The sequence below is a fragment of the Vicugna pacos genome, chromosome 30 (genome assembly GCF_048564905.1).
Source record: "Vicugna pacos chromosome 30, VicPac4, whole genome shotgun sequence".
NCBI classification, from domain to species: domain Eukaryota; kingdom Metazoa; phylum Chordata; class Mammalia; order Artiodactyla; family Camelidae; genus Vicugna; species Vicugna pacos.
Window position 1 is genome coordinate 1,941,914 of NC_133016.1, and position 141,550 is coordinate 2,083,463.

The following is a 141,550-nucleotide window of genomic DNA, read 5'->3' on the forward strand; positions in this document are numbered from 1 at the left end:
CCCTGTGCCTCCTGTGGTTCACAGTCCCTGGTTTGGAAATCTGAACTCCAAGGAGGCCTTCGCTCCCTTCCCAGGATCACGACTGGGTGTCTGTTAGACATTACTTTACCACCGCTTCCGTCTTGTCGTTAGTGCAGACCTATTGCAAGTAACTGGGTTTGCATATGAAACTGTGGAATCAAGTATTTTTCTGACTACTCTCTTTTCTTGGGAAAGGTGCACTAGAGACCTCCTCTCTTCTCGGTGCCTGTGTAAATTCAGTTAGCACCTGCACAGACAGTATGAGAATCAAAGCTCTGAACCAAGGGCTATGTTCACTCTGAAAACCAGGGATGCATTTAAACAAAGAAGAATTTCAACTTTAAAAACACCCAGGGGTTCTAACATTTTCACTTACCACTGAAAAATTATGAACGTCTTCCATCTGTATTTATAGATTTAACAGAGCTGTGCTGCAATCAAGTTATCACATTTTAACATATGCAATACAATGCTTTCTTTAAAATTTTTTTCAAGCATGAAATTAAATATGTTCACGTTACGGAAGAATTGAGGAACACACGAGGGTAAAACACTAGTCACACATCATACAAGACAGCCACTGATTCACATTTTATTACATATTAAAAATATAAACAACTACGTATTTTATTTTCATAACTATGTTTTATTTACATATGCCGTTTTAAATCGGAATCACAGAATTCTAACGTTGGAGAATTTATTTAGTTCTGCCTTTTCATTTTTCAGGTGAGCTATCTGGGGCCCCGAGAAGTTAAGTGACTTGCCAAGGTCACACAGCCAGTCCTTGTAAAGTCAGGGCAAGAGGCCGCTCCTCCCGTCTCTTTCCTTCAGATACCATGCTGTTGGTCTTCACTGTGACGCGGGTCCTTCTCCAAAAGGACCGGAAGGCCCTTGAACAAAAACACCTTATAGAGTAATGTGACACCTGGCAAGATGCTTTATCCTTTAAGCCATTAAATCCCCCTTTTGTGCGTAACAGACCGAGACCATTGGTGATTGGTGATGACTCTGCCATTTTTTTAAATAACAGCTTTATTGAGCTGTAATTCACATAGCACGCAACGCACTGTATATCAAATGGCTTTGGGCACATACAGTGTTGTGCAACCATCCCCTCTCCCTAGGACCCCAACACTCCATCACCCCACATCCACCAACGGTACCTGCGTCTTCTTCCAAGTCCCCCGCCCCTGGCAACCACCCCTCTACTCCCTGTCTTTATGGGTTTGCCCCTTTGGAACATCTCATGTAAGAGGAATCCGACAGTACAAGGCCTTTTGTGCCTGGCTGCCTTTACTCAGCACACGGTTCTCAGGGATCACCGGTGCTGTGGTGTGTATGACTGCTGCATTCCTTTTTTGAGGCTGAATCGTGCTCCACTGTGTGTTTGTACCACCACTGTGTATCTGTTCATCAGTGGACACACATTCGGCTGTTTCCACTTCGGGGCCGTTATGAATAACGCTTCTGTGAACAAGTTTGTGTGTGGATGTATGTTTTCATTCCTCTTGGGCCTGTAGCTAGGAGAGCAATTGCTGGGCCACACGGTAACTCTATGTTTAACCTTTTGAGCAACTGCCTGGCTGTTTTCCAAAGTGACTGCATCGTTTTACATCCCCGCCAGCAGCGTGTGAGGGCTTCTCCACATCCTCACCCACACTTGTTACTACCTGCCTCTTGATTTTAGCCGTCCTGGTGGGAAGGACGTGGTACCTCATTGTGACTTTGATTTGCATTTCCCTAATGTCTAATAATGTTGAGCATTTTGTGTGTGTTTATTGGTTATTTGCATATTTTCTTTGGAGAAATACCTACTCAGATTCTTACTCTGTTTTTCAATCGGGTTATTGGTATTAACTACTGAGTTGGAAGTGTTCTTTACATGCAGTACATGCAGGTCCCTTGTGCGTATGGTATATACAATGACGATGATTTGCAGATATCCTCTCCCATTCTGTGAGATCTTTCCACACTCTTAATAGTGTCCTTTGTCATTTTGATTGGATCTAATGTATCTGTTCTCTGTATTGCATTTGTTGTCGTTTCTAAGAAGGTTCTGCTTAGCCGCAAGATCGTGATGATTTAATACGTATTTCCTTCTGAGAGTTCTACCATTTCACAGTTACATTTACATCTGTGACCCATTTTGGGTTAATTTTGCTGTGTGCCGCGAGGAAGGGGTTCACCTTCACTCTTCTGAATGTGCATATCCAGCTGTCCCACCACCATTTGCTGAGAAGACCCTGCCGTTTTTAACAGGAAGCAGGGAAGCATGCCTTTTAGACGACTTTAATAAAATGTCAGAGGAAGAGAATGTGGGTCTGAAGCAGGGACAGTTGTCACACACTATTTACGTCCCTGATGATGGATCTGGGATAGTGTAAAAGCAATGAAACGAACACGGCCCTAACTCCCTGTTCTCTTAACTGGGCTTCACCTTAGCTTTTCTGGAGCCCACGTCTCTGCTGCTCACGGGGTCCCCGGGCAGCCTGGACAGCCCTTGCCGTCTGAGTCAGGTGACCTCGATTCACTGCACTTTGCAGTTTGATATCTGTCTTTTCCACATCATGCCCTTCCAGGAAACTGCCTCATTCTTTCCGGTTCTCAGGCGGCAGGCTCAGGAAGGGGCAAAGGTTACTCAGGTTGTGGGTTGATGTTCAGTATGTATTCTCACTTCAGTGAGGTGCTTGGGGAACCTGCAACCCATGAGAACTAAGCGAACACTCGTCAGTAGCTGACCTTGGAGCAGGATGGCAGACCCTTGGGTGGGAGGACTGTGGCACCTGCAGCCCACTGAGCCCAGTGGATCTGTCTCTCTGTTCACAGGGAGCGATGTGAGGATGTGTGGCTGACGTGAAAAAGCGAGTGTAGAGCAATCAGCGCTGCAAGGTTTCTTTTTTGTAAATTATATATATATATTTTAATTTTATATATATATATACATACATATAGACACACACGTATATTTGCCTGTTTGTGGTTAACAGGGTTAATCCCAGACATTCACTTTTGGATAAAGATACAGGTAGCCAGAAATTCTTTTTGCTATACATACTTACATATGTTTGAATATTTTATTTAAGATGTGCAGGTACTACTTCTGTAATTAAAAAATGTAAGCATTTTAAATGACCCAACTCCATAAAACCATTTAATCTGATGCCTTTTTTAAAAAGCGATCTAACTTGATTTTCAATTTTTCCTGTAATTATTTGTTCACTTAAGATTGCTACTTATCCTTTAAGTCAGTTTTGAAAACTTACATTCCTTAAAAACTTTTAGAAAAATTTTTTTCGTTTGGATTGTTTAATTTATGGCCATAAATATGTTATCCCTTTATAATTAAAAATATTTTCACATCTTTTATCCCTAGTGGTTGTTTATGTGTATTTTCCTTTTGTCTCTTGACTGGACTTGGCAAAGTTCATCCAGTTATCAACTTTTTTAGTTTTATTGTTCGATTCAACCATTTATTATTATTTTTATCGATTTCATTAAATTGTGTTTGACTTGTACTGATTTTTTTTTCCTACTTTCTCTAGATTAATTTTATTTCATTTTGGGGGACAACTTCCTGAGTTGAAATCTTAGTTAATGTAGTTGATAATAAATGTATTCCTACTTAAGACTTTCATAGGTAGAGCTGTGGTCTCTCTTTTTTCCTAAGTAGTTAGTAATTTCTGGTTGGTTTTTCTCCTTAAAAAAATCTTTCAAGTTATTCAGTTATGTAATGTATTTTAAATTTCTATTCAATTTTTAATAATTTTTTCTAGTAGGTGGTTGGCTGTCTCTGTATTGTTAACTTTAGGTGGTTTGCACTGTGGCTCGGAAGAATGCCTTTATGATTTCTGCACTTTGGAATTTATCTGTACTTCCTTGTGGCTTTTCTTTTTCCTTTGCAATGATTGTTTCCGATTTGCAGAAAGACTCAGTTCTCTCTTCGTTAGGAATATATTCCATGTTTCATCAGCTCATCCTTACTGACTGTGTTACTCTCAGCCATCTTGGTTGATGCCCCCTGTGATTCTGCTAGGCGTGTGCTGAGTCATCAGTGTAACTGGTGATTTGTCTGTTTCCGAGATGCTTACCGGTGCCGGCTTTGTCTGAAGCTACAGTGCTAGGTGTCTAAACGCCCGTGACTCTAATCCTCTTGTAGCCGTTACCAGGTTAAAGATCCCTTTTATTTCTTTTCATCACAGATCCTATTCTGTCTGTTGTTTCTATTACATTTCATTTATTTTTATTAATCTTCACGTATGTCCATCTTTCTGTACTTAACCTTCTTGCTTTTTTTAGGGTTGTCTCCCATGAATAGCGTGGAACTAGAATTTAAGCTTGGTCTCAGAGTCTCATTTCTCATTTATTTTTGTCCCTAATGTGTTTTCATTGGTTTTACACTGTGTGTTTTCTATTTACTGTGGTTAGTTTTCAACAAAGTTCCCTCCTTCGGGTTTCTTTTCTGGTTGTTACTCATGCATTTTGAACACATATATTGAAACTTTCTTTTTTCCACCCAGAAATCTCAGCATGTTTTTTCTCTTTCCTCTGCTCTTGAGGTTTGGGGGCATTGTCACTCCAGATCACTATTGTTATATTCTTTACAAACAACAGGTTTAAACGTAGCACCATAGTTTTTCAGGTTTTTCCAGGTTTCTTTCTTTACCCTTGTTTTTTCTACCCCTTTTTTAAATGTATTTTTTATTTCCAGTTTTCTTTAGTCTGTGATTCAGAGGAAGAATCCAGGCCCTGAGGTTGGCCAAAGCTCAGTGAGAGGAAAACATAAAGTTGCAATTCTACATTTTGAGGGGGTTTTCATAAGTGAGGCAGCAGATAGAAAGCGAGGCGTCGCGTATAGCTTTAGCATCAGGGTGGGTCCTGGGCCTGGAAGGACAGGAGGGCAGGGCGGCGACAGGTGCCCTGACAGCAAAGACCTGCAGAGCCTCAGAACCGGCCTTTTGAGGAAAGGTCCAGTGGATGCCCCCAGCAGGGCAGGCAGCCAGCACGGATGTGGGCGGGGACTCCCTAAACTCACACTAGCCAGCGCCCTGTTTGTGGGCTGTGGCCGGCCTAGTGGCCGTACTGGCCAGGAAGGTGATGTCTCCGAGGCCTGGTGCCACGTGTATGTCCTTGTGTCTTCATTTCTCCTGACCGTTTGTGTCACACCCAGCATGTTCACATTTCTTCCACCACCAGACAAGCAGCAATGATGGAGAAGCCTCCACCTTGACCCCCGAGGCCCTCCCCATCCCGGGGGTCCCTGAGGCAGGCTGGTCTCATGGCCGGCCTCTCCCCACACCTCTTAACAACGACTCTACCACGCAGCCTTTCTCCTCAGTGGAGTCAGAGCAATCTTTAAAACATCTCTGTTCACGTCCTCCTCTTAAAAGTGATTTGGTGGCTGCCATCTGCCTTCAGTGAAATCCATCTACCTTCCGTGGTCCCTGCGGCCCCTGCGGCCTGTGGTTCCCGGCCCCGGGCACACTCTCTACCACTCTGGGCCTCCAGACCAGGGGCTGGCAAGGCAAACAGCCAGTTCAAAACCAGATTTAGGTTGCTTTCAACTAAGAGAAACAGAAACCCCTGACTCAAATGGCAAAAACAAAAAGGCAAATTCATCCCTTAGTCCAGGGCTGGGTGTCTGCTCCAAGCTTGGTGGAATCAGAGACTTCCTGCTCCCCCAGGCTCCAGAGTGGAAGGTGACCTCAGGTGTCACGGCCCCAAGCTGCCACTGCTCCAGGTGACCGCCCCGAGGGACAAGCGGGGTAACTATTTCTCCACCTCCGATTCCTCTTGTCAATGAGAAGACCCTGCGCTGGAAGCCCCTCTACCCGCTCCAGCAAACTGCCCCTCGCGGCCCACGGCCAGCCTCGCACATCTAGGTCTAGCGCACCCACACCCGGGCAGGGGGACTGGGTCCCCTGTATTGGCTTAGACCAAACTCAGCTCCCGCTTTTGGGAGCTGGGGCTGCCCTCGCCTTCCGGCAGCGTTGCCCAGCGCAGACTGGACCGCGCTCAGGGCGGGGTGGGGGGGGGGGCTCGAGGGACTGTCACGTAGGGAGCCAGCGGCGTCTGCAGCCCGCGCTTTAACCAGAGCGAGCGCGCCCGGCCCGGAGAGCTGCGGGAACACGCGCACGGGTGTCTAACCAAGAGCCGGGGCTCACCGGTCTCCGACCCGGGGCGACGCCTCTGCCGAAACCCGGGAGCAACTCGCGGCCCCAGACATGTCCTCACGGCTGGGGGCGCCCAGCCAAGCGCCATACCTCATCACACACGTGAATTCAATACACCTCAGTCGAGGGCGTGAGTGCCTTTATCTCTGCTCACATTATGTGTTTAATAAAGTATCATTGTGAGAACGCTGAGCGCCGTGACCGAAGTCGCAGTGAACATGCTGGGCTTTCTGACTCGCATGTGGTTTTAGTGCTACTGCGTGCATTTAGAGTCAGAAGTTCCTTGTGTTCCTTTAGCCTCTGAAATGTTAACATGACGCATTTTTGTGAAGACTGCTAAGGTCGTACTCATACACCCGACTGATGCGGGCAGACAGCGTTGAGTCTCTCCAGGAGTTATCCCAAATTCACAGTCATCGCCGCTACCTCTTGCAAGAAATTCTTGGCGAGAGGAAGAATCACCATTCTTATTAAAATTTCTCAGTGTCCCTGTACCAGGGAGCTGAGACCTTACACAGACTAGAACAAGGACATTGTTCTGCCTTAAAATTTCATAGAAGAAGCAGACTGACACCTGCACAGCCAGGAAGAAAGCCCTTCCTGCAGTACGTGGGGCGAATGGACTTTAAGAACTATCCTCTTAGACACGCAATTCTTCAAAACATTGCATGAATTCAAAACAATTCTGCTTCTAAATGCCTGCGCCACACAGAAGCACTTTGCTATGAGTCTTAAACTTTCAGAGGAGCTAACAACTTCGAGCCATTTCACTTTGCTGTTGTGAGGAGGACGAAAATACAATAAACGAAATAAACTACACAAACGGAGCATGTGCAATTATTACAACTGCATAGGGTAAACCCGCTACTGTTCCAGAGGAATGTAATGGTCGTCTGTTCTCATCAGAGCTGGCGTGGAGACGGACAGACTCACAGAAACCACAGTGCCTCGGTCCCTGGAAGATGAGATGGTTCACAATTCATGCACTCATCTTTTTCACTTGTAAAGAATCCTCTGTAATTCATCGTTCCTACCTCCCTGTCTATGGCGTTTTCTACACGTGACCTTTGAGTTAGAAAGTGGGCATCTCCGCACGCAGAAGAGAGAAGCGGTTGTGTGGCTTTCATCACTCTGTTTCCAGTGTACGCAGAGCCAGCACATACGAAACTCCCACCACGGTGTGGAAATACCTGTGCGGTGCAGGGTTCATCGAACACAATGTGTTTTTCACTTGGTTTCTGTATTTTCCCTCAGAGTCTTAGATAACCAAAATGTTTACAGTCCCCTGTCTAGATGTGCAGTGTTTATTCCGTGTTTGATTCCTCGAGACACAGCGAGACTGCAGCGAGCAGGGTACTTGCACCGCTAACTTGCCCATCATTTTGCGCAGCAAGAACAGGTGAAGCAATACTGTGCAATAACGTACCGGGGGGAAGAGAAAGACATTAGTCAGTGGAATGATACCGTTACAGGTTCTTCTGGAGCAGACTTTAGTTTTGGAAATCCTTTTCTGTTGTTGGTGATTGAAATAGTTTCACCAAAATTTTCAATTTGAGGTACATCATTGCTTTTAAAGAGAAGATGGAATTTCCTGGCTTTGAGAGGGTCGGGGACTGTGGAACAGTTATCTGCTGAACACTTCACAAACACAGTTAAAAAAAATTAGGTGGTTTTGCATTGTTCTATAGACATGTATTTCGCAATTAAAATTATTAGTCAAATCACGTTTTCATAATGTTTCCTAAAGAACACAAGCTCCAGAGTGGACCTTTGTTATCCATTTGCCCAAAAGTTGCTCCAGAGACAACTGCACAAGCCCAATGGCAATAAAAGGGGGAGAGTGGCTTGGGGGAGGGCTGGAAAGTGGAATATGGTTTTCCACCAGTAAGTAATGGGGTAATTTCTTTTCCGAAAAAAGCAAAAAAAGAGTCATATAGAAAACGACTTCCTTTTAAGGATTCCTTTATTTTTGCTCATACGCTACTTTACCGGACTGTGGAAACTTGGAGGCAAACCGGAGTGAACAAGAAATAGCCACCAGCCGCTCGGCTCGTTCTGCTCGGCCCGCTTTGCCCACACAACAGGGAGACCCCAGCTTGAGTGGCAGCCTCTCCTCTTTGAATTTCCTTCTTTTGTCAATTTGTCAGTCCGTCCCTGAACTTTGTTTGAACAGAGTTTGGTACTTAGTGGATGATTGCATTGTTATTGTAACGCACAGGGTTACGCGTCTCTTCTGTATTTATTTTAAATAAAGCCTTTCTAGAAGCCAAAGGGCTTCAGCTGTAGGAAATAAAGGAGGAAGTGTGCATCCAGACCTGCAAATGCTGCGTGTGACTCAAATGCCCTGCTGTCCACACCCCAGAAGTTTCTGTAAAGCCAAGACAGTCAGGAGGCCTCCCTGGTCACAGGAGACAAGGGCCGAGGGCCGGGTTTTGTTTATCTTTGGAGTTTGCCAGAGAGAAGCCAAGGGCTGACAAGTTCCATCCCAGGAGGGTCTGTGGCCCCAGGGAATCTGATCCTTCCCTGCTCCGGGTGCCAGGAGCAGGCAGGGTGCCTGGAGAGGGTGGAGCCGAATCGCCCACCATGTGCCCCACCCCACCCCCACGGGCACACCTAGATCAGGTGCTGAATGGAAACAGCTCGTAAACATCCACGGTTTGGGGTGTGAATCCGAGATTCTGTAGGCTTGACCACATCAGCAGCATTTTATGAAAACAAACAAAGTTCTGAAAATCAATGTGAGAAAATTGAATGGTCCTAGAAATGACCCCCCGCCCCGAGAGTACTAATACAATTGGGGAGAACATTTCTGATGCCTTCAGATGTTTTAAAACAACATCTTAAATTAACATCTGATTTTATCATTTTGATCACATCAGCCACCATCTGGTGAGGCAGGACCTGCATATTCAAACAAGAGCTTACATTTGTCCCCATGAATATATTATTTTTTTGGTGGGGGAAGGTAATTAGGTTTATTTATTTTAGAGGAGGTATTGGAGATTTAACGCAGGACCTCGTGCATGCCAAGCAGGCGCTCTACCACTGAGCTACACCCTCCCACTGAGTATACTATGAAAACAATTTCAAATGATTTTGCATTTTCACTTTTCTTGTTCCTAATAACTCTAAGTGCAATTCCCACTTTGCAGATAAGGTGATTAATGTCAATTCTTACTAAATCATAGTGAGGAACACTGGATTTTTTTGTTTGGGAAAAAGCTTGTTGAGAATGTAGTCTGTTACATACCACAATCTCTCCTTTTTGAGAAATTATAGAAGAAATTTCACATAGATGCCAAACAGAGGGTCGTTAACTCAGATTCGGCCTTGTAACTTGCTCCATGTATTTATGGCTGTACTGGTTTCCATTCGGGAAGAAGATGGAACTTTTTTTCTTATTTCCTCTGAAGATTATAAGGAGGGAAACATAAGCAAAGACAGCCTGAGTGGGAGATAATTATAAGAGAAGATAAATTCTTGAGAATTGTTTTTGTGGAGATTACAGTCACTTTGCTAATCTGTTTGTTTGGCAAAGTTCTTGCCTGGGTGCATATGTAACTTCTACATCTTTTGCAAAGAAGGCAAAATTGTATCGATCTGCAGCTTTGAGGACATTGTACTGGGTGAAACAAACCTGCACGGAAGGACAGATACTGTGAGACCCCGCATGTATGAGGGTCCCTAGGGTAGGGTAGTCAAATTCAGAGACACAGAAAGGACGAGGTGGTGGCCTGGGGCTGGGGGGAGGAGACAGAGGGAGTTGCTTGATGGGCAGTTTCAGTTTTAAAAGATGAAGCCGGTTCTGGAGATGAACAGTGGTTACGGTTGTATAACAGTGTGAAAGAACGCCCCTGAACAGTACACCTGAAAATGGTTAAAATGGTAAATTTTGTCTGTTTCAATGCAATAACAAGTCACCAAAAAAACTGTACCCAGCCTTCCTCATCAACAAAATGTCTCGACTCCTTAATTATGACAACTACCCACCCACATTCTGACCACTTCTTTTCTTCTGGTTCTGATTCTAACACCACCGAGTCACCTAAATGCTAAATTCTGCTTTCCTTCAGAGTGTATTCTGTGCTGTGCCAAGTGAGATCTCACGCAAAGGTTTCTGAGCACTTATTCCCTCTTTGGTTTCGTTACAAGTGTATCTGCCGACCCAGAGCGAAAAAGACATGGCTGTTCCCTTATTTTATTTTCAGTTCTCTTAGGAAAGTTTGCATAAACATGTGCATGTGATCAGTTATGCATGGTGAAACAGAATGAGATTTGGGGGCAGAAAAAGTCAATGGTTTTGCTGTCGTGACAGCGTGTGGTGTTAATAGGTCACAACCGAGCTGCTAAGTAATTAACATACTGTAGGGCTATGGGAAGAGGTGGTAAGACAGGCCCTCTCTTCCCTGACATGGGAAATCTTTCAAAAGGGGATCCTTCCTGAATTGGTCTTTCCATAAATGGATTCTGCTCCACCGCCTACTTCCTTTTATTCTTCAAGCCATGACGAGCCACATCTGTGGAATTCTGTATCAACTCTTCGGCACCAGCTGTGGCTGAAAGTCTTCCACTTTAGTTGAAATTAAGAACAGATTTGAGGGCCCTCTACCTGCTGTGGAGTCCTGATGTAGTTACCAAAAACTGCAAATGGTGAGAAAATCTGGAACTGCCTGGAACTGTTAGGATGTGTTCTCCGATACTTTTGCCTCACTGTGAATCTGCACTAACTCTGTGATGGGAAGTTATTAGTGTCGGTATCTTTGTTGTCAACCAAGACATGTGCACAACACTCAATGAAGGAAACCCTGCGTTGCCATGAGAATAGGATTATGGGTCATTACAGAGTTTTCTTCTGAGCAGAAAACAAGGAAGGATTGTTAAAAGAGCTGATTCCCCAGGAAGGGTGAGGTTTCTGCCCCTGGGAAAGGTGAGGAAGGCATTCTCTGTGTCACTTACATGGGTATATTTTGCACAAATCTTGGAGAGATGCTTTGCTGATTATTAAACTATATAAAAATTCAAGTGTGGCTGTTGAAGGCGTCTTCAGACTCGTACACCACAGAGAGATGAAGAAATTGTCACAAAAGTCTTTCCAACAGCATTCAGGTTTCCTTCATGACTGACTAAAGCTGAAAGCTCAAGACAGAGTGACCAAAATTGTCAAATTTACACAAAAGACAGCACCAGAGAAAGCTGTGCAGGGAGAAGTGATCTTGGTGTAAACATGGGAGAATCCGGGCGTCGATCACATTAGGGGTAATGGTGTGTGTGTTTAGAAGTGTGCAGTGTCTGTTTTACAGCCACAATATACATCACCTTCCAAAGAATTAAAATTTAAGAAACAATTGAGATCATCTACTGTACCCAGAGTAGAAATATTCTGTTGTTTGACTTCAGATTCAAGCAGTCTGAAACCATTTAAAAAGACTATTTAAAACATAATCTCCATTGCCTCCCATCAGGGCAGGGGATTACCATATGTTCAATTTCATACTGAATCACTCATGCCGATGCGCTGTTTTCCTGTATAATCTAAACATAGCGTATTCTCTGAGTCTCCAAGTTCTGTGAAAAGGAAAGATTTTAGGAAAGAACAGCACGTTAGGATTGGGGTAATATTTTTGAAGCCAGCAGTGATGAAATAAATAGCCAATTTTCATTTACACGTGAAATTACTACTCCAAATATCATAAAGGCAGGCAGCAATGAAACTTCTCCTAAAAGTCTTTACCTAGGAATATTTACTGACCATTTAAATCAAATTTATCCCCAATCCACTCTGAAATCCGTAAATTTCAGTTCGTTCCGAGAGATTATCCCAAGACTTATGTGCACAACGTCCTTCTCCTTTTTCAGATATAATTTATAAAATCCTAATAAATTCACACAAAGACTTAACATTAAATATTTACTAAGTAGTGCACTTACATTTTTGAACATGCATATTTAATACATATTTTTAGCTTGTCTTAGAATTCATACTACAGAGAGTTTCACTTTCAGCTTTTAGACAGATAAGGCCTCTTCGGGGTTCTTTTTTTTTTTTTTGTATGTATTTGTTTTTCACTTGTAACTATTCTTTAATGGAACCTCTTAAGAACTTTTCTGATCTAAATATTCAGCAATCGTGCCATCGCTTGACTTATGCAGACAAACCACTGAACACTGTTTCATTAAAACGCCATTTTCCTTAGCGTGAAGGAACAAGAGTCCCAAATACTGAACAAGTAACTCCTTAGCCAATAACAAGGGAAAAGAGGCATTTTTCTCTCCATCTATTTCATTAAGCAGAATTATTGTCTGTTATAAAGTTATAAATAGCCAAATACACATTCAACCATCAGTCCATTAATATTGCTGACTACTCTCCATCCAAATATTGTAATTTACCCAAATGCTTCAAAATAAAAGGACCTCTCTTGGGGATTTCAGGGATTTATATTTTGTGTAGAAACAGTGTCCTGAATCCTTAATGGTAACTGTAAATGTTTGAAGACTTTAAACAGCTGAAATTTTGACAATGCTAAACAATATAAGAGCTCAAATCTTTTGTTTTTATATCATTTTTTAAAATCGTGTGTTGTTGACAAGTGAACAATAACGTAAACACATTCCCACTCAGGAATGCTGCTCTCATCAGTAACAAAACCCTTCTCGCCCTCAAACTGCCATTTTCCAGGATGTAACTCTTCCCGCCTCTCAAGTTACAGCCTCAGAATCTGCGTGTGTTGTAGAGAAACATGGAAGAAAGAAAATATTTTAAAAGCACAATATTGTTTTAGAAGCCGCATAGCCCTGAGTGAAATTACCTGTGGCTGATAAGTGGATGAGAGAAGGGAAGTGAGTCCTGAAAATCACAATTTTACGTGGAGGAGTTTGGACGTTTGCTCGCTGTTGATCTAACTTGTCAATTTCCAACACATGGAAGTTATTAGTGCAAGACCGGAGTTTTAAATAGACCCAAGAATTTTTACCGTGGACTCAAATCCATCCCAAAATACTACAAAAAGTATTAAAATTTCAAGTATGGCAGTTTTAAGCTCTTTTGGGGGTGAGTACACATATATGTGACAATATGTCTGTATATGACATTTACATCCATATAATTAGTTGCAGTGGGGGATAATTTTATTTGTGAGTTTTTACTCTGCATTGTAATGAACTGTGGGCACTGCAACACTTTTCCGTGAATCCGACTTTAATTTGCTTGTTCCAGAATACATCCCACTTAGGCATTCACGCTGAAAGCAGCAACAATTGCCAACGACCTTTACCAGGCCTGCTATCCAAATGAGTGCGCAGCATGAATCACATTTTATGAGTAGGGGTCCTTCACAGCCCTCTTGTCCCTCCCTGTCTCTCTACTCCCGGCTTCCTTCCTCGAGACATACGCACATGCACACCCATCACACACACTGCACTCACAACACACACGCAGAATGGCCCCAGGGCTGAGTCCAGCTTTGCCCGCACAAGCCCCTCCCTTGGCGCCTGTCCGCAGTGGTTTCTGTTGTAGATGCCCTAAGTTGGAGAGGGCCGAGAGCCGCAGCAGCCTTGCGTGCTAGCGAGTGGTAGGCACCGGGAGAAATGCCACCGCGGAAGGTAACGCCTGGACTGTGGCGCTGCCTCTCCAGCAGAGCTGCGTCCGTGTTCTGGACGGGATCCACCTTCACTGCGGGCTTGTCGCGAGGAGGGCACGGCATGGCCCGGAGCCTGGTGGGAGAAGATGTCGCTACCCCTCCGCAGGCCACCGCGCCCTGGGTCTACGTCACCGCCAACTCAGGGGGCTCCCCCTCCCACAGCCTCCCCCCTTCTCCTCCCCTCTGCCCCCTCCCGCCCCTTCTCCTTCAGCACCCACCCCACCCCCCATTACAGCTTTCTGGAGTCAAATGGGGATTTCTATTCCCAGACTCAACTTAGCGCAACTAACTACGGCCCACAGAGAGTAGCAGTTGGGATGAAAAAAATGGAGTTTGAAAAAACAAAAATTAAAGTTGAACTTTTCAAGGAAAAAAGTAAAAAAACAACAGTCATTAAAAAATTGCCACACAGCAGATTCCTTGTAGTGAAGTCTTTCCAGGGGGACCCCATCTTGATTCTGGACTTCATCTGCCGATACTCTGCGTCTGAAAACCCCTGAGCACATTTATCAGGAAGTTGGGTGAAACGCACGCCCTCGGCGGTCTGTAATGCACGCGCGCCCGAGACCCCCGGAAGGATACCCTCGTGTAAATCAGGATCGAGGCTTAGCGCTCAGGTGCCCTGGTCGGCTGAAAATGCATCCCCAGCACGTAGGGATGCGTGCATGTGTGTGTAGCCGTGTGTGCGCGTAAACAGCTTCCCGTAACTGGATCTGCGGCAGCGCTGGTCCTTGGGAGGAAGGGGCGACAACGAGCCGCTGGGATCGTGATTCAGTGCTATTAGGAGAAGAATTATCTGTGTCTGAGTCATCGCGAGCCTCCAGACTTTCCCCGCAGTGTGGCAGAACTTTGTGCTGATGAGACAATAGTGGAGCGTGTGCGTTTCCTACAGGGCAGACCATTCCGGGGCTGGGGGAAGCCTCCAGCCTGCGCCCGGCCGCGGGGGCCCGGTCCCCTCCCCGCGCGGCGCAACCCCCCTAGCCCGGCAGGCGCCGGGGTCCCCGCGGGGCGGGCGCGTCCGGGGCGCGCGCGGGCGGCGCGGGGAGGGGGTCGGGCGCGTGGCGGGCCCCGCGCGCCCTCGCGCGTCCCCCGCGCCCGGGCGCAGCTGGCGCGGTCGGTCTAGTGCAGCGCTCGGCTCCGCGCCTCGGGCGCTCGGCTTCACCTTCAGAGGCGCGGGGCGTGCGCGTCCTCCTCCCCTGGCCGCCGCCTCCCCTCAAAGGTAGGGACCGGGGTGGGGGCGCCGCGGGGCCCGCGGGGGGCGGGGGGCGCGGGGCCCGGGCCTCGACGTGTGGGGGACCGGGCGTGCGCCGCGGGGGTGGGGGGCGCCGGGGAGGGGCTCCCGGGCGCGGGGAGGGCGGCTGGCTTTCCCTGTGGGTAGTTGCTCCGCTCTGCAATTCCAGGAGAGGGAAGATGCAACTTCGGGCGGCCAGGCGAGCGCCCGGGAGGTGGTTTTTACCGCAGTGGAGGGGCGGGGTGGGGGCCGGGGTGGGAGCGCGGAGGAGGCTCCGGCTTTGTACACTTCGTCAAAGGCGACGCGGGAGGAGGGGAGCTCGGATGCGCTCTCCATCCATTAAGAGACAAAGAGCAAATTGCCTTACTTTAAAGTAAAACGCTCCGGCTAATGAAGGTGGGTGATGGGGCTGCGGGGCCCGAGGAGCTGCTTCAATTATTAAGGGTTCGGCTGATGGGATCGATGCCTGTGGGCACCGAGTACTGCTGCCTCAGGGACGTGTTTGCGGGGAGGGGCGTTGTTTTTCCTCCCCCACCCCCCCTGGCTGCGTGCCCGTCAGCTGGGAGCGCCTAAGTGACCCTAACATTAAAGAAGTGAGAGCCTGGAAGGGAAGTTAGGGCAGGGGTGGGGGAGGGGGAGAGGGTTCTCGCAGTGACTCTGAGGAGGGGGGGGGGTCCGGGTGGCAGGGGCTCCTCGGAGATGCGCCCAGCCTGGCGGGGTGGCGGGGGGTGGAGGTGGGGGAGGTATTGATCGCGATATATACGCGTGTATATACAAGAAAAGAGCACTTGGGGTGTGTGTTGGGGGAGGGAGGCTGGAAAAGCGCCTAATCTGCCATTTCCAGGGAGCTCTAACCTACCAAAGAGTTACGATCAGTATTCAGATTAAACCACCTCGTCAAGTTTAAAAGAAACTTTGTATGGATAAGTTTGTTAAAAGCCTGCCGAGTTGGGTATTTAAAACAGCGTTTCGTGGAGGAACGTTGGTTGGTGTGCGGTGACAGTCAGTCCTGGTGGTCTGGGGAGCCGGTGGACCCCTGCTATTAGGGACCAGAGAGACGAGCCTTTTACCGAAAAATGTGGGTCTGTAAGTCAGCCCCATTTATTATCAGCGTTAATAAGCTCCCGCAGCAGACCAGGATCTGAGCAGGAGCTTTTGGGGTTGTGTGTCTGTATCTTACTTATTCCTCTGGGCTTATTGATAAAGAATTACTTGGTCTCCGGGTGTGCAAAGATCAATTTGCTCAGCCCTCTTTTAAAATATATTCATTCTGTGCCTTATTTAATCCAGATGCACAAAAAGCCATTTGCTGCTTCATTGTTGGTTTACATTTTTTGAAAAGGCGACTGGTGTAACCTGTGGAATTTGAAATGCAAATAAAAGCCCGTGGGAGTTGAGGCAGAACAAATCAGCATTTATAAAGTGAAAAAGATTTAATGTCTTTGAAATCATTGCGGAGGAAAAAAACTGGAGAGGGGGAGTGATTTTTCAGGGAGTGAATTGTGACGTCAGGTCTTTTTGGAAAAGATGTTATTTTTAAGGTCTGCAACCCGGGTATGTAAAGTGCTTACAGGAAAAACAGATTACAAGATTAACATCTGTTAACATGATTGTTTATCTCCAGCCAAAAATAGGTCAGTTCTTTCTTAAGGAAACACGATTGCTGGCGCATGCTTAAATAATAAAGTTAAAATAATGAGTTCATAAGTTGGGATCCGCGTTTGTTATCATCTGACCTGTGAAAAATATTTTTTAATTTCGAGATCAGTGAAAGGTCAAAGTCCCTTTTGGGTGTTGAGAACAACTCTTCACCCCGCGTCCACCCCTCCCGGATGACCCCCCCCTCCTTTTTACTGAGAGCTCCCTCTCCGCCCCCACTCGGATTGCTAATTTCCCTTTTCATCCATTGTGGAAGTACAAAATATATTTAAATGGATATTGTCCGACGCCCCCCTCGTTAAAGAAGGCAAACTCGGCACAGATGGCTAACTTTCAGAGCTCTGCTGTTGTTTTACCAATAAATGAAACGGTAGGGAGGAGGGGAAAAAGGGAAACAGCCTTGGAGAGTCTCCCTGCCCCCTGGGTGTGAGTGACGGCTCTGCCGGCCAATCGCAGCGGCTTTCTCCATCCCGGAGGTAATTTGGGGTGTGTGTACGCGCCCGCGCGCGTGCACGCGCCCATGTGTCTGCACACTGTTAAGTCCCACCAACCCCGCGCATCCGCAGGCTCCTGATTTGCACAGTTGTGAGCTGTAGACGTGGACACGCTTTTATCTGAGTCTGCAGCTAGGTGGGCACGCAGCAGTCCAAATGGAGACCCACCCTCCTTCCCCGAGTGTCCTCCTGTGAAGAACGGCCTTCAGAGGTGCTTTCGGATTCAAGCAGAAACCTGTAGAAGGGGAAGAAAAGGAGTAACGTGATTATGCTTCTCAGCAGTTGGGGAATCGAAATGTGTGGTTCCTTCCGTCTCGTTCCCACGCGGCAGGCGCGCCCTGCGCACTTGGGGTCCGAGTGCTGGAGCCCACTCGCCAGGCACTAAGCGTGGAGAGATCGAGGATAGTTGAAACTGGTGTTAACTCTGTAGAAAAAGTGAAGGACAGCATGTACCTTACAACTTCAAATTTTATTTTCTAACACAGGAAGTTGATACTTAAGTCCTTGGCAAATTCTAGAATGTGACCTGCTCGTGGTCAGTGAAAGTTCTGCTGCCCACCCGACTTATGGACGCGAAGCGCTGGTCCGGGCTGCCCCGCACAATGGGCACATTCAGGGGCGGAGTGCGTCACGGCCTCCCCACGTTCCCTGCGGGCTTCGTCTGGCACCAGTTTCCCCAGGAATATCGGTGGTGATGTGTGTGGAAGCCTGTGAACCAGGCTGGCCGTGTGGCACCGCTGTTCAGTGTTGGAGTTGTGCGGCTTCACTCTGGGATGGATGGCGATGCTGCAGGGAACGGGTTAAGCACCCACTTGTGCACCCTCCTTCCCCGAGAGCCTGGCAGGAGACCCCTGGGAGGGACCCCGCGCTCCGGCCTGGTCCACGTTCGGTGTGTCCGGCTGCAGGGCCGCACGGAGGTCACCCCGAGGGTCCAGAGGCGACCCCGGGCGACCTTCGTTTTTCCCCTGCAAGAGCCTAACTCGGTTACGAGGGAGTGTCCAGCCCCACGCCTCCCTCCGGGCCATTTCCGCCCCCCAAATCTGAGTACCACTCGAATTCTGCTCCCCCCCCCCACCATAGGCTCGCGGATTGAGGAATGGGCAGCAGGGGGAGGTGTCGCTGGATTAAATCATTCCTATTTCTGTTTCTCCCTGCGGTGCGGCGCTGGGCCCGGGGCGCCGGGGGAGGGGGGCGGAGCGGGGGCGGGGGTATTTACCTGCCCGCCCCAGGGGCGGGGGCGGCGGCCTCTCGCGGCCTGGCTTACTGGGGGAGGGCCGTGGGCGGGGCGGGTTGGGCCGAGAGGTGGGGGAGGGCCCGGCCAGCGCCCCCGCCCCCCGGCGCCCGCCCCCCGCCCCCGTCATGTGGAGCGGACGTCACAAGCCTGCACTGTAACCCAAGAAGTGAAAGAGACGGGGACCCACGGCCCAACTTCGCACCGTAACAAAGGCAGGGGTCGGTGCGGGCCAGAGGGGGTCTAGTTAGGGAGCGATCGGGCTGAGGGGAGGGTGCGGGGGATGGGGCTGGGGGGTGGGGCCGGCAGGGCCCGGGGCTGCGCTGGGGCGGGAGACTGGGGGGCCTGGTCCGGGAGTGAGGGCCTGGTCTGGGAGTGGGGTTCTGGCTGGGGCGGGGTTTGCGCGGGGGCGGGGAGTGGGGGCCGGGGCGGGGGTGTGCGCGGTGGGGCGGACCGAGCTCCAGGGGCCGAGGCGCGGCGGAGGCCAGGTAATTGGTTTCTATTTTAAACTTCACTTTGTCCTGGCGGAGGTGGGGCGGTGGGAAAGGCGTGGCCCCCGGGCGATTACATAAGTGTTCATATCTCATTCGGCCCCGGGTCGGGGGCAGCGCGCGCGTTTGGGCGCGAGGTGCCGGGGGCGCCGGGCCCGGGCGTCCCCGTGCGGGGCTGCCGCGCGTGGAGTTGTGTCCTGCAGGGGGGACCTGATGCGTGTCGGCCGTGGGGAGCGTGCGTGCGCTCCGGGCTCGGGCTGGCAGCCGCGGGGTGCCCGTGGCGGGGTCCACGGGGTAACAAAGGGCAGGGCTGCGGGACCCTGGGCCGCGCACCGCGCTGACCTAACGGCAAGTCACGAAAGTCTTAATTAAACGTGCCAGAGAAAGGCCTTTCCCCCATGAACCTGCCCTTCGGCCTCCCATCTTGATTAAAGATGATTAAACATTGAGGTCCACCCCACACCCCGTGGTTGTGTGAGAAGTGCCATTAAAGGGCTGCCTGGAGGGGAAGCCGGGGTGGGGTTCTCCTAACAGGGTCGTCTCCAGATCATTTTTCGTGCCGCCCTATTAATAAGATTGCAGTATTTTGGTTTAGGAATGTAAGTGCTACTTTAAGGAACTCGGCATGCATGCTATTTGATGGGATACTTTCTACTGCCGCGCAAAAAAGAGCTCGTTTTATCATTTGTTTGTTCCTCCTTCATTTTCCCTTGCATTCTTTGATTGTGGCGTCAAAATAGCTGTGTTATTTATATTGACACAGACCGGCCAGAATTAAACATAGCACATGCCCCTGCTGCGCATGAATTGGAGACTTTTCCTCCTCTGTGTAAAATTGGAGGGTGGCCGGCGGTGCCTGGGTCTGAGGGTTGGGTGTCTGAACAAGGACAGACTTAGTTTCACAAGAGCGACTCCCAAGCTGTCCTGAATGGGCCCTGGGAGAAACTGAGCTCCGACTCAAGCGTTTTGGTCGTGGAATTGGGATTCTGGTGTCTTAAGATACAAATGCACTATGTCTGATGGCTTGGTTTTGTTAAACTTGCTAATTTGAATACCCTGAAACATTAAGAGTGCATTAACATTCCAAAACAAGTAATAACCCCGAGGGGTGTGCAGTAAAGCTAACCAAGAGAAGTGGGAATGTCTCTGAAAAGAAACATAGTAGCCAAGGAGTGCCTTCGGTGGGTACAGGACTCAACAGTGGGAGGAGACAGGGGTTTTGCTTAGTTTTATTTCTGAAAGCTTTTGTTTGTCAGGGTCCTCTTTCCCAATGGCTTAGTGTGCTGAAACATGCTGGATCGAGAACTGCAGCTTTTGGATGTGTAACTGATGTTCCTGGCTGATGATCCGAGAGTAGTTGACATCCTCAGTGTTAACGCCATTGTTATTTGTAAAGGGTCTTTAAAGTTGACTCATTTAGAGATTAAAGTTTTCTTGGGACTCTGAAGTCATAGGTTTCTAACTTCATGAGATATTGTCCCAGAGACCAACACGGAGTGAATAGAATGAGAGATGTTTTTGAAAACAAGTCGGTGCTAAAATCACCTTGTCTCCACTTCCATGAATTAAACTTTAACTTCCTTTTCCTTACTTGCTCCCACGTGGAGATGTTGGAGTCTTATAGGTGGAGCATTTGATGTGGAGCTTAAGTTTAGCAGCAGTTATGTGAGAAAGAAAAGGAGACTTTAAAGAATAACTCGAAGTGAGGTAAACGCTAACAGATGGTTCTCAGCCTTCCTGCCCAGGGAAGAGTGATAATGTGACCGAGGCGTCTCAGCAGGGTTTAGCCATGGGTCGTACTTGAAAAACCAGGACTCAGCTTATTGGGTGGCTGTGGATTTTTATTTATTCACTTTTTAGGCTGTGTATTGGTCTTATTCATAATTTACTGGAAGGAATCTTTTAAAGAGAACGGGAATGGCTGTAAGTCTGATGGGAGATCGTGTTTAGAGTTTCAACTGCATTATACCTTAATGGCATAGAAATAGGAAACTGAAATAGAGGGTGACTATGATCAGCAGGAAGGAGCTTGTGCAAACGTGTGTGCTTTCCTTTTATAGTATGCTCTTTTTGAATGTTCAAGACATTACACTGTTTTGGTTTTTATTCCACTTTCAACATTGGCGTTAATTATATAATTAAAAGTGGTATTTTGCTTGTAATGTAACTGGATTTCTCACTGAATAGAGCAACTCTTTTGTGCAGGGAACAGATAACTTTTTCGTTGGTGTTTGATGGCCACATTTAGCTGGAGACATCTCAGCTTCCTCAGTGGTAGGCGTAAATTTAAGCAGAAGTAATAGAAATGGCCTAAGAAGGTGGAATGTGTTTGATTAGATATCTGTGTTACATGTATTTGAACGCAGAGGCAACATTCCTTCAAGAGCAGACGTCTTACACGTCTTACATGCAGGAGATGTTTATACATTTCAGCACTTGGATGGAATTACTCTGACACAATCCTTTCAAAAATGCATCTCTTTGCTGTTCTAACCCCTCCTCCTCAAAAGTTCTGGAGGCTGTGGGAAAAGTCCAATTAACTCTCTTCTTCCTGAATGCGGTCCCAGAGAAAGCTTGTGGGCCTGTGGGCTGTGCGGCCCTGGCCCTCCGGGGTGCTGCTTGCTCCTGTCACTGTCCTGACGCTGACCACGGAGCCAGCACCCAGCACACGGCCCGGCCTTGGCCTCCTTAGCGCTGGGCGCCTCTGACCTCCTCCTCCAGAATTATTCATGTCTAAACACGGAGAGTTACTTGTGCCACTGTCTTTAGCTCCCAGACTCTTACTCTGCTGGTAGGAGACCACGTCTCCTTTGAATTTGCGTTTTCCAAGCGCATAGCAGTGTCGGTGTGGATTTGTTCTGGGGTCTGATCAGGGCTGTTTGGAACAGGTCTCCGTGCGTGGTATGGAGACAGACAGCAGGATGGAGCTTTCGGAAGTCAAATGCCAGCTCTCAGATAGCAGGATGGAGCAGCTGGGCTGTGGAATGCAGGTATGCCTCCTTGTCCGCCATTCAGTTGGCCCTGGAGTTCGGGTACCAGCAGTGATTCCACTCTCGCTCTGCGTTGGGCCTGGAACTTGGTGGTGGCATGAGTCACAGCGGGGGCTGTGGCCCAGCTCTCCCTCCTGTCTTCCCCTCGGGACTGTTACCCCACCCTTTTCCGTCCAACAGCTAACTGTGTTGGCAGCAGCCTGTTAAGGGTTTGAGTGTGCCTGTGGGCCACACGAGTGACAGCATTTTTCAGGTTCAAGCCTTGGCCTCGGTTCTCTCTGGATCCAGGAGCAGCTGAGTTTGGGTGGGGGAGGTAGGCCGTTTCTCTTTGATGGAGGGGTGACCTCTGCCCTGAGTGAATTGAGACCCCCCCACCTCTCTCACCGGAGCGAGGGCGAGTGATTTATGGTGGGGCGCTTCGTCCTTGGCTTCGAGCTCTGAATATCTGACGGTTTTAAGAAATATTGGCAAATTGTCACAGGCTCGTTTGAAGAAAGGAATCACATTAAATGTTTCTTTATACAGAAGTTATTAATACAATTAACTTATGGGAAGAAGAAAAACTTTCACTATACGTTCAGAATGTCTCATCCAGTTCTTTAAAGAGCATTTTTATTTTAAAATTAGTTTTCTCCAGGAGAGGACTATTTTAGGGTTGTCACTTAATTAGCCGCAAGGACACATATATGCAGGCAGTGTGCTCGGCTCGCATTTGGAATTTATACTGTCTACTAAGGTATATTGAGTATATTTTGGATGGACTGGTGAAAATGAGCAGTTGCAACTGTCTGTTTCGTGTGTTCTTTATCCCTTGCATCTGGCTACACGTGATGTGAACAGCTGAAGCTCTTCTTTGCAAAGCTGGAGCTGGCTGTCATATTTACGTCCAGAATGAAGAGTTTTCCAGCGCCATACACTGGAATTGTAAAGAAGTGCAATTTGTGGCTTTCCACATTCCTTAAAAGTAGTTTTCCAAAAAAGATCTAGCGTTTAGTCTCCAGTTCAAATGCTACTAAAAATTACAGAGCACGAGTAATTAGAGATGCGGTGATTTTTAGAACCCAAACATGTGAATGTACGTGTAAGAGGGTGAGTACAGCACCACCCCAAGTGCAGAAAAAAGAGATCGAAAAGGCAGCTGCATCAGGGGTAGGTATGTTCACTGCGTGTCTCACGTATGTGTTCCTTCCAGGCGATTTCCTTTCTGGGTCTTCCTGTTTTGTTGTTGATGTTTTGTGGTCAGGAATTGAATCAAGTCGTTACATTCTGAAAATTTACTTTAGGAGAAATGTGTTACTTGTGACTGTGACGTTCAGACATGTCCTCAGTGGAGTATTGAAAGGGTGACAAGATACCAAGATTTTTTCTTTTTTTTCAAGACGAAAGTAATCGGGCGTTTTATTCCTTCAGAAACAGGTAGACGTGTCTTTCGCTGTCCCTGACCCTTGGGGAACTGCTCTTGTCAGCTCGGCCTTCCCTGTGCAGCTGTCCTGGTGTTTTTTTGCTCATTTAGGGGATGGTGAGCGTAGGCCAACATGTGGTGTTAGCTTTCAGAACATAGTTGAAGGGAGATTCTGAAAAATTGAGGTTCTCTGTTGAAACTCTGATTTTATTCTTAGCCACCAAGAATTTTTAAAAAGCCCTTTTTTCCCCAGCATAATGGCCTCCCTTGAAAAGCCCTCTCCTCTTCAACTTTTTCCACGAAAAGTAAAGGGTCGTTGTGGACGAATTTTTGCTCTTTGTTTTGGAAAAGTGCGCACGTGTCTGTGTTTGCCATATGGCACTGTTTAACCTGCGTCGCTCAGGCTGACCCGGGCAGCGTGAGGCACTGAGTCCTTTCAGCATTCCAGAATGTTCTTTGAAAGGCTGGTGAGGGGCGTGTGCAGAGTTGTGTGGAGACGCCGGCTCTGTCCTCTGTGGCTTCTCCTTCTGCTGACGTTCAAGAGCCATGAGCAGGTGTCACTTTTTTTTTTTTTTCCCTGAAATCATTTTTGAGGGGCATAGTTTGAAATGAAATGTTGGCTGATGGTGTTAATCCAGGGAAACAGCCCGACGTAAGTGGTTCGAACTCAGGCTGTTTGTAAACAGGCTGAGGTTTGGGCTGTAAGAAAGGGCTTGGACTGTTCAGTGCCTGAATGTTCTGGTGACTAACCTACAGCTAAAAGATACATATCTTTTTCCCTTAAAGAATTAGTTTTTTTTTTTTTTTAAGTGGATGGATCAACCAGTGAGCAGAAGGGTGATCCCATCCTGTGGTTTAAACTTTCATGTTGCTCCCCTGGAATTATCTAGAGGCAGAACTGTGATGTTTTCACTTTAGAATTTGTTTTGTTTACACGCTTAGGAATTTTTGCGTAGACGTGTATTTCATCACAAGGGTGGCTGCTAACAGCCACATCTCAGGAGGCTATTGGTGTGACCGTCACCAAAGATTCTACCTCTGTTTTTAAGGCCCCGTGTGGCCGTGGCGTTGCCCACCAGGGCGAATGTGTCTCCGGATACTCTGTCCTGCTGGGTTTGTCTCATTAGCGTTCATCATACTGTTCATCTTGTTTTAAAGAAGGAAGTAAAGGAGTTTATACACACTGATGAGTGTTGCCCGTAAAGCACAGGTGGGCGCCCGCGGGGGGAGCCGCGCTGCGCAGAGACTCGGCGCGGTGTGAGTGGGGCTGCTCTGGGGGACACGTACTTCACACTGGCCTCGTCAGTGACCTGGAGAGAAGATTTTCAGTGCCAGTTTGAAAAAATACCATCCTTCACGTTCATCATCACCGTCCCACCAGACTCAGATTCATCACACCGAAGCTTTCCATGTCCTCAGCGTGACCATTAGCACAATGACGATAATTTGTTCCTTTGAGTCACACTGAGTGTAATTTGAATTAGTGCTGTTGTGATGAGTACAGCTCAGCCCACGTGCTCCAGTGGCTTCCTTATTTCAAAAATGGCTTTTTACTTTTTAAAACAGGAGGCCAGGAAGGCGATCTCAGGCCTAACACCAACCTAAAAAGCGTAACTGTGAGTAAATAACTGAATTCCTCATGTGAAAACACTTGCCCTAGCAACGTAAACTTGGGACAGTTCTGTAGAGTCATGGGATTAGTGGTTTAGTGGTTGGATTAAAATTGGCCTCAGTAAATTACCCTGGTGACAGAAAGGCAGAATCTGTTAATGGTTTTACAGGAAGATTGGCTTATCAGTTATTTTCTGGGTTAATGAAAGATTATGGGCTGCTTAAAATTTGAACTTTAGAGAGGAAGGTTAATTTCCTAATAGCCACACATTTTAAAGTGTCTGTAGGGACTGGTTAAAAAGAAAAGTTACTGCGCTTAGAATTTGGGATTTTTTGTGCGTGTGGGAGTAGATTTATGATCCATGTTTGTTCCCATACAAATATTCTGGGGGCTGTTTAGAGGATGCATTTCAGCCAGTCATTAAATTAGGTCTTCCCAGTGTCCATGGAAATAGTAGACCATTCTGGGAAGTGCATTAGATCTTTGGGGCCAAAAAGGCACCATTTGGCTGCTCACTGAGCTGCACCTTCCCGGCCTGAGCAGGTTAAGGTGGTTCCTGCTCCAGAGTGTGGCTTTCCTGTCTGTCAGGAGATTCAAAGTGATTCCACAGAAAGACTGCGAAGGAAAACACTTTTGTTCGTGATTATTTACTTTTCTTTATGTGTTTCTGTGATTCCTATTTGGACTTGTTTGAAAAGGTTAATGTTGAGAGTTGTTATGCAGGTTACGGCAGGTGACTGAGAGATGGTCTGGGGGTGAGCCCTGACATTTCACAGGTGCTGAGATGTGGAGGGCGTCAGTGGTTCAGCCGCAGCCGCTGCGGTGGAGCCGGCTCAGACCCAGGTTTTGTGACGCACAGACCAGGCCCTTCCCCGCACGCCGTGCGGAGCGCACAGAACCCGGTGAGGTCGCAGCCTGGTTTCAGGATGAGCGAGCCAAGAAGGTGCGCTGTCGACGGGGCCCTGCGAGCTTCGCAGAGCGCGGCCCCACCAGGTGCCGGGCTACCTGGGGCAGAAGTATCGGGCCCCACTTCAGTTTCACTTTCTGACCTTTGGCTCGATCTCCAGAGAGAAGAAAAAATATTGACTAAGTTTTTGCACCTCTCGGCGGGGCTGACCTGTTCTTGTGAGGACCGGACAGGCTGTCCTCCTGAAAGGTGACTGTGGTGTCAGAGCGCTCAGACCAGGAGGGAAAGGGGAGCCTGTCACCCAAGACCTGGCAGCTGTTGGCACCTGCTCCCAGCTCAGCGCGGGGCCAGGGTGCAGGTTAGGGTTAAGGGTAACATCCCCCTCAAGGCACTTTTATAAGACAGCAAGTCTAGGAGGCAAAGTCCTAGAAGAAAAAAGCCACTGTGATATTGCGGGGAAAGGGGTGCTTGAAGCCCATTGGTGGCTGTGATGGACCCCTAGGTTTTCATGGGCATCCTGTCTGAAGCCACAGCAGAGGGGAAGGGCGCACGCCGGTGGAGAGCAGGGCATGTGTCCTGCGAGGCTCTCAGCGCGATGGGGAAGGTGCTGCTGAGGCCCAGAGGGTCTGGGGATTGAGTAGGAGCTGCTGACTGGGTGGGTCAGGGAGGAGGCCCAGATGGGGACCGGGCCAGGTGGGCACCTTGCCCTCCACATATCTCTGGTGCAGGGCGACAAGATGGCAACGAAGAGGAAAGAAGAAGGGGAGAGGAGCAATCTGAGCACAGTGTGACCACCCTTCCGTTTTTCCTCTCTGATGGCAGTTCCGACGTGTGACCACACAGCATCCCCAGGGCCTGGCCGGCCGGGTCCTGTTCTGCTCCTGGACAGTGTATGGAATCTGGGAGGTCCATCCCCTCCGCCTGCTCCGGTGAATTTGGGAGCTGGGCCAGGGTGCCGTGAATTTTCCTTCATTGCCCATGAGCCACTTAGAAAACCTGTCTCCTTTACGTCTCCCATGTGGGCAGACACGGCCAGCCTTCTAGCAGTTAAGAGGAGAAATCAGTGAACTGAGACTCAGATTTAGAATCTGCTTTCCCTTTTCCAAAGAAGATAGCAGTGCTGAGTGCTTTTTCATGATTTACCTGAAACCATGTCCTAGGGAGCTGGCTGCCTTTCTGGAAGTTTCTCAAACTGTGTCATGACCAGTGTAAAGTCAAAGTTGCAAAGATTTATTTAATCGGTGCATGGACATCATCCTGGATGCCCTCGTGTGAGAATTTCTGCAGGCTTGTTGGAGAATCTGGAAATTTGAACTCTATTCCTCGTATGTTGGTAGGAAGAGTTTGCTGGTTTGACCTCGTTGCATTCCATAAAGGGTATGAGGCGCACCTGATGTCAGACATTATATATAGAGTAAAACATAAGTACAAGTGGGGAACAAGGAAATGGAATGATAGTCACGACCGGGGAAGACAGGATTGCACACCCCAGACGTCGCGTGCTCTCGGTGGGTATCCTGGGACCCACGGTGAGAGTCTCAGCTTTCCGGCAGCTGAAACAAAGGGCGAGACAGGGCCATTGATTTGTCGAGTCAGTGGTAAGGGCAGAGCCCACCAGTTCTTCTGGGGAAGACGAGCCTTCCTCAGCCTGTAGCCCTAAGGGAAACCTGCCGCGCTGGTTTGCGTGTCGGGCCTTTTCTGTGCGTTTTTATGTGGCCAGCCTGCAGCACTCTGAAGGCGGATCTGCAGTGCTTCCCAAAGCTGGTTCCTCGAAGCTGCTCTGATCCCAGGGGCCCAAGGACGTCAGGACACAATATCCTGCACTGAGAGCTGTTACTTGAACCACTGTGACAATGCGATCCCAGCTTTACGGTTTCCCATTGTGTATCAGAAGCTTAATTTTGGTCACCAGTGACTTCTTACAGACTTGAACCAGGTTCGGCGCTTGCCTGAGTAACCAGCCCCCTAGGAAGCAGCTGGGAGGCGCCCTGTGGAGGCTCACTTCCCGCCCGCAGGCGGCCGTTCTGGGTGTGTGGCTTAGTACCCGTCACGGTTCCGAGGTAACAAGTCATTTTAGCCCCCTTGCCCCTGGAGGACACAGGGACCCTCACAGTTAGGGACCTTGGGCACTCTGGCTAGACCGTCCTCTGGGCGGTCACCTTGGGTCTCTGCACTTCCTCCTGCTGGAGAGGTCACAGGGAGTTTGTTGGGTCCTGGTCCGAGCCGTCTGGAATTGTCACTGGAGAGATGGAGACAATGCTGTGGAAGACCAGTGTCCCTCCTCCTGGCCACCTCGCCCCTTCTAGGTGGCGGGGGTTACCGATGGCCCCCCCAGGAGGAGTGGAAGCCTGTGTGCAGGGTCCCCGGAGCTGGGACTGGCTGCCTGAGCCTTTTGGGCCTGAGCCTGTATATGGTGTGCTCACTCTGAAGCTGAGCGGAGGTTCTGCGTAACCCGTCAGGAGGGAGAAGTTTGGAGGGTGGTCTGAGGATTTGAAGCGTCCAGCCGTCCGGCCAGCTGGAGGCTGTCGGGGGGCCTGGCCTGCCCTGGGCCCCCTGGCGCTCTGTTCGCCTCCCGCCCCGGCTGCCTCTTCTCCAGGTTGGCTTAGGGAGTTTGTGCGGAGCCTCAGAGGGGCCTGAGCTGGGAGACCGGGGCCTCTCCTGCCGGCCTCTAGGGCGGGTCGGCAGGCTTGCTCTTTAAAGGGCCGGATAGCAAGTATTTCGGGCTTTGTGGGCCGAAACGTCTTGGTGGGAGCCTGTGCACTCTGCCTGGTCACAGTTACAGAAGTAGCCGCAGACAACACGCCAGCGAGTAAATAAGCTTCATTTGTGGACACCGAAACTTGACTTCCATAGAACTTCACGAGTCACAAAATACCATTCTCCCTTTGATTTTTCTTCCCAGGCACTTAAGAATGTAAAAACCCATCTCAGCTCACAAGCCGCACAGGCGCTGGGCAGGCTGCGCTTGGCCCTGGGGCCCTGGGCTGTGGGATGCTGACCCTCGCCCTGGGGACAGTGTTGCCTGGGAAATAGAATGCTTCTGTCATTTTAGGGGCTTGTAGTGAGCCTGTGAAAAAAGGTTAAAGACATGGGTAAAATGAATGTTCATAGTATGTTTCATTTAACCCGATACATCCAAAGTGTTACTTGAAGATGTAAAAATGACACACAAATTACTACTGAGATGGTCCTTGCTCTTTGTTTCACACGAAGTCTTTGAGATCTAGCGTGTGTTTTCCACTTAGGGCTCAACCTGATTTGGCCTCGGCCCGTTGGGCTACCGTGGAGGATGGGGCAGGTGTGGCCTTGAGATATGGGCACCTTTCATTGTCATCCCTGGCCCAGGATTGAAGTTGAGTCCGGAGTCTCCACTCCCTAAGTCCAGCTGTTTATAGACAAGGACTAAGGGGAGACACGATACTTTGGAAATACCTCCATTGAATACTAGCCGGGGAAAATAGTTCTTTCTCACCACTCTCAGTATCCAGGCTGGGAGCCAGGGTTGGCAGCAGTGGGGCACTGGACACTGAAGGGTGTGCTGGGGTGGCCGGGAGGCTGGGGCCTGACCCCAAGAGTGTCTGCCTCTCCTTGAGGCCCTGGAAGATTGGCCTCGCACGCTCTGAACGCCGTCCTGTCTTGGTATCTTCCTGGGTTCCCTGCAGCCAAGCCCCCACCTGGGACGTAGCATCCAGTAACTCAGGTGGAGGGAGAGATGGCAGTGTGGCTTCCCATCCAGCACCCAGTGGTGGTCACTGCTGGCCGGTGTGGAGCCTGTGTGCCTTGACTTGTTCATCTGTGAAATGGGTAGAGACGCTGGCCTTCCCCTGGGGCCAGGGTTGCACAGGGCGCAGTGCATCGGGGAGAGAGGAGTGGAAAGCAGGCTGGATTCCAGGGAAAGGCCACTCACCCGAGAACTTCAGAAAGCAGAGGGAAGGTCGTGGTGGTTCTAGTTTATTCTGTCTCATCCAGTGGTAATTTTACAGCCAGCATGTAAACATAGACATTTTACATCCAGCTTAGAAATGGATTTGTTTCTTCCTATTTTTTGCACATTAAAAAAAAAATCCTCTGTTTATTTGACAAAAGTGTTGTGGCCTAATTCAGTTAGGTGGATGTTTCTGCTGAGCGTATTAAGCCCGAAACCTGTTTGTATCCTAATTGGCCACGTTTTTGTTTACCTCCCAGTAGGAAAAGCAGATTTACAAAATATAGATACTGTTAGCTTTGCTTGAGGGCTTGAGGTATACCTGGAGTGAAAAGCGCTGGCAGGGTTCATTTATTACTTTGTAAATTGTTGCTGTAAAGGCAGGGCACCAGCAGCCTGCCCTCCGTGCTGAGAACCGGAGTGTTTTTCTGAGATGGTGGCTGCTCGGCTCCTCCCCCACATTCTCTGCGGACGGACTTGTTACTGTCTCGTCCGCTCCCGGGTCCTGGAGATGTGAAATACAGTTGTCGGACGAGCACTTTGAGCTCTTGTATCAGAGCTCGTGGAAGTGCTGACGTTCGGGGTTTTCGCTTCGGAGGGCCCCGTGGAAAGGCAGAAGCTCCTTTTTCTCGGAATAGGTCTGGAACCAATGGATTTCATCAGGCTTTTGAAAGTAGGTCATTTCCATATAATAATAAGACTAAAAATGAAAATTTCCTCCCTGCAAATGGGTAACAATAATGGTTCTGGAAAGCTGTTTCTCAGAGGGAAGTATAGTCAGTAACTCAAAGCAAATGAACCCCCTAAATGTAAGAGGATGCTTCTTTTGAGGAGATGAGGGTTAAACGCAGTGGAATGAATTTTTGTTCTCTTACGTCAGTTGTGGTTTTTGAGCATGATTCGTGTGTCGTTCTGGTGCAGCAAGGAATTGCAGCGAGGCGCACAGAGGCCCTGCCCTCACGGACCTCACAGCAGGCCATCTTGGCAGTGCTGGCGAGGCTGCTTTGGGGTGGGTTGGCAGCCAGGCAGAAGGGCACTTACAAGTATAAAATTGCAGGAGAATCACGTTGTGTCGGTGTACTTATTACCTGCCACAGGTAGGCACAAAAACCCGCCATTCTCAGAGCCCATGCAAAGCTAGTCTTCATCCTCAGGTGTCTCAAGACGGCTGTTCTATTTGGTGGTTCAGTTTTGTCACATTTTCAAGGTTAGACCTAGTTAAATTGCTTCCTCATTCTGGGGCTTCCCTGCTCTTCATGCCTGTAAATGCAGGTGCAGGTTGCAAGTTTATTATTTAGACTGAGGGTCAAGTTCCATGTCTTGCCCTGTCAGTCACTGAAACGCTGCTTTTGATAATTAAATGGTGTTGAAACAGACTAGGATTCTGTTTACTCTCGAGTGTGGAACCACAGTACCGTGTTCAGAAAACTTATCAGACTTTTTATTTTTTTAAATAAGATCGACTATCTTTCAGGTGGAATAACAAAGTCCAAATCTACATGGTTCAGCTCTGATAAAAAGTGCTGTTTATCTTTCTTCTGTTTCAGCAGCTCAGCAGAACAGTGCCTTGGACAAGTGTGTTAGTTTAGGCAAAAGGATATTTCTTTAAAGGAGAAATGAGAACTTTCAGTGTTTGGAGCACCATTTTCCTAGTGTGTGGATCTGAAATTCTTTGGGGAGTTTTGCAAATTCACATGCGTCTCAATGAGTTAGGTTTCACAAGCAGGCCCTGATCTAGGAAGTGATTGACGGCCCCAGAGCTGGTCACCCCGTGCTGGCCGTGCATCTGGGCGGGGGCTTAGGAGCTTAGGTGGATTCTGCGCAGTCATGCGAGATTTATGGGTATTCATTTGCCTCAGGATCTGCTAGTCAGATGGGACGTCAGCATCACGATAAATTAAAGGGTTCTGATGAAAACATCCCTTTCTTTGGCAAACCGTGACTGCTTTTGGAAGTTAGTGGAAAACAGAGGACTGCGGGCTTCCATGTAATCACTCAGGGCTGAACTTCTTTCCTGTTCATTTAGAAGTCGCTTTGTTTAGTTCGCTTTAAGATGTCTGAAGTTGGAGCTACGAATTTGAGCTCTGTCCTATTTTCAATTGAGCGGAGTTGTAGCGGCCAAGCCCGGCGCGCTGCCCCTCCCGTTCTCCTGTAACTTTGTTTCTTCTGAAGAGTTCCACGTGCTGGCAGGGCGGCGAGTTGATCTGAATGTCCCTATCCCAGGAAGTTGATATGAAGCCACGCATTTTAATTACCAAACCGGAAGCGAACGTGGGCAGCTGGCACCCGAGGTCTGACGCTGTGTTTCTCTTGCGGGAGGGGTTGAAGACAGACACGGTGCTTCACCTGGAAGCTGTGCTCAGAAATGTTCGCAAACGAGTTACATAGCAGGTGGTAGGGCTTGCGCTCAGCATGAATAAGGTACTTGGTTCGATCCCCAGCACCTCTACTTAAAACAAAACAAAACAAAAGAAAAAGCTGCAGGGAAGTTCACAAAATGGTCCTAAGACACAGGCGGTGGGGATGGTGTTAATACATGAATTGATTTTCAACCACATATTTGAGCAATTTAATTATAGCCAAATGCTTAGGGCGATGTTCCCCTTGTGTCAACTAAACGGTTTCTTTTCAGATAATTATACAAAATGCATAGTTCGTAGACGGCAGAGACTCCGTCATCTTTGCCATCAAGATACGTACAATCCAAAGAGGAAACTGCATTTGGAGGAAAAGGAACGTGTGTGACATTTCACAACACGGATGCCGTTTTGTTTTATGCAAGCTGCTGCTTGCTGAGTGCCTTCTGGGCGCCAGTGACGGTACTGGGCATTTAAATACTCGAGCTTAATGAATGCACTTAGATTTTTAACATATGTGTATAAACTTTAATTTAAACATTCAAATGAGGCCTTGTTGTGTGAGTTTACCTGCAGCTTCGTAACATAACCTCACCGCTGACTCTTTTCAAGGGATATGTGCAGTGTGGATGTTCGTATACCCGCTCTGTGATTTCCAAACGCCCGGGACCCAGTGTGGCCCACTCTGTGGGAGCGGCCGGCCTTGCCAGCTGGTTGTCGGCCCCAGGAAGCCACTCCGTACTTGTGCCCATGGTGGCATTTGTGTCACTGCCAGTTCCCAGTGTGCAGTGAGCTTCTCCGATACACAGTTCTGTGCACTTGTGGGGATTTTTTTGGCAGAAAGGGGGCATTTTCATGGGTTGATATTGCCGATTTTCCCAACAGGATGTCAAAATGCCCCCAACCCCCCCGCAGCAGTCAGGGACCTGTGGTTTCCTCTTGATCAGCACTTGGAGTTATCAGCCTTTCAGTCTTGGGCAACTTGATATGGAATATTCCTCATTGTACTTTAAACATTTAAAGCTACATTGCGATGCTGAGTACATCTGAAGTTTGCTGGCTGTTTTATTTCTGCTGTGAACCACCTGTTCATTGACTCAGTCAGTTTTTCCACTGAGTTATTCATGATTTGTTGCTTTGTAAGAACATTTTGTTTATCAGGACAATAGCCTTGCGGTTGGTTGTTGCACATACCTTTTTGTTTATCTCTTTTATATCTTTCACTTCATGTAAGTTCTTTCGGCTCCAGAAACATTCAAGTAGCCTACATCTAAGTTGTTTCTCAAAAGACGTGTGGCTGTGGCTGATCTCTGTGTGCTCGAGGGGATGGCATGTGTAACAGTTCGACTTCTGATATGATGATTGCTCAGGTTACTTTATCTGTCAATTCCCGGATAAATTGTGGACATTTATATTTTACTAGACAATCAGTCATTTCTTTCAACACTGCGGCATTTGTTAATGTAGAGTTTTGAAAACCATTGTATTTTCTTCATTTTCCTCTTGGTAGTCGGTAGACCTCATCTCCACTAGCCCCTCCATCATTGTCATCGTTATTACATTGTTATTTTTATTATTTGATTAGCCAGCTCATCATTTTTCTCATTCATTGGGGTTATCAGAGCCAGTTATTGATTTATTTATCAGTTTTACTGTTCCCCCCCCCCCGATTTATGATTCCCTTTTCAAATGCCAGGGTTTTAATTCTCTTTTTGGTTACTTTTTGATTTGAATGTTTCATGTATATATTTTCTTTGTTTTTAACCACTGCAGCTGGTTATACTTTTAGCTTTCTGTAATGTCCCATAGATTTTGACACCGAGGACTTTCAGGGGAGTTTTGTGGTTGCCCTATGGTCTCCTCCTGGCCCGGGAGTGGTTGGGGGAGCTGAACGTTTTCCCAATGGCTGACCTCGTGTCAGGGGGTCCTGCTCCCACTTGTTAATTGCGGGCATCCCGCACTGCACCGCAGAGCTCAGGAGACCCACACTGTCCTGACCTGTGGGCTGTCTGAGCCCAGCTCTGGGCAGGGCTCCCTGGGGGCTGCCGCGTACTGGGTTGCGTACTTGTGTAGCAGACAAGCCCTACTTCTTAATTCCAGTCTCCTACTATTGTTTTTGCCCCTTTAATCTGCCAGGCTTAAGAGAGATTTGTTAATTCTCCCACATCCAAGTTCTCTGGCTTGATCTCCCCAGGTACTCACCAGGGTGTTTATGTGTTTTGTTTATGTTATTTGACTTAAAAGTGTAGGACAGTTTTATTCTTTGTGATTTTTAAATTTTACTCTTAACAATTGTCACATGACTTGTGCAATTTAATGCCTTTTCAAACCATATTTTAAACTTTTAGTGATATTTGTATGTTCACTGTTGTTTTTGTTGGCATTTTTTCTGGTATCTTTTATCCATGTGTCCAACTTTTCTGCGTTTCTTGGTTTTGGGTGCCTTTTGTAGGGCAAATAGTTGGATTTAGTTTTTGCTTCTGTCATTGAGTGTTTTAATAAATAAGTTTATTCCATTTATATTTTTGTGGTAACAGATTTATTAGGTCTTCTTTCCTAATCAAAAAAATTATGTTATTTTTGCTTTCTTCCTTTAAAAAAAAAACTTGGTTTTCTGTTCATTGGTCTATGAATTATGTTCCTTGCCTTTAATCCTTGAAATCAGAAGGTAGGTAGAAAGTCCAGTGTTTTCAGTTCTCCTAGTGGTTATATTTATAACTTTTGCTTGAACCTCTGTTTCTCAATCTATTAAGTTCAGTCACAATATAATTGGACTTCCTGTTGGGGAAGAGTGAAGAAATGAGAGCTTCTGTTACCTCCCTCCGCTTTCTCCACCTCTCCCCTCTCCCCACATGGGGCTGTAAGTCCTTTTTTGGGTGTCATTTTGGTCTGCTATTGTTAATTGATGAACTTTACGTTATATCTAGTCTGTTGTGAGAAACGCAGCAACGGCAAGTTTCCATATAGACCAGTTATTTCGACTTGATTCTACTTACACTCGCGTCTTTGGGTGTCGCGTTTAGTGGTTGTTAGCAGGTTTTTTTCATTTTTACTTTTTCTGCCTGTGAGTTCTCTGAGTCATTTTTTGTTTGACTGGATTGCATTTAGGAATGGATTGTAAAGGATGGTGCCAGTGAGGACAGGTGTCCTAGGGGAGCTAGTTCCCTGAGCCTCAGAGGACGCTGGCGGCGAATCCAGCAGGGGGCTACAATCAGAGATTTGAGGTGCGTGTGGGGGCACGCGTGTGCACGTGTGCGAGGGTGCAGGCACTCTGAGAGGTCGTTGGGGCAAATCGTCACAGCTCTGCTAGTGACCTTGAGGGCCCTGGGCTCTGTCTGAAAGGCAGCCGGGCGTTCTGAGGGCTCTCACCAGTGGCGAGGGGATGAGTTCTGGGTGACCCTCCAGTGGTCTGCAGTGGGGGCTCACCAGCCGGGGACTGGATAGGGGACCACTTAGGGAGGATGGCGCTTCAGGCCAGACTAGTGGCGGTGAGACGGTTCTCCCAGGACCTGGAACTTCTCGAGAGACCCGAGAGTGGACACTGGAGAGTGGCATCCAGGGATGTGGAGATGTACTGGCTGGGGTGGGAGATGGAGGGAGGTGCAGAATGGTGTCAGGTCCCTGAGATGAGGCTGCTGGACAGCGGTGCCCTCACCAGGCAGGTGGTCCTGTCCAGAAGGAGGCCAGAGGCTCGGCGCAGACATGGAGGTGAGGGGCCTGGGCCTCCTGTTCGGGCCCGGGAGAGGCTGCACCGAGACGGGGCCTGTGGTCCAGCGTCCTGAGACTGGCGGTGTCACCTGCGCTGGCCGGGACCTCCTGCCCAGTTAGATCATACAATTCTAGGTGGCCACTGAATGTTCTGGGAAGAGGGCTGACCACTCCTGCGTGGAATATTTTGACAGTGATGGCCTGGGTCTCTCGGGTCCCAGAAACTCTTGGTTCCCCTGCACAACCACCCCGCCGAATTGGGCACGTTACAGCCTGCCCGTTACTAAGCCCTCGTCCACACGTGGGCACATGAGGGCCAGAGAAGTGCCGAGGCCACGCATCCCGTTACAGGGGAGGGGGTGGGACCCAGGAAAGCTCCGTGCGTGGAGCTTGCCTCTGTCCCTTGCCAGGCGGCAGAGGGGGTGCAGCCCGGTCTCTCGTTCCCTGCCAGGACACTGGGGGCAGAGGACGCCTTCCACCTGAGCCCAGGGGGTTGAGGGCTGGATGACTGTCATAGCCTCTGAACTGATGGTGCGTTGTGCATACTTGTAAAATGATTCTTTAAAAGTTCTTAGCAGCAATAGTGTTTTTGTCTGTTTGTGATTTCTTCTGGCTGACAGAGTGGTGAGAGTTACTGTAGGTCCTGTCTTTGGTGTGGGTAGGATAAAGCCTCTGAAAGTTGTCTTTTAATGAATCAACTTACAAAAATTCTTTTAAGAAAATTACGTAGAAAGGAAAAAGGGGTATAAAAGGACTTAAAAAATCAAGTTTATCGAACTTCACGGAAACAATCTCCAGGGTAGGGTAGGCCTTGCGGGGTTTGTGTAAAATCATAGATCAGAAGTTCTTAATGTGAATTAAGTCAGAACTTTAGTGCTTTTGGCCAAGGAGGGCTGTAGCATATTTGTAACCAAAAAGTGAAATGGATTAAAATTCTCAGAATGAACCGGAACAAAACAGAATAGGAATTTCCAGTCAGGAGGAAGCAGGGCACTCCGCAGCTGACTGGTCAAAGGGCCCCTAGGGTCATAGCACCACAGTGTCAATTAAATGCTGCATCTGAAGTGACCTGAACTTGGACGCTCTCAAGCAGTTAGTGCAAACGGAGTCACTGTTAAAGCATGTTTGTGTTGGACGGAAATGGGCCCTTGATAGAACTCTGCTTTCTGTGCTCGACTTAGAATTGTATTCTTCAAACTTTTGATTTGTTCTGGAGCTAAGTTAAAATTGAGGGAGGAGAAAAGAGAACACTTGGTTGGTAAGTTTCTGGCCCAGGGAGCCCCTAGTAGAGAACGTGACGCGTGACAGAGAAATTCACAAACAGGCTGCTCCCAATTCGGCGCTTGAAAATTGGCTGCCTCGTCTAGAAGAAAGATTTTAAACCGTTGGTGGATTCTAGTGATGACTTCCAACATCTGGAGGTCTGATTCTCATTCAGGGTAATGCTTTTTCAAGAGTAACATATTTCTTGTCTTTGGAGCAATCGTTATCGACATGATGGCTGTAAATACTATTCATTTATATTTTGGGTTATGATTTTTAAGAGAGTACAATATGAAAGCATTTTCAGTGATTTTAAACCTTTAAAACCTACGTGTTTTTGTTTTGTTTTTTATTTTTCATTGTGGTAAAATATACATAAGGTAAAATTTGCCCTTTTAACAATTTTGAAATGTGCAGTTCACGGCCTACATTGGTTTTTAATTAATGAATTTTACTGGAGAGGAACATGAGCCAGCTCTGCCTGATTTTTTGAGCACAGTGTGGTTTACCCTTTGAGATTCCAGGGCTGGAGAAGAAAAGAAGACGAAACTTGAAAATGAAGTCTCTGTTTAATCCCAACATTAAATTATGTTTTTAAAAATGTTAGAGTCTCTGGTCAGGACACGAAAGTTACCAAAATCCCTTTTGTCTAAAAAGTGGATCACCTCTGTTGGCCTAATGCAGTAATTTTATTTAATTTCTTCTTACATTGAAAGAAAGCATTTTTACCTTAAATGCAGTAGTGGAAACTCTTACCAGGTTTCTGGTTATTTCAGTGCAGAAGGGAAAATATGTAACCTGGAATTATGAGGACGTTCTTGTAACTGTCCACTCTGCACAACACACGCATTCACAGATCTGTGCTAAACTTATTTTTAAAAAGCCCGCTAAGTATAAAGAGGTAATGAGTGCAGCTTTCTTAGTAATATAAAAACAGGACAGCAAACCCTTAATAATAATAAGTTTGGGGGTAATTTTGGGCTGGTGACCTCACTGTGCTGCACGGTCTACTAATTTTACATTTTGCCGGGAGGAGGCACCACCTCTCCCAGTGGAGGGGACTGGAGCACACCGCCTGACCTGAGCAGCACACCCTGACTTGACTCGCTGGGTATTTATATTCAGGCATACAGAGCTACACACATGGAAACACTGTAACTTCATTTAAGAAAAACTGTTCAAAGTGGGATAGTTAATAGCCCAGTGGTAGAGCGGTGCTTAGCATGCACGAGGTCCTGGGCTCAATCCCCAGTCCCTCCATTAAACAAAAAGAAAAACTGTTCAAGAAGGAACTTGAAATGCCTTTAAACCAATACAGGAGGTTGGAGACCAGGAAGCGCCCTTTCAGTCCTCGTTTTTAGCAGTGTTATGCTTTGATGGTTCGAGACCTTTATGGTTGGAGAGACATATAAAATGTACAGGGCTGGTAAATGTGGTCTTGTTCCCCAGGCCCCTCTTTGAGGACCAAACCAGATCGTTAACAGGGGAGGGTGGGTCAGCATTTCCATTTATTCCCCTCAAGTGAGAGCCTGTGTTGCATATATAGCCAGTGTGGTGGGTTTTCCTACTAAGTGAATGTGGGCCTGCCCCCGTCACAAACGTTGGGCACTGCTAGTCATAGTTTGGGTATCTCTGATTTCGGCTAAATGGACACACTTCTGTGAAAGCGGGAAGCAGAGCCTAGATTGCCTATTTCTTGACCTTTCTGGTCCATCAAAACAACTCATCTTGTCACACCTGCTCCAGGAGACCTTCTCTTCCAGGTGCGTCTGTGTGTCTGAAAGGCTACCTGGTCCTCCGTGGGGGCACTGAGGCATCTGTGTGCAGGTGGGCGTGGGCTGGACTGTGTTGACGGCCATCCCATAGCTACTCTAGGTCTTGCCTCATTCTCCAGGCACAGGTCTGGAATAGGCTCCAGTTCCTCCTGGGAAGGCTGTCCGGCAGGACAGAGGGAGGTAGAAATGACCAGTCACGGTCAGCAGCACTCTGATACCTTTTACTTTTCACGTGGCTGCCTTGAGGGGCTGTGACGCACTGGTTCTCTTACCCCTGGAGATGCATTTCCCTGGTAACAGAAAGATCAGGAATTGAATGTACTTACAGTTTGAACATATCTGCAAATGCAGGAAGTTACCAAACTTCTGCTTTGAAAATGAGGCTGCCCAAGCACATTGCAAAAGATTTTTGAGGCTCAGACTGTCCATCGATCGGATGTGTCATGTCTTTCTCAAGACTGCAGTCAGAAGTAGCTACACCTGGACCAGGGCTTGGCTTCACAGCTCTCCTGAGCCATGTTGTCACCTGCAGCCCCGCAGGAAGACTGGCCACTCTGCACCCGGGGCGCTTAGAATCTGGCTGGGCAGGGAGAGCCTGTGGGAGACGTTTGCTTTTGCCTAAATTGTGTGTCAGGAGACTCGGTGCCTCCCTGCCCGAGGTTCCAGGCAGTGGTCCACGGGACCCAGGGTTGCCTCTGACGGGTTTTACTTTCTGGACCCCTGGGCCTCGCCTCTGAGCCTCCACTGGGCTTGAACCTTGAACCGGCTTCTGGGTTGAGTTTCTCCTTGGAAATCCAGTCCAAGGACCCTGTCTGGTCCGCCCAGTCCCCATGTTTGCTGCGGGGCCCATGGGATTGGCCCCTTTGGTCTCCTTCTTGGCGCCAGGGGATTTTGTAACCCATGAGTCTTTGTGTCTCTGACGTGAGATGCTCCTGGCTGCAGGGGTCTCACATGTTGCTCCGCAGAGGCAGGTCTGTAGCGTGGTTGGCTGTGCCACACCAGGGGCGCTCATACCCTCCTTTGCTCTGAGGGGCCTGTATCTTCTCCTTCTCATACGCCGTCCCTCTCTATTCTCCCTGTAATTTTGTTTCATTAATTTTTTTGCAGATAAACAGCATTTTATTTAAATGAGACAGCTTTTGTAAAAGTGTACACTCTCTAATAAAATGTTCCATTTTGACTTTAACGGGTGATTAAATGGTTTTCTGCCCAGTATGCAATGCAGTGTTTTTATTTTGAAGTTTGGGATAATTCTAGAGTTGCCTGCACCCCCTTCACCTGGCTCCCCGATGTGACATCTAGGAGCTTCAGTGCTGTTGTCAGGCTGGTAGGAACAGCGTTGGTGCATCACTGGTGACTGGACTCGGGACCCTGTTGGGCTCGACGGTCCCCGCGAGTGTCCCTTTCTGCCCCCGCTGGGATGCCACGCTGCATCTGGCTGCTCCTGCGCCCCAGCCTCCCCCAGGCTGTGGTGGTCCCTCGATCCTCCTGTTTTTCTCTGCCTTGTTACTTCCAAGGAGGTCCAGTCAGGTGTCTGGTAGTTTGTGCCTCAGTCTGGGTTTCTCTGCTTGGTTCCTCTTGGGCTGAGGGTTTTGGAAGGAAGACCACAGAGGGGGAGGCTCCACCGTTACATCACGTCAGGGGTTGGTTAGTCTTTTAAAACTTGTGCTTGACGGTCTTTCCAGCTCTGCTTCCCCTGTCTTTTATTGCTTAATGAGTCTACAAATCAAGGTACAAAGTGCCGGTTGCCAAGGCACTGGCTGGCCCTGAGGTCCAACCCTCTGCTGCACGTCCGGCCGAGGCTGGAGCTCTCCTCCTGTGGGTCACGGGAAGTCGCGCCATCAGAGCCTCCCGTGGACGTGGACTGGCTCCTGTGGCCCAAGGGGAACAGTAAGTAGAGGTTTTAAAAGACCTTCTCCTTTGCGTTTCCTTGACCAAAGAATCGCAGCTGAAGGGTAAAATCTGTTTCTTCCTCCTGTTTGCCCGCGGTGTCGGCGCAGGACGTTGTCTCTGAGGACACGTGACTCTGAAAGGGTCAGTCAACGAAAGCTGTCAGGAAAACGTTCGTGCTTATTTTTAAAAACTCCCAACGACGAAGACAAGGCGTCTAGTAGGGAATCGGTGTGAGATAAGTTAAAACCTTTGGGCACTTGGAGAGTCCCGTCCTGCTGGGGCCGCCCCTCCCTGGTCCTGGGGGGTCCCCTGGGAGAGTCCCTAAGGTGGGGCGGCCCTTAGTACACAAGGGGGCGTCGTCCTCACACTCAGGGTCAGCCCCCCTGCACCCCTGAGGGTGCTTGGCCCGTGCCATCCTTTCTTATCGCCCAGCTGCCTCATCCTGCGGGGTCCACGGTCCATCTCAGGTCTGAAAGGATATGTCTGCTCAGTAATTTCTTTAAAATGGAAGAAAGAACAGGAAACTTCTCAGTCTCTTCGCAAGTGGAGTGACCAGCCATGGGTGCAGGAGAGGCCTTGCCAGCCCCCAGCCACGCCCCTGCTCCGCGCCTGCAGGAGAGGCGGCGGTTCTGCGGGCTGGTGCGTGAGTTCCGGTCCGAGCCTGGAGCCGCGGACCCGTCGCGTGATCACGGAAAGAAAGGGGAATTGCCGGGGTCCCCGCCTGCCTTCTGTCGCCTGTGAAAGGCCATGTGCATTTGCGGTTCAGAAGACAGACTTCCGCGCGCGGCCTTCGGCTCACGCAGCAGAGGCACTTCCCTGCAGGCGGCAGAGGACGTTTGCTGGGGTTCAAGCCCGCGCCGGGCGTCTGCGGGGCGCCCTTCTGGGTGAGAGCGGCCGTGCACCCCAGTCGGACCCCCGGCCCGACGCTCTGCTTTGTTGGCATAGACGACGCTGGGTGGCGGTGTGCGGGTGCTGCCCGGAGACCCGCGGCCCGGAAGTGGCCACCCCCGGCCTGGCGATTCTGGGGCGGCCCCACGTGCATGGGGACAGCGTGCGAGGACAGCCCGGCAGCGGGGCTCTGTTGGCGACGGGCTAGCAGCCTGCATCCGCGGCCCGTCCGGGGGTTAGAGCCGAGGCACGTGGACTCCTCCTCCTGTCCTGGCGCTGAGGCCCCCTGTCCGCGCTCAGGCTTCTCCCCCTGCGGCCGTCGCTCCCACGGATCAGCAGCCACCGTCCTCGGTTGCTAACAGCGCGGTTTTGCTGGTGGCTGCCCTTGGGGTGCGTTTATTTATTCTGAAAACATCCACGGAGCCTGGAAAAGCCCTGCGCATTTGCAACAGTTTATTTCTGTTTTTAAATTGAAGGCCAGCTGATTGACAGTGTTGTGTTGGTTTCTGGTGTGCAGCATAGTGATGCAGTTAGACGTGTATATTCTTTTCCATATTTTTCATTGTAGGTGATTATAAGCTATTGAATGCAGTTCCCTGTGCTCCGCAGTAGGTCCTTGCTGTTTATCCATTTTATATACAGTAGTTAGTGCCTGCAAGTCCTGAACTCCTGATTTATCCCTCCCCCACCCTTTACCCTTCGGTAACACAGGTTTGTCTGTGAGTCTGTTTCTCTTTTGTAAATAAGTTCATTTGTGCCATTTTTTTAGGTTCCACATGTACCTGATATCATACGATATTTCTCTTTCTCTCTCTGACTGACTTCACTTCCTTTCTTTCTTAAAAGCAAAAGCAAACTTTTCCTTAAAAAGGTAATTCTCTTCATACTGATGTTCGATCATGTCGACTCTGAGAGGCCGGGGGAGCCCTTCCTCCTCACAGCACCAGCATCGGGTTCGGGGGGCGGGGGAGGGGGCCGGGTTACTTCATTTCCACGTTCACGGGAAGTCAGGTCTGGTGCAGGCAGGACTGCTGCCTGTCGGGTCCCTCGGACTTCCGTCTCGCAGACCTGGGGGTGAGGGCGCGGAAGCACCGGTTGTTACTTTGACCCTGGCGTGGGACCGCATCTCCCGGCTTAGCTGGAAACCTGTTAAAAGGGGTCTGATGGTGCGTAGAAAGGTAACCGAGCACGAATACCTGAGTGTGAAGCCCTCTGGACACCTTTTTATTAGGAGCGAAGGGCCATAGCGCGAATCAGAGCGAAGCTCTCGGAGCGTTCTCCCCGGGGAGGCAGCTGTGTGAGCAGCTCTGCAGAGCTCGGCGCGGGTGGGCGCGGTGCGTCCTGCCACTTTATTATCCGGGAGAGCGCGCTCGAAGGTGGTCAGTTTGCACGCGAAGACTCTTTCTGCGCACATCTGCGCAGCTTGCTGCTGCCGGGTGGTCTCTTTGGGTAGAGGGCTTCCGAGATGCCAGCAGCTGCCCCTTCCCCTCCAGGAGGAGCCGTCTCGGCGCAGGAAGCAGTGGTGTGGTCAGTTAATGCCAGACTCGGAGATGCTCCTGTTCCCGTCGTCACGGGGAGGGCTGTGGCTGTCGGCCGTCTGTTAGGAGCGGGGCTGCGCGTGTTCTCTGCACCCTGTGCGTGGGGACACGCGCGGATCGTGCCGTCGCGACCTCTGTGCTTCCACCTGCAGGAGTGTTCTAGAGGCTTCAGGATGCCAGGCCTGCAGCTCCTGATCAGGAGAGGTGTGGTGGGGGAATGCTTCTTCCCTGTCTCCAGGAGTCCTGTGCCTTGTCCTTTGATGCAAGTCATGAAATGGTTTGATTTGAATTTGTACGGAGTGTCCAGGTTTGAAAAAATGGAAATCTGGGCGGATGCCATGCAGTGCCTGGCGTGGCTGTGGGTGGGAGTAATCCGGTGGCTCAGTGTGGCCATGGCAGGCTCTCCGGGGAATCCTGAAAAGCCTTCGTGTCAGAAACACTCGGAGAATCAATTGAGATGCCTGAAGGAAAATGCTAAGTTCGATTTTAATCTGGAAGCTGTTAATGACAGAAAATAGGGTAGGAGAGGACTTGGATGTTTTGTCTCTGGATTTGGGGAAAATCACTGGACCAGGGTCAGAGAGGATGGAGCAGAGGCATTTCTGTCATCATCCACCAGGGACTGAGCCAGCGCCCTGACCGGCAGGTGCGGATGCCCAGGTGTGAGCGACGCCTGGTGGCCGAGCTGTCCCAGGTGGGCACATAGCAGGTATCCGATGGCCGTCGGCCTGACCACACCTGGGATGTGGCCCTCGGACTCAGGCCCTGGAACCCAGTCCTGGGTGGTGACGGGGACTGGAGTTGGTTTCCATGCATTTTGACCTTGAGCATTTCCACTGTCACTGAATCTTGGATTTGGGACAGGAAGAAGGAAGTGCTGAGGGCCCACGAGGTCCAGGCACTGGCCTGAGGACTGGACCTGCACTGTCTCATTTTACATGTACGGCTGCAAATCTTTGTCCTAAGAGTGAATTTCTGATGACTGCAGGAGCTGTGGGACAGATGACTCCCCCAAACTGCCTCCAAAGGCACATTAAATAGTGTTCTCAAACAGTGTGTGTCCCAGGCATGTGAGAGGCTGGCCCCTTTGGCCCCCTCAGTCGGGGGGAGGCCCCAGGTGACCTCGTCCGCTCACACTCACAAAGGAGACAGACAGTCCTGTTCTTGAGGGGCCGGGGCTGGGAGAGGCGGGAAGCAGCCCCGGGGGCCGGAGGAGCTGGGACGCTTGTCCCCCTGCAGATGGGGCCTTGGTGGTGGTGACGGGTGTGCCTGCGGGAAAGGGTCCCCTCTCTGTTCCATGTTGTTGTAAACATCACCGAGGAATTCAGGAGCTCCTGAAAATCAATGCCTGCCCTCCCCATTATTTCCAGAAAAACAAAGGAATAGATACTTATTGCTCGTAAACAAAGACAGTCATGGAACGCGGAGTCTGTGGTTCGGGAAGTGGGGCTCCGATTTTCCCTGCAGCTCTTTTTCAGCGATTTCTCTCCTGGGGTGGGCTCCCCCCGGTCGACCCTGGTTGTGCGAGTCTAGACTCTCTGGTCCTAAATAGTAAGGGTGCCAAGTCCTTCGCATGCATTTCATGAGCTGCTGGGTTTTTTAAAAAAAGGGCGCAAACCGGAGGTGGGGACAGATTTCTCCCAGTTTCTGTTACTGGCTGGCAGCAGGAGGTGCCACCTACCACACTGTCGCCTCTGGTTCCACGTGTCCGTTTGGACTCGGGGTTGGGGGGCATGGTTCCCCCTTGAGATCCTGGCTCCATTTGTGCCCCGAGGCTATTTTGTATTCCGAGAGCAGCCCTGATGATCGGGGTGGGTGGAAGCACATCCCTGAGACTCCCGAGTGGTCAGGCCCCTCCGCGGGGGGCGGGGGGCGGGGGGCGGGGCTGCTGCCCGCTGGCGGCCGGTGCGCCTGCGCGGACGTGCGCGCGGCGGGTCTGGGCCTCGTGCACGTCGTTAGTGGTGGGCCGGCTCCTCGTCTCTCGTTGACGCGGATGGAAAGGCGAGGTTCTGGGGTTTCCGCGTGCCTGCGTCTTTGGGTGGGTGGACCGCGGGGCCAGGACCCGCCTCCCCACCTCTCTGCCTCCTGAGTCCGGCGCCTCCTCCCGGGGCCTTCTGTGGGCGGCGTGCGCCCACAGTCCTAGTGTTGGACTCCACCAACTGCCGCTGCCCTGAGATCCCCGAATTGTAGGGGAGCCCCTGTCCTCCAAGAAAAATCTGCGCACGTGTCCAGTCTGCTTCGTGTTCCGCTGCCCGAGGCCGCACTGAAGCCCCAGGGTTGGGCCACTGCTTTGGGCTGGGAGGGAGGGGCCCCGCGGGTGCGTCGCGGGGCTGGTGATGGCCTTTCAAACGAGGCGCGCGTTGGTGCCCGAGTACATCCTGGGGGAGGGGGGTCCTTTTCCCGTTACGTTGCCGTCGGGGCTGTGTGGGCAAGAGGGAGGGGCCCGGTGGGCGCAGTGGGACGCTAGTCGACCCGCAGGCCCCTCGCTCGCTGGTCCGTGGAGGACGTGCGCCGCCCTGGTGGCAAGAGACCCCGTGCCGGGAGGGAAGGACAGTGCCGTCTGGGTTCCCTCAGCAAGGATTCCCGGGCGCCCTCCGTGTGCGCGAAGATGCTGCAGCGCCAGCCGTCACGGCCGAGTCCTGTCCTGGGACCTAGGACGGGGTGCCGCCCGGGAGGACCCAGCGGGCTGGCGAGCGGGTCGTGGGCTCGTTAGAAAGCCAGCGCTGGTGGGGACGAGGGTTGTGTTTCAGCAGCAGCAGCGCGGACCTGGACGTGCCAGTTGGCCTCCACGGGTGGTGCCGGGCAAATTGTTCTGTCTCAGGAAAAACTCTCCCATCCTCATCTGCAAGATCTTTATGATCTCTTCAGGTGCAGAAGCTCCTGGGCTATAAGAGGCCGAATCACACAATAACGTTATTATGAGGACTTGACGTGGAATTTTGCTTGTTTCTTCTTTTTCGTTCCTTGTAAGGAAAGCATCGACGGTCTTTTATCTTCAAAACTTAGAGCTTGCAGTGATGTGTCATTAGCTGTGCTTGAAAATGTATTTTTAGACGGGCAAGGCGGGATAAATCCTAGAGCCGTGTGCCATCGTGTTCTTGTCGAGAACTGCTCTTTGTAAACATTCTCTGATGGATCGCTCTCCTTAAGAGGCTGGAATATCCAGCTGCTTTCGGAGGTGCCTCGTGGGTTAGTGATAAACTAGGTCATGTTACAGTAGTCGTGGGCAGTAATGGATCTGGCAAATTTAAACTGGTTATGCATGTGCACGTTACATAGTAAAGCATTCGGGGAGGATTTGCCCTTTTATAATTTTGATCCTCTTACAGTATTGATTGGTGTGCGTACAAGGGCAGACAGATCTTAAATAACTCCTTGCACGATATGCCTTTCTGCTCTCCTGCCAAAGTGTACTCAATTCAAGGTGTTCTGACAGACAGTGTTTGTAAGCCGTTGCTTAGAATTCAGTAAAATTGACCATTGAGGTATTTATCTGCTGTGTGGCCTTAATGAAGGGGTTTTGGGGGCTGACTATTGTGCCAAACAGAACGACCTGAGAGGGTAATGTTTAACAGAGTGTTTTATGGCTTACTGCACAGAATTACCCCTCTCTGTATGCCGGGGCACAGCTCTTTCTTTCATTTGGTGGTGGGGACTTCCAGGTGCTTTCACAGAAAAGTGCAGAAGAAAGAGAACGCTGGACAGGCATTGGCTGTGATCTGTTTTCTTAGCTGGGAAGGAAACGCTGGTTTTAGGAAAGAGGCTGGAAAACAGGTCAGTGTAACTGTGCTGGGAGCAGATACTGCCCTTTGCTGTTGGTTTATGTGGAATAAAATGCAGCTTATTTCTAGAAGCAAATTTCAGTTAAAATGCATTTATAATCAGCTAATACACATTCCAAGAAGGTGCGTCCAGAAGACCCGGAAGTGTTCTGTACTGAGAGCCCATGACTGTTTTGTTTCCAGTGCAGATAATTTCTTAAAAAAAAAATTTGAACAAGAAATTGGTGACATTTTCTACACTTTGGAGTTTAGGCTGAGTGAAAACAAGTAAGTCACTTTCTAACGGGATTTTCCCTGCAGTTTAACTAAGGCCTGATGTTCCGTGTTTGTTTTTTAAAAAAGAAACTGAAGAGTCTTCATTTTCTCCGGCGTCCCCCAAGGTTTCAGTGTTTTTGAATTAATGGGAAAGACTTTAATCATCTTGGTGCAGGATGTGAAAAGACTGAAACTAAAAGCTGGTTCTTCTGTGGTTCCAGTTCTGGAGAGCGAGGGATTTTTCTCCGTTTTTGTAAAGTGCTGAGCAAGCCCCTCGGTGACGACAGATTTCGTGGAGCCGCCCCGTTTGGGGGAGATGCAGCTCTGAGCTTCTGGAAATGCAGCTCTTAATGGAAATGTTGACAAGATCATTAACTCTCGGCAGAGCCGCCGCGCCAGGCAGCAGCACTTAGCGCAGACCCCAGCTCTTTGTGGCCGGCCAGGGGCTCCGGCAGGACACCTGTCTGCAGAAGAGCCCAGAGCAAGCACGCTCCTGACTTGTCTGTCTTTTCCTTTCTTTTTGTCTTGATTTTGTGACATTTACTTTTTAAGGACAAGCAGCTTGGTAAGGTCACTACTTAATACAAGACTTGGGAAGCCGTAACAAGCACCAGCAGGGCATTCATTTTGGAGAGCAGAAGAAAAAGCAAGGAAAAGGACACTTCTTTCCTTTTGAGATTAAACAAAAAAAAAAAGTCCGCCGCCTTTGTGTTCACGTGGACGCCTCTTCATTGAAGTCTCCGTAACCGTTTTGGATTTCTCAGGAGGTGTTAATGACTGAGGAGAGAGTTCCCACATCCTCCCCTGTTTGTTCTTGGTCTTTCCTGAGTGTGATCAGTCATTATGTTGTGTCTTCACCTGCTGTTTTGGTTCCCCCGTGAGGTCAGATTTGACAGCGGACCTTTGCATTTTAGTAAAAGGACGCCTGGCAGCTTACGTACTGGTGGTGACGTGTACTGTCTTCAGCACCTTTCTCGGCTGCTGTCTTTACTGTTCGGAAACATTCTTCTGTCTGGAGGTGAAGATGGAATCCCTGATCAACCAGGAACTTGTTGCTTTTTTGATAGATTGTGGTAAACCACTTGATCCAAGGTAACCTACTCGCAGAATAACATTCAGTTCACCTCTGCATTTTGCCGCTAGTGGGGCAGTGACTCTAACGCGGTGGTTAGAGGTACAGAACTGAGGTGAGCCTTACTTTTCAAATGATGGTGGAGTTGGCATAAAAACCTTATGTAGACAGTAACTGACGCCTCGGGACTCAGGTTGGCCGTCTCACTAATGTATTTGGGGCGGAATAATTTATAGGAAGGTGGAATTTTGTCACCTCGTGTCCTGAACAAATCATTTTTGAGGAGGCTTCCCTTTAAAACGAGCGTTTTTGGTGGAAATGCCTGGGCACATCCCTCTCTGGCTGCTGGGACCCAGGTCTGCGGGTCCCGGGTTCTCTGATGCTCTGGGGTCCTGGCGGTGGCCCCCCGAGCGGGGGCAGGGTGGACTTGCTCGTGAAAGCCGCGATTCTGGTTGTGGCTGCACATCTTTTCGAGTGGAAACGGGGTTTACTTATAATGGATTATTGATCGGCCGGAGCCAGGCGGCCTCGAGGCCCTGCCACCCTCGGCCCTGCTCTCCCCGCAGTGAATGCGCCACTTCATGGGCGACTCGGGACCCTGGTCTAGGGACGCTGAGCCTGGGGCTGTGAATCTGGGGCAGGGTGGCGCGTGGGGAGAGGAACTCCTCCTCACTGTTGTGGAATGCCTCCCCGTTTGTGCCGAGAATAGGCTTTTTGTCTTCGCAGGAGATAAGCTGGCGCGGGAGGTTAATGGTGTATTTTAATTCACGGCTCATAATACTACAGTGTGCCCGGGAAGCCCGGCCCATTGTCTGCTGGAGGACAAGCGGGCAGTGTGCTGCTGCAGACAGACGGACGGCCTGCGCCCCCAGCGTGTGCTGGGGCCCCGCCTGCGCCGGCCAGGGGGAGTGCCTCACAGTCGCCCCCCGGAGGTGACTTTTAAAATTTTTTGACCTGCCTTCTAGAGCCAGAATACCCTGTCAACACCCTGAGCTTCCTGTCTGCCGGGAGCTGTTTTCTGTGTAAGGGCATCTTCCCCCCACCCACCCCTGATTGCTCACACCGGTCCCCCAATTCTCCCGTTACCCCCCTCACCCGGGACAGCAGGCCCTTCTGTGGGCTCAGCCCGGCTCCCTCCTCCTGGGAGCTCTCCTCTCCACCCCCCAAGGTGACTAAGGGAGAGAGAGACCACAGAGCGGTGGCGGGGAAGCCAGGCCACTTCTTAGCATCGTGATGTGGTTAATTAGTGAACTGAAATGGAAGAGACTTACCTGACGAACAGCACAAGCTTCAGGTTTGGCTTCTGGAAACAGAAAAGCAGCAGACCTGGTGCAGGAAATGCCCCTTCCCGCTGCCCCTTCACGCCTCCCTTGGGCCCAGGGGTTTGGTTTTTGGGTTCCTCTATGTATATGTATGACTGAACCATGATGCTGTACACCAGAAACTGACTCTACTTCAGTTAAAAAAAAAACTGACACTGTTGTTTCCTTATGCAAATTACTCTAAATATTAGAGGTTATTTGAAGATCAGCCCTCTGATTCCCTTTTCAGGATGAGGTTTTGCTAGAACTGCCTTTGATGGTTTTGGGGGAAATCCGTACAACACCGCCTGGCTTTTGCTTTGAGCCAGTTTACTTCACAGGGCAGAACGCGGCACGGCTTCCTGTAGAGTCAGAGCTATGCTTACGGTGCAAAAATACAGGATCTCCCCCGCCCCCGCCCCCACAGCGCCACCCGGAACTGCTCAGAGAATGATTGTTTAAACCAGGGAAGAGAAGCCTGGGCAGCAGGACTGGATTTGGACACTGGGAGGCGATGGGATGGATGGTTTCCGCTGGGACGACGGCTGACTCACCAAGGCTGTGCCCCACCGGACCTGGGGTGGGGTCCTGAGTGTCTCTGGGGCAGGGGCAGCGTCAGCAAGCGGCCTCTTAAAACGCAATCCTGCTTTCATTTGGACAGTCTCACGTGATTCAGATGATTTTTCTTTCTTTGAGTTTTGAATATTAGAATTCACAAAAGGTACTTTCCCCCAAATGGCATTCCTTAGAGCCCTCTGAGCTTCCTTGTGGCCTGGAGCCAGGAGAGGAGAGGGAGGGTGGGGGAGGGGGAGAGGGGGTGGTGGGGTGAGGGGAGTAGGGGAGGTGGGGGGAGTAGAGGAGGGAGAGGTGAGGGGGAGTAGAGGCAGGGTGGGTGGGGGGAGTAGGGGAGGGGGAGGGGGGAGTAGAGGAGGAAGAGGTGAGGGGGAGTAGAGGCAGGGTGGGTGGGGGGAGTAGGGGAGGGGGAGGGGGGAGTAGAGGAGGGAGAGGTGAGGGGGAGTAGAGGCAGGGTGGGTGGGGGGAGTAGGGGAGGGGTAGGTAGGGGGAGTAGGGGCGGGTGGGTTGGGGGAGTAGGGGAGGGGTGGGTGGTGGGGAGTAGGGAGGGCCATCCCCTGTCCCAGACTATCTCTGCTTTCCACTGTGTTACTTACTGAAGTTGCAAATGGAAGTTTTTTTTTTTTTAACTTCTTCTGTGAAAAACATCCAAAACCCAGAAAAATGGAAAGAGAAACTGATGAGCGCCTGCACTCCCCCATCTGGGTGTAGCTGTCGTCCGCGTTTTGGTGTATGTGCCTGTTCTCCGTCTTTGGTAAACCGCCTCTAAACTGCTTCATCACACGTCTCCCCCAAACTGAGAGCATTCTCCTGTGTGACCGGCCTACAAAAGTCATGGCAATTGTCAAATATTGTCTAATATCCAGTCTGTACTAAAGGTCACCCGTTATGGAGCCTGGAGCTAGAACGGTGTGAACGTGTCCGCTGTGGCCAGTCACAGCTGTTGTGGGAAGACTGTGACTGTGCCAGGGCCCAGTGAACACACAGGTCTTAACTATAGCCGCTTCTGTTGCAGCCTACTAAACTATTATTTGTCCTTTTGAACTGATTAAAGAGTGTCACTGACTGTGCGTGACTCGGTCCCTTTGGGTGATGCACCGACATTTCATTCATTCATTTGACAGTCACTAATGAATAATAGGACCCCATGTGGACTGACCACTTCCTGGGAGCTGGACATTGCACCTTGCGTGCTGTCATTTAAACCTCACAAAAATACTGTCAGGTGGTCATTACCATCATTTTCATTTTAAAATGAAGACATGGACTGGGGAGCAGAGAAGACAAGTCACTTGCTCACGGTCACACAGCTGATCCGAGTGGGTGGAGGACCTGGGTTTGGCTCGACCTTGCAGCTCGCGGTCCAGACCGCCTCTCACAGTGCCGCGAAGCAGGATTCTCGGGGAGGAAGCTCGGTGTTTTGTGAGCCGGCCTTCACGACATACGGTGTGTCACCAGGAGTGACTGACTAGAGCATTGGGGATACTGGCAGATCCAGGCTGCCCTGGGACGGGGCTGAACCATGCAGGGCCGTGCGGGACTGTGCAGACTGCGGGTGGAGGGCACTGTGGGTCTGACCTGGGCACATGAGGCCAGGAAAGGCCTCTTAGGAAGGGGGGTGGTGGGTGAGAACCGCGCATGTGGGGGCCCAGAGGTGAGAACAAACGTACATCCTGGTGCACAGTCATCATTCGTTGGCTGGGACCCCAGGAACCCCGGCAGTGTCGGGGTTCAGGCCCTTATAAGCCCGCAAGGAGAGTCCAGGTCTCATCTTCAGGGTGTGAAAAGGGGTTGAAGCTTTGGGGAGGCCGCCTGGCTCTGCATTCGGGGAAATGATTTTGGTTTGAGGTGAGGGGAGTGTATGGAGTAAAGTGTGAATTGGCGATACAGCCCACAGGGTGTGGCGGGGTCGGGGGACTCCTGGACGTGGGCGGGAGGGAGCCGGGAGTCGCTCTCAAGGCTGGCTGAGCCGCATCCCGCTGGTCCCGGACCAGCCTGGGCTTCCCCCGGGGGATGGCCACCCGCACCAGGCCGGCCACCACCTCTCCGGCTGTTTTCTGTGTGGTGCCTGTTGCCTCTCTGACTTCTGGGTCCCTCGAAGCCAACCCTGTTGCTTAGTAATCTGATCCCGTAGGTCCCCTGAGTGGCCCGCGCCCAGGGGGCTCTCAGGGATTGTGACAAAACCCTTGTTAGCTCGGTTATGCCCTGGGAGCCGTCATGGTAGGGGGTTTGGGGCCTGGATGGACTGAGTCGCACGTCGGTTCTTGGTCACTGAGCTCTTCCTTCCTCGGGGCCTCCTGAATCCCAGCCCTGCAGGGCTTGTTCTGAGAGGAGTTACCGTCGGGCAGGTGGTGTCACCCCAGAGCTCAGATCACCGGGGGACGCACCCGGAAGTGACTTTCTTGCCTCGTGTTGGGTCCAAGACACATTCTGGGGGTCATCACTTACCCAAGTGATTTATTAATCGAAACATTTACCCACAGATTAAATTTATCCTAAACAGAGTGAGTGTAAGCTCTCGAGAGAGTCCACTCACTTCGTCTGTGCGGGGCTGACAGGGACAAGAACCTCCCGGGGCGGGCGGCGCGGGCGCGTGGGTCTCCTCAGGCCTCGTGCGTCACTGATTCACGCCTTCACGTGATCACTGAAGTTTAGCTGCATAGTTTGTTTTCAGAACTTCTATACTTTGCTCTCCCTTAAACCGTTCTATGTATTTTATGTTATGAATACAGGTTTGTTTTCTTTAATAAACATTTTACCTTTTCCTATTTTTTTATAATTGTGATTAAATTACTTTTTCGAAGTGAATTTCATTTATTTCAAAAATCATATAAGTCAGTTTTAAAAAGTAGCCCCAAACTGTTCCTGACGTCCCTGTGACACACACACACGACATACACACACACAGAACGAGAGGTGCGTTGGAAATCCGTTCTAAAACCCTAATTTTTATGCCTAAACAATTAAATTACAGTCTTGTCTGGCCAGTTCCCAACTGCAGCCATGGAAAGAGTTTGTAATCCAGTACCAGCAAGCCTGTGGTTCATTGGGGGCAAACCGAGTCAGATGGGGCCGTGTGTTACGTGTGTGTACGCGTGTCGCCTGTTGCATGTCAGCTGAGACGCGTGTGGTTCTTCCTCCCCTCCACCTCCTGAGGTTTGTGTTGCTGGAAGAATTTCTTGACTCACTCCGGTCTGAGTGAAAAGCTAGCATGTGTTTACACAGTTTGGAAGGCGAGTTACCTTGAGGTGAGTGTGCTCTAGGAAAAGCCGGAACACCGAGTCGCGTTGGGCCTGCGTCCGTCCGTGAGCGTAAAACCAGGGCGGTTCAGTCCCGGAGTGTATTAGGCTGACAGTGAGCGATGTGACACTTTGTCACATGGTGGCACTTGGAGGAGAGCCACTTACCACCAGAGACCCCCGTAAATGCTGAGAAACCATCTGAGACCCTCCCACTCAGAGGCTGTGGGCTTTTTTGGTTTTTTCAGGGTAGCGGGGCCAGTTAGTGCAATGCGTCCCCGGGCAGGCAAGGGCCCCGTGAGTCTTCTGACCGGGGCAGCCGCCCCCGGCGCACTTGCAGGTTGGAAGGTCCAGTGGCACCATTCTTGCTCTTTTTAGGGCAACAAGTGATGCCCCCGTCTTACGTAACAGTTCTCGCCTGCAGCTGAAAAGGATCCCCTGACTAAGGGAAGAGCCCGTGGTGGGGATCTGCTTTCCGCCACTCCTTTAAAGGTTTGCAGGAATCTTCGTGAGTCGACCGTGGGCTTCAGGAAGGGGAGCTCGGTGGACCTCTTTCAAGTGGGGCCGGTTCTGTTGATGTTGCGATTTCCTTAAGATAACAGTGCTTTGAGCTTCCATAGTTAAGACCCTGAGAGCATCTTTCCGTTTTCCCATTTTTGTATTTTCCTCCTCACAATATTTGCAGGTTCTTCAAAAAGACATCCCGTGTGGTTCTCGCAGGGATTTACAGCAGGCCTTCGCGTCGGAAGCTGGGGAGGGCAGGGGCGTGGGAGACGAGGGCTGAGTGCACGGGGCAGGTGCCCTCGGTGCGCTTCCTTGAGACGTTGCCTGTAAGTTGCAGGCCCTGCTGGCGCTGGGTGAAGCCTTCAAGCTGGTTTTACAGGAAGCCCGAATAAGGATTGAAAGCTATATCCTCTGGTGTTTGGGTCTCTTGAGAGGAAGTGTCTAGGCTTTGGCTGGGGGGTAGGGGGGCGTCGGGGAATCAGAAACTTTAAGCACCAAGGCTGGAATGTAAGAGCGTGGTGTGGACTTTCTCTGGCGGCAAAGGCGGCATTGCTCAGCTGTTTTAAACGTGCAGAGGATTCCCCCCCCCCCCGCCGCCCCATGGAAGAAGGGGGCAGTGCAGGCGCGTGCTGTTGGACCCGCGGGGGCCTGGGTGCTGGCAGTGGCTGGGACCACCTGAGGCTGCCCTCCTGCCTCCGCTGGAGTGGGTGGGGCTGTGCCCACGTCTTCCTCCTGCTCAGGCCTGCAGGGCCGGATGCGGCCTCGTAGTAGAAGCAAGGCCCTGCTGGGCAGGTGTTTTGCTGTTTGTGGACTGTTTACTGTGCACTGGGAGGGGGGTCTAGGTGGCTGGCCCTCGGAGGAGATGATGGAAAGGGGCGTTGGTGTCACACGGCTTCCTGGTGTCCTTTCCTGACAGATGAGGGCTTGCCCCGGTGGGAAGGACACCTCCGGAGATTCCCATGGCTGGCAAAGGGGAGACAGGGCTCCTGGGGTCCCCTCTGCCCCACACCTGGATGGCCCAGTGCTGGGGACTCTGCGTATCCCCAGAGAAGCCTTCCTTTGGCTCCGGGAGGGCCAGAGTTGCAGGGGATAGCAGAGGAGGAAGGAGCACACCGCAGAGCGAGCTTCTGATGGTTCCAGCAAGTCTTCTCACTTGAAAAATTCATTTTATCTCCAGTGGCACTTGTCGGTGGTCGTTTATGAACCTTGACCAGCTGAGCATTTGTGCTCCGTGAATCTTGCTTCGTGGCTGGGTTTTGGTTTTTTGATTCCCTTGAATTGGAGAACTTCTGACATCTGACCTCCTTTATGAACCAGCTTAGTGGTCCAGTGCAGTCTGCAAAAATTATTTCAGAGCCACCAATTTCTGGTATTTTTTTTTCCCTCTGTAAACGTGTTCCAAATGGTTCTTTAAGCATGGAAGATGTTTGTGCCCAGATTGGGTCATTAAGTGAAATGTCAGCAGTCTGTTTCATTTATACTTTTATATATTACATCAAAGTCAACATTTGAGGGGATGAAATAAGCCCTCAATAGAAGGAGATACACGGAAATCATTTGTCCTGTAAAATCATCATAAATAACATGCAGCCATCGAAGGCCGAAGCAGCTTTAGAGGATAAATGAGCTTAAATTGCCATAAGGAGGTGTTCTTGTTCAGCTCACTTGTTTATCCAGTTTTAGGGGGAGTCTGGTTTTTTGTTGGAGTCTAGCCGGTTTACAACGCTGTGTTGGTGTCTGTGCACATACAGCATAGTGATTCAGTTACGCATGTAGGTTGATTCCTTTTCATATTCTGTATCGTTGTAGGCCGTTGCAAGGTACTGTGGTTTTTACCCTTTTTTCCTGGGAGGCTCCTGTCTCACGTCTCTCTCTCCCTCTCCTCGCGGGAGGGGCTCCTGCACTCGTTCGTGTAGAGTTAGGGGTGTCTGTCTGTGTGCAGCTGTGTTTCCTGCCTCTTTCCACTTTGCTGCCCAGTCAGTTGGTTTCTTTAGCACGGGAAACTGGCTGGCCTGAGGCTTTCTGGAAAGGTGTGAGAACACATGATCTGAATGAGCTTTCTGCCTCTTGCCTGGGTCTCTGGGAGGAGGCGTTCGGAGAGAGCAGGAGGTGTGTTTTTTTCCCAGATGGCAATGGTGCCACGTGGTTCCTACCCCTGTGATGACTGGAGCGATAGCGTGTGACCCGCTCAGAACCCCTGGGAGTGTTTGGGTCACACCCCCTCCCGCCCCTCCTCTGTGTCTGTTCTGGTGAAAACGTGACAGGTTGGATGACCCAGAGCGAACAAGGGTCTCTGGGGACAGGACCTTTCATCCGTGAACAGACGACGAGCCGTGTACCCTGTCTGCCTGAAAACCAGGAGCGCGCAGCTGCTTTGTGTCTTGTAACTTTTAAAATATGAGTGTATAGTGTGTATGAGGTTGGAAGTTTGTAAAAAATGTGGCTTCCCTTCTACGTATTAGAGCTTTTTTAAAAAAGAAGAATCCGCCCATCTGTGCCTTTCTGTGCAAGTCTGGAGCCTCCCCCAGTAGGGAGACCTTCAGAATCATTAACTCAGTTGTTTCTGTTTAGAGATAAGAAGGATAAACAGATGGGGCCCCAGGGGTCTGCGTGTGCCCCTCTCCCTTCTGACCCGGCAAAACACTATCCCGAAAGACGCCATACCTCCCTCCTGTCCCTTCTGGTCGGCTGCTGGTTTCCTTTATTCCCCTTATCACGAGTCAGATGGAAAGTCCTGAGGTAGCTGCCCGCAGTGCGGGCTGCCTCAGGCCTGCGTGGCGGTTTGCAGTCGTGTAGGTGGGCTCCCCTGCAGCACGGAGGGTTGCTCGCCACGCACCCGGCACAGCGCTGGGCGTCCATGTCCATTTGGCCTCGGCATGTGCACCGGGTTTGGGAAACACCCAGGCGTCTGGAGGAGTGGCCCAGATCGAAGCCAGCCTCTTGCTCTCCAGAGGGGGGATGGGCGTGAGAGTGATGGTGACCACAGTGTGACACCAGCTGTCACTGGGCTCAGGCCCCACCTCCCTGGAAGGGTGGTGTGGGCATCCCACCTGTGGGGAAGTGGGGAGACCCCACGACCTGCTGGGATGGGGAAGGTGTTCTGCCCTGGGCCTTGGACTCAGCTCTGCGGCCGGTTTTGGGTGCCTTTTGTGGGAGAGTGAGAGAAAGGACAGGACCAGGTCGGGAAGGGGGAGGTGGTGGGATGAAGAGTTCAGGCTTTTTATCTAAGACACAGCGAAGACCAGTTGTCACTCTGGCCGCGGCCTGGTGGTCACTCACCTGGCAGTGGTGTCCGTTGGGGTGGCCGGGGCCTGGAGCAGCAGACCTGCAGCATGGGCCTGCAAGGACCTCTGGGCTCTGCCCCTGCACTTGGTCGCTTCTCTGTCACTAAATCATCTGTGTTTCTTAACCAAGACACACGGACCCGCTGTAGGGCGCCTTTCCCGGCTCTGACGGCCTTTGTAGCTCACTTGTCCTGCACGTGCCCCCGTGTCCTCCTCCCGGCCCGTCCTTCTCCTGGCCCATCTCCCTCCATCCTTGTCCCCAGAGGCTCTCCTGTCCTGTCGCCTGTGTTCTTCCCTCCCACCAGCTCTCTCACTACAGTCCTTCATTAAAGATTTTGACATCTTTGTTAAAGAATTGTTTTAGTGCCTATTTATAGTGATTTATTTTAATGCTGCAGCACACAATTATGATCAGTAATTAACTGTTTAATTATCGCTCTTTTAAAGGAAAGAAAAGCTGCTTGTGTGTGTGTGTGTGTGTGTGTGTGTGTGTGTGTGTGTGTTTAAACTTTCGCAGGGGCTTCGCTTCTTTAATCTGGAGGGATTGGTATTTTAGAGGAGGAGCAGGCCACTGTCGCCGGGTGTTACCGGGTCCCTGTGGATGCGGGAAGCCTGGTTCCTAAGGTCTCCGTGTCTTCTGTGTTTCAGGTGCCCGCCGCCGCCTGCCATGCTCTCCAGGTAGGACATGCACGTCCTCGGGGCAGGCGCACCTCAGCAGCTGGGAAGCAAAAGGCTCACCTGAACATGGAGAGATAAGACGCTGTCTGGCAGGCCCCAGAGACAGAGTCGCGCCCACCCCCGCTGGGCGAGCCCCGGGCGTCAAGATGGACAGCAACCGAGAGGCCGAGATGGAACTGAGGAGGGGCCCCAGTCCCGGCAGGGCTAGCAGGAGCCCCGAGGCGGACGGGGACAAGGCCCTGAGCCACAGCTGCTGCATCTGCGGCAAGAGCTTCCCGTTCCAGAGCTCGCTGTCGCAGCACATGCGCAAGCACACGGGGGAGAAGCCCTACAAGTGCCCCTACTGCGACCACCGGGCGTCCCAGAAGGGCAACCTGAAGATCCACATTCGCAGCCACCGCACGGGAACGCTGATCCAGGGCCACGAGCCCGAGGCCGGCGAGGCGCGCGTGTCCGAGGGCCTGGACGGCTGCACCAGCCCCACGAAGAGCACTTCGGCCTGCAACCGGATCCTGAACGGGGCCACCCAGGTGGACAACGGCAAGATCCTGCTGCGGAGCAGCAAGAAGGAGGCGGAGGGGGCACCCGGCGCCGCGGAGCAGGGCCAGGCGGCGGCCGGGCAGTGCGCCTTCTGCAAGAGCAGGTTCGAGCGCAAGAAGGCCCTGGAGCAGCACATGCAGCAGGCGCACAAGCCCTTCAAGTGCCGGCTGTGCAGCTACGTGACCCTGCGGGAGGAGTCCCTGCTGAGCCACATTGAGAAGGACCACATCACGGCGCAGGTGCCCGGCGGCGAGGCGTACGCGGAGAACGGCAAGCCCGAGCTGCCCCCGGGCGAGTTTCCCTGCGAGGTGTGCGGCCAGGCCTTCAGCCAGACCTGGTTCCTGAAGGCGCACATGAAGAAGCACCGGGGCTCCTTCGACCACGGCTGCCACATCTGCGGCCGGAGGTTCAAAGAGCCGTGGTTCCTGAAGAACCACATGAAGGCGCACGGCCCGAAGGCGGGGAGCAAGAACAAGCCCAGGAGCGAGCTGGACCCCATCGCCACCATCAACAACGTGGTGCAAGAGGAGATGATCGTGGCCGGCCTGTCCCTCTACGAAGTCTGCACCAAGTGCGGGAACCTGTTTACAAACCTGGACAGCTTGAACGCGCACAACGCCATCCACCGCAGGGCGGAGGCCGGCCGGCCGCGCGCCCCGGCCGGGGAGGGCGCGGCGCCCGGCCCCGGCGACTCCCAGCAGCTCTTCCTTCAGTGCCTGAACCTGCGCCCGGCGTCCGTCGCGCCCGCCCGCGGGCCGGCGGGGCGCCGGGTGGCCGAGCTGGACCCGGTCAACAGCTACCAGGCCTGGCAGCTGGCCACCAGGGGCAAGGTGGCCGAGCCGGCCGAGTACCTCAAGTACGCGGCGTGGGACGAGGCGCTGGCCGGGGACGTGGCCTTCGACAAGGAGCGGCGCGAGTTCGTCCTGGTGAGCCAGGAGAAGCGCAGGCGCGAGCCCGAGCCCGGCGCGCAGGGCCCCCCGCGCAAGAGGGCGGGCGCGCCCGCGGACCCCGCGCCCGGGCTCCCGGAGCCCCGGCCGGCCGCGCGCCCCAGCCGCCGCGCCGCCGCGCCCCCGGGCCACGGCAAGTCGTCGGAGTGCTTCGAGTGCGGCAAGATCTTCCGCACGTACCACCAGATGGTGCTGCACTCGCGGGTGCACCGCCGCGCGCGCCGCGACCGCGAGCGGGACGGCCCCGGGGACCGCGCGCCCCGCGCCCGCTGCGGCTCGCTCAGCGAGGGCGACTCGGCCTCGCAGCCCAGCAGCCCCGGCTCGGCCTGCGCCGCCGCCGACTCCCCGGGCTCCGGCCTGGCCGACGAGAGCGGAGAAGAGGGCGCGGCCCACCCCGCACCAGGTGAGCGCATGCGCCCCGGCGGGCAGGCTGGGCTCCGGTGGCCCCGTCCTCAGGCGGCCCGTTTCCAGGCAGCCCCTGCCCAGGTCTCCCATGCGCAGGTAGCCAGGACTCCGGTCTCCCCGTACCTGGGTGGCCCCGCATCCTGGTAGCCCTGTGCCCTGGGTGGCCCTTCCCGAGGTATCCCTGGGCCCAGCAGATCCAGGCCCAGAAGCACTGCAGTCAGGTGGCCCAGGCCCGGGCAGTCCTGGCACCCGGGTCACCCATGCCCAGGCAGTTGAGGCTCAGGTGGCCCTGCACCAAGGTGGCCTGGCGCCCTTGTCTCCCAGACCCACGGAGTCTCGGTGCGTTGGTGCCCCATACCAGGAGGCCTCACACCCAGGTAACCCTGTGCTTGGATACCCTTCCCCAGGTGTCCTGGGATCAGGTAGCCTGGCACCTGGGTGTTCTGCACCCAGTGTGTACTTGGAGCTGGGACTGGGGGGTGCAGACACAGGCCCACTTCATGCTCCTGTTTGCTGATTGCCCATAGTGTTTGCACAAATTAACACCTTTGGTTATTGAGGTGAAGGTTGGGGCATCAGTCATTTCTGAGCAAAGGACAGGTGAGGGACCGGCTTCCCGATGTGCCCTTCTCGTCCTCTGCCGTTGGACCCAGTTCTTTCCCACACAGCTGGCGTGCACGCGCTTTCCTCTGGTGTCCTCCCACCAGACAGCTGAGTGAAAGAGGAACTTCAGATTGGTGTGCAGTTATAATTAATCTCCTTGGATTCAAGTAACCCCGTGGGCTTAGAGATGGGTAATTGGAACCAGATTACTTTCCAAATTGCAGCTATGTAAATTTTTAAAGATGCGTGGCCATCTTGGTTTTCATCATTTTCCTTTTTTTTAAAATAAATTTTAAACATTTTGATATTTTCCTCATTATTTTTTGTTTTGGGTAATTCTTTTAAGTGGAAGGTGATGTCTCATTTACGACCTTGTACCTGTCTGTCTCCATGTAGCCAGGAGTGTTTTTCTCCTCTCCCTGAAAATTGGTTAATGGATGTTGCTGTTACTGAAAGATCAGAGATGAAGTAAGCCCAGGTACCGCAGTGGGGCGTTCTGTGTTCTGTAGTGAGGAAAACCCACGTGTGTATGTCATTTACCCCTTGTTAAAGATGTAGCCATGCTTTGGAACAGAGTTTAATTCTTACAGGTTTATACAGTGTATTGTGTGAGCACCTGCTCCCCTCAGATGTGCACGGAGTCATTCCTCGCGCAGAAAACAGCTGTTTCTGTGATCCTGCGGGACACCGGATGCCACACCTGCACACGTGTGTGTCTGTAGGTAGATGAAAAGTAGCGCGTTCTGCTCAGCTCGTATTTTGCGTTTCATTTCTTAGTCATTGACCTGTGACAGGAAGAAACAGGGCAGTCTCCTCTTCTCTGAAGACGCAGTGCTCATTCTGTGAGTTTGTTGGGATTTTCCAACAGCTAGTCACGTGAAACGGGGAAAGAACCCATTTGTGACCCCTGAGTGGCATTTTTGAAGATTAATTCTTGGTTTTCCTTTTTAAAAATATTGTCGACTATAGATTTTACTGGTCACATTCTAATAATACTGTTGGAGCCCACTGAATAAAATATTAAGCTGGCAATAATTGTTTTTACTTTGCTGACATATTTTTACTGTATTGGAAAAGCTCTTGGGCCTTACCCCTCATCTGTTAGGAGAGCAGTGAAATGGTTACTAATACACGAATTCAGTGATGCCTTCATCTGTTGTTGTTGAATATAGTCAGTTTACAATGTTGTGTCAGTTTCTGGTGCACAGCATCATACTTCAGTCATACACACATGTGTATTCATTTTCATGTTCTTTTTCATTATAGGTGACTACAAGATATTAAGTATAGTTCCTTGTGCTGTACAGAAGAAACTTGTTATTTATCTATTTTGTATATAGTAGTTAGTATCTGCAAATCTCAAGATCAAGTGACGTTCACTGTAAACTGGAATTTACTCTTTTTTTCTTCTCAGTTTCATTAAATCTGAGAGACTATCACTTATTTCTTAACGAGATTTTGTGTGTTTTCTCCCTACGTAATCTCCTTTTTTTTTTTTTTTTGAGAAATGTGATACCTGAGATGATTCCAGAACAAGATTATACATGATGGTGAGTTTAGCAAGTTGACCGCAGAACATTGCAGCTCATTGAGAGACGAGAAGAAGACATTTAGGGTATGACAGTGGCATAAAGTGTTGAAAAGCATTGTAGGTCTGCAGGGGTCACTGTTTGTTACCCCAAAGGACAGTCTCTTTCCTCCTAAAAACACAAACTTAATATCATAGCAGGCCTTTAGGCCCTGACTGGCACTAAATCTCTGCTTCACGGGCGCCCCTGAAGGACGAGAGACGTGTTACATGGACTTAATACTCAAAATAGTCTGATTGTCAGGAACTGGCAGGACCTTGGAACCAGCCACTTTGGAAAAGCAAATGGATATTTTGACTTCTCTCTTTTGATCTGCAGCGAGCTTTTCTTTTGCTAAAAAATGCATTCAACTTTGAAAAACACTCGCCTTTCTTGTCACTAAAAGGTTACTTAGTTCTTTAAACTTTAAATGACTTTAAATTCTCATAGAACCTTGGTGGGATGACTGGTTAAAATTATTAGCGGAAATGTGAACACTGAAGGACAAAAAAGTCATACTAGCTCTCCTAAGAATGAATTTGCTACTCGGTAGCACAGTTGACGTTAGAATTCAGGTCTTCATGACCCTCTCGTAGATCCCCTTTCCCCACAGATGTTGTGGCAGCCGTGCATGGATTTGAATGCTGCTTCTGGATGCAGAGATAAGCTGCATCATCACATTAATTGAAAGAAGCTTCTTTTTCTCAGGAAACATTCTTTGTTGTGTGTCTGCTCATTTGGGAAGCTCTGATTGTCACATTACCTTTCTTTCCACCGAAGACAGGGGCCCTCATTGCTGGCTTAACATAGTCCAAGAGCAAAGTTGGGAATAACATTCAGTGATTTAAAATGTGTTGCCGAGCTAGATGTAAATCTTCACTGAGAGGGTGATGTGGCTCCGACAGAAAGTACACTTTCGGAGTTCACAAAGATGAGTCCTTTTGGTTAGGGAAGGGGAGCTTTGAAAGGGCGTGTAATTAAAATTTATAAAAATTAAAATTAACGTTTTTCAAACACAACGTAGAGTCAGGGCACTCAGAGGTCCTCAGTGAGGACAAGTGACTGTTGCCTCACCGGTGAGCGGGCCGGAGCAGGATTCTGGCTCAGCAAGCACTGGGACGGCCTCGGCGGGATGGGGGCCCCTGGGGGCGCTGTCAGCCGTGGTGCCGCCCCTTGGGAGAAGCCCGGGGCCTTGCTGTGTTTGAACCTCCCTTGAAGGAAAACTCTTCTCTACTCTTTTTTTTTTTTTAATGGTATAAAATCTTTGATTTCATTGCAATTTTTTCTTTTCCTTTTTTTAAAATTGAAGTATACTCGGTTACAATGTGTCAGTTTCTGGTGCACAGCACAACGTTTCAGTCATACATACACCTACATATATTTGTTTTCATGTTCTTCTTTGTTATAGGTTACTGAAAGGTACTGAATATAGTTCCCTGTGCTCTGCAGAAGGAATGTTTTTCATCTGTTTCTATATATAGTAGTTAATATTTGCATACCTTGAACTCCTAATTTAACCCTACCTTCCGCTTCATTTCCCCCTGGTAACTACAGACTGTTTACTGTGTCTGTGAGTCTGCTTCTGTTTTGTAGATGGGTTCATTAGTGTTTTGTTTTCCCTTTTTTTTTTTAAGATTCCACATATGAATGGTATCATATGGTATTTCTCTTCCTGGCTCACTTCACTTAGAATGACAACCTCCAGGTCCACCCATGTTACTGCGAATGGCATTATTTCATTCTTCCTTATGGCTGTGTGGTATTCCGTTGTATAAATACACCACAGTGTCTGTCGGTGGACGCCGAGGCTGTCTCCACGTCCTGTCTGTTGTGTGTAGCGTTGCTCTGAACATTCTCTTCCGTACTGTTTATCTGCTCAGTGTTTCTGCCAAAACTTAGGCGACTACCCAGGTGTTTTTTCAAATTGAAGTGTAATTGGTGTACAGTCGTAGGTTAGTTTCGTGTGCACGACGTGGTGACTCACTGTCTTTATAGGTTATGCTCCACTTAAAGCTACTGTGAAATAGTGGCTCTGTTTCCCTGTGTTGTACAGTGTATCTTCGGTTTTGACTCTTTTTCGTCTGTCTCACTTCTTCCGTCACATCAAACGCACAGTCTCGTGAGCTCGCCCTCCCTGTATGTCTTTGGATCCTGACTGTAACTTCATGGATAGTAAAACCCCAAGTTTTGAAATTGCAGATGTTTGGCTACATCTGACAGAAGTGGCAAACTGTATGGTTCAAGTGGATAGAACAAAAAGTTCTTAGAACAGGCACCGTAGTGTTGTCTGTTGTTTCAGGAAGGAAGGAGACAGTTTCTAGAATTAAAAAATTGAGCTCAAGGAGGGAAGGGTGCTCGAAGGGGGAAATGGCTTGGTTCCAGGAAGCCTCCGTTTGCTCAGGGCTCTCTGCTTGCAGCCCCTCCAGGCCGGCGCCCCGCACATCCGAGCTCCCCATCTTCCTGTCCTAACTGAAAGAGGACCCACCGTGTTTTGATGGTAACATGTTAGTTGAGCACATGCTTTGAGACTGACCAGTTGTCCACGGCTGTGCGCTGGCGGGTGAGGTGGGTGGGGAGCACCCCTCGGGCTGCGGTCAGCCAGCCACGGGAAGGATAAGCGATTGTCCTTTCCTCTGATAGAGCAGGGACAGTCGTTGGAACGGCTCAGGGGAAGTGTGTTCCCACACGTCCTCCTGTTGTAACGGGACGTGGAGTGACTCTGGCTGACGAGGCAGGGTGTGGAAGGAGGGCTGGGCCGGCAGGGGTGTGTGTGCAGGGCGACCGGGCCTGCTGGGACCGGAGGCCTTTACTGGGACTTAGGCTCAGCGCTCACTTCGGAGTCAAGCAGAAGGAGCTCTTGTGGGATGCGTTCTCCCTGCCGTCCTTCTGGCCAGATCCGCGTGGGGCCTGAGGGTCCTCATCAGCACACTGGGACCTCCTTGCAGCCCCACCTGGTTCCCTCTCCGCGGTGGACTCAGCGATCGGGAGAGACTTGTCTTTTTTCTTTTTAAAATTTTTTTCCCAATTTTTTGGTTTGGAGGTAATTGGGTTTATTTGATGGAGGTGCTGGGGATTGAACCCAGGACCTTGTGCATGTGTTCCACCACTAAGCTCTACCTTCCCCAGGAGAGACTTGTCTTAACACAGGACGTCATCAGTGGCCCCACCAAGAGGCTGAAAACGATGCCACAAAGAAAGGGGTTGGGGGCTTGGGGACCAAGGAGGTGAGAACAGGAGTAAAGTGAGATGCAGGGCAAGAGATGGAACACCCATCGCTGTGGATGGGCGGGGTGTGCGCACCTGGGAATAGTCCATGGGCCCGAGCTGGAGCCGTGCTCATCCAGGGGGGCTCCGTCCAGGTGGGGCCCCTGTCACATAGGAATCTACAGAGTGGGGCTCACTGACAGCTGAAGGCCGGCTGTCCTCCAAGACGTCCCTTCTTCTCACTGCGCCGTTTCCTCATCGCTCCGGCAGCCTGAGGGGCATCGTGGGTGTTACCTAACACGTGGGTTGATCGGCCACTCAGGAAGTGCCCTGGCCCTGCAGCGGCTTGGAGACCAGGCCGTGGAGCGCAGGATTGCTCTCTGCCGCATGCCAGCCAGTGTCCGGAGCCCAGTGCCAGGACGCGCCTGGTGGGAGGGAGCTCTGGGCGGGAGAGACGGGGATTAGCAAGAGCAGGTCTGTTCCAGGTTCCAGAGGAGGGGGCCATAAAATGCCAACAGAGTCCTTCAGACAAACGCGAAGGTGACACCACCCTTAGTGTCTTGTGCTGTACGGAGCACCGAGGCATTTACTTAGCTGGGAATAGTTAAGTGAGAGTTGAAAACCCTCATGCTGACAAATAAACTTATTTACAAAACAGAAACAGACTCACAGATGTAGAAAACAAACTGGTTACAGGGGGAAGGAGTGAGGGAGAGACAGAGTAGGAGTTTGGGATTAACATATACGTTACATACTTACATGTATGTTAATATATATATTATATATTATGTTATTATAATATATAATGTATATATTATAAAATAAATGACGAAGTCCTACTGTATAGCAAAGGGAACTATATTCAATATCTTGTAATATCCTATAATGAAAAGTCTAAAAAAATACATGTATAACTGAATCACTATGCTGTACACCAGAAACCAACAGAACATTATAAATTGTACTTCAATAAAAAACAAAAAAGAAAACCCTCATATTAAATTCCTGTTCAGTATAAAAATGCAGCAAAGTTCTTTAAGAAAAATATTCAGCCGCACTTGACAGCCGCCCGCAGAACGCCCTGCAGTTCAGGCAGCGTCTTAGCAACCAGAACCACTCCCGTCCGCGCGCACGCGCACCACGGTGCTTGTCCACGTGGCGCTGCAGTCCCCTGGTGTGCTCCTGGCTTCTCTGAGGAAGATGAGTGACGATGAGAACAGTGCCTTCTAAGCATGTTTTATTGTTTTCTGATTCTTCAGACATTGATCATCTGCGCGTGGCATGCATGCTGAAGCTGGCTTGCACACAGTGCTGCATTCCCTGACCTTCCAGAGTGAATTTATTATTCTGTGGAACACGTCTGGCCCCGGGGACTACACTCTGGCTTTTCCTCCTGTTGCTGGCAGACACACGTGGGATGCGTGTCCTCTGTGTTGTAAAACAGGTGCCACGCCGACACTTTGATTTGTTAGCAAAATTCAGAAGCTTGATTTGTGGTCTGTGGCACCATCTCTTCCACACCAGATAGCATCGTAGAGTTTTGGAGCTGGGAGGGACCTGAGAGACATTTAGTCTGTCCCCTGTTTTAGCAGCGAGGAAGCCAAGGCACAGGGTGGGGGTGGTCGGCGTCATTTGCCCAGATCCCTCTGGTGTGTTTATCGCCCAAGGACCGCGTGGCTGGTGGAAGACACGTGAGCTGGCACGCCACGATTGTGTTCTCCCTTCGCAGGAACTAGCAGTGTGTCTTCCGTCGACTCTGCAACCCCTCGGTGTCTGGCTTCCGGGGAGGGGGTTGCGGTAGGGGCGCCAGGATCCCTGCCTCACCCCCCCGCTGCACCCTCACTGCACCCCGAATGCACCCCTAGAGCTCCCCACTCCGCCCGTGGAACTCCGTGTGGACGCTGCGCATACTGCAGACTGGGAACCTCTCCTGCCGACTTGGCTGGTCTCACCCTCCCGCTTAGACTGTCTCTTCCAGGCCTCAACCCTCTCTGTTCCTATAATTTGCACGTCTGTGCAGTTTCACAACGTCGGCCTTGTGCCGTATGTGGTGGGCACAGCCCTCTCTCCTGGAATTGTGCTCGTGGTGGGCAGGGGCCTGGTTATCCATCCTGGTGGGACAGTGGCCGGCACGCAGGAGGCGTGGCTCAGGTCCGTCCTCGGCCTGCAGCGAACTCCCAGGAGAAGGGCGGTGTACTCCGTGGGAGGACCGTGCCCCGGAGCAGGCAGGAAGCTCACAGTCATTCCCAGCCTCGTTGTCTCTGCCCGCTGCCCAGCGGGCACATCTCCTGTGACAGTAGCGGCAGCTCAGCGAGAGGTGTTTCATACGAGCGTCTTGTGCGCACACACAGTTTTTCAGGTTAAAGGGCTGTGTGAATGTGGAGTAATGGCGCGGCTCTTTAGATGGACTGGGGTTGGTTACGCTTCGGGCGATTTGGGGCAAGTTCAGGGTCTGGGCAGGTGCGTTTCTCCCGGCTTCCGACCCCGCATGTCTTGTCTGTGCCGTGACTGGGCGTCTGTGTCCCGGGCCTTTCAGGGGACGGTCATTACTGGGGAGAAGCAGAAACGGGATCACAGGGTCTGATGCTGGACGGCCGAGAGCACGGAGCTGTGCGGTCAGCTCTGACCTGGGACATGTTCATGACGAGTGTCCCAGGAGTTGGTGACGCTGCGATGGGTCCCTGCCGCACTGCCGGGATCCCCGTGCCTGGCGTCCGTGAAAGGGCTTGGGCGCAGGGCCTGGGGTTCTGTGTGTGGCGCCCCACCCGCCTGACCCCGCGGGAAGGCAGGGGCCACATGGCCCCACGTGCACTCGGGCTGGTCCCTGGCCCCGGCTATGGGGCTGTGATGGGTGGTTAGGCCTCGGGGGGCAGTCAGTGGCAGGCTCAGCATTGGTGCTCGAGCTGTGGTGCTTGGGGCGGTTTCTGGTGAGTTCAGGATGCTGGGCAGGTGCGTTCCTCCCAACTTCTGACCCTTTGTGTCTCCAGACCCCGGTGCAGCTATGGGGGCCGTGTGGGGTGCTGGAGCCCTGGGGGCTGCCCTTCCCAGGGGGAGGGGGTCCTCGGGGCTCAGATGCTCAGAAGAAGCCGAGACCGTGTGCCTCTGCCTCCTGCCGTGGAGTCTTTGCTGAGAAAGGCAGTCCTCTCCTGTTCCCGCCGTGGCCCAAGCCCCTGGGAGTGGGAAGGTCACAGTCACCGCCTGTGACCTCGGAATGAGACTCGCCGAGAGCTCTCCTGACCCCTTCTTTCAGGGTGCACCCCCTGGCCGTGCGTGATGCTCCTGGCCAGGCCTCCCACTCTGTCTGTGGCTGCTACTCGGTTTGCAGCACGCTTGGTCCGTGCGCTCGCCGCAGGGAGACCAGATCAATTAGTTGGCTGGGAGTCTCCTTTTTCAAGCCTGTAGGTTTTATTTGATAAGTATTTTTATTGTGCACGTGTCTCTGGTACAAGTTGCTAATTTTTCATTTGTAAGTTGGTTTGTTTGTTTTTGTATTTCCTAATTTCCTGTGTGCTGGACCTCCTCTGAGGCTGGTGTTTCATGAACCTCTGTGGGCTACGGGTATGATGCAGTGTCAGTGGACGCAGTTTGCATAAGCCTTCGCACATTAAAACGGATTGCGGCTCCAGACCTGTATTTTACTAGAATTGAAAAAGCTCGGGATGGTCTTTTCTGGATTAAACATTGGAAGGTCACTCTCGCATGACTGGAACCTGACCTGTGCCTGTGTGTGACTCAGGGTGGGCACGTCCACTTAAAGGACGCCTCTTCTTCTGTTTTATTCACAAAGGCTGCCGCTGGTTGGAGGGAAGTATTTCCACAGATGAGTAAGACTTTTGGGCTGACGGCTGGCTGCCAAGTGTGTTCCCATAATGATGTGCCAGATCCGAGGATCACTCATGCTCTTTTTCTCCAAACCCCAGAACAATTACTTTCCACAGTGTGAATAAGCAGTATTCCAGTTTCACTCTGATTGCTCTTTCCATTTAGTAACCCAGCGTTACTGAAATACATCATTTAAAGTGATAATCCAGTGGTACCCTCTGATGACGGGTTAGCCCTCGACAGAGAATTTTGCACGTGCCTGAGTCTAAGACCTGAGACCCACTGAGGACCGACAACTCCGTCTGGGGCCGTGGAGCCAGGCTGTTCCTGCGGGAGACAACCCAGCAGTTGAGGAGCTCCTTAGTGGCCTGGACTGTTTGAGAACATCACGTCTGAGCCTGGAATGACGGTTGGATTTCCACCCAGACTTCCAGCCACTGTAATTGCTTTGATTTAAACTTGTCTCTGATGTTACCAGTTTTTTAAAAATGCGTGCGGCAGAATTCATGACATATGATTTGTATTGTACAGGTTATTCTGGTATTGGACTCAAAATGCGTAGTGGTGGGGCGGCTTGAACATTTTCGTTTTTAGGAAGCACAGTTTGGTGCTGTTTTTCCAAAAATGTTGAAATTGGATAGGGCTGGGCCATGAGGTTGAAAACAGGCATTTCTGATAGAGGAGTGTCACTAACAGCCTGACAAGGCAGCTAAATGTGTCACCCGGAGGGGACCTGCCAAGTTCGTGAACTTCAGGTGTGAAGAACGGGGCTGCAGAGTGCTGACTTGGGAAATTCGCAAACCCTGCACACACGAGGTTCTGGACAGGCTGTGTGTCATGCCAACGGGAAAAAGAGCCCCTGCAGTTTCCATGGTGACCGCCCACTCACCACTTCGAACAAATTCTTGATATTGTTTTGAAACCCCAGTTACAAAAGGGCGGCGTGCTTGAAAGTTACTGGGGAGGAGACCAGATCTCTGACACGGAGGCCTCGTGGGCAGGACAGTACCGGGCGGGCAGCAGATTCTGTGATCCCTTTTAAACACCCAAATTTCTTTTCCGTTCTGGGTCAGAATTTCATGTATTTTTCTCCCTTCCTTCCTTCCTTCCTTCCTTCCTTCCTTCCTTCCTTCCTTCCTGAGTTAAAGATCCTTTTCTTTGAGTTGAAAGGTCTGGTATCGGGGATGGTGTAGAAGCTGGTAGAGGTCTGCGGAGCAAGACTGCACTTGGGAGCCTCTCGGAGCAGCTGCAGGGTGGGGTGGGGGCTGGTTTGTCCCTCCTGCCGTCCGTGGTCCAGTGCAGCCCACACCCACACAGCTGGCCATCGTCTTCCCTCATTCTGCTCAGCCCTCGTGCCCCCCTCTTCTGTCAGAGGGCAGTGGGGAATGAGGAAACCGGGCATCGGGTCACACCAGGCGCTCAGCGTGCACTGCCAGGCACGATGATGCTGGGGGCAGTGGGTGTGTGTGGTGGCCCCTCCAGTCTCAGACGATGCTGTGCCTGCTGTGGGGCAGAAACAGAATCCCAGAACACCGATGCACCTGGGCCGCGTTGTTGTGGCCCCTTCCTTGTCTCCTCCCGAGGCCCCCACCGCTCTGCCCTGCCCAGCAGCAGGGCCTGGAGCCGGGCCTGGGGGCGGGGGGAGGGGAGCATTTCAGCCACCTGCCCAGAGCAGGTTCAGGGATGAGGTGCTGCAGGTGGGCCCTCACCTGCACGGGGGACTGTTGGTGTCACCGAGGCTCCAGGAGGCCCCGTCGCAGTGGAGGACAGTCATCATTTAAGTGCCTGCCCTGTGGTTTGGGTCTCGGGGAGGTAAGAGTGGCTTCTCCTCCACACCTCCCTCTGTTTCCTTGGATACATTCGGCTCTTCTCAGTAAGTGAAGGACACTGATTATTGATAAAAAGCAATCTTCCTCTTGATCTACGATGTTGGTGTTTGCATCAGCGTTGACGCCTTTTTTGGGGTCTTAACTCACTCAGCGCGTCCTTTGAAGCCACTCGTGTAAATAATGTGTTTAGATGAGAACACGTGAGAGGTTTGAAGGCTGCCTGTTACACTCGGGTTTCAGATGAACACCGACTACTTCTTTTAGCATAAACATGAGCATCCCTGTGATGTCTGAGACACACTTAGGCTAAAGGACACGTCGTCTGTCTGGATTCCCGTTACCTGGCTGTCCTGTGCGCTCCCTGGCGTGTGTCTGGGTGGACCTTCTGGCAGGCGGGTCTTTAGGCTCACCCAGGAAATGTCTGGTCCTGTTTCCTGGCCCGCTGGTCAGCCGGCTCAGGCCTGCGCGGCAGCCCTGTGTTTGCTGCCAGACAAGATGCGGGCGACCTCATGCCGGGGGTGCTGGCAGGGTCATGAGCTCAGGAAGCAAAGGGAGGGGCCTTCGGGGGAGATTGCACGCTTTCCGTAGTTCAATGTGCTGATGTTTTATTCCTTCAGTAACTTTTGGAAAGACCCCAGGGATGGGCTTTTTTTTAAATTTTAGGTTTTTTTGGAGGGGAAGTAACTAGACTTATTTATTTAATGGCGGGACTAGGGCTAGAACCCAGGATCTTGTGCATGCGAGGCATCCGCTTACCCCTGAGCTATACCCGCCCGTCCAAGTGCTGACACTTTAAACATGTATTAGTGCTGTCAAAGGTCCGAACGTCGCTGGCGGAAAGAGATTCAAGAGGAAGCTCAGATCTCCTTTAGTCTGTTTGTTTGGCTGCCCCCGCCCCGAACCTTTGCATTTTCGAATGTGGGGAACGTACTGTAGAGTTTCCAGAGGCGGGATGATGTGACGTTCGAGTAGCACCTGAAGGGCCGTGACCTTGAAAGTAGCTGACACACATCCCAGGGAATACGCTGCCTCTCGGGCACAGACATCAGCTCTCAGTGCGGGAAGCTGTGTCCCGTCTGTGGCTTTGTAGGTGGAGGGTCTGTGCCGAAGCTTCGCCGTCATCCAGGGTGGTGCGGTCCCGTGGCGGGTGTCAGCGTTCTGAGACGTGGGACAGTGGTCACAGCTTTGCCGTGACGTTGTGGGACACTGGCAAGTGTCCCAGAGAATCTGGTGAGAGTCCAGGTGCCAGTGAAAGACCCCATCGCTCATCTCTGAAGCTTACCCCACACGTGTGGGCTGATCTTAATTCAAAGTCATTCAAAATAGAGACCAAGACTCCTTTAGATCCTACTCACGACCCAGGCTGCCCCGATACAGAGTTGCATTTGGTGATGAGTGATCTGTGACCTGCGATATTCACAAGTAATAGTAAATCATGATCCGGGACTCGCGACGCCTGCCCCAAAGCAGCATGAGGAAGTCGGTTCTGGTCGTGACATGGTGTGTTTCCTGGATGTGTCTCTCTTGATTCTGCATTGACTCTGCCTGTGTATGATTCAGCCTTGCTTAGTTTTGTTGAAAAACATACTCCATAAATATGTGTGAAAACATCTGGCAAACCCTGTTGTCTTGGGAATCATGTGTCCTGGGTGTGGACTGTTGAAGACTTACTGGCGCTTCAGTCGCCGGTTCCGTGGTGCAGGTGGAACAGTCCTAAAAGCCGTGGGCTCCTCCCACCCCTCTGACCTAACAGAATATGCAAAGAGACCTCAAGTTCATTTGAAAAGATGGGTCTATAATTGAATGGAAAGTTCTGGAACCTGGCGTGACCTGGAGAGAAGGCCTTCGTGAGTCAGCGGAAGGCAGTGACTCCACCCGGAGGCGTCTCAGAGGTGAGCGTCTCCTGCCCACAGACGCCTTGTCCTGTCTTGCTGCCTGTCTTTTAGGCAAGGTCCTCCCAGGTCACGTTAGGGAAGTATTTTGGGGAACCTTCAGGAAGGCCTGGGCTGCGTCTCTGTCCCCAGAGTTTGACCCTGTAACTTCTGCCCTTCCAGCCTGTGAAAGGGCTGGTGGCGCTTTCCTGCTGGGGACTCTTCCCTTGGAAGGACCGCATGTGAACCCCGGTGTGGGGTCCTGCTCTCACGGACGTCCACTGGAGGGGCTGCTTGCTGCTGGATAGAGTCCTGGAATCTCCGAGCGTCCCAGGCGGAGCCTCTCAGGTGCACACAGCACAGGTTTCCGTGCCGACTCCAGGCGGCAAGAGGGTGAAATATTCAGCTGTAAAATTGCATGCAGTTTGGAGAGGACGCCTTGTCTTCTTTCATTAAGCAAAACGCAACTAGCCAATTGAAGCCATGGATTATCCTTGCGTGTCCTGAAGATCCGTGCAGGGAGAAGCATGAGGAGCGGGGTGGGGAGGTCAGAGGGCTTCCAGGCAGGTGCAGGTGGGAAGCCGCCCAGCGCACCTGTCCAGCAGGCATCCTTAGCGCTCGGCCCAACCCAGATTTTAAGGAAATGAGAACAGCAGTAAGTGACTCCTCAGAATGAAAAGCAGCAGAAACGCGGATATTGAACAAATATTAAACAGCGAGCATTGTCGCCCCTGGAGCTGCTGGAGGCGTCAGGTCCCCGGGCACCGGGCTGGGCGCTCACCTGCCTGGGGCTGTGGTCTTTGCCGGGCGCGGCCCTGGAGGCTGGGGCCGCCCCTCTGGTCCAGGCAGCCTCGAGATTCCTTGGCCTGTGGGCGTAGATGAAAGTAAAAGGACAGTGTGTTTGAGGTGGTTAGTACTTCTGCTGTGTCTACTCTGATGGATGTTTCTGTGTCATGTTACGTGCAATGTGATCATTACAGAAAGTGCAGACGAGGAAAAAGGAAAAAAGTGATGTCCTTACTCAGAGACGACGATGGTTGAGTTTTGGTCCAGCTGTGCCTTCTGTGCAGCTCTTTTGGGTGCGCTGTTTGTGCAAGTGCACGCACACACACACTTGTGTCTTACATTAGCATGTATCCACGCGCACATGCACACACACTTGTGTCTTATATTAGCGTGTGTCCACGTGCACACTTGACACACTTGTACCTTATATTAGCGTGTGTCCACGTGCACGTGCACTCAGCTGACAAATGACAGCTCTGTGGCCCAGTTTTTTTTGGGGGGGGCGCATAATTAGGTTTGTTGATTTATTTTTAAATGGAGGCACCACGGATGGAACCCAGGATCTCGTGCGCGCTAAGCTCTACCCCTGAGCTGTCCCTCCCCTACTGTGGCCCTTTTTTTAAGCTTAATGTATTTTGAGCTTTTGTGTGCAGGTTAATGTTCTGTTCTGGAGAGTGGGTGCCCCCTGGGTCTCAGAGGCCGGAGGTGTAACTCATTCCTGGCTTTTCCGGGGGAGGTGACGGCGTGGGGGCGGCGGTGACTTAGTGTCCTCTCCCAGCTGATGGGCTCCCTGTTGGAGGCCCAGCCCTGCCTGGACCCCGACACGTCGTGGACTTCTTGTGTCTCATTTCCCACCTGGGAGCCAGGCCTGGGTCCCACCCAGATCCCCTCTCTGCGCCCTTGTGTCGTTTCTATAGTTGCATCAAGCAGAAAGGTATTTTTTTTAAAGTGTAGTCAGTTACAATGTGTCAATTTCTGGTGTCCAGTACGGTGCCCCAGTCATGCATGTGCATACATGTGTTTTCATGTTCCTTTTCATTAAAGGTTACTACAAGATACTGAATATAGTTCCCTGTGCTGTACAGTAGAAACTTACAAAAAGTCTATTTCTAGGTACAGTGGCTAACTTCAGAAAGGCATTTTTATCTTCACTTACTAGCAAACTGGGTCAGTCATTGCTTGTTCAGTTTTTGACTTCACTTCTAAATTCATTATATATTTTAAAGTGATTGCTTTTCTCTTGCTTAGCACTGTGTCACAGGTTGTCAAAGAGAAAACAGAAACTGGTTACATTTTGAATGAAGCTATTGCTAAAGAATTTTCGTTTCCACCTTAATTCTTTTTTCACATGTAAGGCTAACCCAAGGAACAGTCGTTTCTCCCCCCCTGTTTTTTCATATTTTAGGCCAGTTTATTTCAGGCAGTGATCTGAGTGAGTTACTGCTAATGAACAATACTGTTCTCAGTGGTGAAATGACATTTTGGGGATCCCAAAAGCATTGGGAAAGAGAAATTCAAAAGTACTGTATTTTACTGACACACTTATTTTACCAATAAACTGCTTATAATTGAATTATAAAAATTCGCAGTTGTCTTTGACCACTAGGCTGAGAAACCTTTGCAGCTTGAAAACTAGCAAACTTGTAGGATCCACGTTTAGTGGGTGGCTACTCTTTTGTCCTTTGAGAATTTAAATATCATTTCTCTTCAGAGGCTGAGATGATGTAAATATTGACTTAGGAACTTCCATCAAGTTCCATAAAAGGGACTCTACGTTTCTTTTTCCCAGAAAATAAAATGTTCAATGCAGTATTTTCTCTAATTGAAAGCTACCAAGTTAATATAATTAATTACATCAAAAAAGGGATAAAAAAAACCCTTTCAAGTTTTATTACTTCTTGGCTTTAAATAGCAAAGAAATGTCAGATGTGAATTCTGAGATAACAGGTTTTTATTGAGAGCTACTTAAGGGGATTGGTTAAAGTAATAAAAAATTTGTCCTTGGATTATGCCCCTATTTAAATATTTTAACAAAGCATGTGTTGGAAATATTGATGCATTGCTTGCGAATATCCTTGGTAAAGACAAAAAGTCGTGAATGTGTTCAGACTGAGTGAAGGCAGAGGGTTTTCAGATTTTAAAACTTTCTTGGGACTCCTGGAGTTGTCCTGATGGCTTTGGTCTCCATGTTTTCGTGGGTTAATAAAATGCTGGAAGAGCCAAGGGAGTGTGGAGTGAAACATTGAAGGCTGAAGCCGCGCTCCCAGCCCTCTGCCCTTGCCGGGGACAGGGCCAGCCTGCTCTTTGAAGTCGGGGACCAGACGCACCACTGGGTGGCTGTTACAGAGTGGAAGGATTCAGAGTTCAAAGGCATCTCACGGAAGCCCTTTGCCAAGTCTCATTTCAAAACTTTACAGCAACCATCAAATGGCTGCAAGCTGAGAAGCACTGTGAAAATCTGTTTATTTCTCCGGGTCCCAGCCCGTCCTGACCCCGTGTTTGCCAGGTCGTTTATGGAGGTCTTTGGGGCAACGCTGGCCACGCGTGAGAACCCCGCCTTCGTCCTTCATCGCTCTTTGCTTATTAACAACAGCTGTAATTGGAGATGAATTTGGCGGAGGGACTTGAAGAGGGTACGTGTTCTTTTATCTAGAGTCAGCCTGGGAAGGAGGCAGTATTTCAGACAGAAGGAAGTGGATATTTTCAAAAACACTTTTTTGCCAACGACGAAGACACTCTGGGTTTTACTTCCGAAGTGTGTGCGCCGTGAGCCTGGTCTCCGCTGCCCAGAGGTTTGGCGTGCCGTTACTTCTCATGGAAGGGGCTCCACGCTTACTGTTGAGAGATGCTTCGGCTGGAGTCCAGTGGGAAGGAGTCTCAGGGCTGTGGCTTGTTTCTTGAAGCCGACAAAGAATGTGCCGTTTATGCTGTAGTTTCCTGATCTGGCTTTTGGACTTGGGTTACATTTTTATGATTTGAAACAGGATTGAACCTTTGAAGACCAAAAAAAAAAAAAAAACCCAAAACAGTAAGTTTGGGAAACTTGCAGATCTTGTCTTTGGTCACTGATGGGAAAATCCATGGCCTCTGACGTGGTCTGAGTACGTGCCGCCTTCCCTGGCCGGCTGTGCCCGGCCCAGTGCACACGGGGCGCGTAGCTGGAATCGGGTGCTTCCCAGCTCTGCCTGGACGAGAGACGGCGCATCCTCTCCGTGTGTGGGCGACACCCGGGGCTCCTTGCCCCCGGGGAGCCGCCCCCTCCAGCAGGACCAGGGTATCTTCCAACTAGGGTGCTTTCATCCCTTTCCAAGGATGCCTTTCTGTGCTGGGTTTTCATCCGGATGTTTCATCTGTCTTTTCTCTGAGCCTCACCTGCCTTCCCTGCCAGTAAGATGTGGTGATTGAGTGTGCGGTGCTGGAGGCTGACCTTCTCTTCCCGTTTGGTGCAGAAGGAGTGTCGCTGAACAGCTCACTTCGTTAGCGTAGGTCAGCGAGGGACCCCCAGGTGTGGGGAAGGTGGCCGAGAGCACACGGACTGCTTTGCAGACAGATCACAGGAGGCTGGAATCGAAGTGACCGATGAAAACCATCCCTTTTACGAGTCCGAGTGATGCTGAGTTTTCGAGCCTTGCTCTGTGGAGGGATTTGCACAAGAAGCTCTGAAACCAGCTTTGTCTCCAGCACAGGATCGCTCAGCTGGTGTCTCTCTGCAGGTGAAACCAGAGGCCTGTAGTTCCTGGTAGCTCCGCGGAGCCCCTGCCGGCCACCCTGGACCCTCGGCCGCCCCGTCAGCAGAGCCCAGGCGCGAGCTGAGGAGACGCCGCCGCCCGCAGGGCCAGGGGTGGCCAGGAAGAGAGAAACGGGCCCTCGGTGCAGTGAGTTAGGGACCTGAGCCCAGGCAGGTTTGCTGTAACCGTCATCCGAGTGCGGCGATCATCGTGTGCGGACGGATGTCAGCTCGGATTCAGATTTCACTGCATTTCAGGTCGTCACGCCCTCCGACTTCTTTATCAGCCTTGCTCCCTAAGAGGTCCTCCTAAGAGCTCAAGATGGTTGCTCTCCATCCTGGACCACGTGGTTGAGCCACTGCAGGGAGACAGTTCATTTAGGGTGTGTGTGTATGTGTGGTGTGTGTATGGGGTGGTAATGTGTGTGTGTGAGTGTGTCCATGTGTCACGTCATTTGGAAAAAGATTAAAAGCCAGATCGGATGGGGACATAGCACAGTGTCCCCAGTGCGCCAGCTTTGCAGAAGAACATGCTTTCAAGGAGGTCTTGTCTTATTTAAGTACATGCTAGGGCGCTAGTCTAGAAGAAAGGGAAATGCCTTGTTTTAGAATAAAGAGGGTGGTGGTTTTTTTCCCCAAGGTGGGATGCTGAACAGTCAAGGAGTAGCACCGAGAGCGGCATAGTGGGTGATGCAGTTTATCTAAGTGCTCAGGGGTACGTGTGTCTGTGTACACGCACGTCTTCACCGTTCTGTTCGAAGTGCAGTCTTAAAGTGAGTTTGTTCAGAGTAAGGGCAGAAGATCATGTGGTTTTGGTGGCATCAGAGTTTCTCCAAAAAACCTTTTGTTTCAGGTATTTAATTTTTTTTTAAATAATAAACAATTCATAAAATTCCTTGAGCTATTTGAGTGGTTATATAAGCTGTTTCAATATTGTATCAACTGAGAAAAATTTAACAAAACCTCTTAAATAAGCAGATATTCCCTCTTCTCAGAAACATAAACATCGTGTTGGAACATTTTTGTTCACAGGGTTTTGGGCAGAACTTTACTTGCTCACTAATATTACTTGCCTGGGCCATTTTTTGAAGCTCGTTTGTTTCCATTCTGGTTTTATCGAGTCACGTGTAACCCATGCCAGAAGTGGGTTAGATGAAGAAACCATTTTTTCTCTTAGCATAAAATCAGTCTCTGTGGGGTGAGACTGAGGGGAGCCAGAGGGTGGGGCATGTGTGGGGAGGATTATTTGAAAGAATAACATCAAATCTTAGTTATAGAATAGAATAAGTGATGTGAGAATGCCTCAAAAACAGTAGAAAATATAGGAAAAATCTAGGCAATTAGAAATCCCAGTCGTTACATAATTTATTTAATTTTTTAGAAATCTGCACTGTATCTTATTCAGTGTTAAAAAGTGGGCTTAGTGGACTGGTTCGTACCTGGTTGCATCGAACACATGAGTCCTGTGGTTGCTTTGGTCCTGATACCTGCCCATCGGCTGACTGGCTCTGTAATCCGTGGAGACCTTGACTGGCTGTGGGGCTTCAGGGAACTAGAGAGAGGTGCCACCTGGGGCTGGTTAGTGTTGAGAAGGTCACGGTCTCGCTGAGAAGGACGCTCAGTGCATTTCTGCTCGGCAGTTCAGAACCGCGGGCCGTGTCAGTGTTTGCCTGCAGGCTCAGCACAGGGACACACGCGGCGCTTGTGCGTGTGCACATGTAAACACGCGGCGTGTGTTATGTAATTTCAAGTCCTGGGGTAGTAAGTTTCAGCTGCGAAGTTCTTCCCAAAGTACCTGGGAAGCAGCTTTAAGACGTCTTGGCAAGGCTGGCGTGGTTGGGGTCGGGAGGGGGGAGGGGGCCCACTTCAGAGGCAGAAAAGCCGTTCTTCTGAGTCTGCTGAGCCCTGTGGTGGCGTCTCCACAGCACAGCACTTGGTTTCTGCCTTCAGACGTGCTTTCTCCTTCCTCACGTTCCTTCTTCCCAGACGTGGGGTCTGCTGTCAGAGGAGGGGCGCATCCTCGTGGGGCCCCGCCAGGAAGGGCACAGCTGGGACCACCGGCGCGGCCTTGGGCTCGACCACTGGTGTCACTGGTGGGATGACACTCAGGGTTGGGCTGCGTGGGGACTGGGGGGACGGCACTGGATTCATTCGAATTTTCAAGACACCATGAGAGGCAGGACTCAGAAAGAGGCCCAGGGTTCACAGGAACACGAGGGAAGCAAATGTGACTCGGGCCCCCGTGACGGCCCGAAGCTGCGTTCAGATGTTGAGGGGGAAGCGTCAAGAGTCACCAAAGTGCCACTGTCACTTGGGTCATCGGGGCAAGTCTTGGCAGCGGGCTTACCTCCCACCTTCTCTGATGAGCACCGCACCCTTCCTGTTGCCGGCCCGTCCTCCTCTTTCGTCTCCTCATTAATCCATCGGTCAGCGGTCCCAGCAGCACGAGTTTAAAATCTGTGGCCACTTTCTTGCTGGGGCTGACCTTCCAGGTCACCAGGCCAGATGGCATGGTCTGTATGGACTCCCTCTAGTCCCTGAAGCCCAAGGCGGTGCTTCCAGGCCACACACGTGCAGGGCGAGGACTGTGGATGAAGGCCGGGTGTGGTGGCCCTCCTCCTGTCCCATTGGGGAGGCCCTGCAGGTGCACCGCCCCCTCCTCGGGCCCCCGGCCCCCAGCTCCCCTGCCCTGCACGGAAGCAGCACGTGTGAGGACCTTGGCTGCCTTGGTCTGCACTTGGGGTGGGGCCCAGTCAGGAAACGGGGGACTTCTGTGTCATTCACTCTGGAAATAATGGGCGGCAGCGGCTGGGCAGTGTGTGTGTGTCTGTGTCTTGTGTGTGTCTACACTGGAGATAGATGTGTGTGTACTCATCTCCAGTCACTTGCACTGGATGCTTTCCAGGAGCCTTCCCATCTGATGCCCGCCGGAGCCATGTGTGTGGGATGTTTGCAGGAAGCAGGGGACCAGGTGTGTGTCACCTGCTTTTGCTGCCAGGACTGGGAGGGTGGCTGTAGCATCTCCCATGGCCTAGCGGACTCTACAGATGACAGGGGACCGCCAGCTCATGCACGTGCCCCCAGGCACGTGCCCACAGTGGTGATCACAGGGTCGTTGGGGCTGGAGGGGCAGTAGGGCCAGTGGCCGGGGCCCACGTAGGACCAGTGATGAGGCCACACACGGGCATCACCAGCCCAGCCGGCAGTGGTGGAGGAGGGGCGACCGGCCTCTGGTCCATCCTTGGCTCACTGCATTTGCTGAGCTGCGTCTCGGTCAAGTTCAGGCCCCACACTCGACCTGTGCCCACTGGGTGCTTTGGGAAAGCAGTGGGGTGAAAGGCTGAGAGCCCCACCCCAAGCCCCGACGCCCGGTGGAGCGGAGATGCCCAAGTTCAGCCCCAGGGCCGGCGCCCGGGCTGCCTGGGGCCTCAGGAGCGTGCGTTGCAGGCAGCTGCTTGGTGGCCGTGACCGCGGAGCAGAGGGCGGCGGTGGTCCTCGGGGATGCTCGAGGGAGGACCTGCGGTTCTGAAGACGCGGAACTGTGCCGTGTGACTATATTTTTCCCAGATTCTAAGAATAACAGCCACTTCATTTTTTGCAGTTACGTGTTTGTCTTGGTGAGCGTTTTGCAGGAACCGTGACTGACAGCGGCCTGTGAGTACAGGGCCCTGCGTTTCCTGCTGGCTCGGCTCACCTGGGCCGTGAGCTTGGGCGCCCTGAGTTTTGAGGGGGTGGACTGCTGCGCTCCGCTTTTAAACGCACCTCGACACAGGCACACGTTTTCCCCTTTAAAAGAACGGTGCCTTCGCTGGGTTTTGGTTTCTGGACTTTGTAATTGTCTGGCTGTGGGAAAGGAGTGGTTCTCAGGACTCGGGGTCACGTGGGAGACGATCTGGTTGGACACTAGCTGACCCCGGCCGGCCTCCCAACCCAAACACTGCGAGGCCCTTGTGGGAAACTGTGTGTGTGTGAGACCGTGTGTGCGCTGGGCCTGTGCCTGTGGGGGCCTGTGCGTGCCCTGTGTACACGTGCGTGGCTGGCCTGCTTCTGCACACACGTGACTGTGATGGCATGTGGCCGTGTGTCTGTGCCCAGGAGGCGGGAAGGGTCAAGATGGATGGACAGACGCCGACAGGAGAGGGTGCAGGTTCGGCCCGGGGACCTCCAGGGTGGCGAGGGGACGGCTCGGCAGCTCTGAGACGAGTAAGGGATGTGGACACACCCTCTCTTTGAAGGTGCTTTATTTCAGCTCCGCCACCACCGTCGGTGGCCTCAGTCCCGTGTGAACTGCCAGGGCTTTCAGAGGAGTGGAGGCTGTCAGTGAAGGGTGATGGAGACACAGCAGCCTGGTAAAGAGACGCCTTAGATCAGAGGGAAGAAATAGAGTCAGTGGCTTTTTCCTTAAAAAGTGGGTTTAGGTCGCAGAGCGTGTGTGGGGGCTGGCTGTGACTTTCAGATCCCTTCCCGTTTTACATGCTGAATCCTGATTGTCCAGGCCTCACTCTGCCCTGGGGATCTGGGTTCCCTGTCCCGAGGGCCTCCCCTCACGTGGGTGCCGAGGGACAACACAGGTCCCAGGTCCCGGCGGTCGTAGGACGGGCAGAGCGGGGGAGGTGGGGCCTTCCCGGCTCTGGGACTGGCCGGGCTGCCGGCCTCATCACCACGAGTTCACGTGGTTGGCTGGCTGGCTGATCAGCAGGGATCTCCCTTCCGGGGAGGAGCTTGGTGGGGACCGCGTGAGTGCTCTGCTCATCACGGAATCGGGGAGAGGAGTCACAGAGCTTCCTGGGCTCCGGGTACGGAGTAAATTGATTAATATTGACCAAGATGATGTCTTTAACAAGTGGAAGACGTGCGGCCGCGACGTGACTGGTGTCCTCAAAATACGTCCTGAGAGAGCCGTCCCCACCCCCCGGTGGCCCCTCCCCTCCCGCGCGTGCAGGCAGCCGGGCACGCGCACACGTCGCGGTCCGGGAACAACAGCGCACACTCAGCAGGTGCACAGAGAAACCCGCCTTCCTGCAGCCCCTGCAGAGCTGACCGCGTCCTGCAGTCAGGAGGACGGTGGCAGAGGCGTCGTGGGCCGAATGAAAGTGTGGCCAGCGATGTGTCCCGGCCCGTCCCCCTTGCCCCGCGGGTCTCGTCCACGCGGGTGGGCGAGTTATTTTAGGCTGGTCAGCCGCGAGCCTGCAGCCGCGGGTCCCCTTAGATCTCAGACGGGATGCCGGGCCAGTGGACCGGGCCGGGGGGGCCCTTCCTTTTGAGTCCAGCTAATAGAATTTGACAGAAAACCCTTCACTTAGCTGTAAACATTTTAAATTCATAGATTCCGGGCTCCTGCGTAGCCAGCAAGCCGTGCAGCACAGTCACAGCAGCGCCCTCTCAAAATAGAAACCTGACTAAAGGGTTGAGAAAATCAGCGTTAGTAGTTGGGGCTTTCCCGGGCGATGTTGCTCCACTGAGGCTTGTAATTCTTTGTCTTGACGTAAAAAAAAACAACAACAACAAAAAAAAAAACTGGATAAATTGAAGGTAAGCTATAAATCAGGAGAAAAAAAATTAAAGCTGTACAAGAGAGGGGAATACAGTTATTTCCTCTTGATTAAAAAAAAAGGAGAGAAAAAAAACTAAGGAATCAAGAAGTTCATGAACAAATGTATATATGCTTTTTTTCCCCTCACATTTTAATGAAGAACAGAATAATTACAGTGGGCCTGGGCAGCTCGCCTGAGGTCCCTGAAACAGCTTCGTGATGAGACTTGGGAAGATTTGCTTAAATTATTAAGTAAAATATAAAGGGATTCTTTCCACACAGTGTCTCTGGTGGAGCGAAACTTCAGAGATTTAAAATTTATTTAAGACTGAACTCTTCATGTGAGCAATACAGAAAAATCTCTCTGTTTTATTCTCATTTATACATTTATAACCATAAAAGTCTACAAGGTTACTGGGCCCGCTTCTGGCGTGGGTGAGATTCCGGGCCGCACAGGCTGGTGCCGCTCAGTTAACCTTCTCCGTGGTTCCCTCCCCGTGGTCACGGCTTCGTGGCTCCCGGTTAACTCCGAGCGAGGTCCGTGGTGCCCATCAGCCGAGACCAGAGGAGAAGGGACGTTGGATGAGGCCGGGTGGGATGTTTACTGTGTATAGTTAGCTTCATGAAATGATCAAGTTTTAACTTTGTGGGCACGGAGGTGGCAGATCCTGCCAGACGCCCAGGAATAGGTCCCTGGAACAGGCAGTCCCCCTGATCTGAAGACGCCTAGGGCGATACTCCAGGAACTCGAGAATTTTGATTTTGACGTAGACGGAATTGTGTGTGTGGACGAACATGGATAATGAGACCACGTCCCACACACCGTGGGCCCTTTCCCCTTCAAAGCACCCCCGTTTCTGTGTGTTTCTCTCCAAAAATTGCACATTTGAAGGTGCTGCTTATAATCCAACCTCCAAAGTCTGTTGCCTGTAAATCCATTATTTCATGAAGTTCACCTCTGCCAAATAATGCAAGTATATTCCTAGTTTAAAGCCCCGGCGTTTTACCCGCTGGAAACCCTGATGAACAAACGGGCATGTCGCAACGTAAGAGGCCGGAAGACCTTTTGATGAGCTGCGTGCTTGCATCATTTCGAGTACGTTTCGTCTGCACGGACGGAGCGGATGCAGACGCACGCACGACTGTCCTGGCCGTTTTAAGGCCAGGTCTGGGTGTTCTCTGGCTGGCAGATACCTGCTGCTCGAGGCAAATGCCTCTGCAGCGCCCCCCCACCCCACCCTGAAATCAGGGACCACGCGCGGCCGGACGCGGGACGCAGGCTCTTCCCTTGTGATGCGGCGCCATCTGGCGGCGGCGTCCGCACACGACGCCGGAAGCCGCGGCCCGGGGACAGCCTGGCCCCTCCTCCAGCCCGGGCCCGTGCTCCCAAGTGGTCTTTGTTCCGCAGGTCAGCGCGTGCCCGATGCTCAGTCTGAAGCCCGCGCTGATAGATAGCCCCAGCTTTTTTTTTTTTTTTTTAAATAAAGGATCATTATAACTTGCTGGTAAACACACTGAACTGGGGTTTGTGTTTCCGCCGTAGAAAACCTGCTGACCCACGGGAACGCTGGTTTGTGTCTGCGGCACTTTTTCGACGGCGTGGGTTTACGGGGCTGCTTCTCTCCCGGACGCTTGCTCCGTTACTGGGCTCTTGAAACACGTCTTGGGAGGGAAGAAACCAAAGTGGCTGAAGTGAAGCACGTTCCTTAGGGTTCTGCCTGCTGCTCCTCAAGGAAGCAGCAACATTGGAAGACGTTGCAAAACAAACGTTTTACGTGCTGAGCTTTCCCTGCGCTGGTTCTTACTATTTCCTTAATGACGTTTTAAAATCGAAAATGATAGAAATACCACCTTTTCAACAATTGCATTTGACTTAACTTTGTTTTTTGCCTTTGTAAAATGGGAATGTTCGTTACTCTTTAGAGCCAAGTTTTGGAAGCTTTGTTAAATGATTTCTTTTCATTTTTACAATTTGTTTGCATTTTGCCCAATGGACAATTAACAGTTTACTGTTAGGAGTTAGGGGTGAAGGAGGGTGTGTAAAAGGTACAACAGCTGTGAAAATAGACTTGAATTCTGTTCCGTTCAGCATGAATTTGATTAAAAAATACTCCTCGAGTGACACATTTTTATGGTTGCATCTATGAGGAAACAGTAAGTTCTAGATTTCTTGAATGTGATTACGTTTTATGGCAAGACAGACTCCTTTTTAGGAACTAGAAACTTGGGTGGAAACAAGAAGTATTCAATTAACCTTTAAAATGTTGGTTTTGTACTCTTTGAATTGAAACGTTCATGGAAAAAAAAATCATTTCCCCAGACTTTAAGCTTTTCCTTGTGGAACATGGTTAATCTGTTTAGTCAGAAGTCCTGTATAATTTGTAGCTGTTTTTCTTTAGAAATCCAAATCCAGCCTCCAAAGTGCTAAGAGATTTACATAATTTTCCATTAGCACAAATAAGTTACAGTTTTGCAAGTTATTTATGTTAATAGATTAGTTACTTAAAATGAAAACTTGTATACTGTGCTCAGTCAGACAGAAAAGGCGGCAGCAGTGACTTGGGGAACGTAATATTGGTTCATTTATGAACGTTTAAGACACGATCATTCCGTTGTCACGCGTTGTTCTGGTTCCGATTTCCTTCTCACGGAGACGTTATGATGATGATCGTTCTAGTTCATACTGCACGTGGAGTGAGGCGGCCTTAAAACACTCCTAAAGGGACTTTTCCGACCGTAGAGCCGAATCGGCCTTGACGGACCCCGGGCTGCTGGGAAGCATCGTGTGCAGTGAAACAAAGGCTGCTCTCTTCGCGGAGGGTGAAGTAGGGCCGAGCTGGGACTCCCACTCGGGGGCTGGGGCTGCTCCAGGGCCTGGAAACCATAGTGACCCCCTCGTTTGCTGGAACCGCCCTTCATGCGGCCTCTCAAGCAGGTCACGTGGTCGCGTGCTGTCCCGGGCGCCCCGCTGTGCAGGACAGATACTAAGTGTGTCTGCTCCTTGGTTTTTTCCCCTTGATTCTCCCAGAAGGAGAACTTCCGGATCAGACCAGCCCGTGGCAGTGTTTTTCAGCATTTCACTAGCACAGAAAGCTTCTGAAATCGTGTTTGTTGATTCAAAAGCCTCCTGGACATTGCGGCTAGAAGTTTTTCTTAAGTCGTTCCTGCATTGCATCCAAGACCTCCCGTAGCAATAACACTTCTGCACCCACTTAAAGCTAAGTGAGACGTCTTCACCACGTGCCATCGAGAGTCAGTGCTTCTGAGATTCTTGCAGCTAGAATGTCTTTCCGGGGACTCTTTTTGCCCCCAGACACATACATCTTTTTTCTCTTTGTTAATAACTTCTTGCATGTCAGTTGTCTGAGTAACTTCCAACTAAATCTCGATGCATAATGGTTCTCATTTCTTTCAAAGCATTTTACTTTTTATTCTGCCGTGTATCTGTTTTTGTTCCCAGTTGTCCCTTTTTCAGACAAGGTAAAAAATGATCAAAGAAGGATCTGCTGAGAAACACTATTTAAAAACTGGCGTTCTTGCTGTCATAAATTTTCGGTAACTGGTAAACACGTATTATAAAAGTTATTAGGAACTGACAAATATTTACAATAACTGCTGGAATCGCAAAGTTACTTTTAATACAGGAGTTCTTTTTAAATTTTTTCTTGAAGTGTAATTGGTTTACCATGTTGCATTAGTTTCTGGTACACAGCAGAGTGATTCAGTTACCATATGTGTGTGTGTGCATACATTCTTTTCCGTATTTTTTTCCATCATGGTTTATTATAGGATATTGAATGTAGTTCCCTGTGCTGCACAGTGTAGGACTTGTTGTTTATCTATTTTATATAGACTAATGTGTATCTGCTAATTCCAGGCTCCTAATTAATCCCTTCCCACTCCCTTTCCCCTTTGGTAACCATCAGCTTGTTTTCTGTGAGTCTTCTTCAATATAGGGGTTCTTAACTGGAAGAGTTCTTAAGGCTTCTAGTGCTTGGGCTGTTTTGTCTGGAGTGCTTTAGGTGTGCTGTCTGCTTACGTGTTAATCTTGGACATTAAGGGCCTTACTCACTCATTGATCATTGATTCAGTGTATGTTCATGGATTATTTACAGAGGACCAGATGCACGAGGTGTTGGCAGTAAAGAGGTGAATAAAACATGGCTTGCCCTCTTGGAGCTCAGATCCTTTTCGAGGGAGGCAGAGAAGAAACAATTACATATGCACAGGGCCCAGGAAGGGCAGGACTGCACTGGGTAACTGGGAAGGGGTGTGCGGGGAGGTTGTTATGCAGGGAGGTCTGGAATATGCTTCCTTGTGGGGGTGCGAGGCCTTGGGGGCCCCCAGCAGCAGAGTGTTTCTGAAGAACAGCAGGTGCAAAGGCCCTGAGGCAGGACCGTGACTGGTTGTTGGACGCGCGTTCCCATGAATGGTGGCAATGTGGGACGAGGGCAGGAACTCCCGCCCTCCTGGTTGAATGTTTGCTCCATTAGCACCTGATAAGGTGTCATGCGGACACCTTTTCAGTGACTTTGTTCCATAACATGAAATACTCCCGCCATGCCTTATATATTCACGTGTTTAGTTAGAGCAGAGGGGTTTCCAAGGGTCGGTTTGAAATACACAAACCTGGAATGTAGTCTTTGTTCCCAAACTGTCCGCAGTTCAGCTGGAAGGAAGGCGTAACGGACAGTGGCCATGGAGGGTCCATGCTCTCCTGGCCTCCTCCCAAGGTGCCCTTTTTGTCCCCTGGACCCCACAGGGTCTTCCCACAACCCCCTCCTCCCAGGTGAGCCTCTTGTGTTACCTGGAGCGCACGTCCTGGGTGCCAACCCCAGGGGCTTGTCGACCGTGATCCACGGACAGCGCATCCTGTCAGCTCTTCTGCCTCCTCCGGAAGCTGGAGTCCTGGATCCTGTGTCCCACCTCCTTTCCTTTTCTGTCCAGTCTCCTCATGTCCACGGGGACAGAGAGCAGAGTGTTCACCGAACCTTGTCGCCAGGCCCTTCCCTGGGGAAACAGCACCACACTTGCTCCCTCGCTGGCCTTTTTGGGGGGGCAGTCCAGCTGGGAGTGGAGAGAGAGCTGGGGTGGGGGACGTAGAATCAGCCACTGCCACTGCCCCTCCTCTCGCCTTTTCTGTTGGCCACACTGGACGTTGGCCCTGTGTGCTGAGCCTTTCCTGCCCATGGCTGGCCCTGGGCTAACCTCCTCCTGCCTTTGGGGTCTGTCTGTCTGTCAGAATAGTGGCCGTTGGGGCCCAGCTCAAGTGCAGCCTTGCCAGGGGCGAGGGGTCGAGGCTGGAGGGGAGGGGACGACGCCGTCCTGGGTGGTCCCACCTGGCCGCCGGGCCACCTGTGAAGGGCCACTCTAAACGCAGTGCCCTCCCAGCCGGTCTCTGCTCCCCCGCATCCCCAGGGGATGCAGGTCCTGAGCATCCTTGGGCCCACCTGCTGGTTCCTCCATCCCTGCAGCCCCTCCCCATGGGGCTGCGCGGGCACCTGTCTGCCGCTTTGACTGAAGCCTGACGGCATGCGGGGCTGCGCTTGGCAGTGCGATTCTCGTGGGGAGGAGCTGGGGAGGGAGGCCGAGGGCAGGATGGCGGGCCTGGCCTCCCTGAGTTGACCTGCTGCTGGCAGTTGGGTTCCCCAGCCCTGTTAACCGACAGCCTCAGCTGGAAGGGGGTCTGGTTTGGAGAAGCACCTGCTCCTCAGCTGCCCGCCTGTCGCCCCCTCTTGATCTCAGGCTGTTGACATTCCCCGTTCTCACTGGTCCTCCGGAGCTGGGAGGCCGCCGGCCAGCGGTGGGGCCTTTGCTTTTGTCACTGTTTCCCCTGATAACACGGCCCCGCCCCCATCGGTGACGCGGGTAACTTCCCTGCTTCAGTTTCTTGCTTAGCGTCTTGGGCAGAGGCGCGCAGGTTCTCGCGAGGCTCTTGTGGGAGCATCGCGTCTGGGGGCTCTGACAGACGTGCTCGGAGCGCCTGCAGGTGCGGGGTGTCCGCTCACACCGGCCCCGCTGCTTCAACACGCCCATTCCTCTTGTCGTGGCATGGGGCCCTGCACATCTGCGTCGCTTTAACGCCAGGAGCCAGGTGCCCAGCTGCAGGCGTGACTCTGAAAACGTAGAAGTGAAGTTGGCAGACTGAGTCTGAATCCGAATTAAGCAAAGGACGAGGCGGTCCCTTGAGTTTAATTCCTGGTTCTACACCCCCCTTCTTGTGGGGGGAGGTCATTAGATTTACTTATTTATGTTTATATGTGTTTTTAATGGAGGCGCTGGGCTTTGAACCCAGGACTTCATGCGTGCTGAGCGCATGCTCTACCCCTGAGCTCTGCCTCCACCCTCTCCTGGTTTTGGATGCACCTCGTCACCCTCTGTTAACTAGTAACCTGTCTCTGGACAGGAGGCCCTGCCGTTCCCGTACAGTCTACTGAGTCATTTAACTGAAAAAGGAAGCCCCACCCGGATACCACCACTGTGCCCTCAGGTTTGGGCTGCCCTGCGCCCGGCCCGGATCGCGCTGTGGCCTAAGACCAGCGTGTGCCGCCCCGCCGGGCACTCGGCGGTTGGGGGGTGCTCCTCCGTCTCCTGTTCTGTCCTGGTGAGAAATGGTAACTTGGCGTTTTGCGTTTTGATCCTCCAGGGGCAAAGCCACACCGCTGCTGCTTTTCTGAGGAGGTAGCATCAACTGTGCTCACCAACGGGGCCCAGAGTCTCACGCTGGGAAATAACCCATCAGGAAAAGACGCGGGCGAGCCCCGCGCCGGAATCGCAGCTTCCGTGTCCGCACTTGAAAGCAGCAGCAGAGGGGCTTCCACGAGACCAGAGCCGCCTCGGTTCCCTAGGGACTTGCAGATGCCAGCGTTCCACCCCGGGCAGGAGGCCCCTGGCCCCAGGCATGCTGCAGGCTTCTCTTCCAGCTCCCATCAGACTTTCCCGGAACGAGCAGACCCACAGCTCTCCTCCGAGAGCCAGGCCAACCCCGCGAAGGGAGAGAAGCTGTCCGATTTGCACAATAAGGAGCCTGCCGGGGGAGGGAGAAGGGCGCCGGCCCCGGACCTGATCCCGCTGGACCTGAGTGAGCGGTCGACGCGGGACGACCCCAGCCGTAAGGAGCTGGCCTCCGCCCTGCAGGCCGCCCTGGCCGTCCACCCGTGTCCTTACTGCAGCCACAAGACGTACTACCCCGAGGTCCTGTGGATGCACAAGCGAATCTGGCACAGGGTCAGCTGCAACTCCATGGCCCCCCAGTGGATTCAGCCCAACGGTTACAAAAGCATCAGAAACAACTTGGTTTTCCTTTCCCGGAGCGGGCGCACCGGCCCCCCGCCTGCCCTCGGGGGCAAAGAGTGCCAGCCTCTGCCCATCTCTCGGTTCACGCGCACTCAGGTGCCGGGCGGGGCGCCGGGGCCCAAAGGCAGCCCGTCGCCCCTGGGCGCGACCACGAAAGCCGCCAGCCTGCCTCGGAGCAAGGAGGGCCCTGCCCCCGGGGGCCCCTGTGCACTCTGGGCGCCCGGCCCCGACGGGCATCGGCAGACCAAGCCCGGCCTGGGCCCCGAGCTGCCCGGAGCTCCGGCCCAGCTGCCCCCGCCCAAGCCCAGCAAGCCAGAGGCTGGCCCCAGACCCGGGCCCGTGGCGGGCTGCGGTGGCTTCAGCAGAAGTGCCCCCCCGACCCCCACCGTCATCACCCGCGCGGGCTCCCAGCCCCCGGCCAACAGCAGGCTGGGGGACAAGTACCTCACCCCCCCGGCCGGAGCCGGCCTTGGTCCCCCCAGTAAGCACAGTGCCCCAGACCCCCCGAGAGCCAAGTTCAGCCCCCAGCCTCAGGGTCAGCCGCAAGGGAAGGGCGACGGGGGCCCCCCTCTACCTCCCCGAGAGCCCCCCTCCAAGGCCGGCTGCGGAGCGGGCCCCAGAGGGAACGCGGCCGTCCTGCACACCATCAAGCCAGAGCCCCCGTCCGAAGGCCCCGAGAAGCGCCTGGACTTCCTCAATGTCTTTAAGACGTACATTCCAAAGGACTTCGCTGCCCTCTACCAGGGCTGGGGCTCCAGCGGCCCAGCGCTCGAGCACAGAGGTAAGACCTGCGCCCCCCCCACCCGCCCTGGGAGCGCGGGCACCGGGTCCTCAGGGACCTCACCGGGGAGCCTCTGCTTAGAAGGGCCCAGTGCACCCGCCCGCTGCGTCTGCGTGCAGCCAGCCCGCCCTGCACGCAGGGGTGCGCCTTCCCGCTCCCGGACTCCCGCTGGGGAGCGAGTGCCTGGTGTGGGGGGTGTCGCGGCCTCCTGGGGGCGGTCACCTGCACACCTCCCGGGTCTGTCTCCATCTCCTCCATGCCGGGCAGGCGGCCTCCAGGGCGCGTCACACTTCGCTGTGCTAAACCAGGAGTCGGTGGGTGCTCACTGTGCCTTGTGTCTCCAAAGGCAGGGTGTTCGTTTGAAGAGACTGCTGTATTTTCACTTGTACGTGGTGTTTAAAATGCTCGTGAGTGCTCCAGCATCGTGCGCAGAGCCTTTGCAGAGCAGAAGTGTGCTGTAGGTTTGGAGAATTAACTTGTGCTCAAATTCTGGAAAAAATTAGACCTCAAATCGTTATCTTCCTTTCCTCCCAATATCTTGGTGTTGATTCCTAAGAGTGATAATAATTACAAATTGTCAGCGAATGTCCATGTGTGCATTGAACGCCTGCACTGGACATGGTGCCCTTTTTCTTGAATGTAAACTGAAGGTCGCTCTCAGTTAACATCCTGAACACTGGGAAATCCAAGTATTTCCTATTTTAAAAACCCAAAAAAACAGACCAAAACCCCCACTGGGGCTCTGGCTCTCAGTTCATTACCTGGGTGGTCCTCACTTTTGGACAGAACTGCACGTCATGCATCTATAATTTATCAAAGTAGGCGACCATTTAAGATGAGTTGAGATCTGGTTTCTCAAATTCCAGGAACTTGGAAGCACCCGTGGGGGACGTGGTTCAGGGTCTGGGGAGGTTGTGTAAACACGAGCACCCCCATCCATCATGCGAATGTCCGGTGGCCGTGGTTCCGAGTGGACGGATGTGCATCTGTGAGCTCCTGGTTTTCTCCTGTGGCTTGGTACCTGCTCACCTCCATGCCTGGAGCCATGTCCACGTGACCAGAATGCTTCGGTCCCTGTCTACCCTTAGGGAAAAACGGAGACTTTTTCCACTAGGAGAAAACTCAGGCATTCCTTGGTCTTAAGGTTTTGTCAGTGGAGTCCTTACCCTGGAGGCTTGAGGGCTCCGGCTCAGATCAGCGCTTGTTGAGAATTCCTAGAATGAAGTGGAACCTGGCTGCCCGGAGGTGGTGGAGAGGCCTCTCTGGCGGAGTTCATAAGAGGCATTGCACACAGGTGTGTCCTGGTTAAGGCTCCCTCCCCTCCCCGGGGCTTGATTACGGTGCGTGCGCGGCCCCTTGGTAGGTGGCGGAAAGCTCCTCCGCGCGAGTAGCTCGGCGTCTCCGTGGTTACGGATGTTTGTGAAATTTAGCGAGCGCTCCGTGTTCTCAGCAGTGTTTTCCAGTCAGGCGCATTATTTGCTCTGCGATGGAATAAACGTAAAAATGAGCTGGCTTTTTGGATCTCACGCCAAGCTCGGTGCTCCAGGTGGGCCCTAAAGCAGGGGAGATTCAGGCACAGGATGATGGTGAGTTTTGGGGGCCGTGTTCTGGTGCCCCCTCTGTCAGTGCTGCCCCCAGACGGCACCCTCCCGGGGAGTGAGCGGGGCGTCTGCACCACTGGTTTGTTTTTGGTTTTTGTTTTAATGATTTCCACCTAGTAAACTGGACTTGCGACTTAATTCCTTACACCCCAGTGACCTGCTCAAATCACACGGTTCTAACCTGCCGGCGCACCGAGTAAGTGGCGGACAGGCCGGCTCCTGAGAGGCCCCTGTGCTCCTGGTGGGTCTTGTTGCTTTTCTTCCTCCCGTGAGAAGCAGAAGTGAGTTTTAAGTTAAGATTTAGCGAGTTTCAGGTGACAAGATTGAAAATACAAGTAGCTCGAAATGTTTTCCTTTTCTTTCAGATTTTTTAAATCAACAGTTCGGGGGCTTTTATATTTTTCTCGAGCAGGGGTTAAATATTTATCTTTTAAGTGTGAAAAGTGCCAACTCGCCCGCAGAGCGTGTGCGCTCTTCCCGGATGGGGTCCTCTTCCCAGGTGCGCGCTGAGCTGTGTCAGGGGTAGGCCACCTGGGTTGGGACGTTTGGCTTTAACGCACCAGGTGATCGGTGCGGTTTGAGAACCGTAGCCCTCTGGCTTAGGGGAGGACTCAGGGCAGCTGTGCAAACCCCGGTCGACGTGCCTCGGTTTACGTCGGCTGCCCTGCAGGAGGGACTTGATACCTGCCCCCCCCACTGGCCCCTCCTCTCTCATGAGTCCGTGTGGCTCCTGGCCTGGACTTGGGGCCGTTCAGAGCAGCCCAGGGCTCTTCTGGTCCACAGTCCTTCGAGTCTTCAGTCTGTCTGGACCCTGCCCTGGTCCAGCGCCCCGCCTTGTCAGCCTTCGCTGGTTCCCTTCTCTGAGTGTCTGTTTATGACACTTCTCAAGCATCGTAGCCGCCGGGAAGGCCAGCAGGCGTGGCGGGTCTGACCGTCGAGAGGCCGCCAGAGCCGCGGTGCGCCCGCGCGCGGCCCGTCCCAAACCTGCGTTCTCCGCCCGAGGCCGAAGGCGCGGTGACTAGGCTTCAAAGGGCCTGTTTTCCACGCTCATGTCCCCTCGCGGGCGTGGGCGGCTGACTGGTGCCATGAATTGAGAACCTTAGCTAATTCGTCTCCGTTCCAGACGCTCTTTGTGACTGTCCTGTCATCTGCAACTCTGTCCACACCTTGCGGGTCCCACGTTGTCCTGTGTCTCTCCCCACGAGTGTCATCCGCAGGGTGAAGGTCGCAGCCTCTCCACGCGGGCTGTGGGGTCCACGTGTCACTGTGCCATCCCCAGTGGTGGAGGAGGCAGAAACACGCAGACGGGGGTCTGGTGCAAGAAGAGGAGGTCTTCTGTCATGGACACACGGTCGCCGTGGCGCTGGAGTGCGATTCTGTGCTGCTTCGAGGGCTATCTTGTGTTTCCAAAGAGAATGTCGCCTCTGAGACCTCAGGTTTTTCTGAGGTTGAGAGAGAATTCTCAGAAAGCTTCTCCCTACCTGTGTTTGGGCAGAATGAGGTTTAGGTAGAAATGAACAGTCTGGAAACTGCCAGACGGGGGAAGACGCTACACGGAAATGGCCATCGTCACTTCCCTTAGGGTTTCGAGGCCGAATCCTTTAAAGATGAAAACAGCTACATTTTCTGTAATCGTTCTGCAGTGCAGCTCCTGAGCCTAGAAACACGTATGGATCTCACACGAACAGTGTGCTGACAGAATGGTAATAGCAACTGATTGGTGTTCCCAGACTTTGTGCCCAGCCCGTAGCGTAGGGTACCATGGATTTTAGGATATAAATGTTGAAAAGAAAAGAACGGGATAAATCTGCGTAGGATAATATATAAGATCTTTCTTGTTGGGACTTTTGAAAAATCACTTGTGCCCAGGACGCATTCGTGGGGTGGTGGCCGGAGCTCTGTCCTCCTTTGTGTGGGGCCTGGTGGGCGCCTTCGGCCTCCTTCTTCCCCTGCAGACGGAGGGGCATCTTGTAGCGAAGTGGAGCTCAGTGAAGGCTGCAGGCTTTGGAGGGAAAGCGGGCAGGTGCCCCCGGGAGACCCGCCAGGCCTCTCTCTTTCCTTTTTAAGCCCCCTTTGTGTCCACAGCTTTGCTTTCGAGGTCGGAGTGTCAGAGCTGCTTGCTCCCCGGGAGGTCTTCAATTCAAATGAAGTTTATAACCTTTCTCACGAGCTCAGAGTTTTGCAGTAGCTCGGGCATAACGTTATTGACCACAAAGGGCAAGGGTCTTGTCTTTAGAAAGTGGAGAGAAAGTGACGTGATGGGATCTGTGTGGGAAGACAGTGCGTGTGTGCGCGTGTGCTCAGGCAGGTGCGCACTTCATTCAAGGAGGGAGGAGTGGGTGAGCGGCTACAGGTGCTGTGTTTTCTCCTGCTAGTTTGGGTAGGAATCAGCTGCTAAGGGGATGACGCAGGAGAAAAGTGCTGTCATGGCTTCGTTTTGAATGCTGTGAATGCTAGGTGCAAAGGCCGCGTGATCACCATCACCACTGGGAGTCCTGGAGGCACAGTTAGAGCCTACGTTCAGACGCGACCCGATTATACTTGGGGAAATCCAGGCGCCCAGAGCAGTCATCCGAGGGGGTCTTTGTAGGAGCCCAGCTGGGTGGTGCTTACAGAGAAAAGGAACAGAGGTGCTCTTAGAGCTGAGATTTTCCTGGACCAGGATAAGAGGAGGCAGCGACAGTAGTGTTAGCTGTTGGCAGAGGTGACTTCACACTCCCTGCGTCTGACCACAAGGACCCCAGGCCGCCCCTCAGGCCCACTGGTCGGTCACCCAGGGACACCCTCCTCAGTTCTCCCCCCACCACCTGACTCGGTCCAAACTCCAAGGAATAGGTGGCGGACAGTCTCCACACACGAGCCTGCCGCTCTTGGAGTCCCCTGGCCGGGTGCCACTGTCCAGGTCATCACTGAGGACTGGGCGCCCTTGTCATGGTTAGTAAGCGGCGTCCACTAGCGACAGGGGGAGTCTTGTCATTCGTCTCGAGCTCCTGAGTGAGGCAGCGGAGGCTGAGCACTTTGTGGGCAAGTTCTTCTGTTTCTCCAAGACTCACGGTCCTGACTTGTCCAAGGGGAAATCTGACCAGACCTGCCCTGCAGTTCCTCCATTTCTCTGACTGTAACCTGCGTATACGTTACCTGTAACGCAGCAGTGATTGCATGTTCTTTTTACGTGCGGTGGCTTCTGAATCAGGGCAGGAAGGACTTGGTTTCGGCTGACTTGGCAAAGACCCTCGGTCATCCCCTCACTCGCCTTCTACACTCGAAGGTCAGATTTCAGGAACATCGACGCTCAGCTCAGGGAACATCATTTTAAAAAATTTGTTGTTACAGGCGTCACTTTTTCTAGTTGGCATTTTGGTCTCTGTTTTTCCACTGAGTTGCATGGCCGTGAAGCCTAATGGGGAAGGTCAGACCCTGGGACGTCTCTTCGGAGCTACAATTACATGAAAAATTAGCCTTTTCTGCAGAGAGGTGCCTTCAGACAGAAAAGGCAGACGAGTCAGCATCGTCTGCACCCCTTTCTGACAAGAGCTGGGCGTCTTTTAGGATCAGGAGGGCACAGGAGGCCAGCGCTCCAAGCCCAGCCTCCTTCCAGGTGTCCCGTCTGTGCGCTGCCCGGGATGCGCACAGGTAGGGGGTGGGTTGGGGATAGCTCAGCTCCCTGCGTGTGGTCCAGCACCGGCATTGCCACGGGGCTGGGCCTGGGCCTGGCCTTGCTTCCTGGTCCCGAGCACCCCTCCGTCAGCCGGATGTCAGGCACCCAGCGGCCCCGCGTCCGCACATCTGAGGGGCTCCTGGTGCGGATACGTCACTGAGCGTGATTTAATTCGCCGTGATCCGTGCTCCCTGGAGGTCCTGAGTGTGGGGGATGTCAGGGGGCCTGGAGGCACCCCTCATCACTGCACAGCCGACAGACTAACGATGTTTTCCTCCCCCCCCACCCCCGCACCGGCACCGCCACCAGGGACGCTCCGGACACAGGCCCACCAGGGAGACTTCGTCTGCGTGGAGTGTGGGAAGTCCTTCCACCAGCCCAGCCACCTCAGGGCCCACATGCGGGCTCACACAGGTACCCACCCGCCAACCCCGGGGGCCCTGGGGCTGCGGCCTCTCCCACGTCGCTTTATCTCCCGGGGTCAGTGGGTGACATACTCAGGTCTGGCCCCGCGAGGCAAGGGGTAAGGCGTCCTCTTCTACGATTATCCTCCAGACTCTCCCACCCAGCACCTGAAATGGTTTTTCCTTCGCGTCCGAGCGCGGTGGGGTTCAGTTGAGATAAGCCTGTCTGCCAGCCTTCTGCCGTAATTAGAGAGCAGACGCCTGAGGCGCGCCTGCGCTGACGAGCGGCCGGCCCCGCGCGCGCTGGAAGCCCAGCCCCGTCCGCCGGACGCCCGCGGGCTGTTCCCCTCCTGGCACCGCCGGCCTCCGTGGCCCGGTCAGTGCTGAGGGGCGGAATCCCTCAGCCTCTTTGTAAACGGGACCGGGTGGACGTGTGTGTGCAGGCGCCACACAGCGGGGCGAGGCGGGGCCGGAGGGCACTTTGTCCCCAGTGCGAAGGGTGCATCCCAAGCGGGACTGATGCAGAGTGACAGCGGCCTGACGGTAAGTGATGCAGGAGGAGAGTCCCTCTGCACGCGCCGGCTAATTACTCTTGCCACTGCTGGGTTTCTTCGGTGGTGAATTCTGAATTAAAAAGGGCACTGGCCCCAGGCAGCCTTTCCAGCCTCTAACAGTAAGTGTTACGGTAAACGGGTGTTTTCCGGCCACAGGCTGAGCCCTGCTGTTTTTTTTTTTTTTTTGGCGGTGGGGAGGGGCGGGTAATGCTTCATCTGTAAGGGACTCACGTGGCACTGTCCTCCTGCTAACGCACCTCCTTGTCCCCACAGTGCTCTTTGAGTCTAATGGCCTCCGAGGTGCTGACGTCCACGCCACCTCTGCAGACGCCCCCAAACAAGTAGGTCTCCTGACGGGCGGATGTTTGGGTTTGGGAGCTGGGAGAAGGGTGTCCTGATGGTCATCACGGAAGCACCGCGGCGTGTCTTACCGGAGGTGGAAGTGACTTCTTGTTGCTGTGAATGAGAACCTCGTCCTTCGGGACCGTCTCTGGGTGACCGATGAACATGGAGGGTCGCCCGGGCCAAGGGTTCCATGGAGGGGGTCCGTGCCACTGCGCTGGGTCTGGCGGGGGGCGAGGGAATTGGTAGGGACCAGTGGGGACGTTAAACACTAGAAATTCATACTTTTCCACTCGAGACGCCTTGCGGGGAATTTTGCTTGAGAACAAGCTACGTTTTGCCTCCCGTCTTTTGAACAGTGTTTTGAATTACTCCGCAGGCAGCGTCCTGCTGAGTTTGGTGCCTCCTGGCCGCACCCTCTTCTTGATTTGATTCCCTGTAGGACTCACGCCGCCGCTCAGCCCTGATGCCTAAGGACAGCCGTGTGCAGGGACATAGCGCGCAGCGCGCCGCGGACGCGGGGCCTTCGAGTGTAAACGTTCAGTCCGCAGCGCGGGGCGGGCTCCTGGCCTGGGGATGCTGGAGTCGGGGTCCTGCTCGGAGGTCGGGAGCCCCACCCCCCCGGTGGTCTCCCCGTTCTCCTGGGCTGAGAGCAGGTGGATTTAGAGCTCCTCTTCCTTTCTGTCCCCCACTGCCCGTCCTCTCGTTCTCCACGGGCGTTTTCTGCACAGCATTCTTGCTTTCTAACCAGTCGCCCTGGAGGTTCTGTACCTGCAGCCTCCCCACTTTGTAAATGAAGAGGGGTGTCTGTGCCGCGGGGGTCAACACCCCAGGTCCCCTCTGGGTGGCTGGGCCACGTCAGCACATCCTGCCTGGATGGGCGTGGGAGTCACGGCTGTTGGCGGCGAGGACGGTGACGGAGGTCCCTGCGGAAATGCCAGCCTGCATCTCTGGGAGAGATGAGAGGCTGTGCCTGGAACCCGCCGCCGGCTCCTGGCTGAGCTGGCCTTGGGACTGACACCAACTGATCAGAGAGACTTCGTTTTTGTTTTTCATCGAGTTTTCAGACTCTCCCTGTTGTGAAAAGCCTTCTCTTCATAGGTCGCGGCAGGACGCCCCGCCCTGTGTTACGGCCTTGGTGAGTGACGTCTCTCCCTTAATGAAGTCCTTCCTCTCAGGACAGAGCGCCGTCGTCTCATGATGCTGTGACAGTGTATGAAAGAAAGGACGTCTCACTGAGCGCTGAATGGAAAGATTTCCCAGCACGTGTGGCCTCCACTCCAAGTAGGCTGCACCCTCCTTCTGAACAGGGATAAACCCCCTTCGCCGGAGTCACTGTGACATGTTTGCGGGAATTATCAGCAGCCAGGTCGGGCCCTAATTGGAGAATTGCTTCCTGAGATTACAGGTGGGATCAGTCCAGGGTGGTCCTGCAGACACAGGCCACCCATCACAGCCACCCAGGACGTGGCTTTCCTGGACGCGTGGCTGACGGGGCGGGAAGCCCCAGGCAGGTCTGGGAATAACTCGGTGAGGGTCTTCAGGAACACACACCAGTTCATTTGCTGCACGTTAATTCTCCCGGAGCCTCTTTAAAATGCTGCTCTCACCGGGAGAAACAGATCAACAAAGCAGGTCACTCAGGCTGTGTGTGAAATGATTCCTGCGTTGCTCACAGCTGCGTGGGGAGTGCAGCGCAGTTGCTACTCACCCTTGATTCTGGAAGAGAAAAGCTGTGTTTATACTTTAGTCTGCCTCTCGAAACCCAAGTTCTGCTCTTTTACGCTTGTTACCAGCCGGCTCTTGGTCTCAGCTCGCGGTGACCCCGCACGGCGGGCTCGGCGCCGTATGCTCCCGGGGCCGGGCCTCAGTGGCCCAGATGTCCTTCCCTGGAGTCGCCTGACAGTGGTTGGACCTGCGACATCAGAACTGAGCTGAATTTGAATTACACGCTGCTGTGATGGCACCTCGTTGGCTGAAGTTCAAATTTGAGGTTGTGGCCTCGGGAAGCGCTTTTTGTCTTAGTTCCTGAGTTGAAAGTGGCCTTTGCTGATTAATCCCTGAGCGTCCTGGTTCTCGAGGGAAATTCTGTTTCCTTTAATGTACCTGGGAGTCGAAGGGGTCCCACAGAGCCGCGTCTGCCGGGGTAACTGGGAGCCGCAGCAGTGCAGTCGCGGTGAGTCGCGCTCGGCCCGCGGGCCGCGCTGGGCTCCGAGCTCGCAGCCGCTGCCGCAGACGGAGACCGCAGCGTGGGCTCCCGGCGCAGCTCTGGCTGCTCATGTCTGGGGTGGGGCTCCTACTTAGCAGCCACGTGCTTTTCCGTGTTTAACGTGCTTCATAACGTTGACTAGTTAATATTTGAATCACATTCTTTTCGTGAGGGCCTTCGATGCTGTGGATCAAGGGTGTTTTTTTAATCATGCAATACTGGGTATTCATGAAGAGATTATTTGATGTAACACTTAAAGCTTATGGGCTTCTGTAGATGTGCCTAACACACGTTCAGTTGTCTAACTGAAATAGTATTTGGGAATTCACTTTCCCAGTAATCGTTTACGCACTTACTAACAGTATTTTTTTGAGCGCCTCCTGTGAGCCAGGCTCTGTCATACTGGGGAGATAATCAGGATATTGAGAGACGAGGTAAATATTTTCCTTGCTTTTCTGGTTCTTGAGGTCCAGTGGGTGGTTTAGGCAAGAAAACAGGGCAGAGGTGCAGCGCTGTATTGGAGCCCAGGCTTGGGCGGGGCCTCGGGGGCAGAGGGCAGAGCCCCCTGCAGAGAGCCCCGCCCTGTCCCGGAGAGGAAGGAGGCTGTTCCATGGGCAGAACCGTAGGAAGTTCAAGGCTGGAGGAGGCAGAGCCAGGCAGGTAGGCAGAAGCTCAGGACACAAGCCTGGGAGACCTGGGTGTCCGGTGCCGGTGCTGAGACGTGTGAATTTCATCCCGAGGGCAGTGGGGACCCTGAGCCGGCAGTGACGTCACCAGCCTTGTGTGTGTGTGTGTGTGTGTGTGGGTGTGTGTAACAGTCAGGTCCGACTGTGTCGGGATGGATCGCAGGGTCCTGGACAGCTGCTTGGGCACCACTTTGGAGGTGCCTGGGGTAATCCCGGCGAGAGCTGGAGGTGGCTGGAGCTGGAGTGGGGCTGGGGCGAGCAGGCGGGTGTGGGGATGTTCAGGAGGAGGCGAAACCTGGGTATTGGATGCGGGGAGTAAGGGAGGGGAAGAATCTGGTGGACCCCGGGTTCTGGCTTAAGGCTCTAGGTCTTGGGAGGAGCCGTTCCTAGAATCTGGAACGTGGCTGGAGGAGCTGGACAAAACCAGTTCCAAGTGACCTTTAAGTCAAGTTTGAGATGCGTCTTGGCAGGTGAATATGTAGGTTTGAAGTGGAGAAGAACACGTGCACATTTAATAGCTGTCAACACTGAGGTTCAGTCAAGATCAGCTTGTTCTGCTCCGAGAGATGACAGTGGTGCGAATTATTAAGATGCTGGGTTCCTGAGAAGAAAGGCTCTGACCTAGACCTCAGCGTCAGCAGGTTAACTTCCCTGGGTTTCTTCACCTGTGCAGTGATGACAGTAGCCTCACCGCCTTCCATGCTTGCTCTGGAAAGTCAGGTGAGGGTCGGACCGAGCCTGGAACCCAAGCCCATTCGGGCCGTGGTCAGTTATTCTAAGAGTGAGGAGTTGTCCTTAGTAACGGGGGGAGACTCGGTATGTGTGGGGACACGCGTGTAAACACGGGACACCCACGTTTATGCCTGTGTGGACCTGCTCGTGGTGGATGAGCTCGGGGACCCAGTGTCGTGGCCACGTCCCCTCCTCGGTATCTTCCTGCCTTGTTGGAACCTGTGGTATGCTTGTCAGTGCTCTGGTGTTGTCCAGTTGTGCCTTCAAGGAAGGGTGGGAAAGCCGCTGGTTTGAGGACAGTGGTGTCAGCCTAGACGCCGTTCCCTGGCTTGCTGCTCTCGTTCAGAAGACCCCGAGCCGGTGGGCACACACAGCCATCTGGCCGCTGCCCTTACTTTGCCGTATTAATATCTGAATTTTCTGTTGGATAATCCTAACGTTATAATATACCGTGTCACAGTGGAACAGTTGAGCAGCACGAGGCCTGTGAACATGAGCAGAAACGGGTTTAATTCAGTTAGGTCACAATGACCTAACACCACTAATTGTCAGAGAAATGCAAATCAAAACGACAATGAGATATTACCTCACACCAGTCACAATGGCCATCATTCAAAAGTCCACAAACGAAAAATGCTGGAGAGGGTGTGGAGAAAAGGGAACCCTCCTGCACTGCTGGTGGGAATGCAGTTTGGTGCAGCCATTATGGAAAACAGTATGGAAATTCCTCAAAAAACTAAAAATAGACTTACCATATGATCCAGCTATCCCACTCCTGGGCGTATATCCAGAGAAAAATACAATTCGAAAAGACACGTGTACCCCAATGTTCACAGCAGCACTGTTTACAACAGCCAAGACATGGAAACAACCTAAATGTCCATGGACAGATGACTGGATAAAGAAGTTGTATATTTGTACAGTGGAATACTACCCAGCCATAAAAAAGAATAAAATAATGCCATTTGCAGCAACATGGATGGACCTGGAGATCATCACTCTAAATGAAGTAAGCCAGAAAGAGAAAGAAAAATACCATATGATATTACTTGTATGTGGAATCTAAAAAAAAAGGACACAAATGAACTTACCTACAAAACAGAAACAGACTCACAGACACAGGGAACAGACGTATGGTTACCAGGGGGTCAAGGGGGTGGGAAGGGCTACATTGGGAGTTTGAAAGTTGCACCTGTTGGGGAGTGATGGAAATGTTAGCTGTCTTGATTGTGGTGGTGGTTTCATGGGTGTAGACATCTATCAACATTCACCAAACTATATATCTGAAATATGTGTAGTTTACTGTGCAGGAACCATACCCCAATAAAGTTGTTTTTAAAAAAAAGAATGACCTGAGGAGAAGTCAGTGTCTCCTTTCAGTGTGTTTTTGGTCGTGGTCTCTTTTCTATACATGAGGCTGGTTAAGTCCTGTCTGTTACAGGATTGCGATCGAGGTAGGAGATCCCAGAGCAGCCATTTCTTTATCGAATCTTCGTCTGGTAGGTTGAGCAGAAAAGCCCACTGAGTCATTGGATGGTGAAGACCTGGACTAAACCGTAGGGTATCCAGTGTCCGTGGGCATGGTGTCTCCTACGTGGGCATCTCATTCTCTTGCGTTTATCGTAAAAGGGTTTGAGCCCTGGGGGTGAGGAACCCCCTTCACGAGCTCAGTTTCCCTGGCTGTGGGCTCCGTTTTCCAGCCCTGGGACGTAAAGGTCCCCCGCTGCTTGCTGGCTGTATTAGGAAGATAATTCTGACCATCAGAGGAGCTAATATTCCCAGCAAAATTCCAGGGCAGAAGAGGAATTCATGTGTATGTCATTCTCAAGGGGCTTTGTCACAGATTTCACGCAACTGAATGTTTCATTTCAAGTCATCACCAAAATTCATCATTAGAAAGAACATTTTTTTGAAAACAGCATGCTCAAAGATGGGTATCAGTGTGCTGTGGATGTTAGAGAAATAAGTGGGTTTCTTTAGTGTTGTAGAGAAATTGTGGTTTTTCCCCCCATCACATAGTAAATATTAAATGCTAGAAATTAAAATAATGTCTGAAACCAAAAGAAAATTAACCCCCCGCCTCCATTCCCCTGGCTTGGGGATTTAAGAGACTAGACCGACTTGGTGCTGAAATGTGAAATCTGGTGTTTAGACTTGTTTGGCTTCCTTGCCAAAATTTAGACTGTGATTAATAGTTTATTTCTTGTTATTCTAAATGTTATTTTAAAATAGTTCAGCTGCAGAAATAATTCCATTAATCAAAATAACAGGAAATGAGAAAATAAATGGCGACCTAATTTGTCTCATTTTGAGCTGCGGAGACTGATGCAGATGATGGAGAAATCCCGGGGTGGTGTGTCTGAGTATGTGTGTAAGCTGTTTTCAGAATCACTTTGAGATTCTCAGTATCACAGACCACATACCAAAATTCAGCAATTTCATGCTCACGAAACCAAAGATCTTGAAACACAGTATCCATGTTTCCATTACATAGAACGTAACATGAAAAGTCGTGAATTTGACTAGGGATTTATCCAGAATGACTTGTAATAACGTGAGCCCTGAGGGCTTGCTGGGGTGGTCCTAGTCAGCGAGCGTCACGTGTCTGCCCTGGCGCGTGCAGCGTCACATCAGCCGTTCCACAGGCGGCCTCCCTCTGGAGGCCGAGCCTCGCGTGTGTCCCGGGGGGTGCGGGCGTCTGTGTGTGTATGTCACTGACCCCAACACGTGCGCGCCCAGGCCTTCCCTTCCCTTGTGAAGTCAGAAGGCGGAGAAGTTGACCTCGGCAGGCCCCCGAAGTCAGTGTTCATCCCCGAAATGTGAAATGCCTTAAAGACGGTACGTCTTTCGGCCTCACTGAGAAGCCCGTAGGTTGCAGGGCAGGGGAGACGGTAAGCCAGGTTTTCCAAAAGCTCTTTGTTCTCTGACTGTTTCTTTGTTGGAGAATGAAAACCACTTGTGTGCTCAGAACACCACGCGTCCACTTAATTTTAGTATTTCGGTGACTCCCTTCTTCCGTAGCTGCCTTTCCCTGGTGCCTGATTTCTCAGGTGAATTTCATTCATTTCTTTTTTTTTTTTAACATTTTTTATTGATTTATAATCATTTTACAATGTTGTGTCAAATTCCAGTGTAGAGCACAATTTTTCAGTTCTACATGAGCATATATATATTCATTGTCACATTTTTTTCTCTGTGAGCTACCAGAAGATCTTGTATATATTTCCCTGTGCTGTACAGTATAATCTTGTTTATCTATTCTACAATTTTAAAATCCCAGTCTGTCCCTTCCCACCCCCTCCCCCTTGGCAACCACAAGTTTGTATTCTATGTCTATGAGTCTGTTTCTGTTTTGTATTTATGCTTTTTTTTTTAAGATTCCACATATGAGCGATCTCATATGGTCTTTTTCTTTCTCTTTCTGGCTTAACTTCACTTAGAATGACGATCTCCAGGAGCATCCATGTTGCTGCAAATGGCGTTACGTTGTCGGTTCATTCATTTCTTGAAAGCCGGGCAGTTCTGCAGTGTTGAGCAGTAAGGGGTTGGTCCCAGTGCATCAGTGAGTGAGAACAACATGAGATACTATTTGAGCACACCTCTTCATTTATAGAGAAGTAGACATTTATCCCTCCAGATTTATGGACTAAATTTAACCACTGAGTTAGTCAGCTTGCCAGATTTTGCAGTCCTTCTAAAACAGTCTTCAAACTTTCTGAGCCTGCAGTGTGAGACTTCAGTCCTTTGTGGGGAGAGGGCCATCATCCTGTGCCCTCTCGGAGGGTCATTTTTCCTCCTCCCAGTACTGGTTTGTGTTTTCCCATCCAAAGGAAGGGGAATCCAGGGGGATCCCTGAGGGTGGCGTCTGTGTCGTGTGTGCGGGATCTAGACACACACAACACACATGTTCATACACATGCTTTGCCCATTTGTGGAATCCCAGCGAGTCTGTTTGCTACATACGGTTACTTCCCGGAGACTTTCAAGGCCAGTCACCTGACAGCTGCAGTGACTGCTGGCTCCCTGTCCGTCAACACAAAGGCTGTTTTCTTGCCTCTCCTGTATCTGGAACCAGTTCGGAACGAGCCCCGACGCCGATGACGCTCTCCACGGCGTGACGTCACCGTGCAGAAATGCAAAACATCCTTCTCTGTTCACTGCAGGAAATTCACCATCTACTTCAAGAAGTTTTATCACCTCTCTCATTCCGTTCCTGTTTCCTACATTTGAAATAAACGCCTTTTGGCACCACTGCGCCCGCCCCCCAGCCCCGCGTCAAACGTGTTGAATGTCTTCCTGATTTCCTCTGGGTGTCGGCTGGTGGGCGATGTGAATGCCGCGCTTGTGTTAAAGAGGCGTTTTCTGAAACTATTAACTAAAGAGAAGCGCTTAATTCATTATGTCAACCAGCCCTCCCCCCTACTCATTCCTAGGGTTCCTGCGGGCGGAACTGGAAACCAGTTAGGATTTGACGTGCTCGCTGCGTTTCGTATGTGCATGTTAATTTCAAGCTGTTGGTTTTCCTTCGTCGCGACTTTAGTTGAAGGTTAATGCAGTTAAGTAAGATTAATCTTGCCCTGGTGTTTTGTCCTCAGATGGTAAACTCCATTGTTCAAACAGTGATGCTTCAAATGCCATCGGAGAGCCTTCTCTGAAAGCTGCCGGCTCACGTTTGTTCTGATTTTAATCTTGCGGTTCCCTTGATTCTAGAATACTCCTTCTGTTTTTCCCGCATGGTGGTTATTCGTGGAAGTCGGTGGGGGTGCTCTCGTGCTCTGGCAGACCTCTGTGAGGGCTGCACTGTTCGGTTGTGCGGCCCCCAGTTCAGCCTGTTTTGGAACTGTCGTTCACGTGTGAGCCCGCTTTGTGCCACAGAGCATCGCTTTTTTGACTCCTCCCCCGGTCCCATCTCGGCATCTTTTTAACCTTTTCTCCGCAGCTGCTTCAGACAGTTATTTGCCGTTCTTATATGCGAAACAGAGAAGTCTGATAATCCCCTAGATCAGCGGGGCGACTTTCTGAAGCTGCCTCGGGAAGGTGGGAAGGCGCGCCTAAAACCTGCCCTGCTCCCCGCTCGCGTGCAGCGAGTTCCAGCAGTCAGGGGCCTCTGCCGGCCTGACTTGGTTGCTCTGGGAAGGTCATTGTTTTTGTTCTTGGTTGTTGCTAAGAAAATTAATAGGAAAACTGCACTTGGAAACCCAAAGGCAGAAATGAGCTTTTCTGGTTTTTTTTCTCTTTTCCCCCCCAGGGGAGAGACCATTCTAATGCAGATACCGTCCAGACAGTGCCTCTCAGAAAGGGAAGCTAAAGACACACTTGCAAGTACCCGTGCCCTGTGGCAGCGTCAGCAGACCCCCCATGGACGCCCCGGCAGCCTCCCGACCGCGACCCCGACCGCCCCGTGGAGACCCTGGAGGACTCCCCACCGGACACCTCGGATCCGAGAGCCGCTGGGCTGGAGCGGAAACTGGAGGGGGAGCCTGTCCTTGTCACACGTTTAAAACCCAGCGACGACGCTCTGCTCTAGAATTACGTGCAGGTGGTCTGTAGCACACCCGTGCTCAACCACTGCAGTCCCGTGTTCTCTTACAATGAACAGTGGTATTGGCAGGCATGGTAGGGGCACAAGGCATCTATCTTGTTCAAGACAAGCTTGAGACACTGGAAAAGGTTCCCATGCGCATGGGACAGAGTGAAGCCGCTTAGCACTGTAACAGAAGCCACCAGCGCTCAGAGGACGGGGGGGGGGCGGACATCAGCACACAGAGTGGGGGTCGGGTTGACAGCGCGCTCGTGCGCAGCCCCTCCTTGGCTGCTGGGTGTTGAGGAGCGCCCCACCTGCGAAGACGGCCGCTGGGGCGCTGGGGAAGAGGGCTGGATGGAGAGGGTGGGTGGGGGGACCCTCAGGGCCCCGTGGTCCCGCCACGTCTGTGTCCCTCGGGGCTGGTTGTGTTTCCCACGCGCCGCACCTCCCTCCGAGTGTGCGCGGTGAGTCCGGCAGCGGAGACGCATCCAGGGGAGCCTTCGGTTCTGTTTCAGAAAAGAGAGCTAGCAGAACACTAAGAAAAGCAGGCTTCTTTGTTTATTCTCAGGACCTTTTGGTAACAGGGCTATATTCTGCAAACTGCTTACAACGGAAGACTGCCCGTCTTAACAAATTATCTAGCCACTGATTCCCTCCCCCCCTTGGACCCCCTCTTTGGTCCCGGCAGGAGAATCCCGGAGCAGATGGGGGCCAGGTCACCAGGGTCCTGCTGCTCCAGGGCCACCTGTGCTCCCTCCCTCCCTCCCTGCCACCCCCATCAGTCCCAGCAAGTTAATGTCTTGTCTTCTTGGTCCGGGGGCCTCCACTGGGACGAGTCCCTTTGTCCCCAGAGCAAGGAGCCCCCCCGGCCCGTGGGTGGGGACGGCTTTATATACCTCTTCCTCAGTCACACAGATGCAAGTTTTAGTGGTGGAGGGGTGGGTTAAGGCCCGTCACAAAGGATCTTCAACCTTGCAGTGTACGCAGTTAAAATTGTATTCCACAGATATAAATATTTTCTTTTCCTGTTACCGTGACACTATGTGTGATGGTAATGTTTCTGAGAGTTTCAGATTTTTGCACATATGATTTTATGCATTATCAAAAAGTTACTGCTGCCTTGAATGAAGATGTTCTGTGAAATTTTTTGCAAAAGCTTTACTAGGTTTTTTTTAATTGTGAAGTTTTGTAAAGGCAGGAAGTGGATTAAAACGAGCATGCGAGATATATTTTTCAAAGAAGCAATAATTTTACGTGTACAGAAATTATCCTAACCTTTAATACTGGTCAGAGGGACAGTTTACTTAATACCATAACGAGTTAGTGCAGTTTTTGTAGAAAATGGGCTTCTGATACAAAGACTTGTTTAAACACACACACACCCCCACACACCCCCTAAAGTGTGGTTTTCCTGTTCTAATGATTTGTTGGATTATATTATTGTTGTTGTTGTTACTGTTTTGTTGTTGTCTTTAGTTAATATTTGGTTCTGGATTTTACTTGTTACTGAATTTAAATTACTTGACCGTTCAGGTTACCTTGCAACAAATGCAAACAATGCAATGTACCTGTCTAGCTTACACACACACCCCCACACACGCACGCACTTATCCATACACGCGCGTGTGTACAGATACAATTTTTACTTACTTCTTCCTGGTACTCCGACGCCAGATGTGTTCCAGAGCGACGCTGTCTCGGTGTATCTAGGAACGTCCGGCAGATACTGCTCAGCGGCTGCGACTTACTGGCCTGTGAGGTTACTTTGAGCAAAGCTGCAGAGACACATTCCCCTGTTCACCTTAGAAGTCAGAACGCCGTTCTGTCGGCGTCTGTTCGATCACTTTGAGAGTCTCCCCACGGTGACTGTTTCTGCAGTTTCCGGCTTTTATTTTCTCGGCTGAACGTGAAAGGTGACGGTTCGGGAACGCACGAGGGCCAGTGGTTCGGTCTGTCTGTTTCTCTGTGTTTTAGTTATTCAAAGGAATTCTGTGCCCAGAGGGACACGGAGGAGTCCTGTGCATTTTTGCTGTCTCAGACGCGGCAGCAGGAGCCCGCTGGCCTGCGGGGGTGCAGGTGTCATCCCGGGAGACCCCTTCCCGGGGGCCCGTGGGCACGGGGGCGTGTTCCCGGGGTCCGGCTGGCCGGGCAGCAGCCCGACCCAGCGGGGACACCTGACCTGCCTAGGCCGCACGGGGGGCAGAGCCAGGTTTTCCCTGAATCCAGCAGCCGGGGGCGGGGCCCCCCGGGAACGGCGCCCTCCGAGACGGGCCGTTCGGGGTCTGACCGGCCCCTGTCTTCCCCTGGGCGCCAGTGTTGTGTGGGTTTGTGGGTGTCAGTGCGACCATCGTATTTAATATGATTTGTGTTTTCTTATTTATTTAGCCAGTGTGTTCTGATCCGCTCTCTCTCCGCCCAGTGACGATTTCCGCATGGCCTCTCCTGAGTCGTCTCCTGACTGTTAACGCTCTCTACTACCTCTACCGATCTGCTGTTTCCTTGTTTCTTAACAGGATGTTACAGTGTTGGCGTCAGACGTGACTTAGACAGTAAAGGGTCTGGTTGTCCGCCCCGCGGCCCCTCCGCGCGGCTCCCGCCCCGCCCGCACTTTCTCCTGCTGCTGGTCTCGCTCCTCCTCCCCCGCTCGCACCTCTTCCTCGTGGCTGAACTCAGATAACACAAGCAACGAGCTCACAGGAGTCCCTCAGGTTACCACTCACTCGTGTTCCTTAACTTGAAGAATGAACATTTCAGTTCTCTGAAAAGTCCGCTCTTGGCATCTTTCCTGGGCGGGCGGCAGCGGCCCCGTCACCCTCCTGCCTGGTTCCTGGACGGCCTGCGGGCCGTTTCCCTGGGTGGGGTTCACCTGGGGCACAACGCAGTGCAGGTGTTCACGGCAAGTGGATTTTGCCTTTTGGGTTTTGAAAAGTATTAAAGGCTTGAAGAGATTACCCCAACACTGACTGACTTATTTTTTAAACCAAGGAAGGCACTCGTTTCTTGAAGTGCCTCCGGGGCCAGCTCGGGGGTTACACGTGGCCCTTGGGTGAGGTCAGGGGGCATCGACTGTGCCCTGCGGGTCACATTCGGCCCCTCTGTCACAGGCTGCACAGTGTTGCCCGCGTGCACACAGCTCTAGTAAAATTCGGCACGCCTCTGGGATGTAGCCTGGGATGCGGCAGGTCCCAGGGGACCTGGCTCAGGACGCGTCACCTTCCTCTGCCGGGAGTTTAAGTGTAGCTCACGGGATGGGTGTCTGTCTCCTGGGCCACAGGAAGTGACTGCGGTTCTCCGCCTGCCGGCAGGACTGTGCACCCCTGGGGTTTCGTGGCCAGATCCTCCTTCTTTATCTTCCATCTGTAAAACAGGCAAACTGTCGCCCCGAGAGATTCCAAGGATCACGAACCAGGACTGCATTTGTTTGACTTCATTTTTCCAGTGGCAAAATGTCCACGAGTCTGAAGCAGCGTATGTGGTTTTACTGCTTTTAACTTGAGTGAGTTCTAATCACAGAACATTCTATACACTGAGCAAAAGGAAAGGAAAAAACCACAGGCCAGGACTGGGAGTGACGGTTTAGGTGCCGGTGGCGCGTGTGTGTGAGGCCCACACGTGGGGAAATGTTCATTCTTCAACTTGCTAATGATGCTTCGAGGCAGTAAGATGCGAGAGACCATAGAATTTGTATTTCTTTTTTAAAATACAATTTATAACATTATATTTTGTACTCTTTATATTAGAATTTGTAACTAGATTGATGTATTTAACTCTATTTCTGAAAAAATAATTCAATGTTTCAGTTGTGTGATAAAACTATTTAGATAAAACATATTCATTCTATTGGAATTTGAAATCAATAAAAATGTCTTGGAGTTCTCTGCTTTGTAAGACCTTCGTCCCCTGCTTCAGGAGGTGGCTTATGTCCTTCGGCAGCCTGTCGGGGTCTCTGGTTTTAAAATTTTTGTCAGCTGAACACAAACCCGAGTGTCAGTGCTCTATGTAACAGAAGCGTTTTTGGATGATTCACAACATAGTACATTGAAAAAGATGCTGAAATGGCCAGAGTACTTTTTCAGATGTTTTATGGACTCCAGGATAGACACTGGTTTTTTTTTTTTAAGGTGACTTTGTGTTTCTCATATTCCCCCCACTCCAGCACCTTTCCTGTTTCCCCGCGCCAGACACACACACACTGTTCTTCCCCTTGCGACGTTAAGTCACACGGGACATCCAGGAAGGGATGTAAAAAGAATCTTGAATCAGATGAAATAATTGCATCAAAACCTGCAGAGGGACGGTGCCCAGATTCGCTGTGGTTTACTGCGTGGACGGCAGAGGCGAGGCTTGGGGCCCCAGGGCCACCGACAACATTTTAGTTTAAAAGCACAATGTGTTTCAAAGTTAAAGGGTATAACTGAGGGGGGAGGGTACAGCTCAGGCGCAGAGCGCGTGCTTAGCGTGCACGGGGTCCTGGGTTCAGTCCCCAGTCCCTCCATGAGAAAGTAAACAAACAAACAAACCTAATTACGCCCCCTCCCCAAACAAAGAAAAAGATATGATTGTGTCTCAATTGGCAGGAAGAGGAAGCGGGGTCGTACGTGATCGTGGCTTGCTGCTCGGGGGAAGGTTTATGCCTTCATTTATTGGGAGCCTCTCTCCTCTCGGGCGGCTGGTTTGCACAAGAAGGATGCTGACCCTGCCCGACGTGGGGAGGTGACAGCACCAGCCTCTGAGACGCTGATAGCACCCTTGGTGTGGCGCACTGGGTGTGTCAGCCTGGCGTGGGGAGCTCCCTCCAGGTAACGGGCATATGATGGTCATAGGTTCAACCCCCAGAGAGACACCTTCCCTAGTCCTGGTGGGTGTGTGTGGGGGGCTACGGCTAAACGTGCGCATTCCTCCGGGGAGCAGCGGTCCTTTCTCTCTGTCCACCCATCGGTCACCGAAGACCGAGCATGTGATGTCCTGCCACGTGCCGATGTCCTCCTTGGTGACTGGGAAGCGGATGGTGACTCCACACTGGCTGTGTCTGTGACTGGCCGCGCACCTTGCTGGTGCGGGAACTGGGCATGGCCACGCCGCACGCGCACGCACACACACACACACACACACGAGTCAGTCCATTTACGTCGGCGCCTTTGTTCCCCCCTGGCTATCTTGCTGTTGGGAAACAGCGGGTGCATTTCTGATTGTGCTGCCCACGTTCTCGATCTCACCTCCGTACGAGGTGAGGTGTCCTCCAGGAGATTAGCACGGTTGTCGAAAGGAGAGGTGACGTGCTCTGGCCTGTGCGTGCGTGAGGCGTCCCCGGGGTGTCCGACTTCCTCCCTGCTGACCGACTGACGTGCCAGCTGGCGCCGACTCTGAGGCCGGGGAGCCCTGCAGGGCACGGCGGGAAGCATGTGTCTCCTCGGGGGAAGAGGGGCGATGCCGGGGAGGGAAGATTGCAATGAGAACACGCGCGCTCTCTTTTAGAGAAGTCAATATGTCTAAACGAAAGTTACATTTCATTACTTCAGGCTTTTCTGTTTCACCGGAGTCTAGTCAGTTGGCAACACTGTGTTAATTCCTGGTGGGCAGCATAGTGACTCAGTTATACAGATACACCTGTTCATGCTCTGTTTCACTGTAAGCTGCTACAAGGTGTTGAATCTAGTTCCCTGTGCTCTACACTAGCTCGCTCTCTGTCTTTTCAACTAAAGAAGACATGAGAATCCCGTCCCACGTCCGCTCTTAATGGGACGTCAGATCTGCTGAGAAGGGCATCAGAGTAAACCCTTAACTTGGTTGCCAACAGTTTCCACTTTGTAACAGCAGGCAGGACCTCGCCTTTCATCGTCCTGGGATTTGTCCACAGAGGGGCAGTGCTGCGGTCACAGGCAATGTCATTCCCACGTGACTCTGTGCCTCACCGGTCTCCTCGTGTCCTGTTCTGTTCAGTCCCGGGAATTACATTTAAGGGGTGGTGAAGACAGACTAGAACACTTCCAGGACAAGGTCACAGAAATGGAAGGGGGGGTTCTTTCAGAGAAGGAGACTGTCACACGAGACGGGAGAGCAGTCGTGGGATATTTGGAGGTCTGCTGTGAGAAACAGCAAGCCGAAACTTCTGGACGTTTTGCGTTACAGAACTGCGACTAGTCAGGGGAGGGCTCGCCAGGCAGGGTGACCTGACCTGGGGCTCAGGCTGTTCCGCAGTACAGGGACCTGCCCTTGACCTGAGAGCCCCTGACCCCGCAGAGGTTGAGCAGAAGCTCCATGTTGACGTCGGAGGGAACTGATACCCGGGTCCCTGCACCGAGAGGCGAGCTGGAGCCGGATGAACACGCGAGTCTCATCTGACCAGGAGATTTCAGGTGTCTCTGAAATTGTAGAAATTGCACAGAAAGTTTTTGCCATTACAAATACATTTCACGAGTTCCGGGTGCCTGCCGCGGGTAAATCCAGCCCTGGTTCTGGGATAGAAAGAGAAGGAAACAGAACCAGCCCTTGGCACTGTCCTGGTGGAGGAGGAAGGCGGACGCTGACTCGAGTTCTAAGTCAGAGGGACACACGCTCTGGGGGTGTGGGTGGAGGGCAGATGGGGTCCACCTGCGGGGGGAGGTCCAGGAGCTGATAACAGCAACCTAATGCCCAGTGTCACCAGGGCCGGGTGGCACCTGCCTGAGATTTTGGAAACAATTTTATTTGATAAAATGATGGGGATAATTACTTTGGATTTAAAACAAAATTTGCTTCTGATCTCAAACCTTAGTTGACTTGGATAATCTGTGAGAAGATCTTGATAGGAGAGAGAGAAGTGACATGTGAGTTTCAGGGAGGAAGAGCCTGAGGAAGCGCGTTCTGCGAGCTGCCTCCCGGTGCACTCAGAACGTGCTCTGAGTTGTCAGATCTGACAGAGGATAGGGGCCGAGATCACTGCTGATTACTCCTCAGTGACGTTAACTCAAAGTGAGGCTTCAGGCAAAGAGGTCCACGACGTGAGTGTCAGTGGCCTCAACAAAGTAGCCATCCTGCTGGCTTTGTGTAGGTTTTGTGCATCCGTCCTGAGTTACCGTGTGCGTCTGTCACCCTTAAGTTCAAGAACGAGGGAAAAGCCAGCGGTGGGCAGTCCGGTGGTCGAGGAGAGGCTTGAACATGAGACGGAAAAGGTGAGACCTTTGCGTTAAGAAAGACAGGCACACAGTTTTGTCCTGTGAACTGTCTTAGTCTAGATGTAGGTGGCACACCTGCCAGTCTTGGGGTCAGTCCAGAACAGCAGTGACAACAGTCTCGTGCTGGAGACATTTTCCTCTGTTTTCTCTCATTCAAGCCCCACGGCACTCTTCACAGCAGGCACAGTTAGCTCCATGTTGCAGGTGAAAAACTAGAAGATCAGAGAAGGTGGCAGAGCCTACAGCCCCAGTGACACAGCCAGTAACTTGTGGCCACACCACTGGTGTCCAGGGGTGTGGGGCTCGCCAGCCCCCTGCTCTGTCCTGCTTTGATGCCCTGCGTGCAGCTCAGTGATGAGTGATCATCTTCATGGGATGTGGTACTGCTTTCCAAAGCGCTGGGACCTCCATCCTCCCGGGGTCACCGCAGCCACCTGCAAGATAGATGGTGTAGGTACCATGGCTCATCTTCAAGAGATGGGCGGAGGGCCATCGCCAGGTCAGAACAAGGCGTTTTGGGTGTCTGAGCCCATGTTTCAGAGGCATCAAACTTTCTCTTGGTTGACCTTAGGGAACTTAACTAACACACATGGAGATAAAGACGCTGATTGCGATTTCTGCAGACCTGCGTGTGAGTTCCCAGATGTCGGATGCTGAGTGCGCACATCTGCTAGCCAGTCTTGCCCAGATTCCGTCTTTCCTTCTCTGTTGACTTTCCCCTTCATACTCCACACATCCTACTCCCTGAAACCACCACCAGTAAAAGCCTTCCTTCGGTCGTCTGGTCCCTCTCTGCCTATTGTATCCTATCTGTCTGTTAACGTCAGTCTTCCTAAAACTGTAGTCCATGCTCACTTCCCCCATCCTGGCTTTGAAGACCACCGCCTGCTTCACCGAACCATCTCACGATGAGGTTGTCAAGGACCTTAGAGTTGCAGATTGCGATTATTTTTTCCTTCTATTCTACATTTTTCTCTCTCTCTTTCAAGGTTCCTATCTTTTTTTCTTTTTCTGTTTTTTTATTAAAGCATAGTCGTTTGACAATGTTGTGTCCACTTCTGGTGCACAGCATCCTGTTTCAGTCATACGTGTACACACACATGTTCCTTTCACACTCCTTTTCATTGTAAGTCACTGCACGACATTGAATACAGCTCCCTGTTCTCTACAGCGGAAGCGTTGTTTATCTTTGTTGTATATCGTGGGACCTAGTCTACATTTTATTCTAACTTTTTAAAATGGAAAATCACACTCACACACATGCTCACTCATATTCATCATCCAAATTCAACAGTGACAGCATTTTGCCAAGTATTGTCGATCTGTTTCACTTTGTTGTCATGATTGTTCTGACGTGGAGTAACTTAAGGGCTTCCCGGACGTCATGACATTTCAACAGTGACTGCTTCAGTACGCGTCTCTGGGTCACGTAGTTTTAAAAAACCACAATAACAGGAATGTCACATTCCTTATGTTCCTTGGTCCTTCGCTGGAATCTCCCCCCCACCCCAGCCTCCCTCCTGGCATGTTTTCCATCCCTGGGTCTCTTGGTCTTCCGTTCTCCTTTGCATGTCCACAGAAGGCTGGACCACGGGGTCCCCTCCCTCCGCAGTAAGCGGGCTTCACACTCCGGGAGCCTTGACCACAGGCGCCGCCCCGCGCGCTGGACAGGTCTGCGGGAAACCCCGCGGGAGCACCCCACCTGGAGAGCGTTTTCCTGCACGTCTTGCTCCAGCGACTCTGTCTCAGTAAATGGCGTCACAACCAACCACTGGTTGAGTCACCCAGGCCACAGACAAGGAGGTCGTCCTGCCCTCTCCTTCTCTGAGCCACACACCTGTCCGTTCCACGGTCAGGGTCTGGCCCCTCCCCTCACCCACCGCTCCCGCCTCGGCGTCCCCTCTGAGCCCTGGGATGTCCACAGTGGTCGTTCTGCCTCGGACGACACCCTTCCAACGCACTGCCCTTCTGTGGCCACGGGAGTTTTCTGGACTACATGTCAGATCCTTCCACTCCCTTGATTGGAATCCTTGGAATTTTCTGTTATTTTTTGAAAAATGCTGACTTCCTTCCCATGCTGTGCGAATCGTCACACTCCGCAAACGTGTATTTCTGAAGGGGTCTTGCTCTGGCTTAACTGCTTTGTCTTCCTTCAAGACTCCACTCAAGGAGACCTCTCCCCTGACCCCCAAAAACCTTTGCTGGCCCTACCTGCACCTCCCACCCCGCCCCAGGTGGGCACCTGCCTCTCCTCTAAATTCCCCAGCGCCTTGAGCATCCCTGCTGGGCACTGAGCTCGGCGTCTGTAAGTAAACCAACCCCCTGCGTCTCCCACTGAGCTCTGAGTTGTTTGTAGGCAGAGATGCTGCGTTTCTGCAAAACAAGCTCATCATACTCGTGATGAAATAGAATGGTCTTTTTTAATTATTAGCATTATCCAACAGTGATTAAAGAAGAGCTAGCTGTATTCTCTGCGGGCAGGAATCATTTAATAAAACCAGGCGAACAAGCCAGGGTCCAGATCCGGTGTGAGTCCTCCAGCCGGCTTTCAGGTGCGTCTGCTGGGATGCGGTCTGCCGCCTGCTCCTGGCAGAGCTGCTGAGGGAGGCCGTTAACTGGGTTCTACGCGTTTCACCCAGCAAGTGATCCGGCTCTGGCCGAGGCTTGTTGGTTAGCGGAGCCGCTTCCAATGTCTCCTGGTCATTCTGCAAAGAGGACAAACTCCAAAGACACGGCTTTCGTTCTTTCTTTATCTGGGGCGGGAAGGTGGAGTCACGGCTCCAGAGGAGAGGGAACTGGGGCTCAGGGGGCTCCCTGCTGTGCTGGTGGGGGGTGGGTGTCTCCTGCACGCACTCTGCTCGGGGCCTGGCGCTTGCCGTGATGATCCACCAGCGGCGTTTTCATAAACCCCCGGCGTCCTCTGACTTCAGGAGACACTCTTACTTGGGGGGAAATTCGCAGCCGTGGGCTTTCCTCCCCCTCCCACACGCTCGGCGCACCGCCTGACGGCTGCCCCGGGCGGTGGTGCGGAGCCTGCCCGGCAGGAGGACACGGGCCACCTTCCTGCCCCGCGGGCCCCAAAGCCCCGGGGAGCATGCGCACAACCCGGAGTCGCCCTCAGGCTTCGGCGAGGACTCCGCCTTCAGTTCACCTTCGCGTCAGACCGCCAGGGCCCTGCGAGGCTGGAAAACGCGCGGCGCCCGCGCGCCCGCCGTCCTGCTGTGCGCGCGGGAAGCTGAGGGCCGAGGCGGCGCGCGAGCCCGGCGCGCGCAGGGCTCCCGGAGCGTCCTGGTCCCGCTGCACTGTGACAGCGCTGGGTCGGCAGTGTGACTGTCGTTCGGGTTCCGCCGTGCGCACCTCGGTCGTCCCTGCTCCACGCTTCCTCGCTCTCCCCGCGCCTCAGTTCGCGTGTACGTCCCCCGGCTGTGTGCAGGGCCCGAAGGACACGTGGAGCCCTGGTTCTCTTCCTGCAAAGCTCTCTGCGGAGCGGACCCCTGCCAAGTCGGGAGCAAAGCAGGTTTTCCCCTGGAGCATCAAACGCAGCCACGAATATTGGCACCATCTTCCCCGGGGTTGGCGAGGGTGGGGGGACACCGGGAGCTTAACGCGCATTTTAACTGGGACTTCTTTTCCTTTATCATTTGCTTTGCTGGGGTTTCACCCTTTTGCCCCCACCTTTCCCAATAACGTGCAAGATTTGGCTCCACAGAGGGATTGTCAGGGCTTCTACCACAGGACGGGACGATGGAGGCGAGGAGGGGAACCTGCCACCTTCCGGGACCCACGCGCCCTCCCCGGTTCAGGGTCCCCGACTGCTTCTCCAAAGCCGGTCCCCGTGCAGCTGCCCGCTCCCACCACTAGATGGCAGAGAGGGGTCGTACTTGAACGTAAAACGACCCGCTTTCACACTCACTCCATTCATTACGTCCATCAGCAAGCAAGTATTGAGCACCTACTGCATGCCGCACTGGACTCGCCGCCTGGCCAGGGGGCTGCCGAGGTGACGACGTATGACGGCGCCGGGGGCGGGCGGCGATGGCGCTCCTTCCCCGTTACCGACGTGAGCGCCTGCTGGGTGGGGGTCCCGCGGGGTCCGGGCGCCCGGGATGCGGGGCGCCGTCCCACGAGGGCTTTTACGTTCTGGGGTGCGCCCCAGGGTCAGAGGACAAATACACAAATTTCAGGAGCTGAGTGCAGCAGACAGAAGGGCCGAGACGTGAAGAAGAGGCCGCGGAGGCCGGCAGGGCCTCTGGGGACATTCTCTCAGCCAGAGGGTGGCCAGCACATCCAGGCCGAGGACAGAAGACAAGGGCCGGAGGGGCCCGGCCCGCCGGGCGGCGGGGAGGGGCAGAGCCTGCGGGTCCCCGAAGGCCGCCTCGGGGTCCTGCGCAGCAGGCGGGACCTCACTTCCGCTGCCAAAGGCCTCCGGGTTTGCTGTTGGCGGAGTGGATTACGGTGCCTCCGGGAAGCGTTTGGGGTGAGGAAGTGAGAGACCTTGTCCTCGGGCCTCGGGGCAGCTCGGGCAGGGACTGGGGCCCAGGTCCCGAGTGTGGAGGAAGGACAGACAGGTGCAGGGGGACACACCCGGGCTGTGGGGGCTTCCTGCCTCTCGGGGCCTGAGCGGAGCAGAGCCAGGCCTGGGGCCTCCGAGGTGCAGGGCCCTGGGGGATCTCAGGGGTCTTGGAGTGGGGGGCGTGCTGCTGACTGAAACGGTGGGGCTGGGGTCGGGACCTCGCATCCTCAGAGTTTCAGGAGCACCGGACGGCGGCTGTCCGTGTGGTCTGCATGAGACATGGGAACGGGGCTGGGGATGGAAAGTGAGTCCTCGACGTCACACAGCATCTCTGGTCCTGAGCTCGGGGGCTCTCTTTGGGAAGCGGGGGTGAGCCAAGTGAGGGAAGAGGGACTGGGGTGGCCAGGCCCAGAGTTCATCCATTCTCATAGGATGAGGGAAGAGGCCAGAAGCCCCATGGAGAGAGGACGGGGCTGTGTGGCTGTACAAGGCCTGGAGGACAGGTCAGAGCCCCGGGCAGGAGAGTCAGGAGGTGGGGCCGAGGCTGGGGTGGGCAGGGTGGGTAGCCAGGGCTCTGGATGCCATGTTCCCCGGGGGCAAAGGGCGCAGGACACAGCCCCCTCCCCTGAACCCGCTCATACATCTGTCAGGAATGACTCCAAACCACCAAGGGGTTTCCTACTTTACTAAAACCAATCGGAAGAGTCTGGAAAACTGCTTAACGTGTCAAATGTACGTGACTGACTTATAAGGTCTTTCCAGATCCTCAGATTCAAGTATTTTTCCAGATAAAAGCTGGACAGCGAGTCCACCTATACATACAGTTAATTTCACTCAAGCTGGAACCATTTCTGGTCCAGGGATAGACTCATATCTAATATTTTTGGGCACCGCTTGGACATGGTGCTAAAGCCCACTGTAACGTTTGCTTTCCACATTCTAGTCACACGTCTGCGGTGCTGTCTGCGACGGGAGGGGCTGCTTGTTGTGGTGGGGACCTCCCCCTCGATGAAACCCTCGGGCTTCTGGGGGCGCCCTTCCCTACCTTCTGCCCGGCTGCTTCCCTCCCCCGCTCACCCTCAGCTCCAGCGCCCCTTCTCAGACAACCTTCCCCACTGTCTTGTCGAAATGGGATGTGCTCCTTTCTCCAGTCACTTTCTGCTCTGGTTTCCTTCCTGGTACTTAGCATCGTGTGTCTTACGTACGTATATGTATATATGCGTGCGTTTGTTGTTGTTTGTGTCCCATGCTAAAGTGTCTTTATCTTTCAGGGATCTGCAGGCTTATTAGACTAGGTTTATCCTTCCTCTCTCTCCAGATTGTCTTCTCAACGACCATCTTTTCAGAAGGGATTCTATCTAGGACAAGAGTGAGGTTCTGATGGTGTCAGACCACGCCAGACAACCACTGCCACCATCACCATCAACACATCATCACTATCATCATTGTCACCACCAGCACATCATCACCACCACTTTCACCACTACCATCATCACCGTCATCATCATGACCACCATTACCACCACCGCCATCATCACCATCATCACCACCATCATCATCACGACCACCATCATCACGACCACCATTACCACCACCATCATCACCATCATCACCATCATCACCACCATCACCACCATCATCACCACCATCACCAGCACATCATCATCATCACCATTCTTACCACCACCACCATCAGCAGCACCATTACCACCACCATCACCATCATCACCATCATCATGACCACCATTACCACCACCATCATCATCACGACCACCACCATCACCACCATCATCACCACCATCATCACCACCATCACCACCATCATCACCACCATCACCAGCACATCATCATCATCACCATTCTTACCATCACCACCATCATCCTCACCATTGCCATTATCCTGATATGTAAATGATGGTGTCCTAAAACAAAATAAAAGCTGGAAACATAGACCTAAGATTTAGGGAAGAGATAAGATTGAAAACAAAAATTCGTGTGTGATTAGTCAGTCATGGCTAAAGCCAGGTAAATATGTGCACTCTTTAAGGAAAAAATAAAAAGGAAAAAGAGGTCAAAGTATCACTAGGTGTCAATGCTTCTGCAGAAATGAAGGAGGAGGAGGGTAGCTGGTTAAGGTTCAGACTTGCAGCTGCTGGGAAGGGGAGAATTCAATGCTGCAGTGAGATCAAGGCAAATGTGGACCGCGATGAGGCGGCTGTGCTTTGAAGGAGGCCACCTTTGTGGGTGGGGAGGGTAGGGTTTCCAGGGAGGCTGGAGTGCTGTAACTCAGCGTGCAGGGTGCGCCAGCCACAGCACCAGACGTGGAACGCCTGCCCCTCCAAGCCTCTGCCCCTCGGTGGAAGCCGTACCCATCTGGCCCTGTGCTGGACACCGGCTAGGTCTGTGATTTACCACAGTAAGGAGCCGCTTCTGACATGTCTGCTAGGAGAACTGGAACTTAAACTTGCAATATTCATAGAAAACATTTTGAAACCACTTAAATCAGTTACATAATTATTATATGGGCTCTTGGAAGAACGTTGTCATTGGAGATGCTCTGATGAGTTCTTTTACCGCGTTACCACTCAGGGAGCCACCAGGGAGCGTCTGTTATGATGTAAGACTGCAGGGGAGACAAATGGAGACCTCCCTGCAGGAGCTACAGTGATGAGCTTATAATGTCACTGAAATGTCTTCTCATTAAAATAATTTGCAAGGCAAATAGATAAGTGACCATAACAGAAACTAAGTGGCATCGATAAGGCCTGTTTATGATTTTCAGATAAATTCTAGATTGTGGCACCATGAGCTGGTATGTTGTAGAGCGCTTCTCAAGGTCAGGGCCGTCTTTCTACACCGAATACCTTACGCTGTGATGGGGGAGGTTGGAAAGAATTTGTGGCGGTGTTTGCAGGCTATTTGAAATTCTTTTAAATGTACTGGACTAGATCAATTCCGTCTGAAGACATGGAGGGGAGTCGCAGATGAAAGCACTGTCGGTGACCTTAGAGGCACTGTGAAAATTGAGGCAGTGCCAAGAAATAGACAAATGTCGCTCTAGTTTTTAAAAATAATAAGATGGTAGATTCACACAGCCCGTTACCGGTTTGCTTGAGCAGTCTTCTGGAAGACGTCATTAAGGAGATGGTCTGAGAGCGCCCGGAAGAGGAACAATTCACTGAAAGCCGTGTCAGTGGCCCCTCCATCTCCCCCTCCACACCCCCCCCAGCCCAGGGCTGGAGTGTCATCATATTCTAGAAATGGCTACTGAATAAAGAAAAATTACTGAAACAATCATATGGGTCTAACTAGATTTCTTCCTTTCCTTATTAAGAGAGAAATGAGGGAGTGGGGGTGCAGCTCAGTGTGAGAGGGCGTGCTTAGCACGCACGAGGCCCCGGGTTCAATCCCCAGTCCCTCCATAAAAAAGTCATAAATAAATAAATAAGAGAGAAAGGATGTAGCTGGACTGGGCCTCACATTGACCAGCTGTTCTTGCCGGAAAGTGAGAAGTCGGACCCGGACATCAGTACAGTTAAAAAGACTTCTTCATGAGCTATTTAATTCCTCTTTAAAAAGAGGTTTGAAGATCACCTCCGCCTTGATTGTCAACGCCTCTGGGAGGTGGGTCGGTACAGCGTTTTTACCGCTGTTTCATAGTTTGGAACCCTGGACCGTGGAGGGGGCCCTTGTGATGACCTGGAGCGAGACCCCGGGTCTCCCCACTCAAGCTCCTGCTCTTTCCCCTTTATTGTGCATGTCTGCTTGAAACCTCAAACATGCCGTGGTCCCTGGGGTTCTGGAATGAACTGTAGGCCCTGCGGGTTTCCTGGGGATGTGCGAGCAAGCGAGACTCCATAAAGAAGGTGGCACGCTGTCTGCCCCCCTCGCCCGAAACAGCCCCGTCCCGGGTTGGCGCTGTTTACTGTCCGTGCCGCACCCCCCCCCCCCCCCCCGCCACGGTGCTCCCGGGCATCCTGCACCGGCAGAGACAGAAACAACGCAGCCTGGAAAGTGGTGTGGACGGCACGCCTGGAGGACAGCTGGGGCTGTTCAGAGACAGCGTGTCCCTGGGAGGCGCTCACCCGAACACAGTCCCACATAAGCCAAAAGGAAGGGTCGAAGTAAAGGAGCTGCCGCAGCCTCTCTGTGCTTTGTAGGGAAAGGGCGCCCGCCCCTCACGTGTCACCCTAAGTTGCTCGGCCCTGTTCTCCATGGGAAAATGATTTGGTGTCACGTCTGTAGCAGGAAATCGCCCTGATCTCAGGCTCAGGCGAAACTAGGCTGATTCTTTCAGGGCTGTCGTGCGGGTCCTGGGCTGACACGCAGGAGAACGCGCGCGAATACTCAGGTGGTGCAGGGGGCGGCCAGGAAGGGCAGCAGCCCCGCACACAGGGCCGAGGGGAGGGCTCACCACCGGCGGAGCCGGAAGCAAACCTGTGTCAGTTACATTCACCCACACCCTGTCTCTCCTGAAAAATGGCCCTTTTAGAAGGTTGTCTTGGCAGCCACACCAAAACCGTGCCAAGGATTTAGGCGGAAAAAAGGATGTGGGCATTTCAGTAACATGGTCTGGAGAAAGCGATGTGAGGCCCGGCGGGCTTGCAGTTCACCCGACTTCCGCAGGGAAGTGAGGTTAATGCCAGAAAAGCTTTCACAAGGGGGACTGTCATCAGAACAGCCGCAGGGCTGATGAGGGCGGAGTGATGAGGGACAGCCCGCCGGCTGCTGGCTCTCGTTCAGGGCTGTGTCCAGGGCCCACGTGGTCCGGACCTCTGCTCTGCCTCCGCTGCTGCCCAGGGGCTTTTCCAGGAGCGGGGCAGCCTTTCTACTCAGAGGGGCCACCATCTCCGCGTACCTCCCCCCCCCGTGCGTGCAGCGACGCTGGAGAGCCCTTTGCTGTCTCTCGGTGGCCGAAGCATCCAGCCTCCATCCTTACCCGAACGTCTCCCTCATCCTGCGGCGGCGAAGGTCTCAGGATAGATCTCTGCATGTGTCCTTTTCTGCATCTCACACCATGTTTATTTTAAAGATACGTCACCTACCTAAGGAAGGACTATTGTCCAGGCGGTCTTGCCTGATTTTGGATTTAGTAACACCTTCTTTTAAATGAATTGTCTGGGGAAAAAAACAATGGGTGAGCATCATGCGTGCCGCGTCTCTAGCTGAAGATGGACTGTTAAAACCTTGGAATGTGCCTCGGAAGGTCACGTCTCTTCTGCCATCACCCGGAGGCTGGTTTTTTGGGGTTTTTGTTGTTGCTTTTTTTTTTTCTATTGCGTTCTGAAACAGAGAAAGAGGCTGTGACTGGTGGTCCGTCTCCTACTTTGGAAATAAATGGACCGGGCTGACCACAGACTGAAGGAAAGAGGCCTGTTTGTAGCAGCAGCAGTGTGTCACCCTCCTCCTTCCTCTGCTACATGCTGGTGGGGTTTTTCTTTTCCTTATTTTTTCAGTATGCCCTATTATTGGCTATTTCTTCCTTTTCACTTTATTTTTTAAGTTCCAAATAGTTTCCCTTTAATATTAGACTAAACATGTTCATTAAAAAAAATTAGGAAAGACTGGTTCTCAAAAAAAAAAAGAGGAGGCGGGTGGAGCTCCGTGGTTGAGCGTGTGCTTAGCATGCACAAGGTCCTGAGTTCAATCCCTGGTATCTCCATTATATTACAAATAAAAAAGAAAAAGTAACTATCTGAAATCCCACAATGAAGAGAGCAGTGCTGTTAGCATCTTGTCGATGCGACTCCAAAGAGCTTTTATATACGATACGTCAGCTAATACAACAGGGTGTAATATCCTATGGTCTCCAAAGTGCGTGTATTTTACATGCTGTTCTGTAACCTGGTGATTTCATCTATTACGTGAGCATCTTCTGTGCTGATGAATTTGCACCTACAGTACCCTTTTTAGTGGTTGCAAGGCAATCTGTTTTGTGGATGTAATATTTACTTAACCAGTTCCGTTTTGATGGGCCTCTAAGTTACTTTCTATTAAAAAAAATTAATAGAAGCAAAGGTCTTATAAAAGATAAGCATCCCTTGCTCACCCATGCCTGGGCGCCACTGCAGTCTGTCCTGGGTACATACCCTGATCTGAAACAACCATTGACTAGTCTTATCAGTGACCGTCCCAACGGGCTCGCCCAGTTCACCTCTGCCCTGGCCCATTTCTCGGCACCCTAAACATCTTCATTCATTTCCTTTTAAAGCAGGCCCCTTCTTCTTAACTTTGTTTTTATTGAGCACCTAATTCCTGTCTATTCGCCATTCTGGTTTGGGGCCAGTTCTCTCATCTCTGGTTAAAAACAAGAAGGGAGCAATTTGGATGCTCAACCACCCTCTGCTTTTTGGTGACCAGGAAGGAATCCAGTCCCATAACCTGATTAGTATCTCCTTTCCCTTCTCCTTGGCTGCCCCAGGGCCTTGACACCTCCTCTGAGCCTCTGTACTGAGCCTCCTGCAGTGTGAGCGGTGAGACCAGCGGGGCGGTGCCCCGGGTGTGTGAGTTACAAAGTAGCGAGTGGTCCGGGCTGCACTCCCGCTCACACCTTCCCTGAGCTCAGTTCATGTTTCAGTCAATTCCGGACAGTTTCCACCATTTTCCTCCAGGTAGTAAAGGCTGATGGTGGCGTAGACACTTGCCTCTACCCCATAATTTGTTTAGCTCTTTGTGCGATAGATTTCGTTAAAAAAAAAAAAAGGTTTATTTGTTTTGACAAGTCCACATGCCACCCTTGTGTTGTTCCATGAACGTGTCACAATATAGAGCAGTCCCTGCAATTAGCTTGGTGGTACGATGACTTAGCAAATGGCTGCTTTATAATTTTTGACAATTTGCAACTCAACCAAAGTGCTCCCTATAATAGCCCTCGTATATGAGACTGCATTTCTTTGGTTATGATGGGGGCAGGGGCCAAGACAAACCATCCGTATCCATCTGTCAGGAACAGCAGTGGGTGGGGACGCCCAGCAAGCTGAGGTAGGAAGTCCGCAGAGACAGCGGTGGGTTGGGATGAGGGAGTGACCCTCTGAAGCCATCATCCTTGGGTAACGAGTCGGAGGATGGATTCTGCCTCACGGGACGCCCTTGGGGGAAGACTTCAAAGCTCCACACCCTCCATCTCTTGGCTCAGACTTGAATTTAGATCTAAGGGACACCCTCACTAGTATTTCTACTAATTTCTTCCACCTGAAGAGTCATTATTTGTCATATTTCTTGACCATTCTAGCTTTGGTTGGAAATTTTTTTTGCTTAAATATTTAAAGTTTTGGGCTAAAAGGACAGCCAAAGCAAGCCCTCCCCCCATTTCTCCAGGTGTTTGGAGGGGTTGTGTGATTACGTACTTTGCAAACACAAATCAACACACAGCATTACAACAGCAACAAGAACCACTCGTTTACCTTAAAACCCCACTGGAGCATCAGACTGGGACCATCAGGAGGCTGGTTTTACGTCCTGGTGATTGTTAAGTAAAAATAGAGACCGTGTTATTGTCTGCATTTGGTAAAATGTCTTCCTCACTTAACATGCTTTATAAATAATAACATTAATAATAGTGCAGCTGAAACACTAAATGTCTTCTCAGTTTTTGTTTGTTTGTTTCTCTCGCCAAGTTCGAAGCCAGCTCCTCATTCTCGCCTCGTCCCACTTACCCCGGCTTCTCATGGCATTTTAATGAGTTATTTTAGCCTGAAACATACTGTTGTGCTCTTCATATACACATCTTATTTACATCCACCTCTTAAGGATGATTTTAGTATTTGCTCTTTGGAGATTCTGAGCTATTAATGTCACCGCTCGGAGGCTGAGAGGTTAATTAACTTATCAGATGGCATCAGACGAAGAGGTGGCGGACCTGGGATTAGAACTTGCGCCTGCCTGGCTCCGAAGGCTGACTCTTCTCGGGCCGTGGCTGCTCTCGCGCTGGGGTCCCTGGAATCAGCCCCTTAAAGACAGCAGGGGTCTCGCCCAGGGCTGCGGAGCGCCCGGAGCGTCTCGAACGCCGTGCGTCCGGCTTTCCCGGAAACCAGGGTCCCCGTCGGCGCAGCCGCCGCAAGCCACGCCCACTCCCCGTGCGGCGCGTTCCGCGCGCCCCCCGCCCGGCCTCGTGCGGGAAGAGGGCGCCGCGCGCCTGCGCTTAGTGGGAAGCCGGCCCGTCCGCTCAGCGAGAGGCTGGTCACGCGCAGGCGCGACGGATGTGGCCTCTGACTCAGGGGGCCCGGCGTCCGGACGGGCCGGGGCGCTGCAGGGACGCACGCGTCGGGATGCGCGAAGGGACAAGAGGCCGGGAGGGGCGGGAGTCAGCGGGCCTCTCGGGGGGGGGGGGGGGGGGGGCGGCCCGAGGCGGGACGCCCGCTCACCGGCCAGGATGCAGGGCGGGGGAGACTGGAGAGCACTCACTCCCCGGGCCCGGCCCTTGCCGGCGAGACCCGCAGTCCCGCGAAGCCGCAGGCCCCGGGTGAGACCCGCTCTTCGGGAACGTGGGGCTGAGCCTCTGACGAGGCGTTCTTGGAAAATCACCAGCCAGAGCACGAGTATAAATGTGTTTCCTCTCATCACGACTAAATTTAGACATTTGTAAACTTTAAGTCGTTGAAGTTTGAATCGACCTGTGTAACTAAGAAGCTAATCTACCAGTGCGAGTCTTTTAAAACATCAATAAAGGTTTTCAAGCAAAGTTCTGACTTCCGTTATCTTTGTTCTTCCTGGGGTAGGTTGACTGGGTTTAACAAAGAACAACTGTAAATAAACTTCTCTTCAAATTCAAATATGTCGACACTTTGGTCAAAACTCTGTGATTAATCCAGGGACCCTTGAGCTGGACCCATGTGGACTGTTTTTTTCCATTTAAGCAACAGACGAAAGTTCTATACTAACAGTATCTTAGAATGTAAGACGCATATATAGAGCCTTCCAAGTAATTTTCTTTTTTTTTTAATGGAGGTACTGGGGATTGAACCCAGGACCTCACACATGCCAAGCCCATGCCTCCTGCTGAGCTATACCCTCCCCACTTCCAAATAAACTTCAGATAAAACTGGTCTGCAAACATTTTGCTGCCCTGGGTAGAATTTCCACGGCAGGACCACACTCTGTTGACTACATAGCCTTCCCTTCCCGACGGACGTCTGTCCTCAGCCCACAGTTCTTATCACCAGCCTAAAAGGAAAAAGACTCATCTTGGAAGGGTATGTGAGCAGCTTTGACATTGCCCCTCGTAAAAGCCAAATACAAAAGGGAAAAAAAGAGAAGCGGTGGTCACGTCACCAGCCTTTAATCCCCAGACCACATCTTCACTAGGCCCGGGGCTGGGGTCCTGCGAGGCTGCTTGAAGTTCTTTTCAGTTCTGGTCATGTGAGTCAGGAAAGTGGAATTACTAAAGTAAGAAGTCATACTAGAAATCTATCATTTGGACTCAGAATGGGGGCGAATGTGAGCATTTGCAGATAGAAAATTTTCTGTGCAGACTGGACTGCAGATTCATCCACATTTACTGCGTTCCTATCAGAACAGGGAAAAATTCTTAGGAATCTCAGGTCTTGCTTTTATGCAGGTATTTTGCGTGGCCAACCACGATGGGGCAGTGATGGCCCAGAAAAATAAGTGTGAACCAGGCAGCTCCACAGTGGATGGTCTTAGTTTTTGATATATTTACACCAGATCATTTTTAACAATTAACCTTGTGACGATGACCACAGACATTTAAATTGTGAAGCTAACAGAAATGTAACCACATGTATCTGTATCAGTATGATTTAAATCTGTGTCTGTATCTACAGCTTCACCTGCACTTCCATCTACATCTGAATCCAAATCTTGGTTATATTTCTATCTGTATCAACATGACACAGATCTAGAATATATACGCTCGAGAGGAAAAGAAAGCAAGGAGGAGTAAAATCATAAGACGTTAGGATGTAAGTGTGTTTTTAGCACTTGAAAGTGAAGGTAAATTTTGGCTTTCTGCTTGTCCTGTGTTTGGAAAATGATGGCTGTGAATTCAGGGGCGATGGGAGCCCCCCGTTTGTGCAGACCGTGGATTTGTGGAGATGTTGAGCAGCCTTTGTGATTCTCTGTCCTCACCTGGATGTAGCCCTGCTCCTTCTGGAGGTGAAGGCAACAGGACTTGTCAGGACCTTTATCCAAGGAAACCAAGGACCCCACTCTGAGAAGACAGCTAGGTTCCCTTTTTTTTTTTTTAATTGAAGTAGAGTCAGTCTACAATGTAGTGTCAATTTTTGGTGCACAGCATTATGTTTCAGTCATACACATTCATACACATATTCCTTTTCATATTCTTTTTCATTATAGGTCACTACAAGATATTGAATATAGTTCCCTGTGCTGTACAGTAAAAACTTTTGGTTTATCTATTTTATATATAGTAGTTAGTATCTGCAAATCTTGAACTCCCAATATATCCCTTCCCACCTCCTTTCCCCCTGGTAACCATAAGTTTGTTTTCTATGTCTGTGAGTCTGTTTCTGTTTTGTAAATAAGTTCATTTGTGTCTTTTTTTTTTTTTAGCTTCTACAGATAAGTGACATCATATGGTATTTTTCTTTCTCTTTCTGGCTTATTTCATTTAGAATGACCATTTCCAGGTCCATCCTTGCTGCTGCAAATGGCATTATTTTATTCTTTTTTATGGCTGAGTAGTATTTCATTGTATAAATATACCACAGCTTCTTTATTCAATCATCTGTTGATGAACATACATGTTGTCTCTTTGTCTTGGCCATTGTAAATATTGCTGCTGTGAACATTGGGGTGCATGTGTCTTTTCAAATTAGAGTTCCCTCTGGATATATGCCCAGGAGTGGGATTGCTGGATCATAGGGTAAGTCTATTTTCAGTCTTTTATAGGTTCATTTCCTAGGACACATTCCATCACCCTCAAGCTTGTGCCAAATCTAAAGCGTGTGTGAAATGAGAGGTGGGACGACATGGGCTTAGTCTCTGCTTTTATCCCTGGCATCCTCACCTTCTGAATTTTCTCTTCCTCTCTTTAAGCGACTTATTGCTCAAAAAGAATGAGGAGGCAAAAGTTCAACTGCCTCCTGCCTAGTCCGGGCTCAGCGAGCGGAATACAGCCTTAAGGATGAGACCATGACGCGCCTGCCGCAGGGGCGCGGTGAGGCAGGAGTCTGCGAGTGGAGAAGGGAGGGGGGTGACAGAGCCACACGTCGACCCGCAGACAGTAAGAGCGGCACATCCCTTAAAGTAGCGCCGTGAGTGCGAATGTATTTGAGATGCTTGGCTCAGTACCTGGCCCCAGGGAAGAGCTAAGAAAAGACCGCTCGTGGGTACTAACAGCATAAGCCACAGAAGAGCGACACTCTTGGTCTCAGGGTCCACTGCCAGCCCCTCACCGTGGGCTCCGAGTTTGTTCTGAAGGGCTGGAATTTCCCGAAATTTCGGGCGGGGAGCGCCAGGCCCGCTGCCCCTCCTTTTCTCAGCCCTGCCCTCTGTGGCTCTCACCTCGTCCAGGGGAGCAGGTTTATGTCCACCTGCCTTGTGCAGGCGCAGCTTGTGGGGACTGGGCCCCCAAAGAAACTGCTGCCCTGCTGTTCCTGAAGCCGGATCTGCCTTCCTCTGAAATTTCAACATTAGGGCTGTGTTGCTTGAGTAGACTTTTCTAGAAGTCCAGTGTCCCATGGTCTGTGTGTCATCTGTCAGCTGCCCTTACACTGGCTGTATCCACCCCGTTCTTCATGACTCTTCAAGATCCCAGGTTGCCTGAAAAATGCATTCCAGGTAAGAATGGAACTGAGGGGAGTGCTGTCTGAGAATAAAACAGAAGACATGGCCACTCTCGCCACCAGCGTGTGACTTTCAGTTATTTATGGGGATAAAATACCATTCTGGCCTTTACTTGATGCCACGAACGCGACATGATGCAGATCCCAGACACGGGGGTCAGGATGACACTTGAACACGAGAAGAGAATCAAGGGTGGAAATTCTCTTTTCACTCAGCTGAAGGCAGAACTTCTTTTATTTTTATTGTAGTTTTTTTTTGTATTTAATATACAAGAATCTGACAAAGCAATACAGGATAATCATCTAATAATATCCATCTTACCCCCATAAAATTATTATATCCAGTCTTAAAATGTTAAATATGTCACTATTAGAAGAGAATAACATAAAACTCAGTTTATAATATTAAAACTCGTAGCGTGGCACAGTGTTATCAATCAGGTACCCTGCTAATATTACACGTTCCCCATTTTTCTTTAATTTTGCATTTTTAGTGTAACAAATTGAGATTAAAGCAGCAGGCTTTTGTTCATAACCTCTTGGTAGTGAGTGGCAGAGAAGTTAAAGGAGAGTGATGACAAAACAAATCACAGGAACCCCTAATATTTAATAACGTTTCAAATAGATTACTGAGATTTAAGGTCCTGAGTGGTAAGCAGCCCTGGATCAGTGCAGAGGGTCCAGTAATTACAGAGCCGTTGCGTTAGCCCACTTCTGACTAAATGCAGACAATTAGAGAAAGGTGTGAATTAAATCAGGCAGCATGGAAGAAATTGAGATAGCCCTCTTGGAAGGTTTCAGTTTTCCCTCTGTATTCTTATCAACTCTCTGAATATTTCACTTTAAAGACAGAGTAGCCTGTGAAGCGTGGACTTATTTTTTTAAAATGCAGATTCATACAGCTTAACACAAATGGCTGTCTCTCTGTACCTCCAATGGAGCATTTAAACGGCAAAACTATTTTCCTGTGTGTGTAAAGACGTCCTCGTGTGCTTATTCATTATGTTTCTTAAGAACATGGGCTGCAAAAAGTTGCCTTCAAAGTTTTTACTGATAAACAGGGATATGTCTTTGAAAAGTTGTTGAGATTGGTTCTGAGTTGAGGACTTTTAGACAATTACATTTAAAAAAATGTACAGTTTAAGTCAGCCACGCCTTCTCTTGGCTGTAATATGCACATCAACTATGTTGTGATGAGCTATATGGCAAAATCTAGTTCACCACATCAAACTTTCTGACCCAGGTTGTAAACCCAGCCATGTCAGCCTCTGCCCTGTTACCTCCAAGCCTCTCAAGAGAGCGGTCCCTCCGTGGAGGATTTGGGTAAGTTTATCACTGGTGTGGTACAATTGGACCTGATTTGTCCACGTGGAGAGCATGAGCTCTCCAAACAAAAAAGGACTCCACATGCTGTAATCTTCACATTGAGCGTTCTGCTCTGCACACGTCTTGAGTGTATCCGTTTAACCTCAAGCATGTCCTTAAAATTTGTACTAGAATTTTTCAGTTCTCTGAGAGTTTTTATGGCTAAGAAACAGAGGTGCCAACAGTAGTGCTAAGAGAGGGTCCCGTGATTTCTCCTCCATTACTAACAAGGTATCAAAAGATACACACTCCCCAATGTTCATAGCAGCACTATTTACAACAGCCAAGACATGAAAACAACCTAAATGTCCATCAACAGATGACTGGATAAAGAAGCTGTGGTATATTTATACAACAGAATACTACTCAGCCATAAAAAAGAATAAAATAATGCCATTTGCAGCAGCAAGGATGGACCTAGAGATGATCATAGTACGTGAAGTAAGTCAGGCAGAGAAAGACAAATATCAAATATCACTTATATGTGGAATCTAAAAAAATGATACAAATTCTATTTACAAACCAAAAACAGACTCATGGACGAAGAAAACAAACCCTGGTAACCAAAGGGGAAAGGGCGGGAAAGGGATTTATTAGGAGTTCGGAATTAACAGATACACATTACTGTATATGAAACAGATAAACAACCAGGACCCACCATAGAGCACAGGGAACTGTGTTAAATTTCTTGTAATAGCATAAATGGAAAAGGATCTGAAAAGAAAAAAAATGTATGTATGACTGAGTCTCTTTGCTGTACACCTGAAACTAACCCTGTAAATCAACTACACTTCAATAAAAAATAAAATTAAAAAAAAAGTGCTGGCTTGGGGTCGGATCCAAGTTCAAACCCCTTTCTTGCCATCACTAACCTAGCCAGGATTTTAGACAAGTTAATTTCCCTCCCTGAACCTCAGGGTTCCCAGCTGAGAACAAAGCTCCCAGCCCTGCAGAGGCAGTATCAGTGAGTACTAAATAGTACAGGGGGTGGCACTTAGGTAGCCCCAATACCGGCTCATAGTAAAGGCTTAACAAACAGTAATTTCACTTTGCAAACCAGCTTCCTGACTGAAACAAATATGCAGAAGTTGAAACAAAAAAGTCTAAATGCTTCTTATACTAAAGTGAAGATTCCTTTCCAGTAAGTTTTGTATTATTTCAACCATGCTTGTTTTTCTAACCAAACTAAAAGATTAGCATATTTCTCCAGAAGCTAGGGAGAAAGAATTCCTTTTTTTTTTCTTTTTCTTTCTTTTTTATTAACTTATAGTTAGTTTACAACGCTGTGTTAGTTTCTGGAGTACAGCGTAACGTTTCCCTCATACATAAACATACATACATTTGTTTTCATATTGTTTTTCATTACAGGTTACCACAAGTATTGAATATAGTTCCCTGTGCTTTGCAGTAGGAGTAGCTAGTGTTTGCAAATCTTAAAATGTGTTTTTTAACTAATAAAATGAAGAGATGACATTCTCTGTTTTCATGGCCAGACGTGCAATACGATATTATTTACTGCCTCAGGTGGTTTGAAAATGAAGCTGTGTTAGATGCATATAATGTCCTCACTAGGTTCTGGGTGGACAAGCAGCCAGACAGATGGAAACAGGTTCTGAGAAAAGAGGAACAGGGTTGGACAAGGGGGAAGAAGAAGGGACAGCAGATAAAGAAGAAAAAGCAGGTGATGGGGGAAGGTCTGGAGAAGAAAGTACAGGATGGATGCTTGTTCTCCTGAGTCTGGAAGGAGGTGTAAATGGGATGGGGTGTCGTAAGTGTCCATGGGAACCGCCCACGCTGGGTGTGCTTCACTCTTCCCCGTTTCTTACCCCTGCTCCATCAGCTCTGTCATCTGTACGTGTGGGAGACTGGTTCCCACGTTCGTGATTCAGGACAGCGTGGACTGCTCAAAAGTTTCAGATTTAGAAATGCACCTGTTTCTTCACTGAACACGCCTTTCAACCAAACATGTTTTAAACGATGCTCAAAAGCTGCAGGTAGGAACGAAGGTATGTGGGGGAAAAGCCCTCCTGAAATGGGAAGTCCCACTAGGCCTACGCCCTGCAGCTCGAGTAGCAGGTTACGGGAGGTCTGTAAACTCTGTTTGGGGAAAAGTGCAGTGTGCTCCCCGCTTGCACTGGGAGAGGAATTCCAACCAGAAGGCAGTGGTCTGTTTCCTGGCCGATCTCTGTCATACTTATGGACAACTTTTCTAGGTTAAATTTTATTTAAAAAAAAAAGCCACTCAGCAAAGGAACATTGAGTTGATAGGTCTTTGGCCCCCGTTTTCATATTGAAGCTGGCAGACTTCAGCAATCTGCCCACCCACAAGCCAGGTGGACATCAGTACAACCCTCTCAGCTACTGGACCGACGTGACTGGGCAGATTAAAAGCAGACATTGATCACGCCGTGTAAGCGAAAGACGCTTCCTTGTTGTCAGACCTCCCAGATCCTGACTGGTGATCCCTTCTTATGTAATGGTGTAATAAGTCACCGATGTTCTTAAAACTTCCAGTAAATTTCCACCATCTCAAGTCCTGCGGAGGCCATTAAATCAAGGCTGATTTGGACATAAATATTTCTCAGATACAGCAACATATAAATGGGATCAGACGGTCAAGGTAGTTCGGGTAAGTGGCAACTATTAATTTTATTGAAAAGACCTCCCTCGATTGACGTCACTGGTTTGAGAGGCGAGCTCGTCTCTAAGGGGTTAACCGGCGTCCCATTAGTGGGAACGCTAACACAAGACAAAGTCGCAGAGTGGAACGCACCCTGCTTTGAATGCAGAGCTCGTGCGTGGTCTAGACTAAAGGCCAAACAAATTCACAGCGCCTCGTGCATCTCCGTGGAGGGACGTTTTCACTGAAGGATATGTAAATACTGCGCTGGCCACGGGTTCTGGGATTCCAAATGCCGTAACAGGTTATGACCCGAAGCCCCGTTGATATATGAGTGAGGGCGTAGACTAAATCCTTTTGAATGGCAGCTAACATGGGGTGTTTTGCATGAAAAGTAACCTCTAATAAATGCCCTCTGCCTTTTTCTTTTCAAATCTGTGACAGTAATGAACGGGAAAGGGGGGCCTCCCTCACTGGCAGTGCTGTTTACACCCAAACTGATGAAACTCTTGCCTGGGTGTTGGCTTCCTTTCCAGAAGGCGCAAGAGCAGAGAACTGCTCACAGAGGACAATTTCCTCGTCTTCTTCTGTTTTAATCTGGGGGCTTCCCCGTGAGCTCCAGGCGAAAGAGAAAGAAGTACAAACATGTGCAAAGTTGTGAGAACAAGTGTTTCATTTCCTGAGGAATCCATTCCCTGCGAGGGTGTGTTTGCAGTGTGGAATGCTGATAAAACCCTTCCTGCCCTGAGAGCCCGGGACCTTGGCCCTTCAGGTTTGTGTCTCCTGCAAGGGCTCGGGGACGTTACGGCAGCTCCGAATCCCCGCCCAGAGCCCATATTTCCCCTGGGGTTGCTCTCACGTGCGCAGAAAGTTCTGTTGTTTTCCCAGATTTCAGGGGGGCCCAAAAAGCAACACATCCCCTGAAAGGATGGAGAGCTCTTCCTCTTCCCAGTGTAACAGGCTCTTTCCATATTTTGTCTTTTAAATCTGGAAAAGGATCCATTCTGTTTGCCTTCGTCACTCAAACACTTGCCCAGTGCGCGTCCGGTCTCCCCGGAGGGACGCTGCTTCAGTCCCACGGCCGCAGCTGTGTCCGGGGCTTTCTGAGGAAGCATCTCGTGGCGTCTGGCCTACGTTTTTCGTGACAGAATTGACGTCAGGCTACTCCTAGGCAGGTCCCCTTGGATTTTATTCCACGAGTTCCTTCCAAGGCTCGGGCTTGGACTATTTTAAATATTTTTCAGGTGCTTGTGTGGCTCTGTGTCTCCATTTTCTCTAAAATCCTTCCCCTTTGCTGCTGCTCTCGGCGGCTTTTCCTGAACCCGCCCTCTGTCTGACGCTGCGGTGTCTGTGCGCGTTTGGCCTACACAAAGCTCGTGCCCTTCCAGCGCCCCTGGTTAGAATGTTAGCCCTTGAAATTAAAAGCCCTTCTTTTCTGCATTTACAAAACCACCACGGATGGTTTTCCTGGCCTGACTCCTCCCCTCCAGGCACAGGGGCTGTGACTCTGTTTGGAGAATGTTTTGGACGCAGCAGGGACGCGACGCTCTGGGCTGTGGGTGGCGAGACCAGGCCTTTGGATTTGGAATTAAATTGTGGCCTGAGATCCAGGGAGCGTGGGAAGAAGCAACCTCGCAGTCAGATTCTCTGGGCTGAGCTGCCGACATCAGGGCTGCCAAGCAAGTCCTCTTTGGGCCGGGAGGCCCCTCTGCTGGCCAGTAAGGTCAGCATCCTTCCTTCCTGGCCTCGGGCTGGGAATAAGGGCTGTTTCGCAGTGCACGTGGACGCGCCTGGTACCTTGAAGACAGCCCTCCCGTGTTAACTCCAGGACCGGCTGCTGTAAACGTCGGTGAGGAGTGAGGGAGGGGAGGGCACTTCCTTCGGTCAGATTAGGACTGAGTCCCAGAGGGAGCTTTATGTTGCTGCTCCCCTGTTTCAGCGACAGGGCTCTTGGTGGACATTTGGGTGAGAACCCTACAGCCACGGCGGCCTCAATCATTCAAACCCACATCCCTGGGGAGAGGGGAACATTTAGTCTCTGTGTGGGGTCAGTCCTCCTTGTCTGGAACCATGTTTGGATTCCGTGAGCATTTGCAGAGTGACTCCAGCCCGGCCGGGCCCAGACCAGGCACCGGAGGTGGGGAGGAAGGCCCCTCTTGCTCCCATGAAGCCAGGCTCTTGATACTTGGGGAGGAGAAAAACAGCCATCATGGAAATCACGCTAAGAACATGTTTACGCCTTGGTTTGTCCTCAGTCTTTCATGGTGAATTAATCCCTGTGATTTATTTGCTCCATTTTTTAAAGTGTCTTGAATTTATTGGTGGAACATCACGATACAAAATATTCCGAACTTATGTCCTGGAGACCGCAAGACATTTCAACCTGACACTCTGGGTCTTGAGAAAACAGATTATAATCAAATTCTACATCTGCACATGCAGACGACTTCTGTGGGTCCTGCACGCCGCAGGGCTCGTCCCAGCCTGAGGTTTGCTTGTCTGGCACACTCCGGGGTCTTTGTTTTGGAGTAACGCAAGACGGTCTTACCATTAGCTTCAACGAGACTCCATTTTGACAGTAAATCTGCTACAAAATCAGAATAATAGAACCTCAGGGTGAATAATTCGGGATTATGCACATGGGTCTTCCTGTTTGAAGGACCCATGGGTTGATCGAGTATATGGCTCGGTAGATTTATTTTCGTGAAAGAACTTTAGACCGTTCTGTCCAAGTAACCCACTTAATGTCCTGTGCGCACATTTGTTTCACGGCCCCCCCGCTCCTCCTAGACATTCATGCGGTTTGTTTCCTGTGACTAAGCAAGAACCTGGAGACAGTAGGTCCCTCGGATTTGTGTTCTCCCTTCAAGTCTTTGTTCCTTGTACTCATTTCTATTTATTGTGGTGCTTCTTGGAATCTTTGAATATGTTATTTTCCGCGGCAAAAGGGATTTTGCAGATGTGATTAAGTCAAGGCCCTTCAGGTGGGCGATGACCCTGACTCTCTGGGTGGGCCCAGGGTAAGGACAAGAGTGGCTTCAGTGTGGAGGAGGGAGCCAGGAAGGCCAGAGTCTGAGAAAGAGATGTGACGATGGAAGCAGAGTGTGGAGAGATGGGTTGCCGGCTGTGAAGGTGGAAGGGACCAACATCCAAGGAACGTGGGTAGCTTCTAGAACCTAGGGAGGACCTGAGAACCACCCAGACTTTCCTCTCTGAATGGCCCTGAGGGCACACGCCCGCAGGAAGTGAAGGCCAAAGCAAGCTCGTCCCCAGGCTAAGCGCTGAAACCCTGCCCCCGCTCGCACAGGGCTCCGTGTCAGAGGGCGGAAGCCTGCTGGTGTGAGACGTCTAAAGAAATCCTACCCGTGATTAACTGAGCTAACTGAGCGGACACTCCATTGGCCACACGCTGCAAGGGATACAGATTTTAAAGAATCAGCCCAGGAGTCACTACCCGTCACCCCAGGTTCACTCAGGTGAGGCCACGTGTAAGAGGCAGTGGAGGAAATTCTAAGCCGTCTTGACAGATGGACCCCAGTGTCATCAACACGTCTGTGCAACACAGCGTGTCACCAGGCAGAACGAGTTCTTCAAGGCTCTGATTATGACTCTCCCACAAGATCAAGAACCTTCCAGAGCCTTCCGCTCAGTTACTGTTCCGATGAGCTGATTACAGGAAAGTAAAGACAGTTGGCGCACATATGTGACTTACAGGTTCGGCACAGTTTAGCTGGTGATGATTTTGGAAATACAGTATTAACCATAAATTGAACAAAACCTCAGCTCTTACAGCAACATTTTTTCACTTCATGGGGCGATGTGGAGTAGTTTACGCCCCTCGATCAGCGTATATTTATTTCACACACATTTATTCCATACTCGCAACAGGCCCTTCTCACCCGCTGTTGAGGGGCATCTACACTGCTGTTTAATTTTTGGCAAACAGTCATCCCCATACATGGAAGCGAGGGAAAAAGGGAAGTCTCAGAAACACATCCTTTTTCTTCTGCTCGTGTTTCCGTGATTCTTGGCATTAATGGAAGTGACCTTCGGGTTCCGCGCGAGTGCACATCATGGAATAAAGGGAAAGGCTTCCTCGGCTCGGAGCCGGGCTCCCTGCACGGACAGGTTAGATACTTTGGCTTTTTCATTTCGGCAGCGTCCCCATGGTGAGTCCCCGCTTGCTGTGCCAGTAGTTTCATTTTCAAATACGGCGTCTTGTGCCCGGCAGACCTCAGAGAAGCCTTGTTATTTCCGGTACTTTCATTACTGCTTTGCTGCGGATGCTGAACCAGTTACCTCATCCTCAAATCTAGCTTCGACTGAGGTGTCTGTGCTGAAAAACACACGCGCTGAGAAAGCAGGGCTTCCTCTGGACCGTTTTGTCCCCGATTACGTCCTTCTTCGTTTTTATGTAAAAGTTTATATTCAGTGCAGCGACTGTCTCATTTCCAGATTTTAATGTTTAATTAATTTAATCCACTCTCCAGAAATTTTCGTCTGCAGATTTTGCTCCTTTTTGGATCAAACTTATTGAAGTCGAAGTGCCATTTCTCCTCCCCTCGCACAGAACCCATCACGGAGGGGGCGCTGATGAGACGCGGCTGGGGACAGTGCGCAGGTGTCTCCTACGGACTCAGATTGGCAGCTCTCTGACACACACAACAGAGGCACACGCACACACACACACACACACACACACACAGAGCCAGGCCTGATCAAAGACTTCCATTTGGTTGAACTTGGCAGTGATTTTGAAATGTTGACAACTGTCAAATTAAGATCACCCAAGCCATTTCACAGGCTCAAATTTGGACGCAGGTCTCAGAACAGAAGGAGATGGCTACTGGCTACTGCCCAAGTGATTTCACCATCTATCATCCGGTTAGCTGTGTTTTATGAAATGAAGCAACCCTGAGATGGGCTGGGGGTGGTCAGCATCCAACTCGGGAAATCATTTCTGTCCACATTTACCTTGATTTGAAGAAAGAAAAGAGATCCATCTTTTATTTAAAATGTGCCAAGAAGGGCTCAGTTAGGTTCCTTTGCTTCTGTCTTTCCTTCTCCCCTGACTTCCGCCACTAACCTGGGGGCAGCGTCGGTGTCCTTTGTGGGTGGCGGAGGGGGCGGCTGGGGGGGGTTAGCTCTCTGGTTCTCCGAAGGGCTGCATTTTCGGGCTGGGTGGTGGTGGTGTGTTCCGTGCTCTGCTCCCCAGCCATGCCCACCCTTCGCTGCCAGTCCTACTTAAATCCTCGTGTGTTTATTGTCTTCTTCTTGATTTTAAGCCTGCTAGGAGCGATGACTGTCTCCTCTCAATTCCGGTCAGTATTTTAGCGCCCTGTGTAACAGGGAGAAGAAATCTGACTCCACGTTGGATCTGTTCCTGTGGCTCTAACCCTGGGCTCTGTCTCCCGGGCTGAGTCCTGCTGGTTCTGCACCTTTTGTAAAAGAATGTTGCCTGGAGCCTGAGATACACAGGAGAGCCCATCCTCCAGGCTCTGAGCTGTAAGGGGAGAACTCTTTCCCATTCACACAGAGATAAAAAGTTGCAGAACAGGCAGTAATGTTTCTCTTGTTGGAGGTTCACAGGGACACTGCGACCTGACCTACGTGGACAGCTGCAAGAACAAAGGATTTTGACAAGAAGTTTGCAGCAACCAACCACACCCCTCCCCCTTTTTAGCATAAGAAGAGCCTGAATTCTGACTTGGGGAAGGTGGTTCTCTAGGACATTAGTCCCCCTTTTTCTCAGTCTGCCGGCTTTCCGAATAAAGCCATTATTCCTTGCCCCAGCACCTCATCTCCCAAGTTACTGGCCTGCTGTGGGGCAAGCAGAACGAGCCTGGACTTGGTGACACCCGTTCACTCTCCTCCCTGGAGCAGAGGCTGAGTCAGTGACACCAGTGCACTGAAAAGAGCAGATGATTTGGGTGCATGTGAATTAAACCTTATTTTTCTTGAGTTGCCATCTTGCTTGGAATGGAGAGCAGAAGAGAGACATTCGAATAATTGACTGAAACCTCTTTCTTCGTCATGTTTGATTAGTTAGCTATCAGCTGATACCTGAAATGCATCCTTTTAGTTAGAAAAATAAATATTCTGTTTCCAGGAGGGATTCTTGTCTGCACAGTTGTCCTGGACTTCAAGCTGAACACCTGGACGCCGCTGTGAGCGGTACCTGGGGAGGAGCCCCATCGCGCACTTCTCAGGGCCCTCCATCTGAGAGAGCAGTTCCAGGTTACCAGCCAATTCACATCCAAGGAGTCGAAGAAATTAAACCACCAACAAACTTCACGGTCTGTTGTAAATATGCAAAGCAGCTGAGGTCAAAGCTATAAAACTTGTCTGACAGCACTCCTAAAATGTTCCTGTCAACCTCCTGGTCCCTTGAGTTCCTGGCAAAAAGCAAGTGGCAATACCAGTTTGGGCAGCTTGTGTGTCAGGACCATAGGACGGCGGCGTGGGCGTAGAACGCGTGGGTAAGTCATCAACATACTTGAATATTTTGGGAATTTCTTGTGTGGCTGTGGATTAGAATTTATTGAGGTTCTGTGACAAAATGGCCACATAATCAGCTAAAAGCGAGCCCATCAATTAAACACCCAACTCTTCTTGCCTAGAGGTTGTCAAACAGTAACTGTAGAAGCGCTAAATGTCTACTTTGGGCGCCACCGGACACATCTTGCCGTGTGACACGGGGGACACGGCGGGGCTTCGACACAGCAGACTTGCACGCGTAGATTCCAGACCCCCGGCTGTTCCTGAAGCTCTTCCAGCAGGAAGGAGCCAAGCTTCTCCCTATCCCTGCCCTCTTGTTTCTCCCTGTCTTTTGAAACTTGAATAGGAAGGAATGCCCTGGAGATACTGTCCAATTTCCTTTTATCCTCCGGCGGGGAGCCGGCACCTGAGGCTTGCCGTGGAGGGAGCGGTGTCGCAGGAGGGCGCAGCCCCGCGCAGCCCCGGCCATGCCTCTCCCCGACGCGGTCGCAGTGCTGCACACCCCCAGAAGCTGCGCTAGGTGGCCGGGCAGTCTGTGTAGGGCATCGCGGCAGGAGTGCCTTTTGCCCAGGCCAGGGTGTGACCCCTTTTCCCTGTCGTGCAGTCTGCAGCCAGGACCACAGCAACCAGCACAGGACGGACGCCTCCTCTTGGAGCTCCATGTGCCCTTCTCTGGAGAAGCGCCCATTCATGTTTTTCTGCATCCAGAGTCGACCACTTTTGCCAAATAGTGGGGGCAGGGTTACCCTCAGGCCGCAGAGAGAGAGAATTTGAATTTATTGGCAGCGATGGGGGGATGCCAACCCCAGCCAGAGGGGAGAGGGCTCTACTCGTTCTTAGGAGACCACTCATTGTCTACCTTGGGAAAAAATTTCTTTTTTCAATTTATTCTATTAAAAAAAACTGAGTATGGGAATACATCCATTTCGTACCTTGAGAGAAAGAGAACTTGTCCTGAAGGTGAATTAGACAATAGTTATGAAGATGCTGGGGACGGTAAAGTGGGCACGGTCAGGATGCTGTGCTGAAATAGCTGTCCTTGGAGGTGACGGACGCCAGCGCGGCATGTCCCGTAGCTCAGACGGAGGAGACGGTGTGTGCTCACATGGAGCAGACTCACTTGTGTT

At 51.4% G+C, this 141,550-nt stretch overlaps 1 protein-coding gene and 1 long non-coding RNA gene across 7 annotated transcripts; one reads left to right on the top strand and one right to left on the bottom strand.

Annotated features, from left to right (window-relative positions):
• Positions 1 to 14,772: 14,772 nt before the first annotated feature.
• On the top strand, positions 14,773 to 110,384 carry ZNF516 (zinc finger protein 516). 6 transcript variants are annotated; one of them, XM_072952026.1, is made up of 7 exons: positions 15,364 to 15,461; positions 24,899 to 24,948; positions 57,857 to 59,776; positions 89,368 to 90,798; positions 96,367 to 96,471; positions 97,289 to 97,356; positions 106,233 to 110,384. In XM_072952026.1, the coding sequence occupies exons 3-7, from the start codon at positions 58,033 to 58,035 to the stop codon at positions 106,290 to 106,292; spliced, it is 3,408 nt and encodes a 1,135-aa protein (XP_072808127.1). In that variant the 5' UTR covers positions 15,364 to 15,461; positions 24,899 to 24,948; positions 57,857 to 58,032; the 3' UTR covers positions 106,293 to 110,384. The 6 variants fall into 6 exon arrangements, with proteins under 6 accessions (XP_072808123.1, XP_072808127.1, XP_072808125.1 ...); XM_072952022.1 differs by lacking the exons at positions 15,364 to 15,461; positions 24,899 to 24,948 and adding an exon at positions 14,773 to 15,053; XM_072952024.1 differs by lacking the exon at positions 24,899 to 24,948 and having other exon boundaries at positions 15,365 to 15,461.
• On the bottom strand, positions 17,669 to 18,495 carry LOC140690510 (uncharacterized). Its single transcript, XR_012065823.1, has 2 exons — positions 18,435 to 18,495; positions 17,669 to 18,183 (listed from the first exon to the last, which is right to left on the bottom strand). It is a non-coding gene; the product is annotated as an uncharacterized lncRNA (long non-coding RNA).
• Positions 110,385 to 141,550: the final 31,166 nt, after the last annotated feature.

Coding starts and splice junctions, on each gene's coding strand:
- ZNF516 (XM_072952022.1), top strand. CDS start 58,033: ATGGACAGCAACCGAGAGGCCGAGATGGAACTGAGGAGGGGCCCCAGT. Junction 59,777..89,367: donor CGCGGCCCACCCCGCACCAG/GTGAGCGCATGC, acceptor TTGATCCTCCAG/GGGCAAAGCCACACCGCTGC. Junction 96,472..97,288: donor CCACATGCGGGCTCACACAG/GTACCCACCCGC, acceptor TTGTCCCCACAG/TGCTCTTTGAGTCTAATGGC.